Source organism: Oncorhynchus clarkii, chromosome 21 (assembly GCF_045791955.1).
Source record: "Oncorhynchus clarkii lewisi isolate Uvic-CL-2024 chromosome 21, UVic_Ocla_1.0, whole genome shotgun sequence".
Lineage (NCBI taxonomy): Eukaryota > Metazoa > Chordata > Actinopteri > Salmoniformes > Salmonidae > Oncorhynchus > Oncorhynchus clarkii.
The window spans coordinates 23,263,923-23,408,101 of NC_092167.1; the positions used below are offsets into that span (position 1 = coordinate 23,263,923).

The window sequence follows — 144,179 nt, forward strand, 5'->3', positions numbered from 1 at the left end:
CAATAACCAACGAGTAATCTAACCTAACAATTCCACAAGTACTACCTTATACACAAGTGTAAAGGGATAAAGAACATGTACATAAAGATATATGAATGAGTGATGGTACAGAACGGCATAGGCAAGATGCAGTAGATGGTATCGAGTACAGTATATACATATGAGATGAGTAATGTAGGGTATGTAAACATAAAAGTGCCATTGTTTACTCTGTTATGGCTGCAATCCCGATACCGGGATCGATATAACAACTACCAGTGAAAATAGAGGGCGCCAAATTCAAACCACAGAAATCTCATAAATACAATTCCTAAAACATACATGTGTTTCATATAATTTTAAAGCTATTCTCGTTGTTAATCCCACCAAAGTGTCCGATTTCAAATAGGCTTTTCAATGAAAGCACTACAAACGATTATGTTAGGTCTCCACCAAACCACAATAAGCACAGCCATTTTCCAGCAAAATATAGCATTCACAAAAACCAGAAATAAAGAAAATTAATCACTAACCTTGAATTATCTTCATCAGATGACACTCATAGGACTTCATGTTACACAATACATGCTTGTTTTGTTTGATAAAGTTCATATTTATATAAAAAAATCTGAGTTCACATTGGCGCGTTAGATTCACTAATTCCAAAAACATCAAGTGATTTTGCATAGCCACATCATTCAACAGAAATACTCATCATAAATGTAGATGATAATACAAGTTATACACATGGAATTATAGATATACCTCTCCTTAATGCAACCGCTGTGTCAGATTTAAGAAAAACTTTACGGAAAAAGAAACGCATGCAATAATCTGAGACGGCGCTCAAAAGTAAAAACACCACAGCCGCAAAGATGGAGTCAACATAAACAAGAAATTACATGATAAATATTCCTACCTTTGATGATCTACATCAGAAAGCACTCCAGGAATCCCAGGTCCACAATAAATGTTTGTTTTGTTTGAAAATGTCCGTTATTTATGTCCAAATACCTTCTTTTGTCAGCGCGTTTGGTATACATATCCAAACGCTAATTCTGGTCAGTGTTAAATAAGACAAACTTCAAAAAGTGATATTACCGGTCGAAGAAACATTTCAAACTAAGTACAGAATCAATCATTAGGATGTTTTAAACATATAGCTTCTATAAAGTTCCAACCGGAGTATTCCTTGACTTAGTGAGCAATGGAACGCAAGTGACTACCATGAGGAAAAAGCACGATCACAAAATGGCTGCTTGATGGACACCTGATATATTCTGCTCTCATTCACTCCCACAACAACATAGAAGCCTCATTATAATTTATATTGATGGTTGACATCTAGTGGAACCCCTAGGCAGTTCAACATCATTCATATCTCAACGGGATTTCATTGGGGACTCTGGTGAATACATACAAGCTCAGATTTCTGACCTCCTGTTTTGATTTCAACTCAGGATTTTGCCTGCCAATATGAGATCTGTTATACTCACAGACATCATTCAAACAGTTTTAGAAACGTCAGAGTGTTTTCTATCCAATACTAATAATAATATGCTAATATTAGCAACTATGACTGAAGAGCAGGCCGTTTGATATGGGCACCTTTCATCCAAGCTACTCAATACTGCCCCTGCAGCCATAAAAAGTTAAAGTGGCTAGTGATACACGTATTACATAAAGATGGCAAGATGCAGTAGATGATAGAGTACAGTAAATATATACATATGAGATGAGTAATGTAGGGTATGTAAACATTATATTAAGTGCATTGTTTAAAGTGGCTAGTGATACATTTGTTACATCATTTTCCATCCATTTCCATTATTAAAGTGAGCTGGAGTTGAGTCAGTATGTTGGCAGCAGCCATTCAATGTTAGTGTTGGCTGTTTAACAGTCTGATGGCCTTGAGATAGAAGCTGTTTTTGAGTCTCTCGGACCCAGCTTTGATGCACCTGTACTGACCTCGCCTTCTGGATGATAGTGGGGTGAAGAGGCAGTGGCTCGGGTGGTTGTTGTCCTTGATGATCTTTATGGCCTTCCTGTGACATCGGGTGGTGTAGGTGTCCTGGAGGGCAGGTAGTTTGCCCCCGGTGATGTGTTGTGTAGACCTCACTACCCTCTGGAGAGCCTTACGGTTGTGGGAGGAGCAATTGCCGTACCAGGCGGTGATACAGCCCGACAGAATGCTCTTGTTTGTGCATCTGTAGAAGTTTGTGAGTGCTTTTGGTGACAAGCCGAATTTCTTCAGCCCCCTGAGGTTGAAGAGGCGCTGCTGCGCCGTTCTTCACAACGCTGTCTGTGTGGGTGGACCAATTCAGTTTGTCCGTGATGTGTATGCCGAGGAACTTAGAACTTACTTCCCTCTCCACTACTGTCCCGTAGATGTGGATAGGGGGGTGCTCCCTCTGCTGTTTCCTGAAGTCCACAATCATCTCCTTTGTTTTGTTGACGTTGAGTGTGAGGTTATTTTCCTGACACCACACTCCGAAGGCCCTCAGCTCCTCCCTGTAGGCAGTCTTGTCGTTGATGGTAATCAAGCCTACCACTGTAGTGTCGTCCGCAGACTTGATGATTGAATTGGAGGCGTGCATGACCACGCAGTCATGGCTGAACAGGGAGTACAGGAGAGGGCTCAGAACGCACCCTTGTGGGCCCCAGTGTTGAGGATCAGCGGGGTGGAGATGTTGTTACCTACCCTCACCACCTGGGGGCGGCCCGTCAGGAAGTCCAGTACACAGTTGCACAGGGCGGGGTCGAGACCCAGGGTCTCAAGCTTGATGACGAGATTTCGCAGGTTTTGGTAGCGGGCCGTGTCAGTGGCATTGTATTGTCCTCAATGCGAGCAAAGCAGTTATTTAGTCTGCCTGGGAGCAAGACATCCTGGTCTGCGACGGGGCTGGTTTTCTTTTTGTAATCCGTGATTGACTGTAGACCCTGCCACATACCTCTTGTGTCTGAGCCGTTGAATTGCAACTCTACCTTGTCTCTATACTGACACTTAGCTTGTTTGATTGCCTTCACTGACGTCAAAGTAAAATCATGACGTCAGTGATCTTCAGGTCATAAAGTCTGAGCTTTAGCAGGAGGCCCGAGATTCCGAGTTGGATGACCATTCAAATCGATTTTCCCAGTTGGAGCTAGTTTTTTTCTGAGTTTCCAGATGTTTTGAACGCGGCATTATAGTGAATGGCATTCTGGGATCAGGGAGTTTTTTCTTATCAAGTATAAACAAACAAGGCTGCCATCATAAAGAATTTAGCTGCTCTTGGATTAACATTTGTCCCTTGTGCTCACCAGAGATGTGGTACATTGTCAACAAGTATAGCTGTTAGGGCTCTAACTTATGTTTTGTTTTTTTGTCAGGGCAACCTGTTATTTAGACTGGTTTGGCTGTGCTCCATGTGATGATTGGATGATGAAGTTCACATTTATCTTTTAGAATAAAAGGTAAAATTGAGGAATAAAGTTTAAGACCTTTATTTTACATCGGTACAATTTTTTATTTTTTTATTTTGGGGGTATTTTACCCCCTTTTTCTCCCAATTACGATCTTGTCTCATCGCTGCAACTCCCCAACGGGCTCAGCAGAGGTGAATGTCGAGCCATGCGTCCTCCAAAACACGACCCACCAAACCGCACTCCTTAACACCTGCCTACATAACCTAGAAGCCAACTGCATCAAGGCAATGCATCTGTCCTCGTGCTCCTAGACCTTAGTGCAGCTCTTGACACCATTGATCACCACATTCTTTTGGAGAGGTTGGAAATCCTAAAGACAAATACTTGCCTAGTTTAGATCTGTCAGAAAAATATCAGTTGTGTCGATGGATGGTTTGCCCTCTGACAAATCAATGGTTTTGGGGTTCCTCAAGATTCCGTTTTAGGACCACTATTGTTTTGCCTATATAAAATCAGCAAAAAAAGAAACGTCCTCTCAATGTCAACTGTGTTAATTTTCAGCAAACTTATCATGTGTAAATATTTGTATGAACATAAGATTCAACAACAGACATAAACTGAAGAAGTTCCACAGACATGTGACGAACAGAAATTGAGTAATGTGTCGCTGAACAATGGGGGGGATCAAAATCAAAAGTAACTGTCAGTATCTGGTGTGGCCACCAGCTGCATTAAGTACTGCAGTGCATCTCCTCCTCATGGACTGCACCAGATTTGCCAGTTCTAGCCCTCACCCTCTGATCCAACAGGTCCCAGACGTGCTCAATGGGATTGAATCCGGGCTCTTCGCTGGCCATGGCAGAACACTAACATTCCTGTCTTGCAGGAAATCACGCACAGAACGAGCAGTATGGCTGGTGACATTGTGATGCTGGAGGGTCATGTTAGGATGAGCCTACAGGAAGTGTACCACATGAGGGAGGAGGATGTCTTCCCTGTAACGCACAGCGTTGAGATTGCCTGCACTGTCAACAAGCTCAGTCCGATGATGCTGTGACACACTGACCCAGACCATGACGGACCCATCACCTCCAAATGGATCCTGCTCCAGAGTACAAGCCTCGGTGCAACGCTCATTCCTTCGACAATAAACACAAATCCGACCATCACCCCTGGTGAGACAAAACCGCGACGCGTCAGTGAAGACCACTTTTTGCCATTCCTGTCTGGTCCAGAGACGGTGGATTTGTGCCCATAGGTGACGTTGTTGCCGGTGATGTCTGTTGAGGACCTGCCTTACAAGCAAGCCCTCAGTACAGCCTCTCTCAGCCTATTTTGGACAGTCTGAGCACTGATGGAGGGTGCATTCCTGGTGTAACTCAGGAAGTTGTTGTTGCCATCCTGTACCTGTCCTGCAGGTGTTTTTTTTACCCCTTTCTCCCCAATTTTGTGGTATCCAATTGTTAGTAGCTACTATCTTGTCTCATCGCTACAACTCCCGTACGGGCTCGGGAGAGACGAAGGTTAAAAGTCATGCTTCCTCCGATACACAACCCAACCAAGCCGCACTGCTTCTTAACACAGCGCGCATCAAACCCGGAAGCCAGCCGCACCAATGTGTCGGAGGAAACACCGTGCACCTGGCAACCTTGGCCTGGGCGTGAACCCAGAGTCTCTGGTGGCACAGGGAGTCCCCTCAGGTGTGATGTTTAGATGTGCCGATCCTGTGCAGGTGTTGTTACACGTGGTCTGCCACTGCGAGGATGATCAGCTGTCTGTTCTGTCTCCCTGTAGCGCTGTCTTACACGTCTCACAGTGCGGACATTGCAATTTATTGCCCTTGCCTTGGCCACATGTGCAGTCCTCATGCCTCCTTGCAGCATGCCTAAGGCTCGTTCACGCAGATGAGCAGGGACCCTGGGCATCTTTCTTTTGGTGTTTTTCAGAGTCAGTAGAAAGGCCACTTTAATGACTTAAGTTTTCATAACTGTGACCTTAATTGTCTGACGTCAACAGAAATGCTGCTGGGTGTTTCACGCTCAAACGTTTCCCGTGTGTATCAAGAATGGCCACCGGGGCTTCCCGGGTGGCGCAATGGTTAAGGGTGGTGCACTGCAGCGCCAGCTGTGCCACCAGAGACTCTGGGTTCGTGCCCAGGCTCTGTCGTAACCGGCCGCGGGGCTTTGGGTTGTGTATCGGAGGACACGTGCCCGTACGGGAGTTGCAGCAATGAGACAAGATAGTAGCTACTAAAACAATTGGATACCACAAAATCAGGGTAAAAAAAAAATGTAAAAAGGAAAAAAAAAAGAATGGCCACCACCCAAAGGACATCCAATCAACTTTACACAACTGTGGGAAGCATTGGAGTCAACATGGCAAGCCTCCCTGTGGAATGCTTTCGACACCCTGTGGAGGCCTGACAAATTGAGACTGTTCTGAGAGCAAAAGGGGGGACTCAATATTAGGATACACTCAGTGTATTTGAATAGCATAAGATGAATGACTCAAACATTGATATTGAAACAAACTATTCTAGAAATCAACCTGCAATAGAGCATGCTGGGAAATATGATAATGATGGGTGTGGTTTTAGTTCAACACTGTTTTTTAACGACAACAGGGTTATTTTATGCCACTGAGTGTTTATTTAACTTTGAATTAACATTAGAAATGTCACACTGAAAAATCAACACTAGTTTTAACACTGGCCAATGTACTGTGTAATGTGAATGTCATGCATACCCTGACTCTTTGGCCGTTAAAATAATGCCTTCAAATGTGAATGGGGTATCAACAGAACAGTTTTACAGCACAAGAGAGTATTTCCAATCCTCATAACCACAGAATTGGGTCCAGACTTACGAGCGACACAGTAACACTAAGCACAGCTGTCATTTTATGTCGCCATTAGAAGCTAGGAAGCGGGGCTTGAATATGGCTTTATGTTACGGTTTTTGAGTTCCAAATGTTACCCTATTCCCTACATAGTGCACTACTTGGGCCCTGATCAAAAGTAGAGCACAATATAGTGAATGGGGTGCCATTTGGAACGGGCCCTCAATATCATTAAGGACTATAGGGGTGCTCTCCTCTTCTTTCCCGGCTACTCATATGTCATATGGGGGAGGTGATATTCTAACGAGGTCGTTAGCGAGGGTTTTGCTATGCATTGTTCGTTATCGGTGTGAGACAAGGTTGAGGCATCGCGCACACACACACACATACACACACACACAGAATGAGGCATTAATAAAGCTGTCAGCTGTAGAGTTAACTTATTCACAGATTATTTCTGTCCTTCATTCATTGTCTCATATTTGCAAACACTCCCCTTCATTCGTTCTGTGGCACTCCGGCTCCGACACTAGCCAATGATAAAGGCTTCTTGAGATGAGTACCATTAATGATCTGGGTGAGGCTTGTGCTCATGAAGCTTGTGTACACCTTGCCACCTCACTCTCTGTCTCTGCTCTCCACCACTCTCTCGGTCTACCTGTCTCAACCTCCATCTCTCACTCACCACATCTCTCTCTTTCTCATCGGTCTTCTCTTTCTCAATTTTCCCTCATTCACTCTTACAGCCTGTTGTTTCCCAGGGCCAGCGCCAGAACAAACCACTTGGATGGGCATTTGAAATTCATAGAGGGACATGTTTTTTTCACTGTGTGACGACCCTCCCACTCTGTCTGCGGTATTCTCTCTTTGTTGCCTTATTAGGATGCTGGTGGGCGGAGTTGGGAGGGTCGTCAGCTACATGGGAAACACCAGGGCCCGGTGTCTCCCAGGATAAATACACCACTTCACCCATTCATGGAGGAGACTCTATCCATGCAGACACCTTTATAGATTTTGTTGAGTTTCTTGGTGGTTTTTTGGTTGTTTGCTTTAGCATCTTTCAACACCCTGCATTATCACATTCATGAATGGAAAACACTCACACTACTAATTACACACACAATTGTATATTATACTTAGTTACTTATTTAATAAATATATATTTTGTTACTCCTTATCTCCACGTTGTCTCCCTTTTGTTACGGGCTTTGAGCCGGTTCGTGACAACGGGACATCCTATCTGTTTTTCTGTCGGCGCGCAAATTATCTATATTTAAATAGTTTATTTGAATGGGCAAGGAGGTACAGTAGAGCGGGCCCCTATGGCCCACCTCTACCCTTCTCAAAATGTTATTCACTGGTTTAATTATCCTGTAATTGACCTGCTATGTCCTTCTGTCAGATGTAAATTTTCTTTTTTTCTTATGCTGGCTTATCTGCTTTTGGACGTGTATGGGATCTGATGCATAAGGAAACATGGCAAAGGTTTTTTAGGGAACTGAGGAATTGAAGAGCATGTATTTAAATGAGACAGGAGTTTAATATGCACCCATCCCGTTAGCGGGATCATTTACGTCAACATTCGCTGAATTGCAGAGGCGCACAATCACAAGTGCAATATAGCAAAACACAGCTAAGCTTGTTGTTAATCCATCTGGCGTGTCAGATTTCAATAAAGCTTTTCGGTGAAAGCATACCAAGCGCTTATGTAAGAACATCTCTCTCAGTAGACAAAATATTACAAACAGCATGCAGCCAAGTAGATTGGTCACGAAAGTCGGAAAAGCAATAAATTAAAATGCTTACCTTTGTTGATCTTCGGATGTTTGCACTCACGAGACTCCCAGTTACACAATAAATGTTCCTTTTGTTCCACAAAGATTATTTTTATATCCAAATTACCTCCATGTGTTTGGCGCGTTATGTTCAGAAATCCACAGGCTCGAGCGGTCACGACATCGCAGACGAAAATTCCAAATAGTATCCGTAATGTTCACAGAAACATGTCAAACGTTTTTCATAATCAATCCTCAGGTTGTTTTTTCACTATATAATCGATAATACAGTGCCTTGCGAAAGTATTCGGCCCCCTTGAACTTTGCGACCTTTTGCCACATTTCAGGCTTCAAACATAAAGATATAAAACTGTATTTTTTTGTGAAGAATCAACAACAAGTGGGACACAATCATGAAGTGGAACGAGATTTATTGGATATTTCAAACTTTTTTAACAAATCAAAAACTGAAAAATTGGGCGTGCAAAATTATTCAGCCCCTTTACTTTCAGTGCAGCAAACTCTCTCCAGAAGTTCAGTGAGGATCTCTGAATGATCCAATGTTGACCTAAATGACTAATGATGATAAATACAATCCACCTGTGTGTAATCAAGTCTCCGTATAAATGCACCTGCACTGTGATAGTCTCAGAGGTCCGTTAAAAGCGCAGAGAGCATCATGAAGAACAAGGAACACACCAGGCAGGTCCGAGATACTGTTGTGAAGAAGTTTAAAGCCGGATTTGGATACAAAAAGATTTCCCAAGCTTTAAACATCCCAAGGAGCACTGTGCAAGCGATAATATTGAAATGGAAGGAGTATCAGACCACTGCAAATCTACCAAGACCTGGCCGTCCCTCTAAACTTTCAGCTCATACAAGGAGAAGACTGATCAGAGATGCAGCCAAGAGGCCCATGATCACTCTGGATGAACTGCAGAGATCTACAGCTGAGGTGGGAGACTCTGTCCATAGGACAACAATCAGTCGTATATTGCACAAATCTGGCCTTTATGGAAGAGTGGCAAGAATAAAGCCATTTCTTAAAGATATCCATAAAAAGTGTCGTTTAAAGTTTGCCACAAGCCACCTGGGAGACACACCAAACATGTGGAAAAGAAGGTGCTCTGGTCAGATGAAACCAAAATGGAACTTTTTGGCAACAGTGCAAAACGTTATGTTTGGCGTAAAAGCAACACAGCTGAACACACCATCCCCACTGTCAAACATGGTGGTGGCAGCATCATGGTTTGGGCCTGCTTTTCTTCAGCAGGGACAGGGAAGATGGTTAAAATTGATGGGAAGATGGATGGAGCCAAATACAGGACCATTCTGGAAGAAAACTTGGAGTCTGCAAAAGACCTGAGACTGGGACGGAGATTTGTCTTCCAACAAGACAATGATCCAAAACATAAAGCAAAATCTACAATGGAATGGTTCAAAAATAAACATATCCAGGTGTTAGAATGGCCAAGTCAAAGTCCAGACCTGAATCCAATCGAGAATCTGTGGAAAGAACTGAAAACTTACAGCTGTAATCGCAGCAAAAGGTGACGCTACAATGTATTAACTTAAGGGGGCTGAATAATTTTGCACGCCCAATTTTTCAGTTTTTGATTTGTTAAAAAAGTTTGAAATATCCAATAAATGTCGTTCCACTTCATGATTGTGTCCCACTTGTTGTTGATTCTTCACAAAAAAATACAGTTTTATATCTTTATGTTTGAAGCCTGAAATGTGGCAAAAGGTCGCAAAGTTCAAGGGGGCCGAATACTTTCGCAAGGCACTGTATATCAACCGGGACTTTAGCTTCTTCAATAGGAGAGAGAGAGACAATGGCTGGCACCCTACTGTTGCGCAAGCAAAACTCTGGGGACACCCAGCTATACACTGATACAATGTGATCTTTCTCGCTCATTTTTCAAAATAAAAACCTGTCTAAAGACTGTTCACAGCATGGGGAAGCCATAGGAAAAGGAATCTGGTTGATATCCCTTTTTAATGGAGGGAAGGCATTCAATGGAACATGGAGCTTTCAAAATAGAGGCCACTTCCTGGTTGAATTTTCTTCAGGTTTTCGCCTGCAATATCAGTTATGTTATACTCACAGACAATATTTTGACCGTTTTTGAAACTTAAGAGTGTTTTCTATCCTAATCGGACAATTATATGCATATTCTAGATTCTGGGCCTGAGAAATAGGCAGTTAAATTTGGGTATGTTTTTCATCCAAAAATCGAAATACTGCCCCCTACACTCAACAGGTTAAAACACAATGCCTTGATGTGACAGAGTTGAAGAGAAACTATGTAGGGAGGCAGAAAGTGCTGATCCTACTAGTTTTGTCTACAGGAACATAACACGTTAACAGACAGGGTGTAAATGCAATTATGGCTCTCCAATAGGATGTGTTTCATACACAGTAGCCTATGTGTTTTCACATAACATGCTGTGTAACATATGACTGACACACAAACATTAAGTCTAGTATTGGTATGAAATTCTGATTAAGTATGTAAAACTTAATCTATGGGGTGGGAGCAATTCCCAGGGGAAGTAAAACCATAAGTTTAATTGAGAGAAAATCTGATGAAATCAATATCCAACTCCACCTGTTCAGTAACAATTGTTTGCATATTTCATTAACGGTTTCATACCTACCTTTCCTCATTCTCTTTCAGAAGGGTTAAGTCAGAAAGATAGTGTTTCTGTGAGTTATATTAATTTTTTTCTGCTGAATGAAGAAGCAGAGAAGAGTGACGTAAGGAGGAGACATCAGCAGGGGTTAGTTATCAACAGGAGCGCGAGAGAGGCAGAGAGATAGACAGATAGAAGAGAGAGACAGGAACCTTTCCCAGTTTCTTTCCTGCAAAATGATGATGGAGTAGCATTACTATTTCAGTATCGCAGATGATATTTTGGGGGGGCTGGTGTGTAAAATGTGATGTTGCTGTGTTTCGCATAGTACCACCCTAGCAACATGACCATATCAGTTGGGGGGGGGGGGGGGGGGGGGGGGGTAAATGTCCATAGTGGGAGCAGAGGGTGGTAGGGATAGGAAGTCCGGGGGGCAGGAGGGAGACAGGGGGAGCAGGTAGCTGACTAGTTGTTGCTATTCAGCAGCCTGATGGTCTGGGGGTAGAAGCTATTCCCCAGTCTGTCAGTTTTTGCCTTGAGGCCCCTATACTGCCAGCGTCTGAGTGATGAAAGCACAGAGAACAGGCCGTGGATTGGGTGGCTGAGGTCCTTGATGATGTTTTTGACCTTCCTGCGACACCTGGTGTCGTAGGTGTCCTGGAGGGCAGGTAGTGTGCACCCGGTGGTGCGTTCTGTAGAGCCTTGGGTTGGAGTTTTCGTACCAGGCTGTGATGCCCAACAGTGTGCTCCTGTAAGAACACCCTGCCCTTGGGGACAGGACAAATATATTCAGCCTCCTGAGAATGATGAAGATGGGGCATGCCCAGCCTGGTTCCTCCTGAAGTCCGCAATGAGCTCCTTTGTTTTGCTGATGTTGAGGGAGTGGCTGTTTACTTGGCATCATGCCATCAGAGTGCCTACCTCCTCTCTGTAGGTTGTCTTGTCGTTGTTGGTAATCAGGCTTACTACTGTCGTGTCGTCAGCAAACCTGATGATGGAGTTGGAACTGTGTGAGGCCGCGGAGTCGTAGGTATACAGGGAGTACAGGAGGGGCCTGAGGATGCACCCTTGTGGGGCCCCTGTGTTGAGGATCAGTGTGGAAGAGGTGATGTTGCCTACCATCACCCCCTGGGGTAGGCTCATCAGAAAGTCCAGGACCCAGTTGCATAGGGAGCAGTTCAGTCCCAGGGCCAAGAGATTTGTGGTGAGCTTAGACGGCACTATGATATTGAAGGCAGACCTGTTGTCAATGAACAGAATCCTCACATATGCATTCCTTTTGATCAGGTAGGTTAGGGCAGTGTGCAGTGCAATGGCGAATGTGTCATCCGTGGATGTCGGGGCAGTATGTGAATTGGAGAGGGTTGGGTGTATCGGGGAGGGAGGAGGTGATGTGGTCTTTGACTAGCCTCTTGAAGCACTTTCTGATGACGGCTATTTCAGCCACACCCGTTGCTGACAGTTGTATAAAATCCAGCACACAGCAATCTCCATAGACAAATATTGCCAGTAGAATGGCCTTACTGAAGAGCTCAGTGACTTTCAACGTGGCACCGTCATAAGATGCCCCCTTTCCAACAGCTCAGAGCTTCCTCGGTCAACTGTAAGCGCTTTTATTGTGAAGTAGAAACGTCTATAAGCAACAACGGCTCGGCCGCAAATTAGTAGGCCACACAAGTTCACAGAATGGGACCACCGGGTGCTGAAGCATTTAGTGCATAAAAATTGTCTGTCCTCGGTTGCAACACTCACTACCGAGTTCCAAACTGCCTCTGGAAGCAATGTCAGCACGAACTGTTCGTGCGGAGCTTCATCAAATGAGTTGCTATGGCCGAGCTGCTGCACACAAGCCTAAAATCACCATGCTCAATGCCAAGCATCGGCTGGAGTGGTATAAAGCTCACCGACATTCGAATCTGGGGTGATGAATCACACTTCACCATCTGGTAGTCCGACGGACGAATTTGGCTAGGTCCCTTAGTTCCAGTGAAGGGAAATCTTAATGTTACAGCCTACAATGACATTCTAGATGACTCTGTGCTTCCAACTTTGTGGCAAGAGTTTGGGGAAGGCCCTTTACTGTTTCAGCATGGCAATGCCCCTGTGCACAAAGCGAGGTCCATAGAGAAACGGTTTGTTGAGATCGGTGTGGAAGAACTTGACTGGCCTCAACCCCATCGAACACTATTGAGATTAAATGGAACGCAAACTGCGAGCCAGGCCTAATCGTCCAACATCACTGTCTGTCCTCACTAATGTTCATGCCGGAATGGAAGCAAGTCCCCGCAGCAATGTTTCAGCATCTAGTGGAAAGCCTTCCTAGAAAGATGGAGGTTGTTACAGCAGCAAAAGGGGGGACCAACTCCATTTGAATTCCCATGATTTTTGAACGGAATGTTCAATGAGCAGCTGTCTACATACATTTGGTCATGTAGTGTACTTTCCCTTTCTTGGAGGACATCTTGAAGCAGTTGGGGATTATGGCCTGAGCAAGAGAGGGATTGAACATGTCCGGAAACACATCAGCTAGCTTGTCTGCACATTCTCTGAGGGCACGGTTAGGGATGCCGTCTGGGCCGGCAGCCATGCAAGGGTTAACACGCTTGAATGACTTGCATACATCCTCTGTGGACACCGTAAACAAGTAGCCCTCGTTGTCCTCAGGGGCTCTCATCGGCCACCGTTATCCTCAAAGTGCAAAAAAGTGTTTAGCTTGTCCAGTAGGGCGGCGTTGGTGTCTGCGATGTGACAGGTTTTTTTTTGTAATCCGTGATTATTAGAGGCCCCTGCGCCACATAAGCCTTGTGTCTCACCACCTTGATCAATCTGCGTAGGTCGTATTCATACTGTTTAACCATACGTTTGTCCCTGGTCACCATGCCATGTTCACAAGCAGCATCTTTCTACTACAGTTAGCCGATAAGGCTGTGGTCAGTCCACTTTTTTTTGATTCAGGCACATTTTGTAAGTCACCATTGGTATCACATCTATGCATTTTTTTATGAAATCGGTAACTGAGTCGACGTTTTCATGTGTTGTTCCCAAAGCAGACCCGGAACATATTCCAGTCAAAGTGATCAAAACAGTCTTGGAGCATGGATTCTGATTGGTAAGACCTGACCACCTGAATATCCTTTGAGTCTTTGTTTGTAAGCGAAAAATGGAGTCGTGTATGATTTGCCAAAAGGAGGACGAGAGAGGGCCTTATACCCGTGTCGGAAAGGCTTGTAGCAGTGGTCAAAAGTGTAATTTCCGCAAATTGGACAGTCATTCTGGAGCACGGCCCTAAATTACTTTTGTGAAAGTCCCCGCAACAATGAATGCTGCCTCCGGGTACGCGGTCTCCAGTTTGTTCAGGGTCCAAGGAAGATCCATAAGAGCATTTTTGGTACCGACTTCGGGTGGGATGTACACAGCTGTGGCGATAATCCCTGAGTACTCTCTCGGAAGGTAAAAAAGGTGACATTTAATGGCCAAGTATTCCAAGTCGGGAAAGTTCCTTTACATTAACCCCATCGCACCACTAGTTATTGTTCATAAAACAGACCCAACCACATTTGTTCTTGCCAGAGAGAGCCTGCTTCCTGTTCGCTCGATGAACTGTAAAACCTTCGGGTTATACATAATCCATTTGGATGTCGGAGGAAAGCCAATTTTCAGAAAAACAGAGTTTGTTGAAGAATCTGACATCCCCTTGCAATGAGATCCTCGTTCTGAATTTGTCAAGTTTATTCACTCATAACTGAACATTGGCGAGTAGTATGCTCAGTAATGGAGGATAGTCACCCGGAGTCTCAATCTTGCTAAGACCCCTGCATGTCTGCCTCTTCATCTGCATCTTAATTTCCTTCTCTCCGGTAGGACTCACATGCTTCCCGGTGCCTTACCAAAGAGGCTAGTCCAGGGGTGTCAAACTTATTACATGGAGGGCCTAGTGTCTGCAGGTTTTTGTTTTTTCCTTTCAATTAAAACCTAGACAACCAAGTGAGGGGAGTTCTTTACTAATTAGTGATCTTAATTAATTTATCAAGTATAAGGGAGGAGCGAAAACCCAAAGAAACCACTCTGTGGAATAAGTTTGACACATTGGCTAGATCATTGTTACGCCGTCTCCGGCAATTTGGGAATTTCGGGTGGACTGCGAGTACACAGCAATTCGTATTCCAGCCTCTCGGTATCAGCTTTGACGCCCCTGCACTGACCTCACCCTCCGAATGACAGCGGGGTGAACAGGCAGTCGCTCGGGTGGTTATTGTCTGTGATGATGTCACGTTCTGACCTTTATTTCCTTTGTTTTGTCGTTATTTAGTATGGTCAGGGCGTGAGTTGGGGTGGGCAGTCTATGTTTGTTTTTCTATGATTTTGGGATTTCTATGTTTCGGCCTAGTATGGTTCTCAATCAGAGGCAGGTGTTATTAGTTGTCTCTGATTGAGAATCATACTTAGGTAGCCTGGGTTTCACTGTTTGTTTGTGGGTGATTGTCTATGTTAGTTGCTTGTGTCAGCACAGTTCTCATTATAGCTTCACGATCGTTATTAGTTTATTGTTTTGTATAGTTTGTATTCAGTGTTCAGTGCTTTCTTTAATTAAAAAATCATCATGAACACATACCACGCTGCATTTTGGTCCGCTCCTTACGATCGTGACAGATGATGGGGCAGCAGGTAGCCTAGAGGTTAGAGCGTTGTGCCAATAACCGAAAGGTTGCTGGATCTAATCACCAAGCTGACAAGGTAAAAATCTGTCATTCTGCCCCTGAACAAGGCAGTTAATCCACTGTTTCCTGTTAGGCTGTCATTGTAAATAATAATTTGTTCTTAACTGACTTGCCTAGTTAAAAAAATATATATATATATTTTTGGCCTTCCTGTGACATCGGGTGCTGTAGGTGTCCTGTTAAATATTTTATTAATCAAATGTTTTTTGTGTTAAAATATATCACATTACAACTGCATTGCAGACACACATTACAAACACATACATTTAGTAATGATGCATTTTAAACTTCAAGCAATGTAACACTTTCTAAAAAATATTGATAGGAGTGGAAAAGGATTGCTAGTGCATTGATAAGCAGACCAAAGACGGCATTAACGATAAGTAAAACAATTATAAAAGGCACTTATAAAAGCCTATTTCACACTATAGCATGCTGAATTTGCAAGATACATTTCTTTCAAATATTTCAGCATTGTCTCAATTAAGTGTTTGGCGGTGCATATTCCTGCTACAGTTAGCGTCAAGTGGAGGAGCAATATCTAAATCGTAGTACAGATGAAGCCAGAGCTGAAATGTGAAGCTAACTGAAGCTGGTTAGCTTTAGAAAACCCTGAGAAGATCTGTGTGTGTGAGAGAGAGTTTCCCCTCTTTCTTTCCTGCATAATGATGGAGTACTATTTCAGGAACCTTAGGTGGTGTGTTTGGGGGGCTGGTGTGTTAAATGTGATATTGCTATTTACAGTTATGTGTTTTGCATCATACTGCCCCAACAACACGAGCACTGAGAATACAACATGAATATGATACAAGTCTAATTCAAAGTTACAAAGCAGAGCTGACACACACATTTCTGACACACACATTGCAAACACACACACAATAATAGCGAGGATCCACAGCTGCATAAGATTTGTTGAAGGAGAAAAGTCAGTCAAAACAAATGCCTTTTCTATCACTAGGTTACTGCCAGACTGCCAGTAAAGCAAGTGAAATAGCTTTGTGCCCGGGGACATTTTAACTCTGAAAGAATATGGAGGCAATATCCTCAGGAGGTTCTAAAACAGAGAGCTGGAGGGGAGGAAGGTCTCGTTGACAGGATGTTATAGGGCTCTACTGTGATTCAGTGTGTTTCAGAGAGTACCTCTTCTGCCTCTTTTCTCTCTCTTTCACAGCACATGCTGGCAAACCATAGATCTCCCCAAATAAATAGCATAATTGTAACTCGTTTTAGGAAACTAGGCGTATGTCGTGCGTCACTACTTCACAAAAGCTCTATTTGAATTTTTTTTTTTTTATCAAAATGTGTTTTTTTTGTCAAATGCCTTCTGGAACATGTGAACTTTCATATGCCTTAATAACAAACGTTTATGCCCTCTGTAAATAAAAATTAAATTGTAAAATTAGGAGCCTAGTTGGTTTAGCCACAGATGAAGTAGCAACCATCCCGCCAGCCATGATTGGCTGAGATAATGAGTGGGCTGGACATGCCAAGAGATGAGTTCAGATTGGTCTTCTATGTAGCCGCTTCTGTCTATAACATGAGCTGGTCAGCAGCTTTTCTGAAAGCTATCATATAGTAGAACTGCATAAGTGTGGCTGTCCACTTTCTGGAGGACCGAGTTTTGAAATCAGTAGAATTAGATAGTGGAATTAGATATGATAGCTAAGGAGATGGAGAAAATTCTGCCGTTTGATTGCAAATATGCAAATAGAATCAAAAAGAGAACACACAGAAGGGTGTTGTTTTAAAACACCTGTCTCCGGATTACATCTTCAAACTAAGGGCAACCATGGAATCCATGACAGAGAGGGAGAAGCTTCCATCCATGTATACGGGTAATATAGTGTAGCTAGCTACATTTTCAAATGTCAAACGTTTCTAATTTTGTCAGAATGTCATTTTCATTTCAAGTTAAAGTGTACTGTCAGCTAGCTAGCTAATGTTACCTGGCTGGCTAGCTAGTTAACATTACGTCTATGATCTGTGTAGTAATATTATTCATATCTCAGAGCCATTTCCACTGCTAGTTAAAGCCTAATGTTTTCTAGCTAACATTGAACCTGGTTGGTTTGCTACCTGCAGTTTCATGCAGGGTAGTACCGTTATGAGTTGGGATTATGGTTCATTGTTTTGCTAGCTAGCTAGCTACCATTATGAAAGTAACTATTTCAATATAATGTTTATGATGTATGTCACTGTGACAACTGTAGATAGATGGTAAATTTAGCTCTGGCTATCTACTCTGGCTCCAGAGCACTCTCGTTTGAGTGTGCCAGAGCGCAGAATAACTGACGAATTTACGAACGCTCAACATCCGTTGAATATGGCCGGTGTCCGTAAACGTTGTCAAACACTTAATTAAATTGTTGCCAGCAGCACAGTTGCAGTCACCAATGCTCTGGATAACATAAAATCAGCCTAACCAGCTCTGCTAGGGTGAGTAAAATGGTCAGTGAGCTTTGCCCCCAGTGTCCAGTGTTCGCTCTGAGAGCTCCGAGAGCCAAGCTCTCTAAATTTATGAATGGACAACCTCACAACGCTCAATTTACAAATGCCCAGAGCATACTCTGGCACTCCAAATTAAATTTACATACACACCCATAGTATAAACCAGAGTTTAGTCTTGAAATCTTTGGTTGTTTAGTACATAGCCTCATATGTGAATCCTTAAATAGATGAGTGGGCCTAAAGCTTAAGAGGGTGTGAACGATGCTGAATGGGTGTAGACAAAGAATAGCTCTCCAGTAGATACCAAAAAATTCAACGGCCATTTTCTCAAAAGTGAGGTCAGAAGTTTATCAATTTTCAAAGCATAATTACTTTCCCATTGTTCCTCAACTGAAGTGTATGATATACTATTTTCTAGCTCAGAGTCTCTATTTTTATCCAATGTAAAAAACAAGATTTCAAATTTTGCTACATAAGACCAGATCAAGCCGGTCGGTCACAATTGTGCTGTTCCCTTGTTTGTATGGATTTGGATAATTATTTTTTTATGCACCATTCAACCTAGAATACTGAATATGATGATGCTATTTCTTTGGAGAGACCTTGGGTTTGAATGAATCTGACATTTATGAAATATTTAATTACTTGAGTTGTGCTCAAGTTTTTGTATGCACAAATGTTTTGCAAGAACCGTCTACTTCAGTCTCAGCTGACCTTCCTCAAAGCTCCCACAATGAACTGCATTCCTTCCTATATGACAAACAGTCAATTGAAAACCACAGGGACACAACTCTTCATCTCTTTACAAATCTTTTAATTCCTTAAATATCCTTTGAGGTATCACAGTCGGTACATTTCAAAACGTGATCATATGTGACCCGATTTCAAGAAACTATGTATTTGTCGGCTTCACAGGAGAGCCATTTGAACGTAAAAAATATATTTTCATGCATTTTTTGGATTGGTCTGCCATAAACGAGGCTTCTGTCTATTTGAGCTCGTCAATCTGGGTTCATAATCCTGCTGAATGCGGCATTTTTTTAATGTATTGTGTAGTGGAGCTGCATATGTGTTGCTCTCCACTTTCTGGAGGATCAAGTTTTGAAATCAGTGGAATTACAATATGACAGCTAAAGCGATGGAGAAAACACCTGTCTTTGGATTACATCTTCAAACCAAGGGCAACAATGGTATGGCATTCCTGACAGGGAGACGCATCCATCATGCATGATGATGTATACAGGTAAGATAGTCCAGCATTAGCTAGCTACATTTTCAGATATGACACATTTCTATTATTGACAAAGTGATTTCATTTCAAGTTAAAGTATACTGTTAGCTGGCTGGCTCCCTAGCTGATGTTATTATTCATTTCCCAGAGCTGTTTGCTTTTCTAGTTAGAGCCTAATGTTATCTAGCTAACATTGAACCTGGTTGGTTAGCTCCCAGATCTGTGGCATTGTTGGCACTGTTCATTGCTGTTTAACTAGCTAACGTTAGCTGGCTGGCTCGTTGGATAACATTACGTGACGTGTGTACAACACCCGTTGAATATGGCTGGTGTCAGTAAACGTCTGCAAAAAAAGCATAATGAAATTGTTGCCAGCCGAGCTGGTTAGGCTGTTTTCATGTCATCAAGAGGTAAACAAATCATCAGTCAGAGCGTCAAGTGTGCATTCCGAGAGTGAAATGAGATGGGTGTGGCTAAAGCTTAAAACCTGTTAAGGATATGGCAGACATACGCCCCCTTTGGAGAGATTGGGTACCCCTAGTAAACTGGAAAAAAAATCTGTCAAAAATTGCTAATATATGCAAATAAAAATTATTATTGGATAGAAAACACTCTAAAGATTCTAAAACTGTTGGAATTATGTCTGTAAGTATAGCAGAACTCACAGGGCAGGCATTCTTCCAAACTAGTTTTTGTGGCCATGAAAGTTGGAGCAACTTTGACGTCATGGCCCCCACCCTTCCCAACGAGCTATGATTCTGGGGACACTTTCTTTCTCTTCCGCTAGATGTCCTCTTTCATTAGAGCTTCAAATCGTTCAAATCCCGCGAGAAATGACATTGAAATTAGTGCGTGCCACGAGAGAATAGGCTGTGCGTATGGGCGCGAATTGGTCCCAGCCATTCCTTTGTTTCCAGCACTCAAGAGAAGGGCAGACGATGGCCGATTGAATTGAAGTTTGTTTTGCACGTCTAAAACATCATAAAGCTTGCTTCTGCACTTAGTTTGACCTGTTTAGTCGACATATAATGTGTAATTTTGAAGTTTTGATGCGCAACTTATCCGGACCAGAGGACGTTTTGGGTGCATTTCAGCTGATGTTATTAGCAGTAGCTAATACAAAGACGCAAGACTTGAAACCAAACGATGTATTGGGTAAGTATGAAGCCTTCCAGAACATTCTGAACGAAGACCATCGAAGGTAAGGGAATATTTATGCTTAAATCTGTGTTTCTGTTGACTCCAACATTACGTGGAAATGTAGCTTGGAACTGAGCGCTGTCTCAGCATATGGAATAGTGTGCGATTTCTGTAACTTAAAAATAAATCTAACACAGCGGTTGCATAAAGAAGCAGAGTATCTTTCTAACTATATGTAGAACATGTATATTTAGTCAAAGTTTATGATGTCTATTTACGTTATCTTGCCGCGCTACATAGATTTCCTGCGGGCATTTTTGAGTAATTTCTGAAGGTGAACTCCCTGTAAATGGACATTTATGGATATAAATGGCATATTATTGAAAAAAAAAAAATATGTACTGTGTAATATGTCATATTACTGTCATCTGATGAAGATTTTCAGAAGGTTAGTGAGCGATTTATTTTTTAATCCTGCGTTTGTTGATTGCATGTTTTGGCTATTGAAATGAGCTGTGTCTGGTGGTGGTTTTACATATATATGTGCTATGTTTTCGCCGTAAAACATTTTAGAAATCTGACTTGCTGGCTAGATGAACAAGGTGTTTATCTTTCATTTGAGCTATTGGACTTGTTAATGTGTGGAGGTTAAATATTTTTAAGAATATTTTTGCGTTCCATGCGCCACCGTTTCAGCTGAACGTGGGAGGGTTGATCCCCAATTGGGAACCAGTATCGTAGACAGGTTAAGAGGCTGTAAACGATGCTGAATGGAATATCCAATGTAAAAAAACACAATTTCAAATGTTGCTACATAAGACCGAATCCAAGTGGTGGGTCACATATAATAAATTGATGTATTTCTTTGAGAGATAAATCAATCTCATCCAATCTTTGCTCGATCCACCAATGATTTACCTTTGTCCACCACTAGTGTGAATTAATTAGAAGTTACACTTGTTCATTAAATTAATTACACATTGGTTTAACTTTACAGTAATGTACTGTTAGTGTCACGATCGTTTTTAGAAACTGACTAAGGCGCAGTGAATGTTGAGTTCCACAATTTATTAATAGTGAAACTTAGCAAAAACAATAATCAAACAATGAACCGTGACTACAGAGGTGCTACATACACTTACCAAATTACAATATTCCACAAACACAGGTGGAAACAAACACTACTTAAATATGATCCCCAATTAGAGACAACGATTACCAGCTGCCTGCCTCCAATTGAGAATCATACATATCACCAACATAGAAACATGAGAACTAGAACACCCACATATAAATAATAAACTAGACAAACCCGACAGTCACGCCCTGACCTACTCCACAATAGAAAATAAGGACTCTCTATGGTCAGGACGTGACAGTTAGCCTAAAGTTTATTTGGAATTTACAGTAACATGATACTGTACCTTTTTTATTACACTAACTTATTACACTGAGGGCAGAGTGTCTGCAGGTTTTCGCTCCACCCTCGTAATTGATTAAATAAGGTTGCTAACTAGTAAGGAACTACCCTCACCTGGTTGTCTCGGTCTTAATTGAAAGGAAAAAACTAAAACCTGCAGACACTCAGCCCTCCATGGAATGACTCTTTTCTCTGTATATATCAACGATGTCGCTCTACGCAGACGACACCATTCTGTATACTCCTGGCCCTTCTTTGGACACAGTGTTAACAAACCTTCAAACGAGCTTCAATGCTATACAACACTCCTTCCGTGGCCTCCAACTGCTCTTAAACGCTAGTAAAACTTAATGCATGCTTTTCAACCGATCGCTGCCCGCACCCACACGCCCGACTAGCATCACTACTCTGGACGGTTCTGAATATGTGGACAACTACAAATACCTAGGTGTCTGGTTAGACTGTAAACTCTCCTTCCAGACTCATATTAAACATCTCCAATCCAAAATTAAATCTAGAATCGGCTTCCTATTTCGCAACAAAACCTCCTTCACTCACGCCGCCAAACATATCCTCGTAAAACTGACTATCCTATCGATCCACGACTTCGGCAATGTCATTCACAAAATAGCCTCCAACACTCTACTCAGCAAACTAGATGCAGTCATCACAGTGCCATCCGTTTTGTCACCAAAGCCCTATACACCACCCACCACTGTGACCTGTATGCTCTCGTCAGCTGGCCCTCGCTACATATGTGTTGTCAGACCCACTGGCTCCAGGTCATCTATAAGTCTTTGCTAGGTAAAGCTCCACCTTATCTCAGCTCACTGGTCACGATAACAACATCCGCCCGTAGCATGCGCTTTTTGGCCGCCTTTCCTTCCAGTTCTCTGCTGCCAATGACTGGAAAGAATTGTAAAAATCGCTGAAGTTGGAGACTTATATCTCCCTCATTAACTTTAAACATCAGCTAACCGATCCCAGCAGGTGTACACAGCCCATCTGTAAATAGCCCATCCAATCTACCCACATCCCCATATTGTTTTTATTAACTTTTTGCTCTTTTGCACACCAGTATTTCTTTTTGCACATCATCATCTGCAAATCTATCTAACCAGTGTTAATTTTCTAAATTGGAATTACTTCGCTACTATGGCCTATTTATTGCCTTACCTCTTCACACCATTTGCACACACTGTATACAGACTTTTTGCTATTGTGATATTGACTGTACGTTTGTTTATTCCATGTGTAACTGTGTGTTTGTGTCGCACTGCTTTGCTTTATCTTGGCTAGGTCGCAGTTGTAAATTACAACTAGCTCTCAACTGGCCTACCTGGTTAAATAAAGGTGAAATAAAAAAAATGAAATAAAAATAATGACGCTGGCGCTGGAGGGTGGTGGCTGCAGTTTTACGTGCTCCTAACCAACTGCTATTTAGTTTTTTTTGCATTTTCGCAAAGATTTTTCTTTAACGAGTCCAATGAGAATACACTCCTTTGTCAAGAAAAGGCCCAGGGGAGGAGGGTGGGGTACCTTGTAAGAAAATTTGCCTACGAGTAGGTAAACCAACTCTGCCCTCTGTATTATTGGCCAACGTGCAATCATTGAAAAACAAACTGGACGATCAAGACTATCCTACCAACGGGACATTAAACTGTAACATCTTATGTTTCACCGGAACGTGGCTAAACGACGACACAGATAATATAGAGCTGGCTGGCTTCTCCGTGCATCGACAGGATAGAGCAGCTATGTTTGGTAAGACGAGGGGTGGGGGTGTGTGTCTATTTGTCAATAACTGCTGGTGCGCAATGTCTAATATTAATCAAGTCTCGAGGTATTGCTCGCCTAAGGTAGAAAGGTTCATGATAAGCTGTAGACCACACCACCTACCAAGAGTTCTCATCTATATTATTCATAGCCATCAATTTACCACCACAAACCGATGCTGGCACTAAGATCGCACTCAACGAGCTGTATAAGGCCATAAGCAAACAAGAAAATGCTCATCCAGATTTGGAGCTCCTAGTGGCCAGCAACTTTAATGCAGGCAAACTTAAACCCATTTTACGTAATTTCTACCAGCGTGCAGTGAAGGAAAAAAAACTCTAGAGCACCTTTACTCCATACACAGAGATGCATACAAAGCTAAAAAAAAAACTAAAGCAGAAAGTACCAGAGACTCGCTTAATATGGAAGTGGTCAGATGATGCGAATGCTACGCTACAGGACTGTTTTGCTAGCACACACTGGAATATGTTCTGGGATTCATCCAATCGCATTGAGGAGTATACAACCTCAGTCACCAGCTTCATCAATAAGTGCATCGACGACGTCGTCCCCACTGTGAACGTACGTACATATTCCAACCAAAACCCATGGATAACAGGCAACATCCGCACCAAGCTAAAGGCTAGAGCTGCTGCTTTCAAGGAGTGGGACACTAAAACAGACGCTTATACGAAATCCCGCTATTCCCTCAGACCATCAAACAGGCAAAGCATCAAAACAGGACTAAGATTGAATCCTACTACACCGGCTCTGACACTCGTCCGATGTGGCATGGCTTGAAAACTATTATGGACTACAAAGAGAAACCCAGCCATGACCTGCCCAGTGATACGAGCCTACCAGACGAGCTAAATGTCTTTTTATGCTCACTTCGAGGCAAGCAATACTGAAGCATGCATGAGAGCACCAGCTGTTCTGGACAACTGTGTGATCACACAATCCGTAGCCAATGTGAGCAAGACAGGTCAACATTTACAAAGCCGCGGGGCCAGATGGATTACCAGGACGTTTACTCAAAGCATGAGCGGACCAGCTGGCAAGTGTCTTGACTGACATTTTCAACCTATCCCTGACCGAGTCTGTAATACCTACATATTTCAAACAGACCACCATAGTCTCTTTGCCCAAGAAAGTGAAGGTAACCTGCCTAAATGATTACCGCCCCGTAGCACTCACGTCAGTAGCCATGAAGTGCATTGAAAGGCTAGTCATGGCTCACATTAACACCATAATGCTGGAACAACAACGCCTTTGCCATGCTGATCCTCAACACTGGGGCTCCTCAAGGGTGCGTGCTTAGTTCCTTCCCATACTCCCTGTTCACCCACAACTGCGTGGGCAAGCACGACTCCAACACCATCATTAAGTTTGCTGACGACACAACAGTGGTAGGTCTGATCACAGACAACGATGAGACAGCCTATAAGGAGAAGGCCAACATTTCCCTCAATGCGAGCAAGACAAAGGAGCTGATCATGAACAATAGGAAAAGTAGTCCCCGGATCCTCAAAGTTCTACAGCTGCACCATCGAGAGCATGACTGACTGGTTGCATCACCGCCTGGTATGGCATTTGCTCGGCATCTGGCCGTAAAGCACTATAGAGGGTAATGTGTACTGCCCAGTACATCACTGGGACCTAGCTTCCCGACATCTAGGACCTATATACTAGGCGGTGACAGAAAAATTGTCAAAGACTCCAGTCACCCAAGTCATAGGCTGTTCTCTCTGCTACCACACGGCAAGCAGTACCGGAGCGCCAAGTCTAGGACCAAAAGGCTCCTTATCAGCTTCTACCCCTAATCCATAAGAATGCTGAACAATTCATGAAATGGCTACCCGGACTATTTACTTTGCCCTCCCTCCCCCTTGTTTTTACACTGCTGCTACTCGCTGTTTATTATCTATGCATAGTTAACAAATTACCTCCACTAACCTCTACCCCCGCACATTGACTCGGTACCGTTAACCCCTGTATATAGCCTCGTTATTGTTATGTAATTTTTTTGTTACTTTTTTAAAATTTTTACTTTAGTTTATTTTGTAAATATTTTCTTAACTCTATTTCTTGAACTGCATTGTTAGTTAAGAGCTTGTAAGCATTTCATGATATGGTCTACACCGGTTGTCAAATAACATTTGATTTGATTTAAATGAGTTTGACACCTATGGTTTAGGCAATGATTTGTCTGCCATTTATACTGCTGAGACCTGAGGCCCTGGCCTCTACTCTCATGTCTTCTCCTCCCCTCCCTTCCTCTCCTCCATCCACCCCTCTCCTCTCAGACAGACCCACCACTCCCCTCTCTTCATATGAGAATGCGTGACACATTCTCTCACGCTCTCCAGTAATCGGTCTGGTAAACGGGTTGGGTCCCAGCCACTGTCGTCAGCCCAGAGATTGATGCACACTGGCTGACTGCAGGGAGCTGATAGGAGAAGCCAGGAGAGCCAGGCATCGGGCCCCAGGTCGTGACAAAACCACTCCTAGGCAGGAAGGATCCTGGATCGAACCACAGTGTGTGTGGGTGGGGGCGTGCGTGCGTTTGTGGATAGGACCACAGACAGGGGAAGAATACAAAATGGTTGGCCTGGAGAATCTGATTGAACTCTTTCTCCCTCCCAATCGCTCCCTCCCTACCATTCAAAGGACTCCAATATCTTCGCCTCCCGTTGGAGTCCATTCCAGGCACTCTCTCGCCCACCTATGCTGCTGGCCATTTCGCCAAGGCCACAGGTTCAGAGTCCAGAATCTGTTGTTGGCGTGAATATGGTAGAGCAGAGCAGACACACAAGGTACTCTACAGGAAGGGTCCATCACACAGGGTTATACAGAGTGGAGCCATAGTGGAGGAAAAAAATCAGAGGATGGACTCATTGTTGCCCAGCCTTTAAAATAATTCCATCCTCTGATTAAAAGTGCCTTAGAGGCAGCATGCTGACCTAAAGCACCACAGGAGATCGCATTACTCTGACAATAATGCACCTTAGTGAGGGAGAACTTTGTCATTTGAAAGCTAATGTCATTTTGACACCGAAAAACATTTTGTGAATTTTAGTGGGGAGTGCAAATGAGCATTATATACATGTATTTTCTAAAGAAATTAGTCTAGGAGGAGCTAAATGGAAATAAATTACCAAAGCACACTGGCACCTAGATGTTGGAAACATTTAATGAATAATAAATTCAGCTTCCATGCAGCTCGTAAATGAAAATAAGTGACTGACAAATTTAACAAATATTAGCACACATATGCAAAGAATATTATTTGATTGCTACTCTTTTCTTTATGAACTGGTTTTGTGTTTGCATGCAAAGCATATTCTCAAGTGTGTTCTTTCATTATTTTCTCTGAAATGTGCATGTTCTCTTTTCACACAAAGATTATGGATATTATTAATTGCCAAGAGAGTAACATACTGAACCACTACATGTTGTTAAACGACATCTAACATCTGAAACTGCAATTTCTATGTTGATATCACATGGAAATCAAAACCTAATCATGTCATGCTTGTTAACATTTTATTAATATTTTCTCTCTTGAGGGTTGTCCACATGAACACAGAGGCTCCAGGAGACCTCCAGCTGCACTAACCTAAAAAGCCTCCGCTCTAATTCATTAATTAGCATTTGACACTAACCAGGTGGTTCTTCTCCAAAGGGCATATGCTGGTGTAGAGAACATAACCCCGGAGGACACCCTGCTGGGCTGCCCACTGAGTACAGCTATAGATACTTTCTTTAGAGCTATTCACAAAGGCCTGAGGTGTTTTCAGAGAGAGAGAGAGAGAGGGCAGATGGTTATAAAACCTTCATAATAGAACCGTATTGTGTAGGATATTATTCTCAGTTACAAACATATCGAGTCAGCTCTATATTGCATTTACACCACACTGACAAATACAACACTAGATCATGTCACAAATGTTGCTAGGCAGATTAAATCATAAGTGACATGTAAAAGGTAAACACATACAGGGAGAAAGGGGGAGGGAGGGGTGATGGAGGGAGTGCGAGAAATAGTAGAGAGAAAAAGAAAGAGCAGAGAGAGGACTGCAGCCAGGACCAGGCCATTATTCTGCATCCCTTAGTAATTTGTAGGGATTTCACATCCCTCCATCCCTTTGTTCTCCAATCAATAGTCTCCTCTCAGAGAGGAGAGGAGTGAGGCAACAGTGTTTATTCAACATTAATCATTTAACACTTTAGGCTGGTGGGAACTACAGCTTATTAAAACACTATCACTTCAAATACTCAGAAGCAACATGCAGGGAAATAAAGCATCTGGCAAGAGCATTGAGGTTTTTGTACAACAGGTCCATTCTGGTCTAGAGACCTTCTAGCTAACAAAGGGATATAAATGTGAGAAGGAGGAAGGGAGAGAAAGAAAGAGTGGGAAGGAGACCACTAATTATAGTTATTTCATCAGCTAGGTTATTGAGAGAGGAGAACACATTCTTTTTTATGGTAACAACCTGCCTATAGCACAGAAGCAGACATTATCCTCTCTCTCGGCAGCTCGGGAAAGCTCCTCCTAAAATAATTTTGTTTTTAGTGAACACTATTGTTGTTTTAATGCAGTTCATGTTTTCTCCACATCTGGAGGGACTAGGACATATTTAAAAAGTTGTATGCATCAATGCTCAAATAAAAAAAATAACAATGTTAATAGTAGCAGGAGCATTCCATTTGATTTACCAGCATCACATATAAAAGCTGCAGAGGGAAATCTGACTTATAATAATAATAATAATAATAATAATAATAATAATAATAAATTGAACTTGTATAGCGCTTTTCATTACAGAAAATAATCTCAAAACACATGAAAAGCAAAACAAACAAGACATTTCAATTGAGATGGTGGAGATTGAATGTCACAAATGTCCAAATCACCTGTCTTTTCAATGCGATCTTTGTATACTGATAGCAGAAGTCGCATGTCAAGTGTAGACTGCCAAAGACAGTCTGAAAAAACAGACCTGGCGTGCTTCATCAGTGCACCACATCTGCTTCTCCCACGGTCAGTTACTCCATAGGAATTGGTCCTCCTCTGCCGAACATTTAGCACCTACAATTAAAGCCGGAAGTTTCCATACACCTTAGGCAAATACATTTAAACTGAGATTCAGAATTCCTGACATTCAATCCTAGCAAAAATGTCCTGTTATAGGATTGATTGAGGTCAGGCTTTATGATGGCCACTCCAATACCTTCACTTTGTTGTCCTTAAGCCATTTTGCCACAACTTTGGAAGTATGCTTGGGGTAATTGTTTATTTGGAAGACCCATTTGCAACCAAACTTTAACTGATGTCGTGAGATGTTGCTTCAATATATCCACATTTTCCATCCTCATGATGACATCTATTTTGTGAAATGTACTCCTGCAGCAAAGCACCCCCACAACATGATGCTGCCACTCCCCTTGCTTCACGGTTGGAATGGTGTTCTTCGGCTTGCAAGACTCCTCCTTTTTCCTCCAAACATAACGATGGTCATTATGGCCAAACGGTTATATTTTTGTTTCATCAGACCAGAGGACATTTCTCCAAAAGTATGATCTTTGTCCCCATGTGCAGTTGCAAACTGTAGTCTGGCTTTTTTATGGCAGTTTTGGAGCAGTGGCTTCTTCTTTGCTGAGCGTCCATTCAGGTTATGTCGATGTAGGACTCGTTTTAATGTGGATATAGATACTTTTGTACCTGTTTCCTTCAGCATCTTCACAAGGTCCTTTGCTGTTGTTCTAGGATTGATTTGCACTTTTCTTATCAAAGTACGTTCATCTCTAGGAGACAGAACACGTCTCCTTCCTGAGCGTTATGATGGCTGCGTGGTCCCATGTGTTTATACTTGCGTACTATTGTTTGTACAGATGAACATGGTACCTTTTAGGCATTTTGAAATTACTCCCAAGAATGAACCAGACTTGTGGAGGTCTTGACTGATTTATTTTGATTTTCCCATGATGTCAAGCAAAGAGGCACTGACTTTGAAGGTAGGCCTTGAAATACATTCACAGGTACACCTCCAATTGACTCAAATTATGTCAATTAGCCTTTCAGAAGCTTCGAAACCATGACATCATTTTCTGGAATTTTCCAAGCTTTTGAAACGCGCAGTCAACTTAGTGTATGTAAACTTCTGACCCACTGGAATTGTGATACAGTGAAATAATCTGTCTGTAAACAATTGTTGGAAAAATGACTTGTGTCATGCACAAAGTAGCTGTCCTAACCAACTTGCCAAAACTAGTTTGTTATCAAGAAATTTGTGGAGTGGTTGAAGAAAATAGTTTTAATGATCTCTGAATGATCCAATGTTGACCTAAATGACTAATGATGATAAATACAATCCACCTGTGTGTAATCAAGTCTCCGTATAAATGCACCTGCACTGTGATAGTCTCAGAGGTCCGTCAAAAGCGCAGAGAGCATCATGAAGAACAAGGAACACACCAGGCAGGTCCGAGATACTGTTGTGAAGAAGTTTAAAGCCGGATTTGGATACTAAAAGATTTCACTGTGGAAAGAACTGAAAACTGCTGTTCACAAATGCTCTCCATCCAACCTCACTGAGCTTGAGCTGTTTTGCAAGGAGGAATGGGAAAAAATGTCAGTCTCTCAATGTGCAAAACTGATAGACATACCCCAAGCGACTTACAGCTGTAATCGCAGCAAAAGGTGACGCTACAATGTATTAACTTAAGGGGGCTGAATAATTTTGCACGCCCAATTTTTCATTTTTTTGATTTGTTAAAAAAGTTTGAAATATCCAATAAATGTCGTTCCACTTCATGATTGTGTCCCACTTGTTGTTGATTCTTCACAAAAAAATACAGTTTTATATCTTTATGTTTGAAGCCTGAAATGTGGCAAAAGGTCGCAAAGTTCAAGGGGGCCGAATACTTTCGCAAGGCACTGTATGTTTCTGTTTGTTAGAAAGAGAAGAGGGGGGGTGGAAAAGAAAAAGAGTGTACATTTAATAATTCTTACAGAGCAGGGCTTATGGCGAAACCCTTATAGGATCAAATCCAATTGTGGCTAGATGCACATTAAGCCCTGTCACTCAGTAGCAGTACAACACTGGCTGCCCTTCGAACAGAGAGAGGAATGTTGATGAGACTACTGGTGGTGGTGGGGGGGGGGGAGTTTCTCTCTTAGGAGCAAGAAATGAGTGTAAACTCACGCATGCACACATGTGCATTTAAGGACAAACACGCACACACGCAAGGGATGAAGTATGTAGAAACGCAAGTACACACACATCTGACCCATCATCTACGCCTCGACACCAGGCACTGTACCACAGCCAATCAAACACTGAAAACAAGATTACGCCGCACTGAGAACACTACTTTGTGCCAAATCCAACACATATGTGGACACACACTACAAATACACAGATACATGACACACACCCACCCAAAAGCAATGGCGAAAAGCTCGTATAGTAACGTACAGTCAAAAAGCATTAACGAGTCTATTTACTTTAGTGCTGGACTTTAGCTAACTGCAGAAGTAATTATCCTTCACTTCAAAGGCTCTGGTTGTGTCCCAAATGTCACTCTATCCCAGCTTACGTAGTGCACTATATAAGGAATAGGATGCAATTTGGGACGCATACCGGTCCCACAACTTCCTGTGCAGACTGAAGCATGACAGATAATTGGCTGACCACTATGCTGCTGATGTGTTTGATGAAAGGACATCTGAGAAGAGCCCCTACAGGTTGGGTACTAAACACATACTTGCACATGAGCATTTGCACTCACACACACACACACACACACGTGGAAATGCACACACTCGCACACAAACACGCTTGTAATTTGAGAGATAACGGGGATGCTACACATAGTCATTCAGTGGTTGAGATGTTAATGCCTGTTAAAACAGGTGCTATAGACATATCTGTCTATCCGGGGCAAAGCCCTGCAGAACGCGAGTAAAATCAACTTCACCCCAAATGCCATCCTCTGGCCGCAGGTACAGCCAGTCAAAAGTAAAAGCCAACAGCGCCAGAAATTATTTTATTCCAAGTGCAATACTCCAGATGTACAAGATGTTAGCCTAATATACACTTTAAGCACTAAGCACTTTGACATGAAAATATAGGCCCAGCTTTACTCAGACATTTTTAGACCCTTGCACTACCTTACTGACTTGTTTGTAAATATTCTGTTTTTTTCTGTTGTTGTGTTTTTACATTTTAATATGTGATCTTGTCTGTATGTACTTTGACTGCTGCAAAATTAATTGACTCGAGGACATGAACATATATTCTGAACAACCACACAGTTTGTCAGGGCGACATCCAAGCCGTTACACCAGAGGTCCAAACCTCTCAACGAAGTATCTTCTGTTCAGACGCAGACTATGGATCACTGTAGTATGATGAAAAGAGTGTAATGGATCAATATATTAAATGTATGGGAAGTCCATTACACCATAATCTGCCTTGATTCAAGACAGTTTACTCCTTTCACCTCATGGCATTAGTAGAATAATATCTAATCACAGTTGATTCAAATGGACACAATGCAATTGTTTGACTGAAGCATGTGGCTCCATAGTGGGCATGATATCATGCCAACAGCATTGTGTTTGAATTTATTTAGTCACCTGCCAATAATTCTCTGCTGTTCTCTGATATTCAGAGATTGAGGCAGCATTCCAAATGGCACTCTATTCCCTATAAAGTCCACTACTAACCTGTGGGTACCGGTCAAAGGTAGCACACTATAAAGGGAATAGGGTTCCATTTGGAACACACACAGAGACAGACTCTAAACGCAGCAAAAAAAGAAACGTCCCTTTTTCAGGACCCTGTCTTTCAAAGATAATTCGTAAAAATGCAAATAACTTCACAGATCTTCATTGTAAAGGGTTTAAACACGGTTTCCCATGCTTGTTCAATGAACCATAAACAATCAATGAACATGCACCTGTGGAACGGTCGTTAAGACACTAACAACTTACAGACGGTAGGCAATTAAGGTCACAGTTATGAAAACCTAAGACACTAAAAAGGCCTTTCTACTGGTTATGAAAAACACCAAAAGAAAAATTCCCAGGGTCCCTGCTCATTTGCGTGAACGTGCCTTAGGCATGCTGCAAGGAGGCATGAGAACTGCAGATGTGGCCAGGGCAATAAATTGCAATCGCAGTGACAGACTACGTGTAACAACACCTGCACAGGATCGGTACATCCGAACATCACACCAGCGGAACAGGTACAGGATGGCAACAACAACTGTCTGAGTTACACCAGGAATGCACAATCCCTCCCTCAGTGCTCAGAATGTCCGCAATAGGCTGAGAGAGGCTGGACTGAGGGCTTGCAGGCCTGTTGTAAAGGCAGGTCCTCACCAGACATCACCGGCAACAACGTCGCCTATGGGCACAAATCAACCATCGCTGGACCAAACAGGACTGGCAAAAAGTGCTCTTCACTGATGAGTTGCAGTTTTGTCTCATCAAATCAAATCAAATCAAATCAAATCAAATTTTATTTGTCACATACACATGGTTAGCAGATGTTAATGCGAGTGTAGCGAAATGCTTGTGCTTCTAGTTCCGACAATGCAGTAATAACAAGTAATCTAACTAACAATTCCAAAACTACTGTCTTGTACACAGTGTAGGGGGATAAAGAATATGTACATAAGGATATATGAGTGAGTGATGGTACAGAGCAGCATAGGCAAGATACAGTAGATGGTATCGGGTACAGTATGTACAAATGAGATGAGTATGTAAACAAAGTGGCATAGTATAGTATAAAGTGGCTAGTGATACATGTATTACATAAGGATACCGTCGATGATATAGAGTACAGTATATACGTATGCGTATGAGATGAATAATGTAGGGTAAGTAACATTTATATAAGGTAGCATTGTTTAAAGTGGCTAGTGATATATTTACATCATTTCCCATCAATTCCCATTATTAAAGTGGCTGGAGTTGAGTCAGTGTCAGTGTGTTGGCAGCAGCCACTCAGTGTTAGTGGTGGCTGTTTAACAGTCTGATGGCCTTGAGATAGAAGCTGTTTTTCAGTCTCTCGGTCCCAGCTTTGATGCACCTGTACTGACCTCGCCTTCTGGATGATAGCGGGGTGAACAGGCAGTGGCTCGGGTGGTTGATGTCCTTGATGATCTTTATGGCCTTCCTGTGACATCGGGTGGTGTAGGTGTCCTGGAGGGCAGGTAGTTTGCCCCCGGTGATGCGTTGTGCAGACCTCACTACCCTCTGGAGAGCCTTACGGTTGAGGGCGGTGCAGTTGCCATACCAGGCGGTGATACAGCCCGCCAGGATGCTCTCGATTGTGCATCTGTAGAAGTTTGTGAGTGCTTTTGGTGACAAGCCGAATTTCTTCAGCCTCCTGAGGTTGAAGAGGCGCTGCTGCGCCTTCTTCACGATGCTGTCTGTGTGAGTGGACCAATTCAGTTTGTCTGTGATGTGTATGCCGAGGAACTTAAAACTTGCTACCCTCTCCACTACTGTTCCATCGATGTGGATAGGGGGGTGTTCCCTCTGCTGTTTCCTGAAGTCCACAATCATCTCCTTAGTTTTGTTGACGTTGAGTGTGAGGTTGTTTTCCTGACACCACACTCCGAGGGCCCTCACCTCCTCCCTGTAGGCCGTCTCATCGTTGTTGGTAATCAAGCCTACCACTGTTGTGTCGTCCGCAAACTTGATGATTGAGTTGGAGGCGTGCGTGGCCACGCAGTCATGGGTGAACAGGGAGTACAGGAGAGGGCTCAGAACGCAACCTTGTGGGGCCCCAGTGTTGAGGATCAGCGGGGAGGAGATGTTGTTGCCTACCCTCACCACCTGGGGGCGGCCCGTCAGGAAGTCCAGTACCCAGTTGCACAGGGCGGGGTCGAGACCCAGGGTCTCGAGCTTGATGACGAGCTTGGAGGGTACTATGGTGTTGAATGCCGAGCTGTAGTCGATGAACAGCATTCTCACATAGGTATTCCTCTTGTCCAGATGGGTTAGGGCAGTGTGCAGTGTGGTTGAGATTGCATCGTCTGTGGACCTATTTGGGCGGTAAGCAAATTGGAGTGGGTCTAGGGTGTCAGGTGTCAGGGGTGATGGTCGGATTCGTGTTTATCGTCAAAGGAATGAGCGTTACACCGCGGCCTGTACTCTGGAGCGGGATCGATTTGGAGGTGGAGGTTTCGTCATGGTCTGGGGCGGTGTGTCACAGCATCATCGGACTGAGCTTGTTGTCATTGCAGGTAATCTTAACATCTGTGCGTTACAGGGAAAACATCCTCCTCCCTCATGTGGTACCCTTCCTGTAGGCTCATCCTGACATGACCCTCCAGCATGGCAATGCCACCAGCCATACTGCTCGTTCTGTGCGTGATTTCCTGCAAGACAGGAATGTCATTGAGCACATCTGGGACCTGTTGGATCGGAGGGTGAGGGCTAAGGACATTCCCCCCAGAAATGTCAGTGAACTTGCAGGTAGGTGCCTTGGTGGAAGAGTGGGGATACACGGCAAGAACTGGCAAATCTGGTGTAGTCCATGAGAGGAGAGTCACCGCTGTACTTAATGCAGCTGGTGGCCACACCAGATACTGACTTACTTTTGTTTTTAACACCCCCCCCCCCCCCCCTTTGTTCAGGGACACATTATTCCATTTTGGTTAGTCACATGTCTGTGGAAGTTGTTCAGTTTGTTGAATCTTGTTATGTTCAAAGAAATATTTACACGTTAAGTTTGCTGAAAATAAACGCAGTTGACAGTGAGAGGACGTTTCTTTTTTTGCAGAGTTTAGTAATCAGGTTATCAAGTACAGTTATTAGATGTTCATTAGCTAGCTACTAGCAGCAGCCAATTCGAACATGCATAGCTGCATAGAAATGTAATGTACGACAGACTGAAATTATAACACTTGCATTTATATTATTTTGAAGTTGTTTGTTTGGCTTACCTTGGAAACACTCAATTCCTATTTCCCCTCTATGTGATGTTTTTGCGGTTTGCATTAATAGTTATATAAATGTACATTGGGCCCCTATCCAGCATAGCTAGTGTTTCCACCATAGCTACTGGAAAGCAGGCCTATTGGGGGGAGAAGGGGGGATAATGCTGAATATTTGCCAGTTTGGATGTTCCTCAGTTGAAAGTTAGACTGTGTGTTGTTTATAGAAGACATGCAGTTTTTTAAATAAACATTAATTTACATGTGCTACAATACACCTCATACCCTTTTCTTCTGGTCACAAAGTCCCTAAAGAGAGATTCCTCTCATCAATTTGAATGTCTTTCGGCTGCAGAATTTTGACTAACCCATAAAGTGTGTGTGCTTCATATGCGTGCGTGCACTCACGTGCACCAATGTGAAATGCATTAAACCACTGACATTTCCTTTTCCTCCCTAAGCCAGGTTGGTGACACATCTGTATGTTGGTGAGATTACGCATTCATCCCCTCCCCTCTTTCTCTCTAGTTGTCACTATGGTTTCACCTGCTGGCTGCCTCCATGCCATCCTATCAACATATCAGGCAGGGTGATGTCACGCACGTCGAGCCTCAGGCCCTGCCATGCTCTGCAGCCTGCGGCATGGTGTGTGTATGTGAAAGAGAGCTTCTCTCGCTGTGTGTGTGTGTGTGTGTATGCGGCGCCACATGCCACTAGGCTAATTAGAGGGCTCTTAATTCTGTCAAAGTCATTTGATGACACTGATGTGACAGATTGATATTCACGCTTAACTCTCCCATCCTCTCTCTACCTGAGTGCTTGCTGTTGTGTTGTTTACTTCCCTACACAATTAGTATCGGATTGTTGATGGTTGGGGACTGAGTGAAGAGGTCTCACTGTGCAACCTGATGATTAGGAGATTGGAGGAATATGCCTATGTCACCAGCAACATTTTTCAAATCGCATAAAAATACCATAAAACTATAGGTTAACCCTTGTGCTTTGTGGTATGGGTCAGGTTGACCCGCACAGTTTAAACACACTCAAGACAGTCCAAGAATCAAGTAAAAACAGCCCAAACATTATTTTGTCTTGTCAGACCTTTCGAAATACAAGAACATTTGATTTCAAAAACTCGATATTTAAAAACCATTTTAAATATATATTTCCTTTCTCACAAACAAGCGTTTTCTGTCTGGAGCTAATTTTTGAATGTGTGTCAGAGATCTGCTGCTCTCACACAGAGAAGGACAAAGCTTGGGAAAGCTCCTTTTCACCCAAACATAGTTATAAAAGTGCAACCAGAACCAGTCAAAACAAAATACATCAAAGACACTTGTTAATTTTGGACCTGTGCAAATATCTGTACAGATGAAAGCCTCCGGGTCAAAATGCCCCACATCATGTTTTTATTCAAAATCTACACAGATATTCCACAACACATCAGTGTGCCAACATTTTGAAGTTAGGTTTTAGACAAATTTTGGTCAAATTGACCCGCAACATAATACGAGGGTTGCTCTTTCACTCAGTGGTAAAACAAAAAAACTATATTTTCTCTGAACATGTGGGCCTCAGTTGGTAGAGCATAGTTATTGTAAGGTCAGGGTAGTGGGTTTGATTCCCGGTACCAACCATAAGTAAAATGTATGCATGCATGAGTACATGTTGCTTTGGATAAAAGCATCTGCTAAATGGCATATATTGTATTATGTAAAATCCATGCACGCTGTTGGAGTGTCTTCATGAAAATATACATATCATAAAGCTATATAATGGTTTCTATATAATACTCTATGATTACACCTGGCTTCATCTGTGTCGTATGTGAGAGTAGAGTAAGCCTCAGTCTGCATTCTAATGGCAATCTATAGCCTATGTCGCCCTGTTGTATCCTGTACACGTGACAAATACATTTTGACTTGATGTAGGGAATAGGGTGCCATTTGGGACGAAACCTCAGTTATAGTTTAGTTTTGATTAATTATTTTGCACCTAAGAAAACAAGTGATAGACAACAATTTAGATAAAAACAAATTAAAACAGTGATCATTAATTAAGTTATTTGTAATGGGTGTTTTTACCATATGTTGACATGACACTTGGTGTGTGTACAAGCTGCACATTAACCAAGCTGATTCTCTAGCACACCTAACATAGCTGATTGAGGAATCTGTTTATGCCAGGGATCATGCCTTCTCATTTTCTATAGAGTCACAGCGCCCCTATGTGAACAGCCATAGAATGACATCCCATATGAATCAAGTGATCGATCCTTAAATTTCCAATATCCCATGCCTCCACAAATCCAATGCTTTTAGATTTGTGGAAGTATTGAACGAGTGCACAGTTCAGGAGAAAGGAGATGCAGGTGCTTCTACACCTGCATTGCTTGCTGTTTGGGGTTTTAGGCTTGGTTTCTGTACAGCACTTTGTGACATCAGCTGATGTAAGAAGGGCTTCATAAATACATTTGAATGATATTATTGGGACGGACCATCTGTTTGAATGAGCATCCTTCCTCCCTTCTCCCTTGAAGTTATCACTGATCTCAAAATAATTGGTTCTGTGAAAGCTAGTACAGCCATTGCCTCCACCTACTATATGTACTCACCTGAATGCACTCACCTGACAAAGACTTCTTTGAAGTCGAAACAATGTTGATTTGGGTGCAAGAATAAAACACTGGGGAGCTGCAATATTCTGCATAAGGGCCGCTCATTCCTTTTACTCCCCATACTGTATTAGATTGAGGGAATCGCTGATCCAGCACTATGAAGGTAGAAATGAGGGAATTTGAACAGTATTAATTTCAGATGCAATCTCATCCTTCTTCAGTTTGATGTCGCTCCTGAGCTGTTCCATATGTGATCTCTGAGTGTCAATACTGCTGAAAGAGGCATGGCATGAGTAATGGGTACAGTACCGATGAAAGATAGATTGTATCTTAATAAGAGATGACATTGCTCAGTGATTTTATATCCTTGTCTTTTTATTATCTGTGTTTTGATAATAAAAAAGGAAACAGTCCGAGCAAAAGACACGTTTATACTTAGTAGATGTTATTGTATCAAAAACTACCCAGAAAAAGAACATACAAAAAAAGAATGTTGTGAAGTCTACAGCTAAACTGTCAAAATTACCCAGAAGTAACAAAGAAAAAAAACAACCCAAGGATTCACCACAAAATTTGCCAATAACCACTATAAAGTCTTACATGATTCTCGAAATATAAAGCAATGTAAATACTTTACAATAAATAACAAGCACATCTTCCTACGTCTACAATAAAAGTTCCTAGAAGTACAGTCAAATTCATGATGTAAAAAATAAACTTTTCACAATTGTTTGCAATAAACTTTCACACCACAGGCACAAACAAATCAAAGTATAAAATTATCTGGGCAGCAAGTTTAGTTTCTTGAGAACGCACATTTGGTTTCCATAACAACAAAACACTTCCCAACATGTGAGCATCTGAATTATACAGATATACAGTTGAAGTCGAAAGTTTACATACACCTTAGCCAAATACATTTAAGCACAGTTTCCACAATTCCTGACATTTAATCCTAGTAAATATTCCCTGTCTTAGGTCAGTTAGGATCACCACTTTATTTTAAGACTGAGAATAACAGAGAGAATGATTTATTTCAGTTATTATTTCTTTCATCACATTCCCAGTGAGTCAGAAGTTTACATACACTCAATTAGTATTTGGTAGCATTGCCTTTAAATTGTTGAACTTGGGTCAAATGTTTTGGGTAGCCTTCCACAAGCTTCCCACAATAAGTTGGGTGAATTTTGGCCCATTCCTCCTGACAGAGCTGGCAGAGATGTAACTGAGTCAGGTTTGTAGGCCTCCTTGATCGCACACGCTTTTCAGTTATGCCCACAAATGTTATGTAGGATTGAGGTCAGGGATGCTTCTAAAGCCATGGCATAATTTTCTGGAATTTTCCAAGCTGTTTAAAGGCTCAATCAACTTACTCTATGTAAACTTCTGACCAACTGGAATTGTGATACAGTGAAATAATCTGTCTGTAAACAAATGTTGGAAAAATGACTTGTGTCATGCACAAAGTAGATGTCGTAACTGACTTGCCCAAACTAGTTTGTTTAACAAGAAATGTGTGGAGTGGTTGAAAAGCGAGTTTTAATGAAAAAATTAAGAGATCACTGAAAAATGATTATCTCTAGTTTAACAATTTATAGGTATGTGTTTGGGTAACATGAATTTTTTTTTTTATTCTATAAACTACTGACATTTCTCCCATATTCCAAATAAAAATAGTGTCATTTAGAGCATTTATTTGCAGAAAATGACAATTGGTCAAAATAACAAAACAAATGCAGTGCTGTCAAACCTTGAATAATGCAAAGAAAATATGTTCATATTGATTTTTAAACAACACAAATGTTTTTGACTTAGTAAGAGTTCAGAAATCAATATTTGGTGGAATAGTGGATTTTTATATCACAGCTTTCATGCATCTTGACATGCCCTCCACCAGTCTTTCACATTGATGTTGGGTGACTTTATGCCACTCCTGGCACAAACATTCAAGCAGCCCAACTTTGTTTAATAGCTTGTTACCATCCATCTTCCTCTTGATCACATTCCAGATATTTTCAATAGGGTTCAGGTCTGGAGATTGGGCTGGCCATGACAGGGTCTTGATCTAGTGGTCCTCCATCCACACCTTGATTGACCTGGCTGTGTGGCATGGAACATTGTCCTGCTGGAACAACCAATCCTCAGAGTTGGGGAACATTGTCAGGACAACCTTAAAGCTTGATTCATGCGTCCTTCACGAAGACAAATTTGCCCGAATCCAGCCTTGCTGAAGCATCCCCAGATCATCACCGATCCTCCACCAAATTTCACAGTGGGTGCGAGACCTACAAGTGACAGTGGATTGGTGATGATCTGGGGGTGCTTCAGAAAAGCTGCTTGAATTTTTGCACCAGGAGTGGCATAAAGTCACCCAACATCTTTAGAAATAAAGGTAAAACGTTTTTCTTTTTTAAATAAAGGTTAAAAAAAAATACAAATCTATGTGAAAGACTGGTGGAGAGCATGCCAAGACGCATGAAAATCAGGGTTATTCCGCCAAATATTGATTTCTGAACTCTTCCTAAGTTAAAAAACATTGTGTTGTTTAAAAAATTATATTAACTTACTTTCTTTCTCATTATACGAGGTCTGACAACACTGCATCGGTTTTGTTTTTTTGACCAGTTGTCATTTTCTGCAAATAAATGCTCTAAATGGCAATATTTTGGGGGGGAATATGGGAGAAATTGTGTCAGTAGTTTATAGAATAAAACAAAAATGTTCATTTTACCCAAACACATACCTATAAATAGTAAAACTTGTGAAACTGATCATTTTGAAGTGGTCTCTTAATTTTTTTCCAGAGCTGTATACAGACAGTGCTTTCGGAAAGTATTCAGACCCCTTGACGTTTTCCTGTTTCCATTGATCATCCTTGAGATGTTTTTTCAACTTGATTGGATCTACCAGTGTTAAATTCAAAAGATTGGACATGATTTGGAAAGGCACACACCTGTCTATATAAGGTCCCACAGTTGACAATGCATGTCAGAGCAAAATCCAAGCCATGACGTGGAAGGAATTATCCGTAGAGCTCAGAGACTGGATTGTGTCGAGGCACAGATCTGGGGAAAGGTACCAAAAAATGTCTGCAGCATTGAAGGTCCCCAAGAACACAGTGGCCTCCATCATTCTTAAATGGAAGAAGTTTGGAACCACTAAGACTCTTCCTAGAGCTGTCCGCCCAGCCAAACTGACATAGGGGGAGGAGAGTCTTGGTCAGGGAGGCTACCAAGAACCCAATGGTCACTCTGACAGAGCTCTGGAGGTCCTCTGTGGAAATGGGAGAGCCTTCCAGAAGGACAACCATCTCTGCAGCACTCCACCAATCAGGCCGTTATGGTAGAGTGACCAGACGGAAGCCACTCCTCTGTAAAAGGCACATGAAAGCCCGCTTGGAATTTGCCAAAAGGCACCTAAAGACTCTCAGACCATGAGAAACAAGATTCTCTGGTCTGATGAAACCAATATTGAACTCTTTGGCCTGAATGCCAAGCGTCACGTCTCGAGGAAACATGCCACCATTCCTACGGTGAAGCATGGTGGTGGCAGCATCATGCTGCGGTGATGTTTTTCAGTGGCAGGGACTGGGAGACTAGTCAGGATCGAGGGAAAGATGAGATCCATGATGAAACCCTCCTCCAGAGCCCTTAGACTGGGGCCAAGGTTCACATTCCAACAGAACAACAACCCTTAGCACACAGCCAAACAATGCAGGAGTGGCTTTGGGACAAGTCTCTGAATGTCCTTGAGTGGCCCACCTAGAGCCCGGACTTGATCCCGATCTAAAATCTCTGGAGAGACCTGAAAATAGCTGTGCAGCAATGCTCCCCATCCAACCTGATAGGGCTTGAGAGGATCTGCAGAGAAGAGTAGGAGAAACTCCAAATACAAGCTTGTAGCGTCATACCCAAGAAGACTAAAAGGCTGTAATTGCTGCCAAAGAGACTTCAACAAAGTACTGGATAAAGGGTCTGAATACTTGTGTAAATGTGATATTACAAAATAAAATAAAAAAATAAAATGTTGTCTTGTCATTACAGGGTAGTGTGTGTAGATTGAGAAGGGGGAAAAAACAATTCAATCAATTTTAGAATCAAGGCTGTAACCTAACAAAATGTGGAGAAAGTCAGGGGGTCTGAATACTACGGACAAACCAAAATATTGTAAAATATATATTTAAACATTTGATTACAGAAGGAAGAATGCCAAAGGGAAGTTTATATTTTATAAACTTCATTAACTTAAAATAAAATACAAAAAGGATATATAAAACAAACAAAAAAAAATCCCATTTATTTTATACTGCTAAGGCTTTTTACACTTGTCTTATTGTCATAGCACTTTGAATTACCACACCGCAGTGCTTACATACTTCACCAAAAAGTATAAATACTAGTAAGAAAATCCATTGTACAGTACAAATTTCACTCAATCTACAAAATAAGTTAGTGTGTCAGACAAATATTGCAGTTATTTACAGAGTTAACATAAATGTAGTAGGTAGTTTTGAGTGGAAATAAATGGCATAAGGTGCAGTGGATTAAAGCAATTAATTAGTACGTTCAAGTATTTTTACTTAAGTCGTTTTTTTGGGTATCTGTACTTTACTATTTATATTTTTGACTACTTTTACTTCACTACATTGCTAAAGAAAATAATGTACTTTTTACTCCATACATTTTCCTTGACACCCAAAAGTACTCGTTACATTTTGATTTCTTAGGCAAATAGTGAAATTCACGCACTTATCAACCGAACATCCCTACTGCCTCTGATCTGTGGGACTCACTAAACACACATGCTTCATTTGTAAATTATGTCTGAATGTTGGAGTGTGCCCTTGGCTTTCCGTAAAATAAAAAATGGTGCCATCTGGTTCGCTTAATATAAGGAATTTGATACTTAAGTATATTTTAAACCAAATACTTTTACTCTGGTAGAATTTTACTGGGTGACTTACTTGAGTCATTTTCTATTGTCTTTACTTTTACTCAAGAATGATAGTTGGGTACTGTTTCCACCACTGATAAGGCGAGATGAGCGAGTTGTTTTCTTCCATTTGGTGCATCATGAACGCGACCATGAAGAACAGTAGATAGGAGGGGAACTGGGGCACATTCTTTAAAGCAGCAGTCGTCAGACCAGCGGGCGAGGACTGACGTGGAAGGGGGAACCATACCAAGCCAGGGGGGTAGCAAGGCACCTGTTAAAAACAGCCAGCATAGACCTTTGGAAAGACTGACAAAGTGGAGAAGGAAGGAGTGTAGGCCAGGCTCAGGTCTGAGACAAGACCATGAGCAGTAATTCAAGGGTTGGGTGTGTGTGTCTGTGTGTGTGTTAGTCCACGTCGCTCATGTCACTGACAGGTTCGTCCTGAACGATGCTAAGATGGTTCATGGCACGTTTGAAGGCAGTCTGAACAGCCTTACGGATACTGGATGTTCTGCCCTCCATCATCTTGATCTTGTCGATCCCCAGAGGGACCATCTTAGACTTAGGAAGCCATTGCCTGAGAAGAGAGAATAAGGAAATCAAATTCAGCTACATTTCTTCTGATACAAATCTGCAAAAATGTAGAACTTATAATAGAAATTTGAGCTCTTTGTGTTGTTGTCTGTTGGTTGTGTATGAAAATTCACAGCACGTATTGAAATAACACTTAACATTGCAAATGAAGATTGTAAAATGGTGTATCCATGTATGTTGCTATCAACAACAACAAAAAAATCCCTTTCTTAACATTTAGTATTGGAGAACAGAGAAGATGTCTCACCAGCTGCGTTTGTTGTCGAAGAATAGGACGAGGAAGAGTTTTTCGTCGTTCTTGAACTGCATCCGTTCTCCGACCCGGAGGACGTCGAGGGGAGGCATGGGGATAGACACCCCGTTGTGCTGGCATCCCACCCGGGGCATGTGGGGGTCAACGATCTAACGTGGTGGAAGAGGTGTACCATGTTTACTAGGGAGTGGTGCCTGGAGTGTTATGGCACAGTATACTTGAATACACACACACACACATGCTCAAACACACACAGCTGGTGCTTGTGTTGAAAAGAGGTGCGTCCACTTAGTCCTCTTAAACTAAGGTCAAATCAGATCTGTTTATTTGACAATGGCACCATCTAGAGGACTTAGAAGATATGGACCTAGGATTTATTCTACCATGAAAGGCAAAGACAAAACTTGTAGGATGTTACACCTTTCAAACAGATAGTGTGTGAACAACACTCACTCAAGATTTGATGAAGGGGGTAGCAAGCAGGGCCTTAAATTAACACCCACCAAATGCGGGTAGATTTTGATATTGGCGCATACAAATTTCTAATTCACCAGCCACATTGGTCAAAGTCAAGTATTGGCACGTGCGAGTAGTGATTTATAGAAAAATAAATGGGGCTGTAGCTGTTTAAAGTACTTATTCCTTTTGGTTTCATATTTGGCAATGCACAAATAAATAGGAATCGTAACGTTATAGCTATCTCACCTCGCGAAGCAACACTGCCTGGCTGGAGGGCTGTGTGCACTGCGAGTGAAGAGCTGAAAGGTTTGTATTAGAAGCAATGGGAACAGGCATAAAAGTTGGTCTAACTACTACAGTGAGACTTTATCTTCTTGTTTCTTGTACACTTACATTGTTTTTCAATGTGAGTTTGCTTCCACTGTGGAAGAGGAAGAGTCGTTGTCAGCCTCTACTAGTCAGATTCTCACAGGCACACTAGAATCAATTCCTCAACTCCTTGCCTGTCAATTCCCGGTGTCGACTCACATTTCTGGGTGTCAGGCATCAACTCGTCGACTCCTAAGATTCAGTATTTTTGCAAGGGAGGAAACTAGTTGCTGTGGCTACCTCTGAGAACAAAAACTAATCTATCACAGCAAAGAAAGAGCGAGCTAACGAGGGAGGGAGCGAGAGAGAATGGGCACAGTCAGGCATGTCGGCCACCAGGCAGAGTCTGAACCGTGCATTGGTAATCAAAAGATGTACAGGCTATCGCAATCAGTGATGACCCGTCATTCTGGCATTAATACAGGTCCCATATCAGTTTGCAAACAATGAAAAAATCTATATGTAAAATTGAGTTAATAAGGCCGCATACAAGCGGACTCTTGTTTGCTTTCTTGAGTAATACAGCTCCAAAATGCGGGTGTGTCAGCCTAGCTCAGTGCTTTCTGTGGTGGTGGGGTAGCCAGCAGAAAATACGGAGCATAGAGGTTGGTAATGTTATCTAGTTGCACCGTGATTGGCTCAGTGTACTGTCACAAAATCTACAGGGAGAGCTCAAATTCAAGCCCCTTGCGTGTTGCCGTAGAGTTACATTAGAAGTGCCCATCCAAGAAGGATCAAGGTCATTGGCCACACCACCTTCCTGTTCAAGTGAGCACAGCACACCAAAGTGAGTCCAAAATGTATTGTATGCTGCTGCATAAATAATGTAATATGTCAGGGAGATATGTATACTGTAGCTAAGAAAGTAATACTATGTGTATGTTGTGTAGTAAGCTGTTAGTAGCCCAGGTGCCTCACTAATAATTTGGTCCCTTTTCCCCTTTTAGCCTACTGTTCTGACTTGGTGGTGCACATAGCTTATAGCCTGTTTAACAAAATGTCATAATCAAATATTGTAAGAGCTTTCATTGTCTGCTTATATGCTCCCTTTATTTATCTGACTTGGTGTACAGGGAGAACACCTTAAGAACGGCCCATGTTCTGAATTCTGTTGCTGTACATTTCAAAAGTGCTGAACAAAGTTATATTGACTAAGTCCATCCTACCTCGCTCATTAATTGCCTCTTACCTGCTCGTCGTCCCCTGATGCAATAGTTTATACATCTCAATTGTCAGCTTAATGTAGGCCCAAACAGTGTGTGGGCACCATTTGTCACCATTATAGTCCAATTAATGTATTGTTTAGTGTTGTGTTGTGGCATGCATCTAAAAAAAAATGTTTTGAGTTTACCCCACCAAGATTTACATCCTAAAATGGCCACTGATCGCAATGCGGTGTCCTGCAATGTCTCCGCAAATTCACTAGTAGGGGCTATAAAAGGAGGAGACTGAGCTATTCTACACAAAAACAGACCAAAGACTAAAACACACACTTGTGTTTTTCCTAGCAAAGAGAAAGACCAGGCGAGCCAGCAAGGGAGAGAGAGGATCGAGTCAGGCAGACAAACGTGCACATAGGCTATATCTTGGTAATCTGTATCTCGCAATGTCTTGTCTTTCAAAGCCTCGCAAATTCACCAAAAGTACATTAAAGTATATAATAGGCTATCAATGGCTAAGCTATTATTCATGGTGGCAGTGAATTGAAGTTAAACATCACCAAATGCTTATTTAATGAAACCCTGGCTGGCTGTTGATATCCTAAGTCAGGGCTCTCCAATCCTGTTCCTGGAGAGCTGCCTTCCTGTAGGTTTTCACACCAATCCCAGTTTTAAACTAACCTGAATCAGCTTATCAACCAGCTAATTATTGAATCAGATGCAATAGATTAGGGTTGGAGTGAACACCTACAGGACAGTACCTCGCCAGGAACACAGTTGGAGAACTCTGTCCTAGGCAATCGATCGCAAAGCAGGGCATCCCCACTAAACTTGGAAATGGCAAGTTAACTTTCTCATCCATAAATGCAAATACGGTTCAGCAGCTTAAATCATCAGGATGGGGGGCATTGTTATTAGAAAGGACGCCAACCATGGATCGCTGAAATAATGATTATGATCAGACTTAATCAATTTAAATATTATGGGGACACCTACAGTGCCTTCAGAAAGTATTCATACCCATTGACTTATTCCACATTGTTGTGTTACAGCCTGAATTCAAAATGGATTAAATAGATTTCTCCTCACCCATCAACACTCCATAATGACAAAGCCAAAACATGTTTTTAGAAATGTTTGCAAATGTATTGAAAATTAAATACATAAAATCACATTTACATAATTATTCACACCCCTGAGTCAACACTTTGTAGAAGCACCTTTGACATTGATTACAGCGGAGTCTCTGGGTAAGTATCAAAATAACTTTCCACTCCTGGATTGTACAACATTTGTCCATTAAGCTCTGTCAAATTGGTTGTTGATCATTGGTAGACAACCAATTTCAGGCCTTTCCATAGATTTCAAGTAGATTTAATCAAAACTGTAACTCACTGTCTTCTTGGTAAGGAGCTCCAGTGTAAAATTGGTCTTTTGTTTTAGGTTATTGTCCGGCTGAAAGGTGAGTTCATCTCCCAGTGTCTGGTGGAAAGCAGACTGAAAAAGGTTTTCCTGTGCTTAGCTCCATCCAATTTATTTTTTATCCTGAAAAACTCTCCAGTTCTTAATGAATACAGGCATAGCCATAACATGATGCAGCAACCACCATGCTTGAAAATATGTAAAGTGGTACTCAGTCAATAGTTGTATTGGATTTGCCCCAAACATAACACTTTGTACTCAGGACAAAAAGTGAATTGCGTTGCCACATTTTTTGCAGTATTACTTCAGTGCCTTGTTGTAAACAGGATGCATGTTTTGGAATATTATTCTGTACAGGCTTCCTTGTTTTCACTCTGTCAATTAGGTCAATATTGTGGAGAAACTACAACCACCATTTTCTCCTAACACAGCCATTAACTCTAACTGTTTTAAAGTTTACTTCCTCTCCGGAAAATGAGTTAGGAAGGATGCCTCTGTCTTTGTAGTGACTGTGTGTATTGATACCCTATCCAAAATGTAATGAATAATTTCACTAAGCACAAAGGGGTATTCAATGTCAGGTTTTTTTATTTATACTCATCTACTAATAAGTGCCCTTCTTTGCAAGGCATTGGAAAACCTCCCTGGTCTTTGTGGTTGAATCTGTGTTTAGAATGCACTGCACGACCTTAAAGATAATTGTATGTGTGGCCTAAAGTGATTAGGTAGTCATTAAAAAAAAAATTAAACACACCATGCAACTTTTGTGACTTGTTCAGCAATTTTTTACTCCTGAACCTTTTTAGGCTTGCAATAACAAAGGGGTTGAATACTTATTGACTTAAGACATATTAATACAAATGAAAAGCTGATATGTAATAAAAAATAAAAATACAAAAAATACAAAAATTCAATTTTTATATTATGGGCCAGTGACCAACAAATCACAATTTAAATCCAGGCTGTAACACAACGTGAAAAAAGTCAAGGAGTGTGAATACTTTCTGAAGGTACTGCATACATTTGGCAGCCAAGCATGAGTTATCAGTGTAGCCTATTATAGTCTAGACATGACTATGAAATAACTTCACGCCTAGAATAAAAACCTCCAGGCTTCCATCAAGAGTGAACTCAATTTGAGGGGGAAAAAAATAATTACATGGGGCAGTTTGGAGTAATCCTGTGTGAATCGTCTTCTGGAATAACACACATGCTTAGATAATAATGACATAACCAACGTCTCTAGTAAATACCTGTCCGAATAGCGTTATAACATGGCAAAGAATGGGCTTATCAGCGTAGAACGTGCAGCATCATCACATGGGATCATCAAGGCTGCGTGCAGCAGAAATATCACCAAAATATTGTAGTTCCTACACATCACCTATATAAAAAAATATATATATATTTAAAATGGGACTTTTATAGGCTAAGTTAATGAACAAATGGGCATCATCATGTTCATATCAGTCCTCTAGAACGCAAATGTAGTCTTCCTAGTAGGACGCAGCAATAATGAGGTGCGTACGTGTGTGTTTGTCTGTTTCAGCTCCTTTTGGGAGTTGAGCAAGAGTCGACTCTTGACTAACCACAGCAGGCGGGAGTCGACTTCAAAAATCCTGGAGTCATGCACCACTAAAGGCATCTGCATGTTTCCCAGCCAGAACAGCTTGTGCATATATTATGACGACATTGTGACATTTTTGTTCATCTTTGAGGCAAGCTGAAGTTGGTAGCCGAAGTCTAGTTTTTCAAGCAAATGTCTTTTAAGGGAGTATGCGAGCACACTCGTTCGGTTCGCCTAGCTGAGCATGCTGATGCCTAACGACACGTGACAACTTGAGTGGCCCCATTACCACGGTAAACTTAAAAGGGGCAGCTGAACATTTGTCTCATCTGTGATATTTTGATGAGAAGACTCAGGTCACAAAATATTAAATTGAGCAATACAACACATTACTTCTTATTAGTAATACACATTCCTTGACTTAGAAACACAACTAAGCATACTCGTCCATTTTGATTTGTGTTTGTTGTAAGGCAAAAAAATTATATTTTGGCTCCTAAAAAATCTGAGTGGCAGGTAAACAAAAAGTTAGTCCCTGGTAGCAAGCACTGAGAAGAGAGAATGAGACAGTCAGGTGTCATACATACGCTCACTGTCACTCACCAAGGCAGGATAGGAAGGGTATCCGCTACATTTTGCCCAAACTAGCTTTAGAGGTTCCAGAACAACTGTTGCAGCACTAGCAGGCATCCAAATATTGTTATTGCCAACTTCTATGGATGCAGGAATAACAACAATCAAGTTAGGAGGGGTTCACTGTAAATATAGCAAAACACTTCCAGAGGCATGCTAAGTTACAGCCTCAACACATACAGGTTAAATACATCACAACTCACTGAAAAATGTAATATTACAAAAGTACAATTTGGAATGTAAATCATAAATATAATGGCTTTAATTTATGTTTCTCTTGCTTGCATCGTAGTATACTACTGAGAAGAAAAAAAAACTCTATCCTAAAGCTAGAGCCAAGAGTTGGGGCACATTTTGAGGTACTGTGCTTTTACTGGTATTTCCAGCATTGTCCACTAATGTTGCTGCAGGTAGGAAATCCTTGGAAATGTTATGTAATTGACACAAGCCGTCTCCAATCAATCAAACAATGTCTGGATGTGCATGTGTGTTTGGCAGAAGGGATTACTTAAGCCAGGGGAGGAGTAGCTCTGCGAATCATAAATCACACAAAACCTATTATTTTGCTGAGAATACTATTTGTAGATCAGTGATTCTACATCTCACTTTGCTCAATCTGATCCTCTCCAACAGACTTGGAAGTAGTAGCTAAAAATAGATAAATTAGGGGCCGTAAAAGGGAGAGTCAATTAAACCAACCATGGAAGTATATTGTAGAAAATTTGGGGGGTAGCCCACACTGGGATTCGAACCTGGATCCAGCGACTGTCAATGGCTTCCCATGGCTTAGGCGATCCGCCCACCTAACACACACGCACAACAAGACATTGACTGAGTGGAGACAGTTTGTGTCAATTACAGTGCCTTGCGAAAGTATTCGGCCCCCTTGAACTTTGCGACCTTTTGCCACATTTCAGGCTTCAAACATAAAGATATAAAACTGTATTTTTTTGTGAAGAATCAACAACAAGTGGGACACAATCATGAAGTGGAACGACATTTATTGGATATTTCAAACTTTTAACAAATCAAAAACTGAAAAATTGGGCGTGCAAAATTATTCAGCCCCCTTAAGTTAATACTTTGTAGCGCCAGCTTGTAAGTCGCTTGGGGTATGTCTCTATCAGTTTTGCACATCGAGAGACTGACATTTTTTCCCATTCCTCCTTGCAAAACAGCTCGAGCTCAGTGAGGTTGGATGGAGAGCATTTGTGAACAGCAGTTTTCAGTTCTTTCCACAGATTCTCGATTGGATTCAGGTCTGGACTTTGACTTGGCCATTCTAACACCTGGATATGTTTATTTTTGAACCATTCCATTGTAGATTTTGCTTTATGTTTTGGATCATTGTCTTGTTGGAAGATAAATCTCCGTCCCAGTCTCAGGTCTTTTGCAGACTCCATCAGGTTTTCTTCCAGAATGGTCCTGTATTTGGCTCCATCCATCTTCCCATCAATTTTAACCATCTTCCCTGTCCCTGCTGAAGAAAAGCAGGCCCAAACCATGATGCTGCCACCACCATGTTTGACAGTGGGGATGGTGTGTTCAGGGTGATGAGCTGTGTTGCTTTTACGCCAAACATAATGTTTTGCATTGTTGCCAAAAAGTTCAATTTTGGTTTCATCTGACCAGAGCACCTTCTTCCACATGTTTGGTGTGTCTCCCAGGTGGCTTGTGGCAAACTTTAAACGACACTTTTTATGGATATCTTTAAGAAATGGCTTTCTTCTTGCCACTCTTCCATAAAGGCCAGATTTGTGCAATATACGACTGATTGTTGTCCTATGGACAGAGTCTCCCACCTCAGCTGTAGATCTCTGCAGTTCATCGAGTGATCTTGGGCCTTTTGGCTGCATCTCTGATCAGTCTTCTCCTTGTATGAGCTGAAAGTTTAGAGGGACGGCCAGGTCTTGGTAGATTTGCAGTGGTCTGATACTCCTTCCATTTCAATATTATCGCTTGCACAGTGCTCCTTGGGATGTTTAAAGCTTGGGAAATCTTTTTGTATCCAAATCCGGCTTTAAACTTCTTCACAACAGTATCTCGGACCTGCCTGGTGTGTTCCTTGTTCTTCATGATGCTCTCTGCGCTTTTAACGGACCTCTGAGACTATCACAGTGCAGGTGCATTTATACGGAGACTTGATTACACACAGGTGGATTGTATTTATCATCATTAGTCATTTAGGTCAACATTGGATCATTCAGAGATCCTCACTGAACTTCTGGAGAGAGTTTGCTGCACTGAAAGTAAAGGGGCTGAATAATTTTGCACGCTAATTTTTCAGTTTTTGATTTGTTAAAGTTTGAAATATCCAATAAATGTCATTCCACTTCATGATTGTGTCCCACTTGTTGTTGATTCTTCACAAAAAAATACAGTTTTATATCTTTATGTTTGAAGCCTGAAATGTGGCAAAAGGTCGCAAAGTTCAAGGGGGCCGAATACTTTCGCAAGGCACTGTACCTACCTGGTGCTGCCCAGCAGACTACCACTAGTTAAGATGCTGGACTCAGAGGCACACCGTCTCCTGGTTTCTAGAGGCCTGCTGGCAGTTAGCTCCCTCTCTTCATCAATAACCTCCTCCATCACAAAACCATTAGACAGGCCTGAGGCGAGTAACACAGAGCAGTACAGTAGAGTCCGTATACTACACATAAACCAACTACAGCATAGACCTACAACATTTGAACCTTTATTCATAAAGCATCTCAGTAGGGGTGCTGATCTAGGATCTGTTTAGTCTTTTAAATTATAATTAATAAGATTACATAGACAAGGGGAACCTGATCTCTTAATTCACAAGTCTGAAGATAATGTTCTACTTCTTATTCATGCTCTATTTAAGAGTCCCTTTAAGATAAGTAATTTATTTTCTGACAAGTGAGAAGAACCCTATTTACCTGTGTCAATGTGTTTGACAGGGGACTCCCCGTCTCCACACCCTTCGCTGACCCCCACGCTGGAACTGTGGCTCCTCTTCCTGGTCCTGGGGTGGAGGAGGGTCTCCACCCTGGGGATAATCACCGACAGGAAAGTCTTGGTGCCCAGCTGAGGGCACCCTGTCTGGGCCTCACCTCCTCCTCTCCCCCCCCCTGGTTCTTCCCAGGGCTAGAGGTCATGGATTTTCTGAAGAGTACGGCAGTGCGGCGGTTGACAGTCGTACCCGAGGGTTGGGCCAGGGTGGAGGTGGCCACCATACTCACGCCCCCCTCTAAGAGAAGCAGTGGGTTCTGGGACTCAGCGTGGCCATTGAGAAGGGTCTTGGTAGTGGTTGAGAATGTGTTGTTGGGTTTCTTCCGGTCAAATTTGACCTGTCCATGGGTCTTGCTGTCCGGAGTGGGGTTGGGGTGGATGGGTTTAAGGGTAGGGGGTTCTGAGTTACTCTCGAAGTGCAGGAAAGGAGGACGGGAGTCAGAGGGTTCCAATTTGGGAGGTAATGATTTGTCCCCTGTTGAAGAATATGAGAGAATACAGTGAGAAAACACAGAAAGCATAACATTATATAGATCACAATGTAATATGAAGAGTGGGAATTGCACATCTTGAATAAAAACACCAGAACCATTCCTAAAGCACATCATCCTTATCCTTGCAGAATTAGAAGGCAATCTAATAGTTACTGAGTCAGTGTAGGTTTACTGTGAATCAATTCAGGCTCCTAGCATATCAACTCCACTGTACCAATACCATGTTAAAGAGAACTACGTCATAGCAGGTTAGCATGGCTAAGCACACTACATGGTATGATGGTGTGACTAACTAGGAGTTAGTGGTTACGGTTAATTCCTGATCTAGCTATAGTTTATATCTAGTTTCGGCCAATAAAATAAAGAACTGAGAAGCACATGACATCCTGACACCAGGTCACTGGCGATATCTGAGTGCTTGGCCAAAGCCAGGTACCCCCTCTCCTGACGCTGAAACCCTCATACATGCATTCATCTCCTCCAGTCTTGACTAATGCAACTCGACACTCTCCAGCATCAACTCAATGTCCTTCCATAAGCTCCAAATGATTAAAAACTCAGCAGCTTGCCTTCTCACCAACACTAAGCCCCGGCAGCACATCACTAATGTTCTCCATGAACTCTACTGGCTGCCAACTAATTAATTACAAGATCCTCTTCCTGACCTACAAAGCCATTCCCCACCCTGCTTTACCTCTTAAACTTTCTTCTCCTCTACCAAACCACACACGCAATCCATTCTGCCACAGAAGGCCACCTTGACATCCCAGGTCAAAACTACAGAGCATCGGAAAGAACGCCTTCTCCAGGGTTGCTCCTAGGCTCTGGAACTCTCCCGAGCCATCCGTGACTGAGTTCATCACCATCTTTCAGTCCCTCCTAAAGCCCCACCTCTTCGACAGGGCCTACCCCCCTCCTGTATGGGCAAATATTTACAGTACAAGTCAAAAGTTTGGACACACTAACTCATTCAAGGGTTTTTCTTTAGTTTGACTATTTTCTACATTGTAGAATAATAGTTGAAGACATCCAAACTATGAAATAACACATATGGAATAATTTAGTCAAGAAAAGTGTTGAACAAATCAAGTAGCCACCCTTTGTGCAAAGCTGTCATCAAGGCAATCTTGGCATTCTCTCAACCAGCTTCATGAGGTAGTCACCTGGAATGCATTTCAATTAATAGGTATGTCTTGTTAAAAGTGAATTTGTGAAATGTCTTTCTTTCTTAATGCGTTTGAGCCAATCAGTTGTGTTGTGACAAGGTGGGGGGTATACAGAAGATAGCCCTATTTGACAAAAGACCAAGTCCATATTATGGCAAGAACAGCTCAAATAAGAAAAGAGAAACGAGAAATGACAGTCCATCATTTCTTTAAGACATGAAGGTCAGTCAATGCAGAAAATGTCAAGAACTTTGAAAGATCTTCAAGTGCAGCCGTAAAAACCCATCAAGCACTATGATGAAAATGGCTCTCATGAGGACTGCCACAGGAAAGGGAGACCCAGAGTTACCTCTGCTGCAGAGGATAAGTTCATTAGAGTTACCAGCCTCAGAAATTGCAGCCCAAATAAATGCATAACAGAGTTCAGACATCTCAACATCAACTGTTCAGAGGAGACTGTGTGAATCAGGCCTTCATGGTCAAATTGCTCAAATAAATCACTACTAAAGGACACCAATAAGAGGAAGAGAGACTTGCTTGGGCCAAGACACACAAGCAATGGACATTAGACTGGTGGAAATCTTTCCTTTGGTCCGAGGAGTCCAAATTTGGGATTTTTGGTTCCAACCGCTGTGTCTTTGTGAGACACAGAGTAAGTAAACAGATGATCTCCGCATGTGTGGTTCCCACCGTGAAGCATGGAGGTGGTGGTGCTTTGCTGGTGACACGGTCAAAATTAATGACTGACTTCTTGAGATGTTTCTTCAATATATCCACTTAATTTTCCCTCCTCATGAAGCCATCTATTTTGTGAAGTGCCCCAGTCCCTCATGCAGCAAACCACCCCCACAACATGATGTTGCCACCCCAGTGCTTCAAGGTTGGGATGGTGTTCTTCAGCTTGCAAGCATCCCCCTTTTCCTCCAAACATAACGATGGTCATTATTACCAAACAGTTCTATTTTTGTTTCATCAGACCAGAATACATTTTTCCAAAAAGTACGATCTTTGTTCCAATGTGCAGTTGCAAACCGTAGTCTGGCTTTTTTATGGCAGTTTTAGAGCAGTGGCTTCTTCCTTGCTGAGCGGCCTTTCAGGATATGTCGACATCAGACTCATTTTACTGTGGATATAGATACTTTTATACCTGTTTCCTCCAGCATCTTCACATGGTCCTTTGCTGTTGTTCTGGGATTAATTTGCACTTTTTGCAGCAAAGTACACTAATCTCTAGGAGACAGAACGCGTGTCCTTCCTGAGTGTTATGACGGCTGCATGGTCCCATGGTGTACTATTGTTTGTACAAATGAACATGGTACCTTCAGTCGTTTGGAAATTGCTCCCAAGTATGAACCAGACTTGTGGAGGGCTACAATTTTTTTTGAAGTCTTGGCTGATTTCTTTTCATTTTCCCATGATGTCAAGCAAAGAGGCACTGAGTTGTAAGGTAGGCCTTGAAATACATCCACAGGTACACCTCCAATTGACTCAAATGATGTCAATTAGCCGATCAGAAGCTTTTAAAGCCATGACATCGTTTTATGGAATTTTACAAGCTGTTTAAAGGCGCAGTCAACTTAGTTTATGTAAACTTCTGACCCACTGGAATTGTGATACAGTGAATTATAAGTGAAATAATCTGATACAGTGAATTATAAGCGAAATAATCTATCTGTAAACAATTGTTGGAAAAATTACTTGCACCATGCTCAAAGTAGATGTCCTAACAGACTTGCCAAAACTATAGTTTGTTAACAAGAAATTTGTGGAGTGGTTGAAAAAAGTTTTAAATGACTCCAACCTAAGTATGTAAACTTCAGACTTCAACTGTATATACACACACACATATATACATATATATATATATATATATATATATATATATATATATATATATATATACACACACATACACAGTTCCCCAATGCAGAGAACGTAACAACTTGAAAAGAACCTACCCTCGTTATCAGGGCTCTGTCCATTGGTCTTCACCCCCTCTGCCTCCCCAGCTTTACTCCTTTCCGGATGGGATGACCAGTGGGAGGAAGAGGAGTAAGAATGTGAGTGGTGGGAGGCTCTCCTAAGGCTGAGGCTCATCTCACTGCGCACGTTGTTGATGGTCTTCTTGAGCAGCTTGAGGCTTTTGGAGCGTGACGGACTGGACTTCATGGAGTGCGTCATGTCCAGTTTCTCCAGCAGCACTTTCAGCTGCTCCTCCAGAGGCATGTGCTGCCGGTTGGCTGGGACCAATAACTGGTCCACTGGGAAAGGACAACAAGATAATACTGTCATTGGGAGACATTTGCTTGATGTTAACTAAACAATGAGTAGCCTATGTAAGTAGAACTATATTGAGGATCCAGATTAAGCAAACTCCTAGACAAAAATGCTCAAAGGAGCGTCTCAATTGACCAGGAATATGCTTTATTAATTTGGATCTGTGCAAACACTGCTGTCTGTTCCAGTATTCTATTCTACATTGACTGATTTATCCATTATATTTCTACAAACTCTTCGTCTCGCTAGGTCTTTACCATCCTCCCAGGTAAACCGTGGAGGAGCTTCAATCTTGGGCGGTTCGGAAAGGTGCATCCCACGGTCCTTCTCGAAACCGATTCGTTCTACATCCCTCTGCGTCTTCCTGATCAAAGCCCCTGGTCTCGGAGACGGGCGGCCGCACTGTGGAAGAAGGTGTCCTTACAGTTGTACTTCATGCAGTTGAAGATGATGAGGTTGAAGTCGGACTCAGTCATTCAGGTTGCTGTAGGCCTGGTCGTCAATGCGTTTCCTCATAGTGGCGAAGTCCATGGGGTTCCTGATGTGGTCAAGGTAGTCAGGCACCTAAAGGTTTAACAATAGACAGGCATATAGAAACATCTGATAGTCGGCACATACAGAGCATTGAGATGTAAATGTAAAATCCACAGTCTGATATTTTTGGAAATACTTTTTGAAGATGTTATAATTAGTCCAAATGGGATGGGCCAGATGCTATGCTAGGAGGAGAATGAAGAATTTAGATATAAATATAGTATAAAAAAACTAAAAACCATGAAAGTTAATAAAACGTGAAAGGACAAAAGCAGCATCTCAACTCTAGTCTGGCTGACACCAAACTCCTGACTTCACAGTCTGGAGAGGCTGTTTGATGTTAGGGTTAATGAAGTTGATTAAGAAGGGGGCTGTGCCTCTGTGTCTTTCTTCCTAGAACACCTACATGTACAGCCACACACAGTCCCCGAGCACCGCTCCCTTCCATTATAAAATACACAAGAGGTTTAAACTCTCCAGGGAGGAAAAAAACCATTTCAGAACACCAATAATAACTTGATGAATTTCTATATTATTGATTATTGATGAATATTACATTATTATACGGACTCCTGTCCAAACCAGTGGCTCTCCCTCGCTGTGTACCAAGCCAATCGCGTCAGCAAGGCTATCTCAGGCCGTATGTACACATTATAGTAAGAGCTGCTCTCCTAGCCATGGTAAGTAAGCGTTACCTCTTTGATGTCGACAGGATGGGCAAAGATATTGGACTGGTCTCTCTCCTGTAGCTGTTCCAGCACAGACCTGAGCAGGATACTGAAGGGAGTCAGCTGGACCTCCAACAGGCTCTGCTGCATCTTCATCTGAGGACACACAGGGGACCATTAGCATCATGGTGTACTGTACATGGAACCATGGAGGGAGAGAGACAGGCAGAGACAGAGAGGGGGGTGCAGCTCCAATTGATACTATACTACTAATTGTCTTATAGTTGGCTTGTGAGCTATATTTATGTATTGTTGGCTTGCAGGGACAGCTACAGTTATCTAACCTACCTCTTCTCTCTTGAGTTTCTCCCTCTTGCGTATGAGCTCCAGCAATAGCCTGGCTCTCTCCAGGTCGTGTCTTAGACGATGCCACTCCTTGAGCTGCTCCTTCAGAGCCCGGCTCTCCTCCTCACTCTCCTTCTGTGGTGGGAATCACGCAAATCAGATTTAGAAAACATCACAGACAAGTACAGTTAAAAAAACAATATCACCAACATTAGGGTTAGAATACAGAGGAATTGTAATCCAACAAGGAGAGCAGTAGAGCTCTCATTTATACAAACAATAATATGCCTCTGGGTAGTTTTGGCCTGTTCTCTTTGACAATGCTACGGTAATAAGGAGAGGGGCATGTTATAATGATAGGAGTGTGAGAAGAAATGTAGTGTACCAGCCAGGGGACGTGAATTGTGGCAGAAACAGGGGGGCCGTAGTGCATGACCAGCTGACTGACCGGCTGTGCAGCATAGGTCTTCTGGTGGGACTGTTGGCTGGACTGTAGTCGTCTGATGAGGGGTATGCCGTACCTCGCCTGTCTCTCTAGAGTCCAGTAGTTTAGAGCCAGCTCCACAAATACCTTCTTCTTCTGCATAGACACCCGGTTGAGGATGGTGTTTAACCTAGGAACAGATGGAGAAGATTTTAAAATTGTTACTATGTTGCTTATTGAAGGAAAATGTCCATGTCTGAAATTGAATAACATGTTTTTTCACTTTAAGTCTTGACCTCTTTTTCTATACAGCGCTGTGAACTGTCAGTTAAGAACAAATTCTTATTTACAGTGACGGCCTACACCGGCCAAACCCGGATGATGCTGGACCAATTGTGTGCCGCCCTATGGTGACTCACAATCACTGCCGGTTGTGATACAGCCTGGATTCGAATCAGGGTGTCTGTAGTGACGCCTCAAGCACCGAGATGCAGTGCCTTACACCATGCCCAAACCAGGCGTGCACCATCGTGTGCAAATTGATTTTGTCCCCTCACACCAAACGCAATCATGACACGCAGGTTGAAATATCAAAACAATTAATTTGGGGACAGGTCAAAAAGCATTAAACATATTTAGCTAGCTAGCTAGCTAGCTTGCAGTTGTTAGCTAAATTGTCCTATTTAGCCAGCTTGCTGTTGCTAGCTAATTTGTACTGGGATATAAACGTTGAGTTGTTATTTTACCTGAAATGCACAAGGTCCTCTACTCTGACAATTAATCCACACATAAAACGGTCAACCAAATCATTTCTAGTCATCTCTCCTCCTTCCAGGTTTTTTCTTCTTTGGACTTTGTATGGCGATTGGCATCTAACTTTCATAATAAGGTGTATTACCACGACCGACCGACCTCAGTTCGTCTTTCAGTCACCCACTTGGGTATAACCAATGAGATGGCACGTGGGTATATGCTTCTATAAACCAATGAGGAGATGGGAGAGGCAGGACTTGCACCACGTTCAGTGTCACAAATAGAACTGACTCCTATTTTAGCGCTTGGTAACGCTGTTGCTCGTTGGCGCGTGCGAGCAGTGTGGGTGCAATGATTGAAAAACATGTATGTGTAAATATATTTTGCGAGCGGTGTAGTCAACATGTTAGACCACTGTGCCACTCTGGTGCCCAGATGAGCATGCTTTGTAATGTTTCTAAAACAATAAATGTCTTACTAGTAAGAAGTGATGTGGTATATTGCGCTGTTATTTCATTATTTGTGACCTGAGTCTTTTAACCAAAATATCCCAGATAAGACAAACATTTTCAGCTGTCCCTTTAAGGGTGGGATGTTAGCATGGCAACAAGGACAAGGCTCGAGTCCAGTCTGCCTAAATTGTACCACCTTTTATGCCTGTGCTTAGCGCATCTAAAAATGTATCTTACTGCCGCACTTCAATCACAGTGAGCACAGCTCCCCAGTGTTGCTGCACATGAGGTTGGATATTATAGGATTTGTAGTTCTTTGTGCAATTAGCATTCAGCTATGATACAAAACAACATAAATGCTTTGAAAACAGCATTTATTTTACTTCTAACAAAATGTTTATTCAAAAACACAAGTGAAATGCAGAGCCCATAGATGGGCAGGGACTCTGCTGTCCTAGCTTCAGGGGGAAGCTGGTTCCACCATTGGGGTACCAGGACAAAGAAGATCTTGGACTGGGCTGAGTGGGAGCTGGGGTGACATGAAAGAACTTGAAAAGGTTGAAAACCAGGCGGGCTGCTGCGTTCTGGATAAGTTGCATGGGTTTGATGGCAGAAGCGAGTTTGCCCCATTTCAGATTCTCTATTTTTGCATGTTTTTTTACACTGAAAGTTATCAGATCTTCAACCGAAACCTAATATTAAATAACAACAGCTACATGAAGTGTTTGGTTGCAGTCATTGCAGCTGAAGGTGGCACAACCAGTTATTGAGTGTAAGATGGCAAAATAAAATTCACACAGGGACATTGGGTATTGCATAATTATGTTAAATAAATGAAATAATTATCAACATTTTGTGTTATATTAATATTCATGTTTTGTTTGAAAATCTGACAATAGATCAAATAAGAAAGGGGACAAATACTTTTTCACGGCACTGTATGTTGTCTATTGTCACATTTACTGATACGTCTGGTCATCTGCAAATTATGAAAATTATTCTTAGATGACTGGTGAGTGAATCTACCTTTGGGGAGGAAAGCTAGGCACAGCCACAGGTGGGACCTCTTTTTCTGTCTCCACCTTCTTGCTCTTCATCTTCCTGCCTTTCATCAGTGCACGGACGTCCCTCGACTTCTCCCCTTTCAGAGGGGAACACAATCCATTTTGGGTTTTGGTGTCCTCGTAGATGGTGAGGGGTCTCTTGACCGAGCTGTTGGGGGTGTGAGACTTAAGCAGTCTTCTTCACCGAAAACGTTGGTTCGCCTGTCTCCTTAACCTCCTTGATAGGTTACATCTTCATAAAGAGTCCGGCTTTCTGAGCACAGCTGACGTGGAAGGCGGTGTAGCAGTTCGCCTTGTGACATTGGATACAGGTGAGCTTCCAGCAGGCGGACTGAATGTTGCTGACTCCGTCGATGGGCTCGATGAAGACCGTGTTGGAAAACCTTACCTCCGGCACCCACAGGGCGCACACCACATGACCCCAGCGGTCAACGTCAGTCTTTTTCACTGCTCCGCCTTTATTAGGACACAGTATGCAGCCTGCGGGCTGGGTGGGCAACTGGAGGCAGTGCCGGCACAGCCACTGTCCCTCTGGGATGTAAGGGACACCGTAACACTCTTGGTGCACAGCCAGGTTGCACATGTCACAGAAGAGGATGACGTTGCTGTCCTGGCCATCTCCATCCATGCAGATGCAGCAGACTGCGTCCTCGTCTATGGTCAGCTTGTCCTGGCCCTCCTTCACCATCTGGGTCTCCTTCTCAAAGCGGTCCACCAGGAACTCAAACACATTGTGGGACACCTGGTCGTGAGAGGGAGAACAGTAAACAGTTGCACATTAATTGTGGTATTAATTCTATATTGTTGACTATTGTTATATTGTATTATTTTCTTAGCCTGTGATTCATTTGTTTTTGTTTCTTTAGGAGGGGGAATCTAGCCTGACTGCCAGTCTGTTTCTGCTCTCTTGTCTAGTTGACAAAAGAGTAGAAACAGAATTAAATCAAATCCAAGTTTATTAGTCGCGTACACAGTTTAGCAGATGTTATGGCAGCTTCAGAGAACCGCTTAGGTTATTAGCTCCTAACAATGCAGTATAATGTCAAAGCTCACAATCAAAAATATATAAAGAAAATAAGAAATCCCAAAATGAATCCAATAAACAACCAAAATACCACTGTAACAACAATCCAAATGCAATCTATGAGTATATACAGTCGTGGCCAATAGTTATGGGAATGACAAATATTAATTTTCTGCTGCCTCAGTTTGTATGATGGCAATTTGCTTATACTCCAGGATGTTATGAAGAGTGATCAGATGAATTGCAATTAATTGCAACGTCCCTCTTTGTCATGCAAATTAACTGAATCTCCCAAAAACATTTCCACTGTATTTCAGGCCTGCCACAAAAGGACCAGCTGACATCATGTCAGTGTTTCATTAACACAGGTGTGAGTGTTCACGAGGACAAGGCTGGAGATCACTCTGTCATGCTGATTGAGTTCTAATAACAGACTGGAAGCTTCAAAGGGAGGGTGGTGCTTGGAATCATTGTTCTTCCTCTGTGCATGGTTACCTGCAAGGAAACACGTGCAGTCATCATTGCTTTGCACAAAAAAGGGCTTCACAGGCAAGGATATTGCTGCCAGTAAGATTGCACCTAAATCAACCATTTATCGGAGCATCAAGAACTTCAAGGAGAGCGGTTCAATTGTTCTGAAGAAGGCTTCAGGGTGCCCAAGAAAGTCCAGCAAACGTCAGGACCATCTCCTAAAGTTGATTCCGCTGCGGGATCGGGGCACCACCAGTACAGAGCTTGCTTAGGAATGGCAGCAGGCAGGTGTGAGTGCATCTGCAAGCACAGCGAGGTGAAGACTTTGAGGATGGCCTGGTGTCAAGAAGGGCAGCAAAGAAGCCACTACTCTCCAGGAAAAACATCAGGGAAAGACTGCATATCAGGGAAAGACTGATATTCTGCAAAAGGTACAAGAATTGGACTGCTGAGGACTGGGGTAAAGTCATTTTCTCTGATGAATCCCTTTTCCGATTGTTTGGGGCATCCGGAAAAAAAGCTTGTCCGGGAAAGACAAGGTGAGCACTACCATCAGTCCTGTGTCATGCCAACAGTAAAGCATCCTGAGACCATTCATGTGTGGTGTTGCATCTCGGCCAAGGGAGTGGGCTCACTCACAATTTTGCCCAAGAACACAGCCATGAATGAAGAACATTACCAACACATCCTCCGAGAGCAACTTCTCCCAACCCTCCAAGAACAGTTTGGTGACGAACAATGCCTTTTCCAGCATGATGGAGCACCTTGCCATAAGGCAAAAGTGATAACTAAGTGGGTCGGGGAACAAAACATCGATATTTTGGGTCCAATGCCAGGAAACTCCCCAGACCTTAATCCCATTGAGAACTTGTGGTCAATCCTCAAGAGACGGGTGGACAAACAAAAATCCACAAATTCTGACGAACTCCAACCATTGATTATAGAATGGGCTGCCATCAGTCAGGATGTGGCCCAGAAGTTAATTGACATCAGGCCAGGGCAGATTGCAGAGGTCTTGAAAAAGAAGGGTCAACACAACAAATATTGACTCTTTGCATCAACTTCACGTAATTGTCAATAAAAGCCTTTGACACTTATGAAATGCTTGTAATTATACTTCAGTATTCCATAGTAAAATCTGGCACATATCTAAAGACACTGAAGCACCAAACTTAGTGAAATGAATATTTGTGTCTTTCTCAAAACTTTTGGCCATGACTGTATGCCAGATGAAATTTACACAATATAGTCCTCTTAGTACATGTACAGCAGTAGCTGATGTCTTGAGATGTTGCTTCAATATATCCACATAATTGTCCTACCTCATGATTCTATCTATTTTGTGAAGTGCACAAGTCCCTCCTGCAGCAAAGCACCTGCACAACATGATGCCGCCACTACCATGCTTCAAGGTTGGGATGATGTTCTTTGGCTTGCAAGCCTCCCCCTTTTTCCTCCAAACATAATGATGGTCATTATGGCCAAACAGTTCTATTTTTGTTTCATCAGACCAGAGGATATTCATCCAAAAAGTACAATCTTTGTCACCATGTGCAGTGGCAAACTGTAGTCTGGATTTTTTAAAGGCGGTTTTAGAGCAGTGGCTTCTTCCTTGCTGAGCGGCCTTTTAGGCTATGTCGATGTAGGACTCTTTTTACTGTGAATATATAGATACTTTTGTACTTGTTTCCTCCAGCACCTTCACAAGGTCCTTTGCTGTCGTTCTGGGATTGATTTACACTTTTCACACCAAAGTACTTTCATCTCTAGGAGACAGAACGTGTCTCCATCCTGAGCAGTATGACGGCTACATGATCCCATGGTGTTTATACTTGTATACTATTGCTTGTACAGATAAACATGGTACCTTCAGGCGTTTGGAAATTGTTCCCAAGGATGAACAAGACTTGTTGAGGTCTACAATTTTTTTCTGAGATCTTGGCTGATTTCTTTTCATTTTCCCATGATGTCAAACAAAGAGGCACTGAGTGTGAAGGTAGGCCTTGAAATACATCCACAGGGACACCTCCAATTGACTCAAATGATGTCAATTAGCCGATCAGAAGCTTCTAAAGTCATGACATTATGTTCTGGAATTTACAAGCTGTTTAAAGGCACAGTCAACTTAGTATATGTCAACTTCTGACCCACTGGAATTGTGATACAGTGAATTATAAGTGGAATAATCTGTCTGTAAACAATTGTTGGAAAAATTACTTAGAAGATGTCCTAACAGACTTGCCAAAACTATAGTTTGTTATTAACAAGAAATTTGTGGAGTGGTAAAAAACTAATTTTAATGACTCCAACCTAAGTGTATGTAAACTTCCGACTTCAACTCTATGTCAAGAATCTAGTATATAAATAAATATGCACTGTATAAAGAGTAACTCAACTGCAATGTACAGTAGTAGAAAGATACGAATAAGCTGTTGAGAATACAGTATTTAAATACACAGCACAAAACCCCACGGCAAAAAGGATTGACTGGCACCGAGGCTACGGGGAGCAGCCTCGCCATTAAGTTTTGTAAATTTGAAAAGGAGTAATTTAAAAAGAAAAAGCCTACCTGACTGACGCCCTCACTCCTCCTCTTATCGTTAACTACTTTCAGCCAGGCGTAGTCCTCCTCATCCATATCATACTCCACCTCCTCATCCAGCTCCTCTGACGTCTTCTCCACATACTTATAATACACTGGGGGCCTCCTGGGGACAGCTGGAAGGTTATACTCCACAGTACGGACCTTGGCCTCTGGAAGTGTCTGTGCTGGTGCTGCCTGTGCTGCTGTAGCTCCATGTGTTGTATGTAGGGTTCTGTGCAACCGCAGCTGCACTCCTCTTCTCCTGGCTGTTTTTTTACCGGACGGAGCGCATCAGTGTTTGCTGAGGCTTTTCCATGTTCTCCTTGTTGCTGGTGCACTTGTAACAGTACTCTTCTTGCGTTGTGTACAATCAGTCATCGACACGGAACTCCAACATGTAGCACCAGTCATGTAGCTTTATTCTGTTAGGAACGGCACAAAATTGCACGTCATGCAATGCACGTCTCACCATCCAACTCTGCACTCACGCACTGTACAAAGTATATGAACCCCCCCCACCAGAAACAGTAAATTGCTAGCTAGTACTGGCGGGAATTCTTTACAACAAAATGCACAACAAATATTCTCCAAAAACCGCTGCATCTTATGTGTGATGTTCGAATAACATTTACAAACAATTTGATATACATTGTACATTTAAATCATCAATTGAGAGTATAAAAATCACTTTTGATGTACAGTGCTTTGCAACCAATAATTTACCGCTGGTTTGGTGCTTGTTCACTGGGACGATTCTAACTGGAACATCCCCCATCGTAAGCAAGCTAAGCAAACCAGCCAATAAGATGCCATGTTGAGTAGGTGAAGGCAAGACAAACTCAAACCAAAAACCCATTGGCTTAACAATAAAGTGGCAAGGGGAATCACCAATATAACCCTGTTACACACTCCATAATCTCCTGCGCCATAGGGTCATCATCCGAGATCACATCCAGCTTGTCGTAGATGCTGATCCGATGCACCCGGCCGTCAATCTCCATGTCCACCATGCGCTGGGCCTGGGCATAGGTCAGAGTCTGTTTGTTGGGGGACGGCCGGATCGGGGAGGGTGGCCGCTGGGGCTGCTGTGGTGCCGAACCTTCTTCCTCATCCTCAACACCTGAACAGCTGCAAGGAGAAGAGAAACAGGTACATAGATGTGTCTATATTGCAACAAAGTAAACAAGCATGAGGAAGACAACAGAGGCAGACATAGATTACCATCACAATGTCATTAAGTAAAAAAAAACTGTAAACAAAGATTATTTTGACTGGTTTTACCTCCTAAGGGTGAGTCACTAAAATCAATGAGGGACAAGAGGATAGTAGTAGAGGGGAAAAGGCATGGCTTGTGTTCAAAAGAAACTCAGGTTTCCCATGACAGCAAAAGTATGAGACAACTGCTAACGTTATTACCACTGATGCAGTGCAGACAGCTACTAACAAGGTCAGAGTTGAATTCGAAGTTCCAACAAGATACATTTCTGCATTGGTTTGTATGGAGAACGCGTTGCGCTTTGAAGTGGTTATGTATATATATCACACACAGTCTGGTTATTATTATGGAGCTTTCAAGATTTGAAAGTGCGAGATCACGCAGTAAATAACAGAGCCTAAACATTACAACACAGACACAGGAAATGTTTTGGGTTGCTAGAGACATTCTAAATGTTGAATCAGTAACGTGTGCTATGCCAGAGAGGATATATTGTTCACAGTCTGCGTAAAGCAAGGGGAGTGTTTACTTTAGCCTTTTAAAATTGTACCAACTTTGTTACACCTAGGAGTGGCAGCCAACTGAGCCAAGCACCCCACCCACCGAACTATACACTGCACCATGATAAATTGCACCATTTAATTTACAATTTGGTCCGTTCGGAGGATGTTATGGTTCCTTCTAGCAAACTAGCAGCTGGCTAAAGAAAGAAAACAGCGATACCAACGAATAGCGCAAACAGAGGAAGCCAGTGTGGACTGTTCAGGTATGAAAAGCCAACTGACATTTACTCCTGAGGTGCTGACTTGTTGCACCCTCGACAACTAACGTTACTGTGATTATTATTACTTGACCATGCTGGTCATTTATGAACATTTGAACATCTTGGCCATGTTCTGTTATAATCTCCACCCGGCACAGCCAGAAGAGGACTGGCCACCACTTATAGCCTGGTTCATTTCTAGGTGTCATCCTAGGTTTGGACCTTTCTAGGGAGTTGTTCCTAGCCACCGTGCTTCTACACCTGCATTGCTTGCTGTTTGGGGTTTTAGGCTGGGTTTCTGTACAGCACTTTGATAAACCAGCTGATGTAAGAAGGGCTATATAAACACATTTGATTAGTAGCTAACAATAACATTACTGTAGCTACTAATGCTAGTTAGTTAGCTAACAACCTAAAGTTAGCAAATGGCGTCAAACAAAACAAGGCAACGTGTATTGTGCTTCCTATAACACATGCAGAATTAAATCAGTTACTGACCGACTATGCTCTTCATAATCCATGATAAAATGCATCGGGGGGGAAGCACACACACCTCAGAGCTAGAAACAGCTTTGCTGGTTGTAACAGAAGCTTGTCAAAATCCTTTGGAAGCAATGGCGATGTGGCCTGTTAAGAGACTGTAATTCCGCGTAAACCATGTTCTCATCCAACGGGAGATGTTTAGGCTTTTTCAGTAATAACAGACAAGAATGCAGTTGGGAGCTCTCTGCGTCTTGCTAAATACTAGATTGGGTTCTATCATGCGTATAAAAAAGTATTTGCCCATTGATTGGCTTCCTCCCTATAGCCTGGAACCGTTTGGAGGCTGCAACTGCATGCTCGAGTTCCCCACAACAAAGCAGTGCACGCCGCAACTACTGCCGCAATAGGTAATGTTGTAGAGTGCGTTCACACACAAATAGAACAATGAGCCCGATATTTCACCGGATGTATAAATGTGACGCATCTGGTAGCGTTTAACACTCGCTACAAAATATGGTGATGAGAGGAACCGCAGTTTATGGCAGTGGGAGAAGATTGAGCTAGATTAATTTTGGCCGAAATTCTGCAAATTTGCTCACCGATTAAACATTTACAAGAATCTCTAACAAACAGAGCGGACTGCGTTTTGTAGACTTTAGCCTTGGCCCAATTTTTTTTTTTTAAGTAGCATTGTTTAGGAGTGCAAGGGCGAATTGAGTTATTGCACACGCGCGCTTCAGACTGGGCGTTCCCTGGCGGAAATATATAAATAAATGCTAGAACGAGCCAATAGGATTTCACTAGCTCGTTTCTGGCTCTGCTCAATTGCCTCCAATTGGCAACGACAGGCCCTGGTCTGTCGGGTTAGTTATAAAAACCATGCCAGAAGAAGTCGTCACTAGTTACCATAGTCACGAAGTCAGAAGGCCCGCCTAGTCGACCAATCAAATGAGGGAGTGTGAGTGGTCATTTTTTTCTGATCGGGCCTACTCTGGTCTACTTATTGCTCCGCCCCATATTTAATACCACAAAAATTACAGGGTAGCATATTCTGGAGGATAAAGCCGATGTTCTCCGCGGGTGCCAATAAAATAGGTTACTGTTCGCTCAATTAAGTTAAGAATATTGATTACTATTAAGACTATTGTCACCATTGGCTTTCCAAACATTTTTTCAGAGAACGTATTTTTAAATATTGAAATATGCCTGGCTGGGTCAGCTTCACATGGCCCTTCCGACAGTAGGGTATGCGATTTAAAAACAATCCAGAACAGTCTGTGGCCAAATCATGCTTTCTGGTGTAGTAGCCTATTTGTTATACTTGTATTTATTTCTCTATAGACAGGAGTAAGCTAATTTAGGCTAGGCCTATATAAATTTGGCGATTTAATTAAATTTACTTTAGGGAAGGCTAAGGCCTTTTAATGTGGCAGAAACACAACCAGTCATGATGTTTTCATCTAATTGTCAAACAATCACTTAACTAAGGCGTTTTCGAATATATTTGTTCACTCACAAAATAATTTCAACATTGTAACCCCGACGGTGTACTGTGCACCCGCAATTTGATGAATGGAAATAGACAGTTACAAAACACCTAAGTGTATTGTAATTACATTCTGCGATTGTCATGAATGAGTATCGACGTAACTTGTAACTCAGTTAAAATCAAAATGTGGTTTATCAAAATAATTATTATTGCGAACTATGACATGACTTAAACGAATTTGAATATGTTGCAAAGAGAAACAATCATTTGCATTTAATAAACTCGCCCGTAGCACCATAACCCCTCGTGCCTTATTGCTTAATCATAGCAGTCAAACTAGTTAAATCAACATCTGCTATGATTAAGCAATAAGGCACGAGGGGTTATGGTGCTACGGGCTTTTCTTAAGGAGTGCCTGTATACAGCTGTTAGCTGTGGTATATTGGCCATATACCACCAACCCAAATTGAATACCTATCTATGATTCTGTCTTCTGGCATTATTAAAACAGTATTACAGGCTTGTCTATTCCCTAATGCTTTGCATTGAAGTTATTAGCCTATTGTGCCTTATTGCTATTTTAAACTGGTTACCAATGTAAAAGTATTTTGTCATACCCATTGTATACGGTCTGATATTGCATACTAAAATCTGGGTTTATGATTGTAATTCAACTTTGCCATGGTTTGCTTAGATACTTTTGGTCACATAGTGTATGTGGACACCTGCTCTCGAACATCTCATTCCAAAATCATAGGCATTAATATGGATTTGGTCCCCCTTTGCTGCTATAACCACTCTTCTAGGAAGGCTTTCAACTAGATGTTGGAACATTACTGCAGGGACTTGCTTCCATTCAGCCACAAGTGCATTAGTGAGGTCGAGCACTGATGTTGGGCTATTAAGCCTGGCTCGCAGTCGGCGTTCCAATTCATCCCAAAGGTGCTTGATTGAGTTGCGGTCAGGGCTCTGTGAAGGCTAGTCAAGTTCTTCCCCACCGATCTCGACAAACCATTTCTGTATGGACCTCGCTTTGTGCACGGGGGGCATTGTCATGCTCAAACAGGAAATTGCTTTCTCCAAACGGTTGCCACAAAGTTGGAAGAACAGAATCATTTAGAATGTCACGCATGCTGTAGAATTAAGATTTCCCTTCACTGGAACCAGTGGCGGTTAGTGTCGTTTAAGATGAGGTAGGGCGTTTTATTTTTTTATTTTTCACTTTGTTTCTATTACAGCATATTGGATGACTGTCATTCATATTCCATTCACCCAGTTCAATGTAACACCGATCGGTTTAAGCCTACATGATACTCAAATTTTCTCTATACCCATCGTGAGTTTGCGACAACCTTGCCTATGAATGAAAGTTTACAACATACTGTAGGTGCACTCAGGTCAGTGTAACATTCAATAGTACCTTGCACACTCTTGCCTGCATCTAGCTGATTTAGGGTGTAATCATTAGTCCAACAGTTACAAATGAGAGTTTCTGTTGGACAAATTCAGGTAAAGTATGTTTATCCCCGTTTCGTTCTGTTTGCTTCCGTTGAAGAAACGTTTTTCAACAGAATCGGCGGAATGAATACACCCCTGATCACGAGAAAACACAGTTCACTTTCATAGCAGCCAAGTTGTATACCTTCTATGCGCTCCCCTCTTCTCACCTTTTACCTTAGCTTATGGACTTCAATGCACAACACTTCAGCTGTATGTGACCAGGTGAAAAAACCTTTCCAAACCACATCATAACCGCTACACACAGCCTACACAAGTAAAGTCAACATAGCTAATAGAATTAATGCGTTAGTAAACCTGCTATAATCATACAGTAACGTTACAGTGTAAAGTCAGTAAGCAGTTTATCACTTACACCGGTGGGCCCTGGTGGCATAAAGCCGTGCTTCTACACCCGCATTGCTTGCTATTTGGGGTATTAGGCTGGGTTTCTGTACAGCACTTTGTGACATCCGCTGATGTAAGAAGGGCTTTATAAATAACTTTGATTGATTTGATTGACGGCCTGGGAATGTGATGAAAGAAATAAAAGCTGAAATATTCCATTCTCTCTACTATTATTCTGACACTTCACATTCTTAAAATAAAGTGGTTATCCTAACTGACCTAAGACATGGAATTTTTACTAGGATTAAATGTCAGCAATTGTGAAAAACTGAGTTTAAATATATTTGGCTTGGGTGTATGTAAACTTACGACATCAACTGTAGTTGAACCACACTTTACAGACTACCTCAGGAAGCTGGTTGAGAGAATGCCTAGCATGTGTAAAGCTGTCATCAAGGCCAAGGGTGGCTACTTTGAAGAATCTCAAATATAAAATATATTTTGATTTGTTCAACACTTTGTTTTGGTTAATATATGATTCCATATGGGCTATTTCGTAGTTGTGATGTCTTCACAATTATTTGACAATGTAGACAATAGTAAAAATAAAGAAAAACCCTTGAATGAGTAGGTGTGTCCTAACTTTTGACTGGTACTGTATGTAAATAAAGTATCTGTTTTTCACTTTTAATAAATTAGCAAAAATGTCTAAACCTGTTTTGCTTTGTCATTATGAGGTATTGTGTGTAGATTGATGAGAATTTGTCTTTTTTTTTAATCGATTTTAGAATAAGGCTGTAATGTAACAAAATGTGGAAAAAGGGAAGATGTCTGAATATTTTCAGAATGCACTGTATATAGTGTAGATGCAGGTAGCCTGTAGCCCCTGATAGGCCTACATTTTTTTCAGATAGTCAACAGTAGCCTAGGCAAAATGTAGGCAAGATGTAAATTGAACGATTTAGCAGCTTGCTTAGTTCAAATTAACAGACTAATTTATTCAACATGAATAGTTTGGTGATTTTGAGGTAAGAAGTGCTTGTGTTTCCCAATATCCTGCTGGAATAGGCTACTGAGGATGGGGTCGTAATTTCAATCACTGAATAAAATATAAATAATATGTATATGAACTGAATATGCTTGTCAAGAACAGCCAGTGTTTACTTAGTCTAATCTGACTGACTGTTACCATCAATCTAATGAGTTCTAACAACTGATCGGCAATTGCCAAAAAGCTTTGATAACTTCCAATTTAATTAACTAAACATGGCTATTAGCACAAGGCTACAACAACAATAAACTGAAGTTATAGGCTATTTATTAAATCCGTTTGCCAGCTCCAGGTAGGTTACACAAGTGGCACATATTGATTTGCAATGACTCCAATGACACTAATTTCAACGTCAACATATGTATTATATCAAATGGTAGCCTACAATGGCATATAAATAAATAGGCTACTTGATGGCCAACTGATGCAAATGTATTATTTTCCACATTTAATTGTCAGTTTCATTGAGTACTTTTCCCCATAACAGAAGCACATTAATGAGTTCCATTAACTTCATTTTAAAATTTCCACTTGCTCTTAATGATAAGTTAATACAACCTGTAAAAAGCTCTCCCCTCTCACTCACGGACACAACCAATTGTGGAGGTATGCTCTCTCAACATACACGTATGGGGGGTGATAAAGGCCTTACATTCTGCCAAGGCAACGGTACCACCGTGTGGCTGTCGGTTATCATTGAACATCTGACTGACATGAAATGATCCCAACGCCGTGACGCCTGTGTGTCAATAAACCTAGGCAACAGTACCACCGTGGTGCTGTCGCCTACCATTGAACATATAACTCACATTTTCCGGTCACAACTTGTGGACTTGTTTATTTGATGCTGTGCGGTTTGTTGCTAACGTTACTTTGCTACCTACCAACTTTACGTTTTTTAATTAATTACCGTTTATATTTAAAATATTTCCCTCGCTCAACTTTTTTCATTCCACTTTTTCACCGCGGACGCTTTATCTGGACATGGTTCTACAGGACCTCCACCAGCCGACGCTAAGTAGTAACATTAATATTATGCCTTCTAATTGCAGTCGCTGTACTCATAATATACAGGAGAACGGTCGCCTTATGGTGAGGATAGCCGTGCTGCAAGCCCAGCTTCAGACGCAATTGTTAGGCAAGGGTCATTTAAGTGTAGGAAAGGATGAAACCGTGTTTGTGCCACCAATAAGTATAGAAAGTAGTATAAATGCCCTTGCACACTCCCTGCAGCCAGACAATTTTCTCATGGCTTCTGGAAGATAATGCTGTAGGAATGCTTAACCTGCGTCGCTCATTCAGCTGACTGAAACCTTTCAACCGGTTCTTCCCATACCAAGCCTGAGACGCCGAAGCTTCCCACCATTAGCTCTGACAAATTAAAAACCCTAGTCACTGGCAACTCCATTACCCGCAGTATTAGACTTAAAAATAAGCATCCCGCGATCAAACACTGTTTACCAGGGGCAGGACTACTGACGTTAAAGCTAATCTGAAGATGGTGCTGGCTAAGGCTAAAACCGAAGAGTGTAGAGGATATAGGGATATTGTTATCCACGTCAGCACCAATGATGTCAGGATGAAACAGTCAAAGGTCGTCACCAAGCGCAAAATAGCTTTAGCGTGTAAATCAGCTAGAAAGATGTGTCAGCATTGATTAATTGTCTCTGGCCCCCTCCCAGTTAGGGGGAGTGATGAGCTCTACAGCAGTCTCACAACTCAATCGCTGGTTGAAAACGTTTTTTTTTTGTTTTTGTTTTTTCCCAAAGATAGAATTTGTTGATAATTGGCCCTCTTTCTGGGACTCACCCACAAACAGGACCAAGCCTGGCCTGTTGAGGAGTGACGGACTCCATCCTAGCTGGAGGGGTGCTCTCATCTTATCTACGAACATAGACAGGGCTCTAACTCCCCTAGCTCCACAATGAGATAGGGTGCAGGCCAGGCAGCAGGCTGTTAGCCAGCCTGCCAGTTTAGTGGAGTCTGCTCAGCTATCCCCATTGAGACCTTGTCTGTGCCTCAATCTAGGTTGGGCAAAACTAAACATAGCGGTATTCGCTTTAGCAATCTCACTGGAATAAAGACCTCCATTCCTGTCATTATTGAAAAAGATTGTGATATCTCACATCTCAAAATGGGGCTACTTAATGTTAGATCCCTCACTTCCAAGGCAGTTATAGTCAATAAACTAATCACTGATCATAATCTTGATGTGATTGGCCTGACTGAAACATGGCTTAAGCCTGATGAATTTGCTGTGTTAAATGAGGCCTCTCCTCCTGGTTACACTAGTGACCATATCCCCTGTGTATCCCGCAAAGGCAACGGTGTTGCTAACATTTACGAAACCAAATTTTAATTTTCCCCCCCAAAAAATACTTTTTGTATTTTGACAAAATCTATGCAGCCTACTCAATCACTTTTTATAGCTACTGTTTACAGGGCTCCTGGGCCGTACACAGCGTTCGTCACTGAGATCCTATCGGACCTTGTAGTCATGGCAGATAATATATTTAAAAATATATATATTCACATGGAAAAGTCCACAGGCCCACTCCAAAAGGCTTTCGGAGCCATGATCGACTCAGTGGGTTTTGTCCAACATGTCTCCGGACCTACTCACTATCACAGTCATACTCTGGATATAGTTTTGTCTCTTGGAATAAATATTGTGGATCTTTTTCCTCATAATCCTGGACTATCGGACCACCATTTATTATGTTTGCAATCGCAACAAATAATCTGTTCAGACCCCAACCAAGGATCATCAAAAGCCGTGCTATACATTCTCGGACAAACCAAAGATTTCTAGATGCCCTTCCAGACCCCGTCCACCTACCCAAGGACTTCAGAGTACAAAAATTGTTTAACCATCTAACTGAGGAACTAAATTTAACCTTGCGTAATAACCTAGATGCAGTCGCACCCCTAAAAACAAAAAACATATCATAAGAAACTAGCTCCCTGCCTCCCGGGTGGTGCAGTGGTTAAGGGCGCTGTACTGCAGCGCCAGCTGTGCCATCAAAGACTCTGGGTTCGCGCCCAGGCTCTGTCGTAACCGGCCGCGACCGGGAGGTTGTGGGGCGACGCACAATTGGCCTTGTCTCATCGCGCTCCAGCGACTCCTGTGTCGGGCCCGGCGCAGTGCGCGCTAACCAAGGTTGCCAGGTGCACGGTGTTTCCTCCAACACATTGGTGCGGCTGGCTTCCGGGTTGGATGCGCGCTGTGTTAAGAAGCAGTGCGGCTTGGTTGGGTTGTGTATCGGAGGACGCATGACTTTCAACCTTCGTCTCTCCCAAGCACGTACGGGAGTTGTAGCGATGAGACAAGATAGTAGCTACTAAAAACAATTGGATACCACGAAATTGGGGAGAAAAATGGGTTAAAAAAAAAAAAAAAAAAAAAAAAAACTAGCTCCCTGGTATACATAAAATACCTGAGCCCTGAAGCAAGCTTCCAGAAAATTGGAACGGAAATTGCGCTACACCAAACTGGAAGTCTTGCGATTAGCTTGGAAAGATGGTACCGTGCAGTATCGAAGAGCCCTCACTGCTGCTTGATCATCCTATTTTTCCAACTTAATTGAGGAGAATAAAAACAATCCAACATTTATTTATGATACTGTCGCAAAGCTAATTAAAAACCAGCATTCCCCAAGAGAGGATGGCTTTCACTTCAGCAGTGATAAATTCATGAACTTTTTGACGAAAAGATAATGATCATTAGAAAGCAAATTACGGACTCCTCTTTAAATCTGCGTATTTTTACAAAGCTCAGTTGTCCTGAGTCTGCACAACACTGCCAGGACTTTGGATCAAGGGAGACACAAGTTTTTTAATACTATATCTCTTGACACATTGATGAAAATAGTCATGGCCTCTAAACCTTCAAGCTGCACACTGGACCCTAATTCCAACTAAACTACTGAAAGAGCTGCTTCCTGTGCTTGGCCCTCCTATGTTGAACATAATAAACGGCTCCTTATCCACTGGATGTGTACCAATAGAGCTCAATTTCTATGGAATGGTCAGCCTATCCATTTGAGAGACGCAGACTCGGTCTCAACCTTTAAGTCTTTATTGGACTCATCTCTTCAGTAGGTCCTATGATTGAGTGTAGTCTGGTCCAGGGGTGTGAAGGTGAATGGAAAGGCACTGGAGCGACGAACCACCCTTGCTGTCTCTGCCTGGCCGGTTCCCCTCTCTCCACTGGGATTCTCTAACTCTAACCTTATTACGGGGGCTGAGTCACTGGCTTACTGGTGCTCTTCCATGCCGTCCCTAGGAGGGGTGCGTCACTTGAGTGGGTTGAGTCACTGACGTGATCTTCCTGTCCGGGTTGGCGCCCCCCTTGAGTTTGTGCCGTGGGGGAGATCTTAGTGGGCTATACTCGGCCTAAAGTTGGTGGTTTGAAGATATTCCTCTAGTGGTGTGAGGGGGTGGGGGTTATAATTGGGTGGGGTTATATCCTGCCTGGTTGGCCCTGTCCGGGGGTATCGTCGGACGGGGCCACAGTGTCTCCTGACCACTCCTGTCTCAGCCTACAGTTTTTATTCTGCAATAGTTTTTGTCGGGGGGCTAGGGTCAGTCTGTTATATCTGGAGTATTTCTCCTGTCTTATCCGGTGTGCTGTGTGAATTTTAGGTATGCTCTCTCTAATTTTCTCTTTTTCTCTCTTCCTTTATTTCTTTCTTTCTCTCTCTCGGAGAACCTGAGCCCTAGGACCATGCCTCAGGACTACCTGGCCTGATGACTCCTTGCTGTCCCTAGTCCACCTGGTGGTGGCGCTGCTCCAGTTTCAACTGTTCTGCCTGCAGCTGTGGAACCCTGACCTGTTCACCAGATGTGCTACCTTGTCCCAGACCTGCTGTTTTCATCTCTCTCTCTCTCTCTCTCTCTCTCTCTCGCACCTGTTGTCTCTCTCTCTCTCTCTCTCTCTCTCTCTCTCTCTCTCGCACCTGTTGTCTCTAACTCTGAGTAGTCGGCTATGAAAAGCCAACTGACATTTACTCCTGAGGTGCTGACCTGTTGCACCCTCTACAACCACTGTGATTATTATTATTTGTATAAACATTTGAACATCTTGGCCATGTACTGTTATTATCTCCACCCGGCACAGCCAGAAGAGGACTGGCCACCCCTCAGAGCCTGGTTCCACTCTAGGTTTCTTCTTAGGTTCCTGCCTTTCTAGGACATTTTTCCTAGCCACTGTGCTTCTACATCTACATTGCATGCTGTTTGGGGTTTTAGGCTGGGTTTCTGTATCGCACTTTGTGACATCGGCTGATGTAAAAAGGGCTTTATAAATACATTTAATTGATGTCGTCATACCAATGCATTACTAACATCTGCTTGACGCCTGTGTGTTAATGAAAGTCATAAGTTGCATATTTTATATTAATTAAATCTCAACCATAAATGTTAGAAATGTACCGTTTTTTTCTGTGCAAGCCGACATTACGATGTAGCCACCTTGCGCTATAGTGTAGCCTACGGCTTGTGTATTTCCTGTTAGCGCTAATTGCCTAGAAAATATTTTGTCCAATTTATAGGTAATCTGTCTTTCCCTCAACACCTCATTATCTTATCTAGCTGTATACAGATCTAAATGTTGTTAGCCAATCACAGACTGTTGTTTCCAGTAGCCTACATCAGACAACCAATAAGATTTGTGTCTGTGGCTTTCAGTCGAATAGAGGAATTCATAGGCTTTCCCAGAGGGTCTGTGCTTTTTGGGATCCTTGGGATATCCCTACCTCAATCAAGTAGAAATGTAAAATGGTTATGGTAAGGGTTACGTTTAGTGTTAGGTAAGGGTTATAGTTTAGGGTTCAGTGTACGGACATCCCAAGGAATACGAATAACAGTGTTCGTTCAAAGAGTGAGAGACGGGCACAGTATTTGAGAGCTCGGCGGCGACACAGACATTCAGCTCCGCGGCGACACAGACGTTTGTTTTTTTACAAGTTGCAAATGCAATTTTTGCGAGTGACTTCCCCAGATAGTTTCTTTACTCGGAACCCAAACCATCTGCGTGCGTGCACCATCGTGCGCCAACATGCATAAATGTATTTTGTCCCCCCACACCAAACGCGATCACGACACTCAGGTTAAAATATCAAAACAAACTCTGAACCAATTATATTAATTTGGGGACAGGTCTAAAAGCATTAAACATGTATGGCAATTTAGCTTGCACTTGCTAGCTAATTTGTCCTATTTAGCTAGCTTGCTGTTGCTAGCTAATTTGTCTTGGGATATAAACATTGAGTTGTTATTTTGCCTGAAATGCACAAGGTCCTCTACTCCGCCAATTAAACCACACATAAAATGGTCAACCAAATCATTTCTAGTCATCTCTCCTCCTTCCAGGCTTTATCTTCTCTTGACTTTATATTGTGATCGGCAACTTTCATAAATTAGGTGTATTACCGCCACCAACCTCATTCGTCTTTCAGTCACCCACGTGGGTATAACCAATGAGGAGATGGCACGTGGGTACCTGCTTCTATAAACCAATGAGGAGATGATGGTATGTGGGTATCTGCTTCTATAAACCAATGAGGAGATGGGAGAGGCAGGACTTGCAGCACGATCTGCGTCAGAAATAGAACTGACTTCTATTTTAGCCCTTGGCAACGCAGACGCTCGCGAGCAGTGTGGGTGCAATAATTGAATAATATAGATTTCTACATTTATTTTGAAACGCTCATGCACACGATGTGAGCGGTGTAGTCAACCTGTTAGAGAAGATTAAAATAATTACAGAGATGTCCTTAATTCTATTGAGGAATAAGTAGGCTATATTTAAGTTGTGATATTGTTAGGAAATGATTAACTGTGTTAAGGCAAATTTGGTTTATTTGAAAATAATTACATTTTGTTGATAATGAGTTGATAACGTATTGTCCAAAACACGTAGAAAATATTATTTCCTGTGTTGATAGGGGAGTAGGCTAGTGTACAATAATGTAATTTGATGTTCTAGTATTATTTATTTAATGGATTAAATACATTTGAAATGAAAATATACACATTGTCACGCCCTGATCATAGTAAGCTGGTTTTTCTCTGTGTTGGTTGGGGCGTGATGGTGACTTGGGTGGGTCATCTAGGTACATTTTTATTTCTATGTTGGCCTGATATGGTTCCCAATCAGAGACAGCTGTTTATCGTTGTCTCTGATTGGGGATCATATTTAGGCAGCCATTTCCCCTTTGTGTTTCGTGGGATCTTGTCTATGTTTAGTTGCCTGTCAGAACTATTTGTATAGCTTCACGTTTCGGTCGTTGATTTAGTTGTTTTTGTTCGGGTTTCATTTATTAAAAGAGAATGTACGCATACCACGCTGCGCCTTGGTCCATTCCATACGACGATCGTGACACACGTGGTGCTATAAGATATTGTACTATTTTGTAAACTCTAGATACTGTAACAGTATGAATCTTATCAATATGTTACATTGTAATACACTACCCCTACATTCCATTGTGTGCTGGAGCTATATGGGTTTATTTTTCCACTGTCACTAGGCCTACACATTCACACTCAAACTGAATTGAATGGGGGAGGCATATGAGAAAGTATTCAGACACCTTGACTTTTCCACATTTAGTTACATCACAGACATATTCTAAAATGTATTAAATAGTTTTTACCATCAATCTACATACAATACCCCATAACGACAAAGTGAAAACAGATTTTTGAAATGTGTGCACATTTATTAAAAATAAAAACAAATATCTTCTTTACATAAGCATTCAGACCCTTTGCTATGAGACTCGAAATTGAGCTCAGATACATCCTGTTTCCATTAATCATCCTTAAGATGTTTCTACAACTTGATTGGAGTCCGCCTGTGGTAAATTCAATTGATTGGACATGATTTGGAAATACACACACCTGTTTATATAAGGTCCCACAGGAGACAGTGCAGGTCGGAGCAAAAACTAAGACATGAGGTCGAAGGAATTGTCCGCAGAGCTTTGAGACAGGATTGTGTTGAAGCACAGATCTCGGTGAGGGTACCAATTTGATGTCGCAATGAAGGTCCCAAGAACACAGTTTCCTCCATCATTCTTAAATGGAAGAAGTTGTCCTAGAGCTGGCCACCCGGTCAAACTGACAAATAGGGGGAGAAGGGCCTTGGTCAGGGAGGGTACCAAGAACCCAATGGTCACTCTGATGAAGCTCCAGAGTTCCTATGTCGTAATTGGAGAACTTTCCAGAAGGACAACCATCTCTGCAGCACTCCACCAATCAGGCCTTTATCGTAGAGTGGCCAGACGGAAGCCACTCCTCAGTAAAAGGCACATGACAGCCCGCTTGGAGTTTGCCAAAAGGCACTTAAAGACTCTCAGACCATGAGAAACAAGATTCTCTGATATTTCAGCAAATAGCAGATAAAAACAAGTTGACCGACTAGAAACTGTTTATAGCATGTCAGGCTGCAATCCAAAGGTCCTCCTCACATTACCCCTAAAATGGGTGTTTGAGATTATATTATATTAGCCATGCTTAGCGGTATGACAGTGTAGAGTTCTACCTGATAATTAATTGCACCCACCTGGTGTCCCAGGTCTAAATCAGTCGCCTAATTGGGAACACAATATGGGGGAAAGTCAAAGGATCCTCGTCAGGTTATTTGTCAAACCCAGATTAATGCATGTCTTCCTTTGTGTCAAATCTGTAGGCGATTGTTAGCTAAATCAATGACATACTGCTGAAATGTTCAGGCTTCATCATGAGCTGCGATCAAAACAGGCTGGGATGTTTTTGGTTCCGTTTCAGTTAAAGTTATGGGTAATAAAGCAACTGCACTGAAATGAATAGCCTGATTCAATGCGATTCCCCTGAATAAAAGGTGTACCCGTTAAACTGTTTGGTCTATGAATAGACCCATCCCGATCCCGAGCTTACCACTAATATTCTAAATTAGGGAGCATTTAATTAAATAACCAAACTTTTCCTGTAATGATGAGGCTGAGCAAGACCTTCGATAGGCTAGTAGACTATGCAGAAATGAATTGTGGAGTTAATCTTTATTATAGCCTAGATCACTTTATCAAATCAAATGTATTTGTCACATAAACATGGTTAGCAGATGTTAATGCGAGTGTAGCGAAATGCTTGTGCCTCTAGTTCCGACAATGCAGTAATAACCAACGAGTAATCTAACCCAACAATTCCAAAACTACAACCTTATACACACAAGTGTAAAGGGATAAAAAATATGTACATAAAGATATATGAATGGGTGATGGTACAGAACGGCATAGGCAAGATGCAGTAGATGGTATCGAGTACAGTATATACATATGAGATGAGTAATGTAGGGTATGTAAACATTATATTAAGTAGCATTGTTTAAAGTGACTAGTGATATATTTTACATCAATTCCCATCAGTTCCCATTATTAAAGTGGCTGGAGTTGAGTCAGTGTGTTGGCAGCAGCCACTCAATGTTAGTGGTGGCTGTTTAACAGTCTGATGGCCTTGAGATAGAAGCTGTTTTTCAGTCTCTCGGTCCCTGCTTTGATGCACCTGTACTGACCTCGCCTTCTGGATGATAGCGGGGTGAACAGGCAGTGGCTCGGGTGGTTGTTGTCCTTGATGATCTTTATGGCCTTCCTGTGATATCGGGTGGTGTAGGTGTCCTGGAGGGCAGGTAGTTTTCCCCCGGTGATGCGTTGTGCATCTGTAGAAGTTTGTGAGTGCTTTTGGTGACAAGCCGAATTTCTTCAGCCTCCTGAGGTTGAAGAGGCGCTGCTGCGCCTTCTTCACGATGCTGTCTGTGTGGGTGGACCAATTCAGTTTGTCTGATGTGTACGCCGAGGAACTTAAAACTTACTACCCTCTCCACTACTGTCCCATCGATGTGGATATGATCACTTTGTATAACCCAGACTGTTTTTTTTTCTAAGGCTAAGCAAACAAGCATATGCTTTTTACCTGCCTAAATAACAAGGTTTAGGCCTATATCCTCACATACCCCCTCAATTCAAGCCCTGCTTTTAACCACATAAATGTATAGCCTAAGGATTGCATGGTGACAGTGTGTCACGTCCTGACCTTAGAAAACATGTATTTTCTATGGTAGAGTAGGTCAGGGCTTGACTAGGGGTTTTAGTCTTGTTTATTATTTCTATGTGGGGTTCTAGGTTTGATTTTCTATGTTGGGGTTTGTGTATGATTCCCAATTAGAGGCAGCTGGTAATCGTCTCTAATTGGGGATCATACTTAAGTTGCATTTTTCCACCTGTGGTTTATGGGATATTGTTTATGTTTAGTTGCCTGTTAGCACTGCATTATCGTCACGGTTAGTTTATTCTTTATTTGTTTCGTCTTTGCTTAAGTTTCACTTTATTAATAAAAATTATGTGGAACTCAAAGTACGCTGCGCCTTGGTCGGATCATTCTTATAAACAACGTGACACAGTGATTGTGTCTGTTGAACCGGTACATTTGTGGTAAACTTGGAACTCTGGGGGAAAAACGAGGTCAAATCATGACATCAGTGATTTTCACGACATACCCTTCCTATCCTGCATTGGTGAGTGACAGTGAATGTATGTATGACACCTGACTATCTCATTCTCACTTCTCAGTCCTTGCTACCAGGGAATACAACTAACTTTTTTGTCTACCAGCCACTGTGGCAGGTAAATGTAAAAAATCTACCAGCCACTCAATTTTTTTACCAGCCATTAATTACACCAAAAAACACATCAAAATGCATGAGTATGCTTAGTAATGTTTATAAAACAAGGAGTGTATGACTAATAAGAAGTAATGTGGTATTTTGCTCAACTTTCAGACAAAATATCAAAAGAGACAAATGTTCAGCTGCCCCTTTAAGCTTACCATAGAAACGGAGCCACTCAACTCCTCAAGTGTGCATTGTAAGTACTGAGGGGACACTAAATATAACAGGGCAGTGTTCAGTAAGTTTTTAAATTCTGGAACATTCAATTTAACAGACTGTGCAGTACTGAACAAATAGTTGAAAAACAGGTTGTGGATTGTGGATCGCTGTCAGCATGGCCACTGCCCTTTTAAATACATCAATCATTGCTTTATGGTGCTTTCAAGACAACTGGGAACTCTGTGGGGTGGGGAGGAGGAAACTATGTTAAATCATAACGTCAGTGATCTTCTGGTCGGAAAGTTGGAGCTCTACAAAGAGGCCCAAGTTCCTTACTTGGAATATCGAGTTGATGACCATTCAAAACTATTTTTTCCCAGTTGCCCCAGGTGTTTTTCACAGTCCCCAAATCCAGAACCAATTCAAGAAAGCATACAGTATTATATAGAGCCATTATTGCATGGAACTCCCTTCCATCTTATATTGCTCAAATGAACAGCAAACCTGGTTTAAAAATTAAAAAAACAGCTAAAGCAACACCTCACAGCACAATGCCGCTTCCCTATTTTACCTAGATATTTTGTGTGTATGTATTGATATGTAGGCTGTGTGTGCTGTTTTTAGATATGTTCTGTCCTTGAGCAGTTCTTGTCTATACATTTTCTGTAATATGTCATGTTTCATGTGGACCCCAGGAAAAGTAGCTGCTGCTTTCACTACAGCTAATTGGGATCCTAATAAAATAACAAAAATACCTTTGAACCAGATGTTGCCTCCCGCGTGAGCATGGCAGATATTATGGAGGAAACATGAGCTCATGCGAGAAAGCATGCTCACGTGTGAGAGGGAAAGCCCACTTACACAGACAGGAACCTTTCAAATATGTTCACAAATGGCCAGAGTAAACTATACACCATCTTTGGCCCCATCTTCCCCCTGTCCTGTGAAGCCTCAAAGCATGCATGAGGATTTACATACATGCAGCCTAGTAATTTGTTCTAAATTCAGTCTGTATTAACATTCAAATTCCCGTTTCATGCTGGTTGAGACAGACTGTCTAAATTTAGACTCACTCCACATATAGTAGCATTTAGATGTCACATTCATTGTTCTCAGCAGTGATTAGTGAACAATGACTATACAACAAGCCTTTCATAACAATGCCTGTGCTTCAAGAAATAAGACAAGTCAAATATGTTCATAAATGTGTCGAGTTTTGTTTTGTAAACCATATGCCCACCCGTGATGATTTCAGTGCCCCTGGGAGAGACACTTCAGGTCAAGAAACCCCGTTGGTAAGGTTAAAATTTCAGAGCAGTAATAGCAGGAGAAAAACAAACAACACCGTTGGTCAAATTGATTATTGTCCCTGTATTGGCGATGGCATATGCAAAACAATGACAATAATGCTAACATCTGTCAAGAAGTAGTATGCACGTATCGATCTATTAAGAAGTGTTGCTTTATCGACGAATTTTAGTTTTTTTTATTGTCCCTGTCGCCATATTGGAAAACCCTTCAACCCAGTGACATCATAAAGCGTGTTTCTTCCGTCCGACGCTGTGTGGACCTGCTTCAACTGAATGTGAACTGCTAGGAGACAAAGCAAATCCCCCTCTGGATCAATCAAATGTGTCGTATTTAACTGTTTAGTAACAGAAAGCCAGTGATTTATACACTAAGATTTCAAGGTATGTATACTATCTTGGTCTGTGATTTCTAGGGGGTATCTTTGTTAAAATAACGTCGTGAGTAATGTACTGGGCTGATTCGGTTGGTCTGTGGTTCTTCTGTTCTAATACCAGGGAAGGATCTGGTTCTGTCTCACCAGACAGGTTATGCCCAGTGTGGCCTAGCTAGCTGGCACGACCAGGTTCCATACTCTATCGGATACTGTTGCCAGTTAATACACAGGCTGCTTCATATATGTAGTTGAAAGGATAGTCCGTTTGTGAAGTTATGGTTTCCGATTTCTGTTTTAGAAACCTATACAGTGTTTGTGTGTTTTTGTGTAGCTAACCTAGCTAGCCTCAGACACTGGCATTGCTATTAACTTGGCTGGCTAGCTAGGGTTAGCATTACCTCAATTGGCTCCAAATTATGAGTTGAGTGAAATAGCTACTATTTTAAAGCAAAACAATGTGTCACACCGTAATCCTGGATGTTGCTCGTTAGCTAACTCTACCCGGAAAAGTACTAGCCAGCCAACTAACGCTGTATCAGGAAATAAGGCTCATGTAGCTAGCTAGCTGTCAAGCTAACTAGTTAGCTGTCACGCTAACTAGCTCGTTAGCAGTTGGATAACGTTCTAGTTAGAAAAGGGAGTATGATACTACTCTAGTTGATTTGTCTAGATTCCAGACATAATTATGATCCAATCGGATTATGTCTGTGGTTGCTACAGTTTGTGAAACACATTTGTTGTGGTTTGCTGGTAGCTGGCTGGCTGCATGCACGAATAACGATTAATTCCCCATTCGTCTCTTGTTCTGGGTTAGTTGATCTTAAAGAACTCACTATCCCTGTGTAAATAAGCAGTTTATTTTTTAGGCAAATTAAAGACATTGCTAATAAGGTTTATTTACTGTGGCAACCATGAAACCGTTTTAATTTGATAACCAATAACAATGTATTGTGTTTTAGGCTATTTTTCTATCATAAATTGGGAAATTATACTCCCATTTAATTAAATTATTAACATACCTACTACTGAATTTTGATAAAATGTCACCAATGAATGCTAGACTTTACATTTTTTCATTGAAAATAAGAATTTGTTCTTAAAACTGACTTGCCTAGTTAAATAAAGGTAAACAAATAAAATAGGGTTTAAAGGATCCCAAAGTTAGTCATTGCTGGAAGCAATGCGCACCAACATTGAAACCAATTGAATGTACATGTTTTGGGTGGGATACCACCTAAACAATGGTAGGCTAGTATCAATCTGGACCTCGAAGCCAGTTACACTGCATTTTATTTAGTTGTTCCTCTCTAATCAGGGACTGATTTAGACCTGGGACACCAGGTGGGTGCAATTAATTATCAGGTAGAACTCTACACTGTCATACCGCTAAGCATGGCTAATATAATATAATCTCAAACACCCATTTTAGGGGTAATGTGAGGAGGACCTTTGGATTGCAGCCTGACATGCTATAAACAGTTTCTAGTCGGTCAACTTGTTTTTATCTGCTATTTGCTGAAATATCAAATGTTTTATTGAATTTCTCTCTCATTCCAGAGCCGACTAGAAAAGGTGGAAACGTCTCTTGACACTTTCGTAAATAGAGAAAATGGACTACAAGCTTGCTCCTTCTGATCTGGACAAGACTGAAACTTTGGCGTGAGAAATGCTCACACACTCATGAACTTTTGGCAAGCTGTATTCGATAAGAAATTGATTTTCCCCCAGAACTTTGGTCGGCTAACATGGATGGAGAGGAAGACCTCTCTCTTAAGAGTGAAGATGTAGTAGACTCAGAAACTAATGGCATAGAAAACAAGAAAAGAGAGGCAAAAGGAACATGTCTAAAAATTGAGGGGCAAGATGGCTACGTGTTTAAATCATACAGCATCACCCCCCATGACACTGCAGACGCAAAAACCTTTTGTCCGTCTAAAACACTGGCTAAAGACTCTTCACCCGTGGCTTCTATTCACGAGGAGGAACCAGACAATTTTTCTATTTCTCAGGTTGATGGACAATTAACAATTAATGAGTCTGTCAATGAAGCAGATGAGGTATGTGATAAAGAGGACTCTCTTGGGCCTACTTCTCCAGCCATTTCAAATAAAATCCTAAATCTTAACACTGCGGTCAAGATAGAAAATGGCACATCTGAACATAATGAGGAAGAGGAGGATCCAAACAGTATGAAGGAGACCCAAGAGGATGAAAGGTTATCGTATGATAGTTCTGTAGGCCCCTTTGTTACTAGAGACGATACAGATGACAATACAGATGATTACAGTAGTATGCTTAGTGGGTACACAAGCACTCTTTATGATGTTGCGATGGATGCTGTCACTCAAAGCCTATTGTCATCCATGAGAAGTCCCACTAATGCTAATCCCAGGAAGAAATCCCCTGCCTGGAACCATTTCTGCATATCTCCACGCGATAGTACCAAAGCAATCTGTATGTACTGCATGAAAGAGTTCAGTCGAGGTAAGAACGAGAAGGACCTAAGTACAAGTTGTTTAATGAGGCACGTACGAAGGGCTCATCCCACTGTGCTTTTACAAGATGGTGACCTCTCCTCAAATACTCTGACTGCCTCAGTTGCCTCATCTGTAATACCCCCCTCAAATTCATCAAATAACGGAAGCCTGGCAGCTAGCATTACTACTCCTGCCTCACAAACAAACTCTTCACCGTCCACCTCTTCAGCAGAGGGCTCTGACATATCATCCAAAGAAAAAGAAGTGTTACCAAAACTTGAAAAGGGTGCCAAAAACGACACTGGCACAGTCTCATCCTCACATTCCAACAACAACCATGAAGAAGCGATGGATGGAGGTGGGTGTGAGAGCCTCGCTGCAACTCCCAAAAACTCAAGTTCTCGTAGAAGATCAGCTGTGTGGAAGCATTTCTACCTGTCCCCTGCTGACAGTTCCAAAGCAGTATGCATACACTGCATGAATGAATTTAGCAGGGGTAAAAATGGAAAAGACCTGGGCACAAGCTGTCTGATTCGCCATATGTGGAGAGCCCACAGAGGAATTGTCATTGAAGAAAATGGACAGGGCTCGAACATCCCACCACCATATACAAACCCAACAACACTATTGTCTCGCTCTCAGCTGCATCAGGACTCTGTAGTGGAGATTAAAAAAGAATCCCCTTTCGCTCCATCCTCCCCAGAAACAATATCTGACGAAATGCCCCATAACGAAGATGAAAGCATGGACGTGAAGGAGGAGTCTGACACAATAAACCAATCAGAACAGGATTCCTCCCTCAATCTCTGCTTTGGACTTAGAGATGAGGATGTTCCTTTACCTCCCTCAATGTGTGATCTGTCTCTAGAGGGCTCAGGCCTGAAAGAGGATCTGGCGAGTTCAATTTTCCAACAAAATAAAAAAATCATGAAACGTGTGAAATCTGAAGTGTGGCACCATTTCATCGTCTCTCCAGTGGATCAGCTTAAAGCCCTCTGCCGATACTGTCCCTGTGTCATCAGCCGGGGTAAACGGGGAGACTTCGGAACCAGCTGTTTGATGAGGCATCTAATGAGAAGGCACCCAGATGTCCTCAAAAACCAAAAAAGCACAAATGATAAGGACTCCTCACCTCATCCCTATGCTACTCTCTCTGCTGCTGAGGCTGTTCCAGCCAAACTGACTAACAGCCCTGCCAAAGAGAAAAAGCCACATAACTCTGTGTTCAGTAAAAAGACATCAAAGTTGTGGAATCATTTTTCTATTTCCCCTTCTGATCCCACTAAGGTGGTTTGTTTGCACTGTAGCCGCACAATAAGTCGGGGCAAAAAGACGACAAACCTCGGAACTAGTTGTTTATTCAGGCACATGCAGAGATTTCATGGAAATGTTCTTGAAAGTAACAGTACTATCTCAGGTGATGTGCCGTCTGCTGAAATTCACGTTAAACACGAACTCATGGACACTTCTTCTGTGTATGATGAAAACTGTGAAAGATTTGATGAATACCACCCGGTTGCCAAAATAATCACCAAACTCGTTGCCGAAATGCTTGCACTGGATCTTCAGCCATCAGCCTTAGTAGAGAACACTGGTTTGAATCGATTACTGGAGTATCTTCAACCCCAGTATTCTCTACCCTCCTCTTCGTATTTCACCAGCACTGCCATACCAGACATGTATGAGAGGGTGAAGGAGGTTGTTCTCACACACCTGAAAGAGGCTGAGAGTGGTATTGTCCATTTTACAACAAGCATCTGGGTCACTAGCCAGACTCGGGAATTTCTGACTCTTACTGCCCACTGGGTTTCATACGAATCATGTGTTAGACCTCAGGGCGAGGACTTTCACTGCTCCGCTCTCCTCAGTGTGTCACAGATAGACTGTGACCATGACACGCTCAATATACAGAAGCAGCTCGAATACTTCTGGGACACCTGGATCAGCTCCTTAGGGTTGAAGAAAGGATTCACTGTAACCGACAACAATGCTATTGCGAACGTCCTGGAGGACAACAACCATGTCATCATGCAGTGCTTTGGCCACACAATAGATCTAATTGTGAACGAAGCCATAAAGAGTCAGAGGATGGTCCAGAACCTTCTAAGCAACGCTCGGAAGATTTGCGAGCGTGTGTATCGCTCAGACAAAGCAAAGGAGAAGTTGGCAGAATTGCAGAAGGTTTACCAGCTACCTGAAAATTGCCTCATCCAGGACGTTCCCTCAAAATGGAGGACATCCTTCTTCATGCTTGAACGTCTGGTGGAACAAAAGAAAGCGGTCGACGAGATGTCAATAGAGTGCAACTTCAGGGAAATGATCAGTTGCGACCAGTGGGAAGTGATGCAGTCGGTATGCAATGCGTTGAAGCCCTTCGAAGTGGCCTGCAGGGAGATGAGCAATCGCACTGCCACTTTGGGTCAAGTCATACCACTGATCCACATCCTCAACCGGAAGATAGACATGCTCTTTGACGAGACAATGGGCATCGACAACATGCTCAAGTCTCTGAAGGAAGCGATGGTGAGCAGGATGTCGTCGACCCTACACGACCCCAGGTACACTTGGGCGACAATGCTGGACCCGCGTTACAAGACTTCCTTGTTCACAGAGGAAGAAGCGGAGCAATGCAAACAAGATCTCATCAGTGAACTTCAGGTGTCCCTTTCTACCTCAATTGAGATAAAGCCTTCACTATCCAACGGATGTGGTGGAGAGGTCCCAGTTTCATCAAGCAGTTCTCCCTCAAACAAGGACAACCTCTGGGCACTCATGGATGACATCAGACACAAGATAAAACAGGAGGACAAGCCAAAATCATCAGAGCTGGCAGTGCTGGAATACTTGGAGGAGGACATACTTGATCAAAGCTGTGATCCACTGGACTACTGGAACCTGAAGAAGTTACTGTGGCCTGACCTTGCCAAGGTCGCTGTCCGCTATGTGGGCTGCCCTCCCAGCATTGTCCCAGCAGAGATTCTGTTCAGCACAGCCAGTGTGAACTGCGCTCTGAATCAGCCCATGCCATTACTAGAAAACATGGAGGGGCTTCTCTTTCTAAAGGTCAACCTACCCTTAATTTATTATCAGCACTGATTTAAAACCATTGCTTATGAGGCTCCTTAGCAAGGTCCAATTCATAGAACTGTGAAATGACAGGGGTAACTTTTTAGATTCAGGGGTAACTAAAAGGAGAATAGACAATACACTGAGCTTCATTTTCAAATCATGAGCGCATTTGGAATTGTTAATTAAGTTATTCTTAATTGCATTTTGTGTACTACTGTCAACACTTTAGAACTTGCATCAGTCAGAGACTCAGTGAAAAGTGTCAGGGAGGGAGGGGTGCATTTAGCGGTAGGGGTTGTGAACATTTGTTCCTGTGTCTTAATTTTGTCTTCTCTCTCCTTGTGCCTTATCCAAAACTAATTCAGGTCAAAATGCTGTAAATACTTTGATGCGCAAATCAAGTCTTTCAATTTAAATGGCTTAATATTAGAAACAAGATGCTGTTTTTTTTTCTAAATGAATACATTGCCCAAAAATAAATGCTGTGACTGAAAGATGTTAAGTTTGTTATTTATTTCATTATGAATGTGGCTCATGGTACTGTCAATTTAGAAGTTGCTTTTTTTTTTTACTTGCTGAAATATTTTAATATTATGCAAGATTGCTGTATTTTTTTCAGAAGCAATTTGTTTGATATGTCTTTAGCACAATTACATTTATTTTCAAGGGATTAAATTATGGGTTGTCAAGTAAAATGTACTGTACATTTATAATGATTGTTGAACTTAATTTCAAATGTGGAAGCATTCAGACTGGAACCATGCAAATTGTGGTCATTTGTAAATAAAAGGTTTCTTATGTAATCCTTTGTTCCTGTATTTTTTATTTTTTTTTATGCTTTGTGTACAGAAATTGCCATGTTTGGTAGGGGACACTAGCAAATGTTTGGCAACAAAATATGTTCTTACTAGAAAAGTTGGGGCACTACCTGCCAATTTCACTTAGTGTGATGTCATGTTTAGTAGGGAGAAAAGTGGTCTCAAAGCATGTAATATTGCCTCAAGTGGCACAAGTACTTCCTTGTAAGTCAAACATTTCCTCTTCAGTTTCTTTCCAAAGCTCACAATGAGCTGTTTTGTTCATATAGAAAACATTAAATGGAGAACTAGCATAATGAGTTCTTTGAACTTATTTCAGATTTTTTTTAAATGCACTGTTTTGAAGGATGGCAGTTATTGAACTTGGGTTATCTGACCACTGTTTGGAGGAAGTGTTAGACATTAAACCAGTTACCTGGTTTGGTGGAGTAAAATTGGAGGATTATGGATTAATTTAATTTGAAGTAATGAAAGGACTGTATACACTTTGCATGTGAAAGGAGATCTAAGCTGGCCTAACCAGATTTTTTTTTTTTAATATGTAAATGACAAAGCAGGTGATCCTATCAATATCTGGTTCCAACCAACATATCCCAAAAGAGTGATTGAAAACAGAACTCAATACACTGCAATTTAGTTGTTATTTACAATTTGGTCATAAGAAAATACTAAATCCTGAAAAACTACATCACTTTCCTCAGTTCAACTGGGATGCTCAGGGTCAGGTACTCTTTCTAGCAACAACAGTTTGTCTCCCAGGGTTATACTGAAGAAAGGAAACCAAAAGGCATTCAATGTCATGTTGCTGTAACCTTGGATGAAGGCCAAAGGCACGTGGGAGTCTTTGAGTAGTGCTATGTGGGTGGCATTGGCCTCCATCAGAACATAGGAGTATGTCTTCATATCAGGGTGTCCAGGGCCAATGTCTTCTCTCTTGTCGTACCTGACAATAGAACACAAAGCTGAATCCTTAGAATGCCTTTAGAAGGTTGGAAACAGTTATATTCCAGAATAGAAAACCTAGTCAAACTAACCTCCAGTTTCTGTTCAGTTCTAAGAAATGAGACATCTGAGAAGCAATGGATTTACATACAACCTTTAAATCAGTGTTTTTGCAACCATGACATTTTGCTCACTGTCTGATTTGGTAACTGATATAACAAAAAAATGTATAACCTCTTACCAAGTGATAGTGAGTAAATGAATGCTCCCTACTATACTTTTAATACTTTTTCTGCAAAAGGTGGTTAAACGCTCACTCAAAATAATTAAGGTGTGTAAACAGCCTTGACGCGCATTTACTCTCTACTACATCACTGCTCTTACCTGATGTAGATGGTACTAGTTTATGCAGTATCTGCACCCCCCCGGCCTCCAGGGTAGTTGTGATGGGACACGTACAGAGATATGTTGGAGTATGCAGCATTTGTCACCAACTAGCCAACCACGATTAAGGAGCCAAGTTTATACATCCAATATTTGTGGTAGTTGTTCAGACTGTAGGACAGAGAATTAAAAGGTTTTCAACATTAATTTTATGTGTTTTCTCTGTCCATACAACATGTCCCCTGAAAGACAATTGAACTGTGACTCCAACATCCTGAAGGCCAAAAATATAAAAATATGCACTAATCATGTTTTTCCAACATTAACACTAAATTGACCTCCCTGAACAGACAACAATCATGCCAATAACAGCCTTTTTCTCCTTACATGTAGGAGCAGCCCCGTGCGGCCACTATATTCAGCACAGGGAAGGTGTAGAGGATAAAGCGTAGCTCCTTATGGGGCAGGAAAGAGTAGAGCAGGATAAATCCTACAGTAGGCAGCAGCAGGGTGCGTGTCCGTCTGTCAAGCAGGCCTAAGGGGACGAACAGCACTGCGCAGCCTAGACCACAGGGCAGAGCAGAGTAGAAGTACCACAGAAAGGGGGCAGTTTACTGGGGGAGAAAGTCAAGGAAAGGTAGCAAGTTGTTTTCAGGTCAAAAGTGGGCTCTCCGTGGTGAGTGGAAAATTAACCCATTTCATAATATTATCACAAACGTTTATACTAACTCAGAATCAATCAAGGAGAAGCAGGTGTCTAAAGCTGTGGTGAATTATTTAATTAGTTGACTTTGAACATTGTTATGGGTTTATAACAGGCATTGAGTGAAGTGAAGGATATTCCCCAGTTGGAGCTCTTGTTCAGGGTGGTGTTGTACCAGAGTACCTGGCCCTCGGGCCAAATCAGCTTATTCCAGAAGAATGAGTCAATGCCGACAGTCAAAGCTGAAACAGACAGGAGACAAAATTAGACGTTCATCTAAAAGAGCTTATACATTTATAACACTTCTAATCGTGAAAAACTACAGGGTATGTATGCATTTGGTCCAGGCAAGCTACAGCACACCCAACTCATCTAACTACTATAGCTTAGCCAGGTGTGTTAGTGCTGGGCTGGAGAAAAAGCCTGCACACCCTGTAGTTATCCAGAACCAGAATTAGTCTTTCTGATAACAGATTTACCTAGTGACAGAGCACCTGCAGGAATGGCATAGTAGAGCAGTTGAAGGATCCCTAGCCTTCTACTCAGTAATGACATGAGCAGCATCAGACCCAGGTAGAGAGACAGTTCTGATCTAAACACGATGATGACGAGAGTAGAGAGACAGGAAAGACCCGTACCTCTGCCCCATCCATGCAGTGAACGCCAACAGGACTAGGGAGAAAACATAACAGACATTTAACTGCACAAGATTACCATCAGAGAAACTGCTGGAAGAAAAAACTCCTAAAATACGCTATATATACAAAAGTATGTGGACACACACACGTTGCTAACAGGTATACAATTGAGCACAGCCATGCAATCTCCATAGACAAATATTGGCAGTAGAATATCCCTTACTGAAGAGCTCACTGATTTCAACGTGGTACCGTCATAACATGCCACCTTTCCAACAAGTCAGTTCATCAAATTTCTGCCATGCTAATGCTACCCCGGTCAACTGTAAATGCTGTTATTGTGAAGTGGAAACATCTAGGAGCAACAAACAGTTTAGCCGCAAAGTGGTAGGCCACACAACCTCACAGAACGAGACCGTGCTGAAGCACGTAAAAATCGTCTGTCCTCACTACCAAGTTCCCAACTGCCTCTGGAGGCAACGTCTGCACAATAACTATTTTTTCGGGAGCTTCATGAAATGGGTTTCCATGGCTGAGCAGCCGCACACAAGCCTAAGATCACTACGTACAATGCCAAGGGTCGGCTGGAGTGGTGTAAAGCTTACCGCCATTGGACACTGGAAACGCGTTCTCTGGAGTGATGAATCACACTTCACCATCTGGCAGTCCGACGGACTAATCTGGGTTTGGCGGATGCCAGGAGAACGCTACCTGCCCCAATGCATAGTGCCAACTGTAAAGTTTGGTGGAGTAGGAATAATGGTCTGGGGCTGTTCTCCATGGTTCTGGCTAGGCCCCTTAGTTCCAGTGAAGGGAAATATTAACACTACAGCATACAAGGACATTCTAGACGATTCTGTGCTTCCAACTTTGTGGCAACAGTTTGGAGAAGGCCCTTTCCTGTTTCAGCATGACAATACCCCTGTGCACAAAGCGAGGTCCATACAGAAATGGTTTGTGAGATCGGTGTGGAAGAACTTGACTGGCCTGCACAGAGAATAACTTGACTGGCCTGCATAGAGCCCTGACCTCAACCCCATCAAACAATTTGGAATGAATTGGAACACCAACTGCGAGCCAGGCCTAATCGCCCAACATCAGTGCCCTACCTCACTAATGCTCTTGTGGCTGAATGGAAGCAAGTCCCCGCAGCAATGTACCAACATCTAGTGGAAAGTCTTCCCAGAAGAGTGGAGGCTGGTATAGCAGCAAAGGGGGACCAACTGCTCGGCCTCCGACCGCAAGGCACTACAGAGAGTAGTCCGTACAGCCCAGTACATCATTGGGGTCAAGCTTCCTGCCATCCAGGACCTCTATACCGAGGAAGGCCCTGAAAATTGTGAAAGACTCCAGCCACCCTAGTCATAGACTTATCTCTGCTACAGCATGGTAAGCGGTACCCGAGCGCCAAGTCTAGGTCCAAGAGGCTTCTAAACAGCTTCTACCCCCAAACACAGGAGTGACAGTTGCTGATAATGGGCCTCTGTACGCCTATGTAGATATTCCATTAAAAATCAGCCATTTCCAGCTACAATAGTCATTTACAACATTAACAATGTCTACACTGTAATTCGGATCAATTTGATGTTATTTTAAATGGACAAATTTATTTTGCTTTTCTTTCAAAAACAAGGACATTTCTAAGTGACCCCAAACTTTTAAACGGTAGTGTACGTCACATTGATTTTGGCACAATGATTTCCTACAATATTCAGTGCTTCTTTTCTCACAGAAATTGAGCCAACAGTGTAGAATTGTAGCCACCAGGAAATGGCAGAGCGATTTTTACACTGGCCACTTGATCCGATATCCACTACATAACAGCTTTCCCATTTTGACAACGGGTGCCACTATGGCAGGAGAAATCAATAGTTGAATATCACAGCCAATCACATCACTGCGGGTAAGTAATACTGTGAAACACTATCCACTATTACTGCAGATATTATGGACATTATAAAAATATATATTATTTCCTGTAGTACTTTTAACACATTGGTGGACATTTTTATTATAGATTTTAATCCTACATGAGGCTTGTTTCCAACAGAACTTTGATACACATTTTTTCAGTACAATTTATGTATATTAGTTTTCATCCAAGATATTTTATACTACAATCATGTCTACAATATATCAGTGTCTCTTACCTATTGGCATTGCAAATACATTGGGGAGGGGTCTCGTGCTGTAGAACATGAGATGGAACTGTGAGGCGCAGGTGAGAGAACAGTCCCGCAACTGTTGACCCAAACTGCCTCCGAACCTCCCTCTGCATGCGCCATAGAGATAGTCACACACACTCCCAGGCAACCTCGTACTGGACAGCAAAAAGGTACACATCAATACATTTGAGTAATTGGGCTGATTTGTGAAAGACCTGTCATTTACATATCAAGACGTACTTGATTTAGTTTGTGGCACTATGGAAACAATTGAGTAGTCCCAAAAGTGAAATCTATTGTATATGGATATCATACACTGCTCAATAAAGGGAACACTTAAACAACACAAAGTCAATCACACTTCTGTGAAATCAAACTGTCCACTTAGGAAGCAACACTGATTGACAATAAATGTCACATGCTGTTGTGCAAAAGGAATAGACAACAGGTGGAAATTATAGGCAATTAGCAAGACACCCCCAATAAAGGAGTGGTTCTGCAGGTGGTGACCACAGACCACTTCTCAGTTCCTATGCTTCCTGGCTGATGATTTGGTCACTTTTGAATGCTGGCGGTGCTTTCACTCTAGTGGTAGCATGAGACTACAACCGACACACGTGGCTCAGGTAGTGCAGCTCATCCAGGATGGCACACCAATGCGAGCTGTGGCAAGGAGGTTTGCTGTGTCTGTCAGCGTAGTGTCCAGAGCATGGAGGCGCTACCAGGAGACAGGCCAGTACATCAGGAGACGTGGTGGAGGCCGTAGGAGGGCAACAACCCAGCAGCAGGACCGCTACCTCCGCCTTTGTGCAAGGAGGAGCAGGAGGAGCACTGCCAGAGCCCTGCAAAATGACCTCCAGCAGGCCACAAATGTGCATGTGTCTGCTCAAACGGTCAGAAACAGACTCCATGAGGGTGATATGAGGGCCCGACGTCCACAGGTGGGAGTTGTGCTTACAGCCCAACACCGTGCAGGACGTTTGGCATTTGCTAGAGAACACCAAGATTGGCAAATTCGCCACTGGCGCCCTGTGCTCTTCACAGATGAAAGCAGGTTCACACTGAGCACATGTGACAGACGTGACAGAGTCTGGAGACGCCGTGGAGAACGTTCTGCTGCCTGCAACATTCTCCAGCATGACCGGTTTGACGGTGGGTCAGTCATGGTGTGGGGTGGCATTTCTTTGGGGGGCCGCACAGCCCTCCATGTGCTTTCCAGAGGTAGCCTGACTGCCATTAGGTACCGAGATGAGATCCTCAGACCTCTTGTGAGACCATATGCTGGTGTGGTTGGCCCTGGGTTCCTCCTAATGCAAGACAATGCTAGACCTCATGTGGCTGGAGTATGTCAGCAGTTCCTGCAAGAGGAAGGCATTGATGCTATAGACTGGCCCGCCTGTTCCCCAGACCTGAATCCAATTGAGCACATCTGGGACATCATGTCTCGCTCCATCCACCAACGCCACGTTGCACCACAGACTGTCCAGGAGTTGGCGGATGCTTTAGTCGAGTTCTGGGAGGAGATCCCTCGGGAGACCATCCGCCACCTCATCAGGAGCATGCCCAGGCGTTGTAGGGAGGTCATACAGGCACGTGGAGGCCACACACACTACTGAGCCTCATTTTGACTTGTTTTAAGGACATTACATCAAAGTTGGATCAGCCTGTAGTGTGGTTTTCCACTTTAATTTTGAGTGTCTCCAAATCCAGACCTCCACGGGTTGATAAATTTGATTTCCATTGATCATTTTTGTGTGATTTTGTTGTCAGCACATTCAACTATGTAAAGAAAAAAGTATTTAATAAGAATATTTCATTCATTCAGATCTAGGATGTGTTATTTTAGTGTTCCCTTTATTTTTTTGAGCAGTATATAATAGCAGCAAGACTTAGCCATCAGTTGTGTGTAGAATTTGGAAGCCTCCAGTAGTGACAGCAGGTAGATTAGTGGGGAGCAGACCGTTGATAGGAATACAGGTCCAAGGAATGTCCTTGACACCACACCAGGGAACTCATGGTGGTCATACTGGTGAGAAATTGGGAAGATACTGTCAACATCAGCAATGGATTTCTGGCATTTGTCATTGTTTGGGTGGGCACAAAATAATATATGGGCATGTAATATTGCAGAAATCTTTATCAAGAGATGAAAAAGATCCAGTGTAACACTGTCAACAAGCATTTGCACCATACATGTGTAAAGAAGATTAGCTAACATTTAGCTAGCTACCTTTAGTTGGCTGATGTATGTGTAGTTATGAGTCTTACCTTTTCAAAATCAAGTCTGTGATAAAGAATATCATGCACTGCCTGTAAGTTGAAACTCTCTTCAACTTTTGTAAAAGGTCAAATAAACAAATGTAATAGAGTCACCGAAATTAGTAAAAACAACAGTGATTTCCCAGACGCAGCCCTCGGCTCTGCCATGACGTGAAAGTATATTGGAAGTTGACGCATGCGCACAAATCTGGAAATGTCAACATCTTTTGGGTAGAAAGAAGACGTATGTCCCACGCGTGGCGAAATATCATTGGTAGTCACAGTGATTGATGGGCAAAATGACAAATCACGACAAGCCACAATCGTACCAAGAGGGGGTGACGCGGAAATAAAAAAAAGGTAGCTCCTTTTTTCTTCCTGCATGTAAATATTACTTTCGTACGCTTTGGGTAGCTAATTTCCAATACATTGTTGTATATGTGTATAGACTCTGTGCTACACGTTTTAGGGATAGGAAGCTTGCTGGCAAGTGTCTAGTGTGTAACATTAACTATGATATGAAACTTCGAGTCATTCAACTGCTTTCCAGTTACTGTTGTTACCCAGAATGCTATCGTTCAATCAATTATTGTGGCTATTTTGTAGCCTAGCTTTTATTTTACTATCACAATGCACCTATGCAAAATACTTAAAAAGCTCATGTAATACCTGCAAACAGATAGCTGATAACTTCAGTAAGGTACGTTTGAAATGTTCTTCTATGTATAATTTGCCTTGGCTAGCTGGGCAGTGCTATCAATTGGTCTGAATCAAACCGCAACCAATTGATGTGCTTTTATTTACCAGTGGGCAACCAATGATGGTGTATTGTGCTTGTAATGCATTCATGTAACCAAGCCCTTCTCTTCTGACCTTGATGTAGGCTATGAAATGTGACTGAGCATCATAACACCAGTGTACTAGGCAGTCAATTAACGTTAGACCAGTTTATAATGTGGGAGTCAGACCTAATAACTGGCTAACGTGTGCTTTTTACACCCAGATTATCAGACAGTCCTGTAGTACATTTTCACCATTGATCAAATGACTGCCAATATCTGTGTCTAGTTAGCTAGTCTTCATCCTCACACTACTGTTCCAACAGGGATTGGACCGAACGAAAAAGCAGAACTTTGGTGGAGGAAACACCGCTTGGGAGGAGAGGGCACTTTCCAAATATGAGACAAGGTAAGATTCCTATACACCACTCATCATAATACACTATTCCTCCTAATGCTGGACTGTTGCAGTGCTTATCGCATATCTGCTTGCTCTGATCAGTGATTGCTAAACCTATTTGTCATGCTGACCCAGACCACGTATTCTCTGACGCAGTGGCACAATAGAAGCTGATTTTCTGTCTCTTCCCTTTGTCTTCTCCCCCTCTCCTCAGTGAGATCCGCCTAGTTGAGATTCTGGAGAATCTGTGTGACAGCAGCAGCTTTGACTGTAACCACATGGTAGAGGAGCATGAGGACCACTTTGAGACCTGGTGGTTCAAGAGGTGAGTACTTGACTGCTCAGCTAGAACAACAGGGCAGCACATGTCTCATTAGCACAAAACCCCTTAGTCCTTTTACTTCTCCTGGAGCATAGGCCACTGACATCAGACTTCAAGACCCCACTATCTTTGTCCTTGTGGAATCTCTGAACTTCCAGGCTACAATTCAAATGTGTATTGGGATTTTTTAAATCTCACTCTTCCAATCCAGGCAAAATAAGCATCCTGATCTGTATAAGTGGTTTTGCGTTGATACCATCAAGGTGTGCTGTTCGACGGGAACGTTTGGCCCTGATTGTAATGGTAAACACTTACTCCTCCAAAACCACTTTATTTGACTAATACCAACCAGCCATGGGGGAATAAAAATAATCTGTTTCCTCCTGACAGCCTGTATGGGGGGTTCTGAGAGGCCTTGCCATGGCAATGGCGTGTGTGACGGTGATGGAACACGAGGGGGTAACGGCAGGTGCAACTGTGACCATGGTTACAAGGGGGAGTTCTGTCTGGACTGCATGGACGGATACTTCAATGAAATTAGGAACGACACGTTTTCACTATGCACAGGTAATTGATTTATTATGTTTGCATGTTCATTTTAACAATGGTTTACACAAATCCAGTCCTTTCAGATCTAAGCAATGTGCCTAGGGGACAGGCTTTGTGTCTTTGGAGCAGGGCATGCATCTCAACCACCTTTCCCACTCAATTCCCTACACTACAGAGTGCCACACCTCCTGCAAGACCTGCACTGGTATGACCAATGAGGACTGTGAGAAGTGCAAGACTGGCTGGGGGGAGGATGATGAGAGGACCTGTCTTGGTGAGAGACATTTTTATACCTTTTCATGGCATAATAAGTACTTTCCCTGTCATGAATTTGACATCAAGCTCAATCTCCCTTTTCTTGTTCCTTTTCATTGTGTGACCCTAGATGTGAACGAGTGCTTGAACGACCCTCCTCTCTGCAAAGAGGATCAGTACTGTCTGAACACGGATGGCTCGTTCTCCTGTAAAGGTACTGTAAAACTGGTCTACTACTTAGTGAGAGGATGATATTTACTATGTTGTTGGATGGATACAGCTATTGTATAAGGGACTGAAAATATAAACATGTATACTAAGCTATTTGTAGTAAACTTTAAACAAGTATTAACATTTGACCTCTGTTCTCCTCTCTGGCAGGCTGTGACGAGTTGTGTTCAGGCTGTACTGGGGCAGGGCCTGATAAGTGCCAGAGCTGTGCTCCTGGCTACCAGGACACAGAGGGCACCTGCACAGGTAGGGAGTCATGGGAATCTGCATATGTGGAGTGTGTCTGAAAGTGGGCTTTGCAATTCAAGTGGGAGGATCAACACACGTGGGTGTATTGAAAAGTAACCACTAGTTGGGCAGATTTGTGTGGCTGCATGCTGCTTCCTTGTAGCATTTTAGCTAAGCCTAACCCCTTTCCTAACCTTAACCTCATTCCCCTAACGTACCTTACTGGCTTAGTGAAAATGCTACAAGGAAGCAGCCACTCAAGTATTGTGGCAACTAATCTGCCCAATTAGCTATTTTGACACACACACTGGTGTTGATCCTCCCACTTTTCTATCTTGCAACACCCACTTTCAGTATGGCCCTGGTGGAATACTGAGGAAGTATCTTCCTTTCTTCCCTCCTTCCTTTTCTTCATTATTTTATCCTTCCTCCTTTCCCTCCCTGATATAAGCCACTGTCAGTTGTCCAGCCTTACGTCAGAGAGTGCTGTTGAGACTACTGTAGACCTTCATTTCAAAACTGTTTTAATAAGTTAATTGGTGCTGTGAATATATTTGTAAGTGTTTTATCTAAAAAGGTTAACTTTTGTTTCAGTTTCACTTTTTTATGACATTCACTGAGGATGGTACTGTTTGTTACTATACAAGTACTTTGCCAACTGTTGATGTACAATGACTTTATAAAACTTCTGTCTGATAACCTCTTGTCAAACAACTTTTCAGGAAATGGAAAGAATTACCATATTTTTCCCATTAACGAACATAAAACTTCAGAATCTATTTTGAATACATTTATCTTGGTTCTAGAGTCATGACATTAGTACACTGAGGGGAGTTAATGCCTTCAATAAATATAACAAATTATATTAATTGGCAGAATTGTGTCATCACAGTGCCGAAAACCAATTTGATTGTCGATCTGTTCAGATGTGAACGAGTGTAAGCAGACTGATGCTGTGTGTACTGCGGAGAACCAGGAGTGTTTGAACAACAAAGGAAGCTACATCTGTATCTGTGCCAGCAGGTACGAGGAACAGGAGGGAGTCTGTGTCAAAATACCAGAGCCAGGTAATCAATAACAACGATCTGGACTAGTTTATTTATGAATTTGAAATGCATTATATACATGATGACAGCACTTTAATTGAGTATAGTTATCTTGTGTTATTGAAATATTGTTTTTATGTAATAAGTCTTGTCAACCGCAACCATAAATTACATTAAATCCAAATTAAATCACTCTGACTTGGCAAGTTAAGTACACTGTAGTTACTACTACAGTAACCATATACGATCTATGAAATACTGCAGACGCAGTTGTATCAGATTACTCTTGGTTGACACTGTATTTGACAGCAGTGCGTGATCAAGCAAGTATGTGATATAATTAGATCCTTCATTGTCCTCAATGAGGTCATTCCTTTTGCAGCATACACTATACGTGAAGACAAAATAAACACACAAGGATATTGTGTTGCCTTGTACAGAACATGAGTTGAGGGGTGTGGGACTTGTGCTGATCAGTTCTTATTTTCAAGTGCTGTTGGTTTTGTCTTTGTTACCTTCAGAGGAGAATGAGGCAGAAATAGTGACATGTCCAGAAGAGCACGAAGACCTTTGACCTCAGGAAATTAACTAATAGGAACAAACCAGGAAGAGCATTTGGAGTAAATTATGAGGTGGGTGTCACCCGTGAGACTACACCCCTATAGCTCACAGCATCAGAATATATTAAGGCCACTCCCTTTAAAGCATTACGGCTACATGGCAGTTGATCACTCGACATGCATACTGCACTCTTTACAGATTTATACCTGTCGCTCATGGATGGACAGCCAACAGAATGGCTGAGAAAATTAAAGATTCAACCCCCAAGTACTCTGGTTCTTGTTTTTGCTGTGATTAACCCAAGTGTTGTCTGGTTTTTAAATTCATGCAGGATTTTGAACGTTATTCAAATAAAGTTTGAGAACAGAAATTATCCTGCATATCTCTGATTTTATGCATCTTTCTGGATTAGCAGTGCCTAAGACGTCAATGCAAATTTAAATACTGTTGTAGTTTTCAAAGTTGAGCACAGAGTGGCACCCTAATCACACAGAATATATCTCAATTCCGCTGGATGAGGAGCTGGTTGAAACCTGTCCTGGCTGGTGCTTTCCACACAAAAAAAGAAGTCGCAACTTCCTCCACCTCACACACACTGCTTATTACCCACATTTCCTCTCCTCTGTCTGTGGTACTTCTCCAGTGTTTCATCTGCTCAAAACAGCAATGTGTGCCAAAAGTGAGATGAGACTTTAGTTTACAAGAACCCTCAATGATATTCCCCATCTGTGTGCATAATGGCTTTGTTTTTTGCACCCAGATGCAAGATGTTACGTCACCTTTGTAAAGTAAGATGGGCCAAGATCACCCTATTTAGATTTACACACAACGGAATACAACCAATGCAATTCAGGTTTGTATAGATAGGTTAGGGGGAGTAGTAAAAAAAAAAACTTTTTCAGGACCCTGTCATTCAAAGATAATTTGTAAAAATCCAAATGTCTTCCCATGCTGCTTCAATGAACCATAAACAGTTAGTGGCCGTTCCACAGGTGCATGTTCATTAAGACACTAACAGCTTACAGATGGTAGGCAATTAAGGACACCGTTGTGAAAATTTAGGACACTAAAAGAGGCCTCTTTACTGACTCTGTCAAAAGACAGATGCCCAGGGTCCCTGCTCATATGCATGAACGTGCCTTAGGCATGCTGCAAGGAGGCATGAGGACTGCGGATGTGGCCAGGACAGTAAATTGCAATGTCCGTACTGTGAGACACCTACGACAGCGCTACAGGGAGACAGGCCGGACAGTTGATCGTCCTCGCAATGGAAGATCACGTGTAACAACACCTGCACAGGATCGGTACATCTTGAACATCACACCTGCGGGACAGATACAGGATGGCAACAACTGCCAGAGTTACACCAGGAACACATAATCCCTCCATCATTGTACAGACTGTCTGCAATAGGCTGAGGGAGGTTGGACTGAGGGCTTGTAGGCCTGTTGTAAAGCAGGTCCTCACCAGCAATCACCGGCAACAACGTCACCTATGGGCACAAATCCACCGTTGCTGGACCAGACAGGACTGGCAAAAAGTCGCAATTTTGTCTCACCAGGGGTGATGGTCAGAGTCGCGTTTATCGTCTAAGGAATGAGCGTTACACCGAGGCCTGTACTCTGGAGCGGGATCAATTTGGAGGTGGAAGGTCCGTCATGGTCTGGGGCGGTGTGTCACAGCGTCATCGGACTGAGCTTGTCATTGCAGGCAATCGCAACGCTGTGTGTTACAGGGAATACATTATCCTCCCTCATGTGGTACCCTTCCTGCAGGCTCATCCTGACATTACCCTCCAGCATGACAGTGCCACCAGCCATACTGCTCGTTCTGTGCGTGATTTCCTGCAAGACAGAAATGTCAGTGTTCTGCCATGGCCAGTGAAGAGCCCGGATCTCAATCCCTTTGAGCACGTCTGGGACCTGTTGGATCGGGGGCTGAGGGCTTGGGCCATTACCCCCAGAAATGTCCGGGAACTTGAGGTGCCTTGGTGGAAGAGTGGGGTAAGATCTCATAGCAAGAACTGGCAAATCTGGTGCAGTCCATGAGGAGGAGATGCACTGCAGTACTTAATGCAGCTGGTGGCTTATTTTTTTATCTTGAACCCCCCCCCCCCCCCCTTTGTTCAGGGACACATTATTCAATTTCAAGTCATGTGGCTGTGGAACTTGTTCAGTCTGTCTCAGTTGTTGAATCTTATGTTCATGCAAATATTTACACATGTTAAGTTTGCTGAAAATGAACCCAGTTGACATTGAGAGGACGTTTCTTTTTTTTGTTGCTGATTTTAGTTTTTGTGATGCCCTAATAGTGCTCGGAAACACAAGGAAAGCTGAGCTTGCAACACTCCCAACTCAACACTGTATTGCAGTCAGTTAGGAAAGTATGTGTTCGCGTCAGAACAGGTTGCTGTGGAGACTTAGTGATGCAATGAGTAGTCCTTCAGCTTTGCTCTTTTCCAACATTTCTCTCTGTTGCTCTTGCTTTCAAGCTCAAAAACAACAATAGACTGTGAAGATTGACATGGAAGTCTTTGCAGCTGACAGACCAAGGCACTTCAAACGGAACTAGTACGCTCCATTGATGCTCTTTTTAGCCTGCATTCTAACCCTTTTGTGGAGTAAATCCCTGCCTGAACTGTCAAATGGCCTCTGAAGTCTAAAAGTAAGTGTATGTATGTGTGTGTGTGTGTGTGTGTGTGGGTTGGTTGAAGGGCTGCTAGGCTCTCTTCCACATCTGTTGTGGTTCTGTGCTGCCAGTAAAGGCCAGCTGAGGTCCACATGGTCCGGTTATACTCAGGGTGACCACAAGGACAGGGAGTACAGACAGACTTCCCAAGGGATGATGAAATAGTTTATTTTCATTCAGAAATGCTTTCGTGAGTTCAAGACAGGTGTCATCCATTGACACGTTTACATGCATCTCTGGTGTCATCACCCCTTGTTAAATTGTCTGAGACTGTAGGCCGACCAGCTGGTTGGGCTTGTTGATGACTGGTTTTGGATGGGCCTGACCTTAATGAATGTCATGCTATGATCTGAATTCACTTCTCTGAGGGCAGTGTGCCAGAGGATGTAGAGTCAATGATGGGCCACGGAATTGCAATGCAGGATACTTGTTCCCCCCTTTCCTCTCTCTGGCTTCAAACCCAGTGCCCTGTCTTTCCCTCTCCTCTCACCCCTCCAACTGTGGTTTCGGGTTTGGATCACTGCAGCGCAGTGAAGCAGTTGCATCGTCGTTTCGCTTAGGCTACTGCCTGATGTGGCTCGCTTCTTTCCTCTGTACTCTTCTGATGTGGTCAGGTCTGCTTTTTCTACACACAGCTGGACTGAGAAACCGATGTCCATCACTGAAGCCTGGACAAATTTATAGCCATGCAGACAGTTAGAGAATGGATAGTCAGAAGCCTTGGATGTGTGTAAGGTTGTCCCAAATTGTACCCTTTTCCCTATATAGTGCACTACTGCCCTATGGTCCCTGGTCAAAAGTAATGCACTACATAGAGAATAGGGTGGACTTTGGGATGGACCCTGAGTCTGAGTAGAGGGGAAACCAGCTGGGGCCTGTATTGTGGCCTGAGGCAGAGTAGAGGAGCTGCTTGCTGGGAAATTGTATTGTTGTGTGAAGTGAATTAATTTCCTGGCCTGACTGACTTGCCCTCCCTGTGACCTCTGTAACATGGCAGACCCCTAATGTTGAGATACAGGGAGCTCTGTGTTATCTTAATGCTGCTGATATACACCCGTCAGCAGCTGAGCACAGAGTGTTTATACAGTGGACTACTAACACTTCTGCCTTTCCATCACGATGTCATTGAGTCGCTCACCCTCCCTTCTAGCTAAATTAGGGTGATGCATCAATGCCATTGAAAAGACCTATGATGAATATCCATAATCTTTTCACTTATTCACAGCAGCTTACTTTGGTCATTAGTAGTGCACTATATGATGTATTACTCTGATGAAAAGTATTGCACTATGAAGGGAACAGAAAGTGATTTGAGTCTTGTGCTCTGCTCCTAGGAGTGTGTGAATGTGCTGTCTTCTGCAGTCTGATGCAGACCTGAGTCAGGCAGACAGCAGCATTTTTCTCAGGAGGGAGTGGCGTTGGCACACACACTTCTGCTGCGCAATGCTACTGAGAGACTGCAGACAGACTGGTCAGATGGATTGATGTTGCCCCTCTCTCTGATATCTGAGCCAGTGTGTGTGTGTGTACACACACCCTTGCACGTTTACGTGTGTGTCACCGCTCTGATCTCTAGCACACACACTTCAGGAATTATAGGACTTTGACTTTCATCTCTCAGGAAGGCTTTGTCTGGTTTCCACGAGACGAGAGCTGCACGCCAGCCTCAGCTCAGTGCGGTCAATCAACATCGACTGCATTGCTTGGTTGAAGAAGAGAGGTGCCATGACTTCAGCATTTAGTGGTGTTGGCCTGGGCCATGTTTTGTAATGATGTAGGATGTAGACAAACATGGAGGAGCAGGAACAAGGAAGCTATGAGATGATGTATCCAGTCCATGAGGCACTTGGAGGGAATAGGAGGATGTTTGAAGAGCTACTTTCTGGCCTTCAGTATCTTTCAGACATTTCTATGAAATGTTTGAAGCATTTTCTCAAGACTGGCCATCAGTCTGTTTTAGGCATTCAGGTGAAATTTCACATGTCTACTTTATGGAATGGTGTGTCGGATGCACAGTCCTTCAATATAAAATCAATCGATGTTTAGTCAGCATAACATCGAGCCATTGAATCATCTGCATTAAAATGTTATGATCTAAATTATGCCATGATTACTTTCTTTAATCATACTGTTATGCCTTTTTTGTTTTTTATTACATCACTTCATAATATTGAGACTGTATAGGAAGGGAAATTAGTCTTGACTTTTGTGTAAAGTCTGTCTGTAATAAACCCAGCTACCACATCACAGAAAACCATAGCCACAACAGTTTCAAAGCAGGTACCAGCTCATATGCTGCTTATTAAAACAGGCTTTATAGTGATCCAGATCTTGTATATGTGTTTCAAATGGCACCCTATTCCCTATATAGTGTATTACTTGGGGCTCTGGTCAAAAGTGGTGCACTACATAGGGAATAGGGTGCCATTTGCGACGAAGCCTTTTGCTTCTGCGTTCTCTCTTCTCTTTCATTTCCTGACCAATATCATCTGATTCTGTTTCATCTCGACCGTGACCCTGAGTGGGATTGAGAATAAGATGGGTTCCTCTTTGAGAATCTTATGAGGGTTTAGCGAAGTAATTCACACACTATCATCTTGATCTACTACTGGATGTTACTTAACTTAAGCACATAACATTTGCCAGTTTACCATTTTTAAAGAAGATGAAATTGAAATACCAAAACATTGAATGACATTTCGAAGGACTGTGTTTTATGACACATCACTGTAATGTAATCCTGTGAAAATAGAATGTAGGTTTGTATTGTGTTGTTGTTTAGTCACATGGTACAGTGGAAAGCCACTCCACCATGTCATGTGTAACTTACCTCTCCCTTCAGAAGAGTACTTCAAGAGTTCAGGGTACTTTTAATACTGCTGTGAATGTACAGTACATCTACCACTTGTCAGACAGTTATGTCACCGTTTGTGTATTGTCATTGGAAATTAATCAGCAGCTGTAATGAAAGTGATATATGGAATAATCACATTTTGTGAGCATGTTCACGTGTTTATGCACATGTGTGTATTAGAAAGTGGGTTGGGTGGAGGGCAGAGAGAGAGAGAAAGACAGTGATGACTCTGCAGTCCCATTCCTGCCGGGTAAAGATTGAGGCAGGGAAGAGTGCTGGGCCAGCTAGCTGCCTTCTAACAGGTCAGCAATTCGGGGCATATATCAGCAGCTCTTTTGGGCACACTTGTTTACACATGTCAACCTATTGCTAATCTGAGTATCATCCTTATTTTCTCATATTTTAATATCATGGAACATCAGTCCTTGCGGACATAGCTCTGTGAATTTGAGAGTGGTTACATTTCTCCAGCCCCATCCCTCAGCTTTGAACAAAACTGTGGCGGGGAGGCCACGTTTTTATTGTTTCAACTGCTGATTGCCGCTTTAAGGACCGTTTCCTAGTCAGACTGCCAGAATTTTGTAAAAAAAATAATTATGTTGGTATTTTTGCCTCAGTTTGTAGTGGCCCAGCTTAGTTTGTGGCCCAGTTTATAGCCATTGATCTAGCTGCTCTTACGTAAGCGATGAGGGAGCTTCCCTTTTGGAACACTCCAGGTAGAATTTGCCTCTAGGCAAAGATCTAGGATCAGCTTTCCCTCTCCCAATACTAAGCAAAACCATTAGAGAAAAAAAAATCGAAACTGACCAGTGTATTGGAGATGTGTGTCACCAACACCCATTCATTTTCTCCCTGCTGAGCCCCCATTCAGCCACCTGTATCAGTGCATATCTTTGCCACAGGGGCTAACATCCTTTCCCCCTCCCCACCTCTCTCCTCCTGTCGTTCTTTCCCCTCCACCGCTCTCCTCTTACCCTCTCCTCCCTCCTTTCATCCTCTCATCTCTTCTACCTGAGTAGGATGGTTCTGTACCTGGCCTGTGTATCATATCCAGCCAGTAGTAAAGCGTTAGAAGAGGAGGTGGGTCCTGTGAGTCTACAATCCTCAGAGGAGGGACAAGCCTGGCCTACTGCTACAGTCTGTGTACGCATGCCTAATTCATAGGAGAATAACAAGCCATCCAGCCGCTTCCCCCTCCATCCTTTCCACATGCCTACTCCATTCCCTCTTTTTGTGTGGTTACATGTTATTGCCTAAACTCTAAACCCTTCTCAATGGTCCGATTGACAACTTGGAAAACGGCTCAGCGATTGGCCGACGGTGAATGAAATAGCTAAGATATTGAACATATTGGGGAGGCAGCGTGAGTGTTTTCACAACACCCTCGTAGACCTTTTCCTGCACTCTGACCTCAGGATAACGCATGCATCAAGGGTGTCATAATACTTTTGTTCCTACCTCTAGTTATCTGTAGAGGAATGCATGAATTCTTTTTTTCAGGCCAATTTTCAAACTTAGAGTAGAACTTGGTGGCAAAGCATGGATGAGAACACTTTCTTGTGCGAAATGCATGGCAACAAATGTATCGTTCAATATTCATTTTGTGAGATAGGAAGTTGGTCAGATCTGGCTTTTGGCCCCTTTTCCACCTCCCCTCCTCCCCCTGCCTTCCCTCTCTGCCTCCCCTGTAGCCCACACTGCTCGCAGAATGTGACCATTTAGTGGGTGGAGATGGGAGAGAAAATAGTGTTCTTGTGATTGTGTGTGTGCCTATATACGTCATTCCTCCCTGCACCTGTGTGTGTGTGTGTGTACTGCGTTCACGCCGGCTTCTTGTTTTGAAATGCAACCTAGGTCCAGTGAAAGAGTTCCTAACTAGAACAAAATGTAGAGGCTCCCGCCACACACAGCTATGCCCCCAGCTCTCTCTGGTCTGCCAGCATCCCAAATTGCAGCCTGTTCCCTGTAGTGCACTACTTTTTACCAGAGCCCTGCTCTCCTCAGTGTTACACGAGCCTAACAGGCTCTCTGTGGTGCCTGGTGTCACCTTGCTCTGTTGCTCTAGTCCCCAGTTTCCACATTCAGAGCCCCTGGGCTGTTCTCCTGGCCTACCTGGCCTGGACAAACAGAGCCAAGTGAGGGAGCCTGTGTGAGAGCTGAGGTTAAAATGTTCTCTTTCACTCAGTCATGGATACTTTCACACACATACACTCTTACACTTACTCAAATATAAATAGAGAGAGATATGCCTGGTGGAGACATGGAGTAGACCTGATGACCTTGACCAGAGGGAACCGAGCATCTCTCCCACACAAACAAATAACCTGCTTGCAGCCAGGGGGCAGTGGCGACCCGCTCTGCCCCACCTGTTTAGCAAAAAATATACATACATTCCGACTGGGAAAATACATTTGGAACGGTCATCGAACTCGGAATTCCAAGGCTCCGACATGAAGATCACTGATGTCATGATTCAACCATGTTTTTTTCAGAGTTCCCAGTTGTCTTGAAAGCACCATAAATCCAGAGAATGCCAGACTTTGATAAGGTTTGATGACCAAATTTGCCCACAAGAAGGACCGCCGCGCCTCCTTCCTGTTCAAGTGAGCACAGCAAAACAAGGTGAGTCCTAAAATGTTGTATGCTGCCACATACATTTTAATATGCCAGGGAAATATGTATACTGTAGCTAAGAAAGTAATACTAAGTGTATGTTGTGTAGTAAACCATTGTAGCAAATGTGCCTCACCCTAATAATTTGGTCCCTTTCCCCTTCATAACTTACTACTGTTCTGACTTGATGGTGCACATGTAGCCTATAGCCCATTTTAGAGAAATGTTATCAAATATTGTAAGAGCTTCCATTGTCTGCTTATATGCCCCCTTTATTTATCCTACAGTTCTAACTTGGTGTACAGGGATAATACTGTAAGAACGGCCCATGTTCTGAATTCTGTCGCTGTACATTTCAAAAGTCCCGAACAAATGGTTATATTGACTACGTGCGTCCTAGCTCTCTCATTAATGTCTTCATCAAAATGACAGATTGCCTCTTCTCGTCGTCCCCTTATGCCATAGTTTGTACATCTCAATTGTCAGTAGAAACCACTTTTGTTTAAGCAAGTCAGCCATATCAGCTGTCTTAATTTTTAGCATTTTTAAAAAAAGCAGTAAATAAGGCTGAATTAACTGTTTCGCTGCAAGACAGGGCTCTGCTTATAGCGAGGTGTAGCAGTGGTAAGGATTCACTAAATGCTGCTGAAAAGAAAGCTCTGCTTTTGGGCAGCTTTGTTTAGCCCCTAACAGTTTGTGGGCACTGTTATAGTGCAATTAATGTATTGTTTAGTGTTGTTTTGTGTAGTGGCTTTGCTGGCATGAATCACCCCTTTATTTATTATTTTTGCCCCACCAAGATTGAAACGCTTAAATCGCCACTGCCAGGGGGGCATCAAGGTCAAGCACAAAATATAAAGCAAAGATCTGTCTTTGTGAAGGGAACTTCTGTGCTTTGTCTGAAGTGGAATAACCACCTCTTTCACAAAATGCCCCCCTCTCTCACAAACATCTCCACCTGGTCGATCCTGTCGTTCAAAGAGGAACACATGGGGTGGTAATTGGCGGTACTGAAGCAGAGCTCTTGTTCGTTCAATCATTCATCCATCCCTCCCTGGTCAAGAACTGTGTTTCTAGTGTACCTCTTCTTCAAACAATCACTGTCTGTTTTCATTATAGCAGGGGAAACACTCAGTGGTTGGTGGGTGAACCAAAGGTGAACGGCATGGTTTTCTGTGAAACAGAAAGAGTGTAGTGTACCTATTGAAGGTAGATTAGTATGGTATGAAAGAGAAGGGTTGTATTTGATGGCTTACCCACTCGTGTCCCTGTGTTGTGGTATTGTAAAGTGTGATAATGCAGTTGCCGTGTTGCAGGAAATGTAGCCCTGGCCCAGTATAATGGCAGAGCTGCTGATGATGTTGCTGATGCTCATAGGTTCTTCCACAGTTCACAGAACATGCTCTGACCAATGACAATGGCTGCCTACTGGTGTTGACCAATGACAAAGACCCTCTGAAGGTCCTGGCCTGAGTCCAATTGATAAAACAAACAAATTAACAAAAAACACCATTCACAACTGTGAATGTGAATGTCCATTCTTATCATTCCTGCCGAAGTGGGGCCAGGACAGGGCCTGCTCTGTGTGTGACACCCTTGGTGACAGTATATGACCTGAATGACCTCTTTATACCAGACCTCCGTACATTTTCCTAAAGTACTATATCTCTATTGACAGCCATCTTGCACAAATATTCACCTCTTATTATCGGGGACTGGAGATTTTCCTGACCAGAAAAAGCTCTGGGTTGTTAGGTACTATAATCCTATATGTCATTCTGTCATGGTCCTGACAGTACATTTGCTCTTTGACTGCGGACAGCACGTGAGGTACACCATGGTTATACAGAGAGAAAAATCCTTTGGTGCCCTCATTGATCCAGAGTCCATGATAGACCATGAACTTCCTCACCACAGGGCACCAAGGGGTCGAGAGTTGGCTCTCCGTGCTCCCCTCCTCTCTCCTCCCCACTCTACACCTGGTTAGCTGGCAGGTATAACAACAACAATAAAACAGCCACGCAACATCTGAGGGGTATACTACAAAGCAGAATCAATGAGTTGGCCAGCTAACTTGCCTAAATATTCAGAAATAATTAAAACATTTTTTTTAGAAAGGATAGCTTGAAATGAGCATTGTCTATTTGACTTAACAACCAAAAACACATTGAAGTCTGGCTTTCTTAATGTTCTTGAAAATCAGTAGATAATTTGGGTTGTTTATGAAAGTTAGCTGGCCAACTCATTGATCCTGCTTAGTACGGATCTTAACTTGATCACTATTTTTTTGCAGAAAATGTACCTGCTGCATAGGAAATTCAAATGAGCCTGGTGAGTCTCTGAAAATGAGCAGTTATCTTTCTCCCCATGAGTGGGCAGTCATTGGGATCATTGCTTGCTCTCATCAAAATAATTTTCACTCTTGCAAGCTGAAACGTTATGCCTAGGTCCTATTACTGCAATGCAGTCATACACATCAACAACCGTCTTTTTATATAGCCATTAGGTTACGGCATGCAAGTGTCAAGTGTATCCTAAGGTCAAAATTCAGTTAAATCATGGCCTGGGGTGGTCTCGTGGTTAGGGTCACTGACTTGAGCATGCACATATAAGCCTACCAGGTTAGCATGGGTTCAATTCTGGTCCATGTCCTTCTGGCACTAATAATTAAATCCCACATTATGCCCACTCTGGTATTGGCACATGCGCTCTAGCCAACAGCTTGCATATACAGTGCAGGTATAGTTTATTACATGATGAGATTATTATGGGTAAAAGTGTTTTTTTTTTTTTATTTGTCAAATGGCAGCCAAGCATCGATCATCATGTCACAAGAATAAGACCCTCCATATTTAAAGGAGCATCAACCTATATTAATGGATTTAATTTATTTAACCTTTATTTAACTAGGCAAGTCAGTTAAGAACAAATTCTTATTTACAATTTTATTCAGATTTATTTAAACTTTATTTAACCAGATAGGCTAGTTGAGAACAAGTTCTCATTTACTACTGCAACCTGCCCAAGATAAAGCAAAGCAGTTCGACACAAACAACAACAGTTACACATGGAATAAACAAATATACAGTCAATAATGCAGTAGAAAAAGTCTATATACAGTGTGTGTGTAAATGAGGTAGGATAAGGGAGGTAAAGCAATAAATAGGCCATGGTGGCGAAGTAATTACAATATAGCAATTAAACACTGGAATGGTAGATGTGCAGAAGATGAATGTGCAAGTAGAGATACTGGGGTGCAAAGGATAAATAAATAAATACTGTATGGGGATGAGGTAATTGGATGGGCTATGTACAGGTGCAGTGATCTGTGAGCTGCTCTGACAGCTGGTGCTTAAAACTAGTGAGGGATACGAGTCTCCAGCTTCAGTGATTTTTGCAGTTTGTTCCAGTCATTGGCAACAGAGAACTGGAAGGAAAGGCGTCCAAAGGAAGAATTGGCTTTGGGGTTGGCCAGTGAGATATAGCTGCTGGAGCGCGTGCTACGGGTGGGTGCTGCTATGGTGACCAGTGAGCTAAGGCAGGGCTTTACCTAGCAGAGACTTGTAGATGACCTGTAGCCAGTGGGTTTGGCGGTGAGTATGAAGCGAGGGCCAGCCAACGAGAGCGTACAGGTCGCAGTGGTGGTTAGTATATGGGGCTTTGGTGACAAAACATATGGCACTGTGATAAACTGCATCCAATTTTTTAAGTAGAGTGTTGGAGGCTATTTTGTAAATGACATCGCCAAAGTAGAGGATCGGTAGGATGGTCAGTTTTACGGGGGTATGTTTGGCAGCATGAGTTATTTTTATTCCAAATAACTCCCTACTCCCAAGCATACCCAGAACATGATGTGTCCAACACCATGCTTGAAAATATTAAGTGGTACTCAGTGATGTGTTGGATTTGCCCCAAACATAACACTTTGTATTGAATTAATTTGCCACATTTCCTTTGCAGTATTACTTTAGTGCCTTATTGCAAACAGGATGCATGTTTTGGAATATTTGTATTATATACATGCTTCCTTGTTTTCACTCAGTCATGTAGATTAATATTGTGGAGTAAATACAATGTTGTTGGTCCATCCTCAGTTTTCTCCTATCACAGCCATTAACTCTGCAACTGTTTTTAAAATCACCATTGGCCTCATTGGTTTCCTTCCTCTCCGGCAACTGAGTTAGGAAGGATGGCTGTATCTTTGGGTGTATTGATACACCATCCAAAGCATAATTGATAGCATCCCCATGCTCAAAGGGATATTCAGTGTCTGCTTTTTTTATTTTCACACATCTACCAATAGGTGCCCTTTGCAAGGTATTGGAAAACCTCCCTGGTCTTTGTGGTTGAATCTACTTGAAATTCACTTCTCGACTAAGGGGCCTTACACATTATATCATGCATGCATGTGGTACAGAGATGGTGTAATATGAAAAAATCATGTGAACCACTATTATTGCACACAGAGTCCATGCAACTTATTACGTGACTTGTTAAGCACATCTTTACTCTTGTACTTATTTAGGTTTGCCATACAAAGGGGTCGAATACTTATTGACTCAAGACAAGCTTTTTATTTTTATTAATTTGTTTTAAAAAATCTAATAACATAATTCCACTGACATGGGGTATTGTGTCATTTTAAAATCAGGCTGTAACGCAACAAAATGTGCAAAATGTCAAGGGGTGTGAATACTTTCTGAAGTTACTGTAGGTGGTAGTAGTTCCCTATAATCAAATGTATACAGTGAACAGATCAGAGTGGCAGCAAGTCTCAAACCTATAATGATTGATAGCCACGTCCTTTTGATTTGTAATCACTGCCAGTTTAGAAGCCTTTGTTGAGGCCTCGACAAGTGCAAGTTATATAAAACACAAAATATTCAGAAATATGCTGTAATAGCCTGTTTGCACTAATCCCATGTAATTACAGTAAAATACTGTGAAACACCAACATGATTACAGTAACATTTACTTTCTTTCAATAGGCATATTTTACAGTATTTTACTGTGACATTGTTCTACATTTTCTAGTAACTTACAGGAATCTGGTGGGAAATTACTGTGATTATTACAATAAAATAGTTTGCACAAGCTAGAGATGCATCCAAAAGATATCTGGTTTTTAATACAGTCAATTTTGAAGACCAATGTATCCTTAAATAAAACAACATTCCCAGTAACGGTTACAGAAACGTTTTACTCGCTATGACTGTGATATTTGTTTTTTTTATAAACCTTAGATGAATGCACTGACTGTCTGGACACGAGCATCTTTTAAATGTCAAATGGAAATGTTAAAAATGGAAATTTGCAATGCAGACTGTTGGGTATTATTTTAATGAGCTCTGCCCTCAAACTATTTGTATTTTGATCAAATTTGACCTTGTTTTGGAGGCGGATCATTAGAACAATACTGAGCAGTGTGCTTTGCAAGTGTTCATATTTACATTTTGGTCATTTAGCAGACGCTCTTATCCAGAGCGACTTAGTTTAATACACTAAGGTAAACAAGAATATACCATAGACATAGGCAAGAAAAAATATGATTTTACTGTTAGCGAGAATGTTGTAGTTAAGTGGGCTACTTGCAAATCTATATTTATATTAGAAAATACAAAATTAATGTATTCTAATTCAATTGTTCCAAAATAGGCTTCATGAATTGTTGATCATGCCAGTAAAATACAAAATAGGTATGGAAAGTATTGAAATACCTATATCAAATACATGTAACAGAAATACTGCACATCTTTGGCACTAGCTTCATGCAGTGTAAATCTGCAAAGGTTTACTAACCACTGTGCATCCAGTAATGCATTGTAAATTCTAGAAATACAGCATGTTACTGTAGTCAGGTGTTCCAGTAATATGCTGTAGATTTGTGTTACAGTAAAGGTCCTGTAAATCTGCCAGTCATTTACTGTAAAAATTACAGGAAATGTTTTATAGTGCAGTCCACCCACACACACAACGTACCAGCATAACACTGCTCATTATGACAACGACAATAATAGCAACAATGCTGCTACTACAAGCTATTTACCATCACACTCTCTCTTTATACCCTAAGTCAGCATCAACAACAACAAACTGCTTCTGCAACCAGTACACTACCAGTGCAAAGTAGTCAACCTTATGCATATGAAACCAATAATATTAAAACTGTTAGTGCTAGATCCCATGGCAATATGTCAATGTGGGAAGATAACGATCTAAAAGCCAAGAGCATGATACTATGGGGGATGATACAAATAGGAGTACAAGTATACAATGAAGAGGGTCTCCCTATATCTCTCTTCTAATCTATAGTGTGGCCCATATTTTAGCTCTGGCCATTCTGTGAACCACAACTTCTGTTGGGTAATCCTATGAGCTGTGTGCCTGCTTTCAACTCAAGATAAACTTGCTGACCAGCCCCTTTATATTCCTACTTCCAAGTTACTTTCCGTTTTGTCCTTCTTGTTCGCAACACAATCTATGCTGACATGTCATATTGGCAACCAACGGCCATGCATGTATTATTCAAGGAACTCATGCGGGGAAAAACATACATAAATTGAAGGAATAGCATGTTTTCAGACGTTTCATCGAAGGCCAAGTGAATCGGAAGAGGTTGGAGGGCAAATGTAAACTGTCTTCGACTATGTGACAGATGTGTGTGTGTGTCAAGGCCCTTGATAGAATATGTGCTGGGCAGAAGTATGAAAAACAAGGATGTGTCTCTGAATCACACACACTCTAGGCAAGTCTCAATTCGCACCCAATAATAATACTGCGCTATTATTGACTTGAGCCATATTAGGCTACTATGGTAACAGCTAGGCCATGCACTACTGCCACTCCATCAACAGAACTCCCCAGCGGGTCAGAAAGGAAAGGATCTTAATGACATCATCTAAACGCTCCATGATTATTCTGAAACCATGACAGCTGGAAATTGGAATAAGTGCAATTCCGGTTCCAGGTTCCGTTCCATTCTACGGATGGATGGATTGGATGATGGCGGCGAAGATGTCTTGGACAATAAACCTGGTCACCATGGCGATGAGGGACAATAAAGCCAGGTGTTTACAGGATGTTGGTCCTGTGTGGGACGTCACCTCAGCCTCAGTCTGTGGTCTTCTGGTGCACACGCACGCACCAACACAATTTCACTCACACACACACAAAGATCCCTAAATAGCCTGGTTTCCATCCACAACAACAGGATGTCATCACTAAGGCAAACCACACTGGACAGGTCATCATTGTGAGCCATATGTTGACAGTAGAAATTAATGGGGCATTTCTAGAAATAGACATACAGGTAAACAGCAGTAGGTGAGTTACTTGACACCCGTAACCATTCAGTGGTTCGGTTGAGTTAACATTGACATACAGTATACAGCCACCACGATATTGTTGGAAGGTAAATATAGACAATATAAATTTGACATTAAATGTATCTATTTTAAATGACTGAGGTGAACTGAATGTTCTAGCTACTGTAGGTCACACACCTTAGCAGATACATACACGTGCACAAACACACACAAACTCTGTCCAAGTATTACATAAAAACACTGTTAATAGAGGACTCTGTATTCTACTGATACTGGTTTACATGAAGGTCAAGCTGAAATCCAGCCAGGTCACTCAGTACATGAGGAAAACACTGGTTAACTGTAACTCTTTTCACTGAAATTCTGTTATCAGCCCTTTCTTCACACTTTCTCTTTTTCTCTCTCTTTTCTCTCTCTTTTTCTCTCTCTTATCTTTCTGTGTTCCCTTTGGCTAAAATACCTCACCTACCTACCTCAGAAACAGAACACTATTGATATCTCTACTCATATGTCTATTGTATTTTAATATATCTGTGGCATATTTCAATAGATATATATTTTATGTTGACACATTGACTTTTGAATGGCAGAGAATAGAGTGCTACATGAATAGATATGAAGGTGATGGACAATATTGTAATGAATTCAGGGGGGTAGCCCCAACTGGGACTTAAACCGGGGTCCAATAAATGTCTAGCTAACACCTTAACCGGTATGCCAAGAGGTCCTAATCTCTTGACGAGGTCACTTGGTGATGCCTCAAGGTTTTTTACAATATCTTATCCATTGGACAACTCTTTATGTTGCCAAACTGACTTAGTGACTTTGACTTATAAATGAAAGAGAATGGAGAGATATACATTCTTGTAAAAAAGGGTTCTTTTTTTTCCCCCATAGGAGAACTATTTTTGGTTTCAGGTAGAACCCTTGGCTGGTAAAAAAGGTTCTACTTAGACGCTTTTAGTGATGAAATATATCGTGAAAGGGTTCCACTTGGAACCAAAAATATATATTTTCAAAGGGTTCTCCTATTGGGACAATTGAATAACCCTTAATGGTTTTAGGTAACACTTTTTTTTTTATTCCTGATTTATTTATTTATTTTTATGCCCGGTGGCATAGCAGGATATTCAGGTTGCTGGCAACCAAGAGGTTGTGAGTTAATAGCCCAAGTGTGGTTAATTCCAAAGTAATCCGAATACAGCAGCCTGCTGTCTCTTACAGAAAGAACATCTTAATCCAGCTAAAAAAATACAGTCATTTGTTGTATATTTTCACTGCACACACGAGCAAGGATTGTTTTTTACAGTGTAATGATTCCTTGTTCCTGGCAGAATGGATGATTATACAAAGAACCAATATAAAAAGGTTCTCCACAGCCCAAAAAAGGCTTCGCCTTCAGGGGCAAAATTAATTTGCACCAATTTTTTAAACTACAAAAAAAATTATATGTATGATGGAATGGATGGGTCATAGTGATGGTGTGGGAGTGAGAGTTGCCTAGGGAATAAAACTGTGAGTCAGTGAACTCACTCCCTCAGTTCTGCTGTGTTTAGCCCCCTACATTGGGGTCACTGTATTCCCAACTTGATATTTTACTAAAGGGACATGAATGATGACAGGGTAATGGCATGTTGCTGAGGAGACAGCCCGGAAGGGGCTCAGGTGGACAGGGAGAGTAGAAGCTTTGAGGAGGAATGCTTTTAGTCCAAATTACACACTAAAAATACCCACCCCAAAATAAATCTTGACCTGACGCAAACAAAAAATACATTGTTTAAAGAAAATGGATTGGAATTAAGGTTGAGTTTAAAGACAACTCACAGAGCATCTCTTCTTGAGAAAGGTGTGATGCTGAATCGATCAGAAAAGAAAGACACATTCATTGAATAAGTGCTGAAAGTTTTAAATATTGCCACTGCACAGAGTTCATCTCATGGAGACGAAGCGCTTCCTGAAGCCGAGAGACCAGCAGTGGAGCCTAGATGCAGTCATCTGGAAACGCAGGCCACTGCTTACTGCGTATCTCTCTCTCTCACACACACACACACACACACACACACACACACACACACACACACACACACACACACACACACACACACATATACATATACATATATATATATATATATATATATATATATATATATATATATATATATACACACACACCTACCTACCTCTGTTGCCATGGGTCATGTCCTCTTTACTTTGTTAAAACCTCAGTAAGTCTGGTTGAGCTGAAGTGCTTTGAGGGGGGCCAAAATGAATGGACATGTTCTCCACAAATTGATCATTTTCCCTTCTCCTCAAACAGCTCCCCAGCTGCATTGCATTCCTGTTGCAGTCTTAGCTGCTCCCAGGATGAAGTGCTTGTGTTGGTTACTACAGGAGGTTGGTGGCACCTTAATTGGGGAGATTGGGCTTGTGATAATGGCTGGAGCGGAATAGGTGGAATGGTATCAAATACGTCTATTCCATTCCATTCGCTCCGTTTCAGCCATTATTATGAGCCATTCTCCCCTCAGCAGCCATGGTTACACATGCTGTGTTACTTCCTCTGTAATCAAGACTATAGCCCTGCACCCAGGGAGGTTGGGTTTGAGATGAACCTCTACGGGATCGGTGTCCCCCTCGTGGGACGGTTGAGCTAATGTACGCTAATGTGATTAGCATGAGGTTGCAAGTAACAAAATATATTCCCAGGACATAGGTTTATCTGATACAGGCAGAAAGCTTAAATTCTTGTTAATCTAACTGGACTGTCCAATTTACAGTAGCTATTACAGTGAAATAATTCCATGCTATTGTTTGAGGAGAGTGCATAGTTATTAATGTATTAATAAACCAAATAGGCACATTTGGGCAGTCTTGATACAACATTTTGAACATATATACAATGGTTCATTGGATCAGTCTAAAATTTGCACATACACTGCCATCTAGTGGCCAAAATCTAAATATGGCCTTTCTCTTGCATTTCAAAAACGCATGTCTTTTTTTCTTTGTATTATCTTTTACCAGATCTAATGTGTTATTCTCCTACATTAATGTCACATTTCCACAAGCTTCAAAGTGTTTCCTTTCAAATTATATCAAGAATATGCATATCCTTGCTTCAGGTCCTGAGCTACAGGTAGTTAGATTTGGGTAAGTCCTTTTAGACGATAGTTGGGGAAAAAAGGGTCCGATCCCCAGAAGAGTCGGTTGGTGAGCGCTCTGCTTGTGGTCTCAGCTTGTAATCAGGCCCTATTTCTTCTAAAGTTGAAAGTAGACCTTTCTTTCAGCCTTTGCATACTTTGAACTGTATAACTCAGATGGGAGATTGGAGGTAACAGAAAAAGTACCAGCTGTTCCAATATTGGAAACAAGCTTTTTAACAAGATGTATTACTTACAGTACATGTGCTCAAAAATGAAGTGACCTGCTATAACCTAACCTTTCCTTTATATCTGTGCAATATCATAAAATGTAAATATATAATCTGATTAGCCAAACATGGGTTAATTTAAACATCAGTTGAGTTTTTTATTCAATTTCATTCTGAGTTGACCGCGCAGCTGGGTCTTTTTTAATATAATCCATTGGTTATATCCAGGAGGTGTGGCCTATTGGGGGCTTGGCTTTCATGTAGTTATTTTTGGCCACCTGTGAGAGTAAATGCCATTCCTGTTCATCATGTTAAGTTTGCACACTGCAACATATTTGCCTTCAATATTTTTCCCTGGTCTGATCCCTGGTCGAGTCACTCAGCATTAGGAAGAACATTTATTTTTATTTCACCTTTATTTAACTATGCAAGTCAAGCTGCCTCACGCTATAGAATCAGGAGAAGGGCTCCTGCCCTTGTGGGCCATTCTGGCTCAGATGAGGCTTACTTGTACAAGGTTTACTTACCTACTTACTGTAAAACAGTGGCAGCAGCAGCGACTATAGTTGAACAAAAATATGTGATTGTGGGTCTGAATTTGACCCCGATGCTGAGTCTGGCCCCACATTTGGCATGGGCTTGAGAGCTGACTGATTCCTCTCTCTGTTCAAAGGTGCAAAAACAATCATCAGTTGTTGGGCAAACATTGGCGTTTCAGTGTAGCCTACCATCAGCTGGCAAAGGGGTCAATACAATTTTGTCCAGTTTTACAATGTGGGTGATCCAATGGCTTACCATCCATTTCAAATCGGGCAGCTGTATTGTATGTTCATACCAATGAATTCACAACTACCTTGATATTGGTTTATACGAATTACCAACATCAGACATTTTGATATAAAGACTAAAAAATTATAATATAAATAGCTTATACAGTCTTCTAAAATCATGATGGAAGCACAGGAATAGTCTTGAAAACATGTTTATAAATGCAACATGTAAAGTGTTGGTCCTGAGTTGAAATAAAAGATACCAGAAATGTTTAAGAGACACAGAAAGCTTATTTCTCTCAAATGTTGTGCACAAATTGGTTTACATCCGTGTTAGTGAGCATTTAATATTTGCCAAAATAATCCATCCACTAGACAGGTGTGGCATATCAATAAGCTGATTAAACAGCATGATCATTACACAGGTGCACCTTGTGCTGGGGACAATAAAAGTTTTTCCACATAACTCAATGCCACAGATGTCTCAAGTTTTGAGGGAGCATGCAATTGACATGCTGACTGCAGGAATGTCCACCAGAGCTGTTGCCAGAGGATTGCATGTTCATTGCTCTACCATAAGCCACCTCCAACGTCGTTTTAGAGAATTTGGCAGTGTGTCCAACTGGCACTACCTCATGTAACCACGCCAGCCCAGGACCTTCACATCTGGTTTCTTCAGCTGCAGGATCATCTGCGACTAGTGACTTGGACAACTGATGAAACAGGACTATTTCTGTCTGTAATAAAGCCCTTTTGTGGGCAAAAACTAATTCTGATTGGCTGGGATCTCCAGTGGGTGGGCCTATGCTCTCCCAGACCCACCCAGAGATGCGCCCCTGCCCAGTCGTGTGAAATCCATAGACTAGGGCCTAATTTATTAATTTAAATCAACTGATTTCCTTATATGAACTGTAACTCTGTAAAACTGTTGAAATTGTTGCATGTTGAATTTATATTTTTGTTCAAATAAGTTACACCTGCAAATTATAATACAAAAAAGCTAAGATGGTGCGATGGTCCTATGAGTCTCAAATTATTGTAGTTCCACCAACCTGTACCAGCACCTTTTAAATTACAGACAAAAAATACTTTTTAATATATTTTTTTGTTTTCTTATGGTAATTGACTTACAGCAGAGGTGGGCAACCTTCCTCCGGACAGCCACTGGATGGTTCAGGCTTTTGTTCTAGCCTTGCTCTAACAGACCAGATCCTACCAATCAACTGATTATCAGGAACTGGTTGGAGTTGGTCTTGAAAAATGATCTGGCCTTAATGGCCACATGTACTTTTCAATCTCTACCCTGGTCCAGCCAGAAGAGGACTGGCCACCCCTCGGAGCCATGCTCCTCTGAAGGTTTCTTCCTAGGTTTCTGCCTTCTAGGGTGTTTTTCCTAGCTTCTGTGCTTCTGACTCTGCATTGCTTGCTCTTTGGGGTTTTAGACTGGGTATCTATGTAAAGCACTTTATGACAACTGCTGATGTAAAAAGGGCTTTATGAGAAGAAAAAAAATATTTGAAGACATGAGCGTTAACCTGGGTTGAAGAGGATGATGGCTCGGAGTTAGCCCAGCTCTGTCTTGTCCATTTGCTTGTCATTCATCTTAGACACCAGCACGGTCAGATCCCTGGAGACCACAACACAAGTGACAGTGAGGAAATGTAACAGGAAAAAACAGAGCCCAATTTTACTGCTGTATAGCCCATAATCAGCTTAATATCGAATGATTATAATGTGCATGTAAATGTGCTGACTATGGTCCAAAATCCAAAATGTCAACCGAAACTGTTTATTTTCTTTATGAATCTTACATAATGTAATAAATCACCAAGGTTGACGTCAATAGAGAGAGATACAGTGAGAGTTTAGCCTGGATTGAATACTTTATTGTGACAACACCAATTAACCGATTATCAAGTGTTTTGTGTATGGGTTTATTGTATGTGTGCATGTGTATGTATACAAGTGGTATGATGTGTGTGTGAGCATGCATGAGTATGTGTGCTATGGCGTGTGAGATGTGCTATACCTGGTCGTGGTAAGATGGCCGTCCAGTGGCAGCTCAAATAAATGGGGGATCTTCTTGGCCACTTCACCAGGGTTGTCTGCTGCATGCAGAGATGGCGAGTATTCCTGTTACATGTATTTTAAATGTGTATTTCAATTACTTCTGAGTATTTTGTCATTTGAATTACATTGGGCTGAACTACAATCCCAATGTATTTTGTAACAAGATACTTTCGAGAGCTGAAATTTGCATTTTCAAAATACAAAATACTTTTCTATACTTTTTTTTTAATAGCAGTTCACCTTTTGTGTCTCCCTTTCAACCTGCAAATCAAGGATAGTTGAAATCACAGTGTTAAAATAAATGGGTTAAATTAACTCTACTGGTAGTTATCCTAACCCTCAGGGCCCTCCCTCCCAAGGGGCACATTTTGTTTTTTGCCCTAGCAGTACACAGCTGATTCAAAGAATAGGCTACACCTTGTTCAGTTATGTTACCTCATTAGCTAGCTACAGCTAACAACCTGCGGTGCTTTCAGCAGGATGTCACGTTTTGGAACGTTCCAATAGAAATGTGTATATAGAACAAACATGCCTCTCTGACATGTTGAATAAGAAATAATGTTGGCTCCATTCATGGAATTTCTATCTGCAACGTTCGAGAACATTTTGCAACTGAACGTGGTCCTGGTAACATTATCAGTAGCCTAAATGCAAACATTTGGTGGCACAGAAAGAAAGGAAAATGGATAGCAAACAATTTAATGACTAAATCCCTCTTGCCACTACACTAATCAAATCAAACTAAATTTACAGCACATTTCAGACATGTACATTGTGTTGCATTCCTTCACAGGAAAATAAAAACTAAAAACAATGAAAATAAAAATGAAATATTTACTACACAACAAACAAAAGAATAACAATTAAAACAATTGACTAAAAAGCACCCCAAGGAAAAGCAATGCTAAAAAGGTATGTTTTAAGATCTATTTTATAAATGTCCCTCAGATTCTCTGGTGGGCACTATATCTGACAGGGTAAATAACTGTATTTTGAGTTAATGTGGACCCAGTGACTCAGAGCAAGGGGACTCAGACTTTAGCCATAGGGACTCGTGAGTCAACCATTGGTGAATCAGACATGGACTCGGATTCGAGAACAAATCAAAATCTAATTTTATTGGTCACATACAAGTGTTTAGCAGATGTTATTGCGGGTGTACCGAAATGCATGTGCTTCTAGTTCCGACAGTGCAGCAATATCTAACAAGTAATATCCAACAATTACACAACAAATACCTAATACACATAAATCTAAGTAAAGGAATGGAATTAAGAATATATAAATATATGGACGAGCAATGTCAGAGCGACATAGATAGTATAGAATACAGTATATACATATGAGATGAGTAATGCAAGATATATAAACATTATTAAAGTGACCTTATTAAAAATGACTAGTGTTACATTTATTAAAGTGGCCAATGATTTCAAGTCTGTGTATGTAGGCAGTAGCCTCTCTGTGCTAGTGATGGCTATTTAACAGTCTGATGACCTTGAGATAGCAGCTGTTTTTCTGTCTCTCAGTCCCAGCTTTGATGCACCTGTACTGACCTCAACTTTTGGATGATAGCGAGGTGAACAGGCAGTGCCTCTGGTGGTTGTTGTCCTTGATGATCTTTTGACATTGGGACTGAGACATTGATTGCTGTGACATTGGTTGCTGTAGGTGTCCTGGTGGGCAAGTAGTTTGCCCCAGCTGACGCGTTGTGAAGAACGCACCGTTCTCTGGAGAGCCCTGAGGTTGTGGGTGGTGCAGTTGCTGTACCAGGCGGTGATGCAGCCCGACAGGATGCTCTCAATTGTTTTTCTATGAAAGTTTTTGAGGGTTTTAGGTGACAAGCTAAATTTCTTCAGTCTCCTTCACCACACTGTCTATGTGGGTGGACCATTTCAGTTTGCCAGTGACATGTACGCCGCAGAACTTAAGACTTTCCACCTTCTCCACTGCTGTCACGCCGATGTGGATAGTTAGGTGCTTCCTCTGCTGTGTCCTGAAGTCCACGATCATCTCCTTTGTTTTGTTGACGTTGAGTGGGCCACAGTGTCTCCTGATCCCTCCTGTCTCAGCCTCCAGTATTTATGCTGCAGTAGTTTATGTGTCGGGGGGCTAGGGTCAGTTTGTTATATCTGGAGTACTTCTCCTGTCCTATTTGGTGTCCTGTGTGAATCTAAGTGTGCGTTCTCTAATTCTCTCCTTCTCTCTTTCTCTCTCTCGGAGGACCTGAGCCCTAGGACCATGCCCCAGGACTACCTGACATGATGACTCCTTGCTGTCCCCAGTCCACCTGACTGTGCTGCTGCTCCAGTTTCAACTATTCTGCCTTATTATTATTCGACCATGCTGGTCATTTATGAACATTTGAACATCTTGACCATGTTTTGTTATAATCTCCACCCGGCACAGCCAGAAGAGGACTGGCCACCCCACATAGCCTGGTTCCTCTCTAGGTTTCTTCCTAGGTTTTGGCCTTTCTAGGGAGTTTTTCCTAGCCACCGTGCTTCTACACCTGCATTGCTTGCTGTTTGGGGTTTTAGGCTGGGTTTCTGTACAGCACTTTGAGATATCAGCTGATGTACGAAGGGCTATATAAATAAATTTGATTTGATTTGAGTGAGAGGTTATTTTCCTGACACCACACTTCCAGAGCCCTCACCTCCTCCCTGTATGCTGTCTTGTTGTTGTTGGTAATCAAGCCTACTACTGTTGTGTCGTCTGCAAACTTGATGATTGAATTGGAGACGTCCATGGCCACACAGTCATGGGTGAACAGGGAGTACAGGAGGGGGCTGAGCACGCACCCTTGTGGGTCCCCCGTGTTGAGGATCAGCGAAGTGGAGGTGTTGTTTCCTACCTTCACCACCTGGGGGTGGCCCGTCAGGATGTCCAGGACCCAATTGCACAGGATGGGGTTCAGACCCAGGGCCTCGAGCTTAGTGATGAGCATGGAGGGTACTATGGTGTTGAGTGCTGAGCTATAGTCAATGAACAGCATTCTTACATAGGTATTCCTCTTGTTCAGATAGGATAGGATAGTGCAGTGTGATGGCGATTGCATTGTCTGTGAACCTATTGGGGCGGTTAGCAAATTGAAGTGTGTCTAGGGTGACGGGTAAGGTGGAGGCGACATGATCCTGGACTCCTCTCTCAAAGCACTTCATGACAGAAGTGAGTGCTGCTGGGCAATAGTCATGTAGGTTGCATTCTTGGGTACAGGAACAATGGTGGCCATCTTGAAGCATGTGGGGACAGAAGACTGGGATAGGGAGAGATTGTATATGTCCGTAAACACACCAGCCAGTTGGGCTGCGCATATTCTGCAGCCTTGCGAGGGTTAACACGTTTAAATGTCTTACTCACGTTGGCCACGGAGAAGGAGAGCCCACAGTCCTTGGTAGCTGGCAGCGTTGGTGGCACTGTGTTATCCTCAAAGCGGGAAAAAAACGTGTTTAGTTTGTCCGGAAGCAAGACGTTGGTGTATGCGACATGGCTGGTTTTCCTTTTGTAGTCCGTGATTGTCTGTAGACCCTGCCACATATGTCTCGTGTCTGAACCGTTGAATTGTGACTCCACTTTGTCTCTATACTGACGTTTTGCCTGTTTGATTGCCTTAGGGAGGGAATGACTACTCTGTATGTATTCTTCCATATTACCAGTCACCTTACCATGGTTAAATGCAGTGGTTTGCGCTTTCAGTTTTGCGCTAATGCTGTCATCTACCCATTGTTTCTGGTTAGGGTAGGTTTTAATAATCACAGTGGGTACAACATCTCCAATACACTTCTTGATAAACTCAGTAACCGTCCCAGTATATACATTGATATTATTCTCTGAAGCTACCCGGAACATATCCCAGTCCGTGTGATCAAAACAATATTGAAGCGTGGATTCCGATTGGTCAGACCAGCGTTGAATAGTCCTTAGCATGGGTACTTCCTGTTAGAGTTTCTGCCTATAGGAAGGGGGAGCAAAATACAGTCGTGGTCAGATTGCTGAAAAGGGGGTGGGGAGGGCCTTGTATGCGTCCCGGAAATTAGAATAACAATGGTAGAGTATTTTTCCAGCCTGCGTATTAAAATCAATATGCTGATAGAATTTAGGTAACCTTGTCCTCAAATCTGCTTTGTTAAAGTGCCCAGCTACAATAAATGCAGCCTCAGGATATATGGTTATCAGTTTGCATAAAGTCCAGTGAAGTTCCTTGAGGGCAGTCGTGGTATCGACTTGAGGGGATATATACACGGCTGTGACAATAACCGAAGAGAATTCTCTTGGGAGATACGGTTGGAATTTGATCGTGAGGGATTCTAGGGTTGGGTGAACAAAAGGATTTCAGTTCCTGTAGGTCATTACAATTACACCATGAGTCGTTAATCATGAAACATACAGTTGAAGTCAGAAGTTTGAGATGTTGCTTCAATATATCCACATAAATGTCCTACCTCATGATGTCATCTGTTTTGTGAATTGCACCAGTCCCTCCTGCACCAAAGCACCCCCACAACATGATGCTGCCACCCCCGTGCTTCATGGCTGCCATGGTGTTCTTTGGCTTGCAAGCTTCCCCCTTTCTCCTCCAAACATAACGAGGGTCATTATGGCCAAACAGTTCTGTTTTTTTTCATCAGACCATAGGACATTTCTTAAAAAGTACGATCTTTGTCCCTATGTGCAGTTGCAAACCGTACTCAATACTTTGTACCTATTTCCTCCAGCATCTTCACAAGGTCCTTTGCTGTGGTTCTGGGATTGATTTGCACTTTTCACACCAAAGTACATTCATCTCTAGGAGACAGAACCCGTCTCCTTCCTGAGCGGTATGACGGCTGCGTGGTCCCATGGTGTTTATACGTACTTGCGTACTATTATTTGTACAGATGAACGTGGTACCTTCAGGAGTTTTATAATTGCTCCCAAGGATGAACCAGACTTGTGGATGTCTACAATTTTTTTTCTGAGATCTTGGCTGATTTCTTTTGATTTTCCCATGATGTCAAGCAAAGAGGCACTGAGTTTGAAGGTAGGCCTTGAAATACATCCACAGGTACACCTCCAATTGACTCAAATGATGTCAATTAGCCTATCAGAAGCTTCTATAGCCATGACATCATTTTCTGGAATTTTCCAAGCTGTTTAAAGGGACTGTCAACTTAGTGTGTGTAAACTCCTGACCCACTGGAATTGTGATACAGTGAATTATAACAATTTTTGGAAAAATTACTTGTCATGCACAAAGAAGAAGTCCTAACCGACTTTCCAAGACCATCGTTTGTTAACAAGCAATTTGTGGAGTGGTTGAAAAACGTTTTAACCTGTAGTGACACCCCATCCCGTGAACGGGACCATTGTCATCATCTGACACTAATTACCATAACACAGCAGACATAAATCTTCCTAGAAAATATTCCTATTCATGAAAATCACAAGTGAAATATATTGGAACACATCTTAGCCTTTTAATCACCCTGTCATCTCAGATTTTCAAAATATGCTTTACAGCCAACGCTAAGCAAGCATTTGTGTAAGTTTATCATAGCCTAGCATAGCATTATGCCTTGCTAGCAGCAGGCAACCTTGTCACGGAAATCAGAACAGCAATCAAATTAAATCGTTTAAATCGAACTTCGGATGTTTTCACTCACAAGACTCCCAGGTAGACAGCCAAAGTTCATTTTTTCCCAAAATATTATTTTTGTAGGTGAAATAGCTCTGTTTGTTCTTCACGTTTGGCTGAGAAATCGCCCGGAAATTGCGGTCACCACAATGCCGAAAAATATTCCAAAATTAGCTTCATAATATCTACAGAAACATGGCAAACGTTGTTTAGAATCCATCCTCAAGGTGTTTTTCTAATATCTATTCGATAATATATCCGTCGGGACAATTCATTTTCACTAGACCGATTGGAATAATGGCTACCTCTGTATTTTACGCAAGAATCTCTCTCGGAGCCACCATATGACCACTTACGCAATGTTGCCGCCTATGGCTATTCTTCAACAGAAATGTGTAAAACTACGTCACAATGCTGTAGACACCTTGGGGAACACGTAGAAAGTGTAAGCTCGTTGATGGTACATTCACAGCTGAATAGGGAGTCATTGGAACGCAGTGCTTTCAAAACCTGGGGCACTTCCGGATTGGATTTTTCTCAGGCTTTCGCCTGCAACATCAGTTCTGTTATACTCACAGACAATATCTTTACAGTTTTGGAAACGTTCGAGTGTTTTCTATCCAAAGCTGTGAATTATATGCATATTCTAGCATCTTTTCCTGGCAAAATATCCTGTTTAAAACGGGAAAGTTTTTTTTCCAAAAATGAAAATACTGCCCCCTTAACACCTTAATGACTCCAATTTAAGTGTATGTAAACTTCTGACTTTAACTGTGCACCCCCATCCTTCTTCTTCCCGGAGAGATGTTTATTCCTGTCGGCGTGATGAACTGAGAATCCAAATGGCTGGACTGACTCCAACAGTATATCCCGAGTGAGCCATGTTTCCGTGAAACAGAGTATGTTACAGTCCCTGATGTCTCTTTGGAAAGTAACCATTGTCCAGTTCTCGTCAACTTTGTTTTCCAGGGACTGAATGTTAGCGAGTAATATACTCAGAAGCGGTGTGTTGTGTGTGCCTTCTACTGTAAGTCTGACCAGAAGACCGCTCCGAATCCCTCTTCTCCGCCGCAGTTGTTTCGGCCTCTGGAATCAGTTCAATTTCCCTGGGTGTTGCAAACAAAGCATCCGCTTTGGGAAAGTCGTATTCCTGGTCGTTATGCTGATATGTTACCGCCGCTCTGATATCTAATAGCTCTTCCCGGCTGTATGTAATAACACATAGCCCAGAAAATGTTAATACTGTAAGAAATATTACTCAAAAAAACAAAATACTGCAAAGTTTCCTAAGGACTAGAAGCGAGGCAGCCCTCTCTGTCAGGGCCATTATGGTTGGGACTCGATTCGGACTTGAGGTTTAGTGATACGACTATATCACTGGGCGAAACAGTCATTAGCTCCCGTTCAAAGTCATTAACCTCCATTCTACTTTTGGACATCGATATGGCAGTAGCACCTGTGCAATGCTGGCAATAACAATGGCAATGACGTGACCGAGTGATGGAGGTGCAACCCATTGAGCGACTCTCTCTCTCTCTCTGCGAGTTTCTGTTTGTTTTGTACACTGTTAGCCATTTTTGTAATTTTATCAGTAACTTACTGTATTAATCAACAATAGATACTGTATAAACTGAATACAGTATATTACCATAGATTGCACAGTACCAGACCAGAAGACCACCCCAGAACCCAAACCCTGATGACAGCAAACACGACCCCCAAACCCCCCTATCCCCTCCAAGAAACAGTTTCCCTCTCCTAGACCCCTCACCATACCATAACTTCTCCCCTCAGCCCATTGCTACCCCTGATCGCTCCTCCCTGCCCCCTACTGTCCTTTATCCCCCCTCCCTGCCACCAACTGCCCCTGACTCCCATACCCTTAGCCCTTGACTCCTCCACCCTGCTCCTTAGTGACCCAGATCCACCTCCTTAGCCCTCCCTGCCCCTGTTCCCATATAGCAGCAAGCCAGAAAGACCCCCTGGACACTCTGAGCCACCTTTACCATCTTCACCACCTTCACCACCTATCACCCTCCATCTGGCCATTTTATGGTGCCACCAGGTAGTCAGTGGGAAGGATCCGCTCGAAGATCTCATCCAAATCTGCAATGACATAAGCAACACCGGACCTGGACACTCTTCATAACCCATTATGACCCTGGCAATATCCACCCTCAACACCAGAAGCATTCGGTTCCCAGATATATGACAGACTTTGCTGGGACACCTCTCCAATATCCCGGCAGCCATCTATCTTCTCCAGGAGTGCGGCATCCCATAAAAGGAGATGGATGCACTCCTGAAGGAGGAGTGGACCCTGGGGGGGCTCTCTCTGGTTCAGGCTCCAACACCGCCAGAGCAGACAGTGTTGGCATATTGGTTACCAAGCCCTACCTCCAACTGAAATCCAGCAGGTTAGTCGAGAGCGGGAGAATCCTGGACTTAGACCTCGAGATTCAGAGTTTGCCCCTGATGGTCATCAATGTGTACCAACGTGGTCAAGAGAGTATCCCTCTTCAAACAGCTTCAGTCACTCCTGCTCATCTCCCACACCAGTGCCCTCCAAGACAAAGACTGCAGTAGGCCCAGGAGAGAACGTAGCACACAGGAACTACAAAAAATCATCAATGACGCCACCGGCATCTGTAAGGGAGGCACCTCCCCTCCAACATCAATGTGGGTGAGTTCCTCTGAGAATGTTCTCCCTGACACGCCAAGCGGTGCACTTGTCAGACCACAAGATGATGACTGTGTCCTTAGATTGGGAAGGCCTAGTGAGAGTAGGTAGGGAGGATGAATACATCTATCCTAGCAGTCCAGCTCTACTTCTCCAGACACTACCTGGAGTGGAGAACCTTGAAAGAGCTATTTGACTCCCAGAGTGGTGGGAAATGGTAAAGGCCAGGGCCAAGGGCTACTTCGGGGGAATAGGGTGGAGGAAAGCTAGGGAGAAGAGGGACAGTTTTGAACACCACAACAAGGCCCTCCAACGTCTTAGCCCCCTCCAGCTAGAGGAGTGGAATTGTGGCCCAAGAGCTGGCTAAAACTAAAAAAAGAAGATGCAGCACAAGTCAAATTCCAGGGTCTGGAGGAGGAGAAATTAATCTACTTCTTCTTTCGCCAAGCACGGTCAAAGCAAAAACACATCCTTTCCCTGTACAGCAACCAAGGGGACCAACAGTGATGACATTTTGGGGGTGGCCAGGTAGTTCTACAGTAGGCTGTATGACATCAAGCCTACCGACGAGGCCCTTATGGCCACCATCCTAGATGGTGTAGACAGATTCACTGAGGGTGGCTACAGCGAGAACCCTGACCTAAGAGGAGCTCACGAGGGCTGTGGACTTCTTGAACAGACACAAAGCACCAGGACCGGACGGGATCCCAGGAATATTCTATCAGACCTTCTGGAATCTCCTCAAGGACAACGTGGCAGAGGTCTTCAGAGCAGTATACAGGGAAAAGAGGGTGGGTACATGGGACAGAGTATGGTTATGGACATCGATTAAGGCAGCCCCAAGCACCTCTCTGATTCAGAGGGGTTGGGTTCAATGCGCAAGACACATTTCAGTTGAATGCATTCAGTTGTGCAACTGACTAGGTATTCTCGTTCCCTTTCCGTCTCTTATCCCCAAGAAAGAGGACCTCAAGAACCTCCGAACTGTCGCCCCCATCAACCTCCTCTCCGTCGACTACAAAATCATGACCAAGGCCCTCACCAAATGGTTCCAGACACACCCCTCCTCAGTAATAGCCCCACACCAGACCAGCAGCATCCTTGATAGGTCCATCAATGACAACCTGCTCCTGGTGAAAGATCTCATCCTGCAATCCCTGGAGGGGATGTCCCATTTGGGCCTTCTCAGCCTAGACCAGGAGAAGGCTTTTGACGGGTATAGCTATGGCTTCCTCCAGAGGGTGCTAACCAGATTAACTTTCCCCAACACATCATCCACTGGTCCGAACACTGCTACGAAAATATCACAAGCAGAGTTCTGTTAAAGAACACTCTCACAGACCCATTCCCCAACAGATCCGGCATATGCCAAGGTTGCCCCCTAGCCCCTCTGCTGTACGTCATCTACCCAGAGCCATTACTCCAAAAGATCAGGTCAACACCAGAAATCTCGGGCTACCAGGGGCCCAGGGGGGAGGCTCAAAGTGGTGGCATACATGGACGACATCACCATAGTCTGCACAGATAGTCACTCCATCGCCATGGCAACAAAGGTGGTAAACGACTACTGTGCAGCCACTGGCACCCTCGTCAACAGGGGTCAGAGTGAACTGTTCCTCTCACAGGACTGGCATAAATCTCTCACCACCTCTTTCCCTGTCAAAACAGAGACCATCAAGCTGCTGGTGGTCACCGTCCAGAGGGATAGAGGTGGCTCCTTAAATTGGGAGAAGACCATGTGCCACATCCAACAGAAGATCTGTGAATGGAGCGCACAATCCCTTACAATGACGGGTAAGATCCTGGTCCTGAAGGCAATCGTTCTCACCATTCTCCTGTACCTAGGCAGGCGTTTCCCCATACAGTGCAACCAGCAAGAAGATCGAATGCATGATGTTCACCTTTGTCTGTGGAAGCCAGATGAAATGACTCAAGCACAAAACCTTGTACAAAGCAGTTGAGAATGGGGGGGAAGGTGGTCCCAGGCATCCTTAAAAATTATTGTTCACCTAACTTCATTGTCCGAGTTACAATAGGCTTTACAGCGAAAGCATCACATGCGATTGTTTGAGAACTGCGCCCCACATCAACATATTTTTCCACCGGCACAGGCTTCATAAAATCACAAATAGCGATTTAAATATTCATTTACTTTTTGAAAATCTTGCTCTGATTTGCAATCCAAAGGGTCCCAGCTACAACATGTATTTGTCGTTTTGTTAGATAAAATCCTTCTTTATATCGCAAAAGGTCTGTTTAGTTGGCACCATTGATTTGAGTAATCCACTTGTTCAACATGCAGAGAAAGGAATCCAAAGAGCTCCCGCTAAACTTTGTTAAAACAAGTCAAAATACATTTATATTTAATCCTCAGGTACCCTAAAATATTCAATAGGAAAGCAAAATTAGCAGGTGTGCGTCCGCTTTGTTGAGCGCATAGACTGATTTCCAACTCTGACTCCCAGTCCTAAAACTCAAAATTCTTCCTCGTTTGGGAAGAAACAAGCCTGAAACTTTGAACAAAGACTGTTGCCATCTAGTGTAAGCCATAGGAATTGTAATCTGGGAGCTGGAATTGCATATACCCCTATGCTTTCCATTGTAAGAGCATGGGCTCTCAAAAACAAAATCTGGTTGGTTTTTCTTTGGATTTTCTCCCACCATATCAATTGTGTTATAGTCTCATTCATTATTTTAACATTTCTACAAACTTCAAAGTGTTTTCTATCCAATAATACTAATTATATGCATATCCTGGCTTCTGGGCCTGAGTAAGAGGCAGTTTACTTTGGGAAAGTCAGTCAGACAGGAAGTGGAGAAAAATAAACCCTAGCCTGAAGAAGTTTTAACATCAATAGGGCACATGGTCTATACAGATTGATCTCCTACATCCAGAAGACAGACAGTAAAGCCAGCTACTTCGAACTGTACTTTGTCACCCCCATCCCCAGAACCCTGAGGAGGAGGATCCCTATCCTTCTCAGGGATCACGCCATCACAGACTTCCACAAAGACCCGGACCAGATGAGGGCAGTATGGGGGGTGGCAAGATGAAAGGACATCAACATGTAAACCGCCCAGACCAATACCATGGACACATTCTCTACTCCCCCTTCTCACTCTCTATTTCTCTCTACCTCCCTCTAATTGTTTTATTTTTAATTGAACCTTTATTTAACTAGGCAAGTCAGTTAAGAACAAATTCTTAATTCACAATGACAGCCTACCCCAGCCAAACCCAGTCGACACTGGGCCAATTGTGCGCCACCCTATGACTCACAATCATGGCCGGAGCACCAGACAAAGCATGGAGGAGGGACCAAACATCTAACCTTCACCCGGACTGAGCAGAACACAGGGGAATGCCACCATTGACCTCCGGGTCTAGGGCTCCCTATTGTGTCTGCTTGCTCCTCAGGTTGTCCTTCCTCCCCTCTGCAGGCCCAGCCAACCTTACCCAAAGCACAAATTCGTATCACTCTGTATTGTACTCTAGGTCTACTACTCACCCTTTTGACCCATCATCCTCTACTCTCTTCAATGTCTCAGAAAATGACACCTTCTGTTCTACTCTGACTCTGGCAATTTCAACCTGTCCATCGCACTGGACAGTTCTGATCCCCAGCAACATGGGCACCCCCAGAATTGACATGAAATTTGTTTCCCACCGATGCTACACATTCCTTTGTCCATGCCCTCCAACACACTTCTCACATCTATTCATCTCCCTCCTACACACTACTGCAACATGACCATAGTCTGAAACACCTTAGTGGGATCTGCACAAAAGCTCTCATTGGAAAAATGACATATCCTAACATGACTTTATCAGGTAAAGACTCTGCTTCAAAACTCAAAAGGACAGCCAATGTCTTCTCAGTTTCACCATGCCTGCCACCAGTTCTGTGTCGCACCAAATGACGGGCTTCACAGACATAGGGAATTTTTCATTTAAGTTGCTCCACCTCAACACTTAAAGCCACACCAGCAATCACTCCTTTCATAGGTTTAGAAAGGCACACACCTGTCTATATAAGGTCCCACAGTTGACAGTGCATGTCAGAACAATAACCAAACCATGAAGTTAAAGGAATTATCCGTAGTGCTCTGAGACAGGATTGTGGCAAGGCTCAGATCTGGGAAAGGGTACCAAAAAAGGTCTGCAGCATTGAAGGTCCCCAAGAACACAATGGCCTCCATCATTCTTCAATGGAAGAAGTTAGGAACCACCAAGACTCTTCCTAGAGCTGTCCGCCCAGCCAAACTGAGAAATCGGGGGAGAAGGGCCTTGGTCAGGGTGGTGACCAAGAACCAGATGGTCAATCTGACAAAGCTCCGGAGTTCCTCTGTGGAGATGGGAGAACCTTTCAGAAGGACAACCATCTCTGCAGCACTCCAAGAATCAGGCCTTTATGGTAGAGTGGCCAGACGGAAGCCACTCCTCAGTTAAAGGCACATCACAGCTCGCTTGGCCTGAATGCCAAGCGTCATGTCTGGAGGAAACCTGGCACCATCCCTACGGTGAAGCATGGTGGTGGCAGCATCATGCTGTGGGGATGTTTTTCAGCGGCAAGGACTGGGAGACGACTCCGGTAAAGATGAATGGAGCAAAGTACAGAGAGATCCTTGTTGAAAACCGGCTCCAGAGTGCTCAGGACCTCAGACTGGGGCAAAGGTTCACCTTCCAACAGAACAATGACCCTAAGCACACAGCCAAGACAAAACAGGAGTGGCTTCCGAACAACTCTCTGAATGTCCTTGGCACTCATGGCTTCAGCAGAGAGATCTGGGGGGACTGTCATCTGCAGCACCTTTATATCCTCTGTCTGTATTCCCCATTAGTAAACAATGCTTTCAAGAAATTGTTATTTTGTCTGAAATGTTGCTTATTTTGCCTGTAAACTTGAGTCATGTGTGGGGTCATAGAGGGGAGATGCTGCACTTGCTCAAGAACATTTTAATTTTTAGTTCAATCAGAAGCACACATACAGAGAGTGTGTGTGTGTGTGTGTGTGTGTGTGTGTGTGTGTGTGTGTGTGTGTGTGTGTGTGTGTGTGTGTGTGTGTGTGTGTGTGTGTGTGTGTGTGTGTGTTTGTATAAAAAGGATTTTAGAACTACCGGGTCAAATTTTTATATCTACCCTACCCTAAGTCAATCTTTGTTCCCTGGTGGTGTACAGCTTTCATGGAAATATGAACAAAAGCAATGTTTCACTTTTTCTAATGCTGGGGTCACTCTAGGAAAAGTAATCAAATTTCAAGTTGAAAAAATATAATTTAGGGTGTTTTCTCTGCTGTTAAACATAGTGGCGGGTGATTTTTGACCCTTAAGACAACACAAGGGTTAATGGTTGAATATTTACCCATGTCTATTTGCTCTGTAAACACAGCCAGTTTGAGAGCTTTTGATAAAGCCCAGATGTGCAGGTGATATAAAAATCAAATCAAATCAAATGTTATTAGTCGCATGCGCCGACTACAACAGGTGTAGATCTTACAGTGAAATGGTTACTTATGAGCCCTTAACGGACAGTGCAGTTTCAAAACATATGGATAAGAATAAGAGATAAAAGTAACAAGTTATTAAAGAGGAGCAGTAAAAAATAACAATACATACAGGGGGGTGCCGGTATAGAGTCAATGTGCCGGTTAGTTGAGGTAGCATGTACATGTAGGTAGAGTTAATTAAAGTGACTATGCATAGATGACAAAAGAGAGTGGCAATGGTGTGGAGAGGGGAGGGTGGGGGCAATGTGAATAGTCTGGGTAGCCATTTGACTAGATGTTCAGGAGTCTTATGGATTGGGGTTAGAAGCTGTTTATTAGCCTCTTGGACCTAGACTTGGTGCTCCGGTACCGTTTGCCGTGTGGTAGCAGAGAGTCTTTGACAATTTTCAGGGCCTTCCTCTGACACTGCCTGGTATAGAGGTCCTGGATGGCAGGAAGCTTGGCCCCAGTGATGTACTGGGCCGTTCGCACTACCCTCTGTAGTGCCTTGCAGTCAGAGGCCGAGCAGTTGCCATACCAGGCAGTGATGCAACCAGTCAAGATGCTCTCGATGGTGCAGCTGTAGAACCTTTTGAGGATCTGAAGACCCATGTCAAATCTTTCCAGTCTCTTGAGGGGGAATAGGTTTTGTCGTGTCCGCTTCATGACTAGCATGGTGTGCATGGACCATGTTAGTTTGTTGAAGATCTCAGCCTGCTCCACTGCAGTCCCGTCGATGGGAATGGGGGAGTGCTCGGTCCTCTTTTTCCTGTAGTCCACAATCATCTCCTTTGTCTTGATCACGTTAAGGGAGAGGTTGTTGTCCTGGCACCACATGGCCAGGTCTCTGACCACCTCCCTATAGGCTGTCTTGTTGTTGTCGGTGATCAGGCCTACCACTGTTGTGTCATCTGCAAATGTAATGATGGTTTCGGAGTCGTGCCTGGCCATGCAGTCATGAGTGAACAGGGAGTACATGAGGGGACTGAGGATGCACCCTTGAGGGGCCCCTGTGTTGAAGAGCAGCATGGCGGATGTGTTGTTACCCTTACCACCTGGGGGCGGGCCGTCACAAAGTCCAGGATCAAGTTGCAGAGGGAGGTGTTCAGTCCCAGGGTCCTTAGCTTATTGATGAGCTTTGAGGGCACTATGGTGTTGATCGCTGAGCTGTAGTCAATAGGCATTCTCACATAGGTTTTCCTTCTGTCCAGGTGGATAGGGCAGTGTGGACTGCAATAAAGACTGCATCATCTGTGGATCTGTTGGGGCGATATGAAAATCGGAGTGGGTCTAGGGTTTCTGGGATGATGGTGTTAATGTGAGCCATGACAAGCCTTTCAAAGCACCTCATGGCTACAGACATGAGTGCTACGTGTCGGTATTAATTTAGGCAGGTTACCTTGGTGTTCTTGGGCACAGGCACTTTGGTGGTCTGCTTAAAAAATGTTGGTATTACAGACTCGGACAGGGAGAGGTTAAAAATGTCAGTGAAGACACTTGCTAGTTGGTCAGCGCATACTCGCAGTACACGTCCTGGTAATCCGTCTGGCCCTGCGGCCTTGTGAATGTTAACCTGTCTATACTCACATCGGCTGCGGAGAGCGTGATCACACAGTCTTCCAGTACAGCTGGTGCTCTCATGTATGTTTCAGCATTATTTGCCTCGAAGCGAGCATAGAAATAGTTTAGCTCGTCTGGTAGGCTCGTGTCACTGGGCAGATCTTGGCTGTGCTTCCCTTTGTAGTCTGTAATGGTTTGCTGGTCCTGCCACATCCGACAAGCGTCAGAGCCGGTGTAGTACAACTCGATCTTAGTCCTGTATTGACACTTTGCCTATTTGATCATTCGTCAGAGGGCATAGTGGGATTTCTTATAAGCTTCCGAGTTACTCCTTGAAAGCGGCAGCTCTAGCCTTTAGCTCAGTGCGGATGCTGCCTGTAATCCATGATTTCTGGTTGGGGTATGTACGTACGGTCACTGTGGGGACGATGCATTTATTGATGAAGCCAATGACCGATGTGGTGTACTCCTCAATGCCATTGGAGGAATCCTGGAACATATTCCAGTCTGTGCTAGCAAAACTATCCTGTAGCTTAGCATCTGTTTCATCTGACCACTTTATTATTGATTTAGTCACTGGTGCTTCCTGCTTTAATTTTAGCTTGTAAGCAGGAATCAGGAGGATAGATTTATGGTCAGATTTAAAAAATGGAGGGCGAGGGAGAGCTTTGTATGCATCTCTGTATGTGGAGTATAGGTGGTCCAGAGATATTGTCCCTGTGGTTGCACGTTTAACATGTTGAGAGAAATGAGGTAAAACTGATTTAAGTTTCCCTGCGTTAAAGTCCTTGGCTACTAGGAGCGCCGCTTCTAGGTGAGCATTTTCTTGTTTGCTTATGGCGGAATACAGCTCATTCAATGCTGTCTTGGTGCCAGCATCTGACTGTGGTGGTATGTAAACAGCTACAAAGAATATAGATGAAAACTCTCTTGGTAAGTAATGTGGTCTGCAGCTTATCATGAGATACTCTACCTAAGGCAAGCAATGGCTTGAGACTTCCTTAGATATCTTGCACCAGCTGTTGTTTACAAAAATACATAGACCACCGCCCCTTGTCTTACCAGACGCCGCTGTTCTATCCTGCCGGTACATCGTGTAACCAGCCAGCTGTATGTTGATATTCTCGCAGCCACGACACTGTGAAGCATAAGATGTTGCAGTTTTTAATGTCCCGTTGGTAGTTTAATCTTCCCAATAACTAGTCCATTTTATTGTCCAAAGATTGCATGTTTGCGAGCAGAATTGAGGGGATTGGGGGTTTATTCGATCGTCTCCTACTCCTCAGAAGGCAGCCCGCCCTCCGGCCTCTCTTTCTCCGCCTCCTCTTCACGCAGATCACTGGGCCTGTTCCCGAGGGAGCTGTATATCCTCTGCCTCGGGCTCGTCAGAGTCGTGAAAGAAGAAAAAGGATTCTGCTAGTCCATGGTGAGTAATCGCAGTCATGATGTCTAGAAGTTATTTTCGGCCATAAGAGACGGCAGCGGCAACATTATGTACAAAAATAGTAAAAAAATAAAAATAAAGTTACAAACAACACAGATAATCCCCTGTAATTACAGTAAAATACTGTAATAAATGTTTTCATACAGTTTAATAGTCACTTTTCCTGTATTGTATTTTGTTTCATTGCTCTGGCATCAAGTTACCGTTAATATCTCAGTAATGTATTGGCACTATCCAGAGATAGTCAGAGATATAACATAAGATATCTTGTTGTAATTACAATTATTTTGAAGACCAATGTACAATGCCTGTGCCCGCTCGTGTTACAATTAAAACCAATATTTTTACTTGCAAAGAACACTGTATAATATGTCACTATTCCAATAATATACTGTAAATTAAATTACAGTATCATTGTTGGTACCATTATATGGATTACCGTAAAATGGATTACAGTAGCTGTACTGTAAAATAAATTACAATAAGTTACTGGATTATTGCAGAGGAAATGTTTTATACTGTATGTAATGTGCAATATCTATTTAGGCTGAATTAGGAATTTACATGGCCACATAATTGTTATATATTCTGATATATAGCGCATTTGGAAAGCATTCTGGCTCCTTGACTTATTCCGCATTTTTTTAAGCTACAGCCTTATTCCAAAATGGATTAACTTTTTGTTTTTCCTCATCAAACTACACACAATACCCCAAAATTACAAAGCAAAAACAACTTTTTAGACATTTTTGGAGAAAACAAAACAAAAAACAACAACATTTATATAAGTAATTAGAGCCTTTCCTCAGTACTTTGTTGAAGGACAACCATCTCTGCAGCACTCCGCCAATCAGGCTTTTATGGTAGACTAGCCAGACAGATACCATTCCTCAGTAAAAGGAACATGACAGCCGGCTTGGAGTTAGCCAAAAGGCATCTAAAGGACTCTCAGACCATGGAGAAACAAGATTCTTTGGTCTTAAAAAAAACAAGATTTAACTCTTTAACCTGAATGCCAAAAGTCACGTCTGGAGGAAACCTGCCACCATCCTACGGTGAAGCATGGTGGTGGCAGCATCATGCTGTGCGGATGTTTTTCAGCAGCAGCAACTGGAAGACTAGTCAGGATCGAGGCAAAGATGAACGGAGCAAAGTACTTGATGAAAACCTGCTCCAGAGTGCTCCGGTCCTCAGACTGGGGTGAAGGTTCACCTTCCAACAGGACAATGACCCTAAGCACACAGCCAAGACAACGCAGGATTGGCTTCGGGACAATAATCTGAATGTCCTTGAGTGGCCCAGCCAGAGCTCAGACTTGAACCCAATCGAACATCTTTGGAGAGACCTGAAAATAGCTCCCCTTCCAACCTGACAGAGCTTGAGAGGATTTGCAGAGAAGAATTGGAGTAACTCCCCAAATACAGGTGTTCCAGGCTTGTAGCATCCTACCCAAGAAGACTCAAGGCTGTAATCGCTGCCAAATGTGCTTCAACAAAGTACTGAGTAAAGGGTCTGAATACTTATATAAATGTCATATTTCAGTTTATTATATTTGATAAAATAGCAAACATTTCTAAAAATCAGGTTTTTACTTTGTCATTATGGGTTATTGTGTGTAGATTGATGAAGGGAAAAAATATTTGATTTATTTTAGAATAAGGCTGTAAACTATCAAAATGTGGAAAAGTCAAGGTGTCTGAATACTTTCCAAAGGCACTGTACCTTAGTGCCTTGTTGCATAAATTATTGTGGAGTCACTACAATGTTGTTGATGCATCCTTAGTTCTCACCCATCACAGCCATTGAACACTGTAACTGCTCACCAATGACCTCATGGTAACATCCCTGATCAGTTTCATTCCTGTCCTGCAGCTCAGTTCAGAAGGACGACTGTATCTTTTCTGGGTTGTTTAATACATAATGAACAGCACAATTATCAACTAGACCATGCTTAGAGATATTAAATGTCTGATTTGATCTACCAAATCACTGCGTTTTTTTCTGAGGCTTTCGAAAAGCTCGCTGGTTTTTGTATTTGAATCTTGAAGTTCAATACTTGACTGAGGGACCTTTACAGATGTTGAATGTATGGGGGATCGAGGAAGTGTTAGTTATTTAAAAATGATTCCATGTAAATTAAAAAATGATTCCATGTATATTTAATGTGATTTGTTAAGACAGTTAAGACACATTTTTGCTAATGAACTAATTTAGGCTTGCCTAAACAAAGGGGCTGAATACTTTATGCAACAAATATATTTGAATTATTACATTTTTTATTCATCATTATTTTTAAATCACCCTTTTCTTCCACTTGACATTAGAGTGAGTATTTTGTTGACAGATTGTTGACTAAATGTTTTATTCATTTTAATACCACTTTGTAACAATAAAATATGACGAAATCCAAGGGGTCTGAATAGTTTTGCAAGGCAAGATAGCTAATTAAAAGGTAAGCCGTGCCTTTTTCCTCAGCACATGCTGTAAATGAGTTCCTTAATCACTGTGTGGATCCTTGTGTATGTTTAAAGTGCTTTAGGAACCAGCTATCCAATGCAAAAACCTTTAAATGTCCATATCCCTGCTGTCATATTGGAAATTAAAGTGTATGTGCATGCCTCTGATTTGATGTCTGATTTTTAGATAGGGAGAGCTATAAAAATGTACTTTACATATCATATTTAGGATACACTTTAACGGTTAACCATGGACACTTGACCTAGACACTGAACTAAGATCTGTTATATTTTTCACCTTGAACAGTTAAGGTTTAGCTTGAGGAAGGGTAGCACCTAGATCTGGGCCTATGGTCATTATCTATGCTGAGGTGCCATAACAGAGCATGTGCCGGGAGTCACCAGAGGGGGCAGCACCTCCCCACAACAACAACAACACTCGTGCCTCCATCCCCTATTATTTGATCCTGGGAAAAACTGACTTATAGATGATTACAACCATCATACCTCTTTTTCTCTCTCTCACTTGCTCACAGCCCACTGCTCTGCTCCACCAATAATGGAGTGACTTATGGTATTGTTATTGTATGGCAGGCAGACATGCAGATGAAGCAGGCAGTATAAAATGGAAAAGCAATTAGCTTTAGCTAGGTTCAGGGTTGTGTTGCGAGTGTGATGATGCATGTCTCTGGCTCCTGCCACATTCCTGCGTCACTTTCCTACCCAGTCCTCTGTGTACAGCTAATACAACCACGTCACATACACTTAGTATACAAAATATTTTACGAACACCATGACATATTTCCATGACTGACCAGGTGAATCCAGGTGAAAGCTATGATCCCTTATTGATGTCACTTATTAAATCCACTTCAATCAGTGTAGATGAAGGGGAGGAGACAGGTTAAAGAAGGATTGTTAAGCCTTGAGACAATTGAGACATGGATTGTGTATGTGTGCCATTCAGAGGGTGAATGGACAAGACAAAAGATTTAAGTGCCTTCGAACGGGGTATAGTAGGAGGTGCTTTGTGTACTAGTTTGTGTCAAGAACTGCAACGCTGCTGGGTTTTTCACGCTCAACAACTGTGTGTATCAAGAATGGCAACCACCCAAAGAACATCCAGCCACCTTTACACAACTGTGGGAAGCATTGGAGTCAACAGACTATTGGAGGTGCACAGTACTTCATAGAGCCATGGCTACATGGAACTCTATTCCACATCAGGTAACTGATGTAAGCAGTAGAATCACATTTAAAAAACAGATAAAAATACACCTTATGGAACAGCGGGGACTGAGAAAAGACACACACAGGCACAGACGTGCACATGGACGTTGTATTGTAAATATGTGGTGGTGGAGTGGTGACCTGAGGGAACACACTGAATGTGTTGGGTAAGGTGTTATGAACTGTATGTAACCTCAGGAGAGTAGCTGCTGGG

The 144,179-nt window shown here is 42.4% G+C and overlaps 2 protein-coding genes and 2 pseudogenes across 5 annotated transcripts; 2 read left to right on the top strand and 2 right to left on the bottom strand.

Annotated features, from left to right (window-relative positions):
• Positions 1-42,232: 42,232 nt before the first annotated feature.
• On the bottom strand, positions 42,233-65,686 carry LOC139379170 (bromodomain-containing protein 1-like; annotated as a pseudogene).
• Positions 65,687-83,498: 17,812 nt separating this feature from the next.
• LOC139378769 (zinc finger BED domain-containing protein 4-like) lies at positions 83,499-90,322 on the top strand. Its single transcript, XM_071121260.1, has 2 exons — positions 83,499-83,980; positions 85,531-90,322. The coding sequence occupies exon 2, from the start codon at positions 85,719-85,721 to the stop codon at positions 89,544-89,546; it is 3,828 nt and encodes a 1,275-aa protein (XP_070977361.1). The 5' UTR covers positions 83,499-83,980; positions 85,531-85,718; the 3' UTR covers positions 89,547-90,322.
• A 123-nt stretch (positions 90,323-90,445) lies between these two features.
• Positions 90,446-97,596, bottom strand: LOC139378770 (dol-P-Man:Man(7)GlcNAc(2)-PP-Dol alpha-1,6-mannosyltransferase-like; annotated as a pseudogene).
• A 165-nt stretch (positions 97,597-97,761) lies between these two features.
• LOC139378771 (cysteine-rich with EGF-like domain protein 2) lies at positions 97,762-102,169 on the top strand. Of its 4 annotated transcripts, none has more exons than XR_011628326.1 (11): positions 97,785-98,128; positions 98,534-98,616; positions 98,822-98,932; positions 99,141-99,232; positions 99,320-99,496; positions 99,654-99,752; positions 99,864-99,947; positions 100,115-100,210; positions 101,119-101,259; positions 101,760-101,870; positions 101,998-102,169. XR_011628326.1 is itself a non-coding variant. In XM_071121262.1 (10 exons), exons 1-10 carry the CDS (start codon positions 97,997-97,999, stop codon positions 101,767-101,769), a joined length of 981 nt encoding a protein of 326 aa, XP_070977363.1. In that variant the 5' UTR covers positions 97,762-97,996; the 3' UTR covers positions 101,770-102,169. The 4 variants fall into 4 exon arrangements, 2 of the variants coding, with proteins under 2 accessions (XP_070977363.1, XP_070977362.1); XR_011628327.1 differs by having other exon boundaries at positions 101,119-101,215; XM_071121262.1 differs by having other exon boundaries at positions 97,762-98,128; positions 101,119-101,215; positions 101,760-102,169.
• The last annotated feature ends 42,010 nt before the right edge of the window (positions 102,170-144,179 follow it).

What these genes read in the sequence shown, in the direction of transcription:
- LOC139378769 (XM_071121260.1), top strand. Translation starts at nt 85,719, where the DNA reads ATGGATGGAGAGGAAGACCTCTCTCTTAAGAGTGAAGATGTAGTAGAC.
- LOC139378771 (XM_071121261.1), top strand. Translation starts at nt 97,997, where the DNA reads ATGCTATCGTTCAATCAATTATTGTGGCTATTTTGTAGCCTAGCTTTT. An exon ending in TGGCTCGTTCTCCTGTAAAG is followed by an intron (nt 99,948 to 100,114) that starts GTACTGTAAAAC and finishes CCTCTCTGGCAG; the next exon opens with GCTGTGACGAGTTGTGTTCA. An exon ending in CACAGAGGGCACCTGCACAG is followed by an intron (nt 100,211 to 101,118) that starts GTAGGGAGTCAT and finishes CGATCTGTTCAG; the next exon opens with ATGTGAACGAGTGTAAGCAG.